At 44.4% G+C, this 144,179-nt stretch overlaps 1 protein-coding gene across 2 annotated transcripts; it reads right to left on the bottom strand.

The window, feature by feature from the left end:
* Positions 24,974-135,472, bottom strand: B3GLCT (beta 3-glucosyltransferase). Of its 2 annotated transcripts, XR_001918941.1 has the most exons (16): positions 135,282-135,472; positions 120,630-120,679; positions 114,550-114,589; positions 106,391-106,500; positions 85,727-85,803; positions 85,116-85,227; positions 77,591-77,727; positions 69,699-69,762; positions 62,665-62,784; positions 60,714-60,783; positions 50,287-50,400; positions 47,593-47,692; positions 43,644-43,763; positions 37,324-37,468; positions 26,389-26,996; positions 24,974-25,532 (listed from the first exon to the last, which is right to left on the bottom strand). XR_001918941.1 is itself a non-coding variant. In XM_018056622.1 (15 exons), exons 1-15 carry the CDS (start codon positions 135,352-135,354, stop codon positions 26,829-26,831), a joined length of 1,500 nt encoding a protein of 499 aa, XP_017912111.1. In that variant the 5' UTR covers positions 135,355-135,472; the 3' UTR covers positions 24,974-26,828. The 2 variants fall into 2 exon arrangements, 1 of the variants encoding a protein (XP_017912111.1); XM_018056622.1 differs by having other exon boundaries at positions 24,974-26,996.

The raw sequence follows: 144,179 nt of genomic DNA, 5'->3' as shown, positions 1-144,179 counted from the left end.
TCAGTTGCATTGTCAACTTCTGATGGCTACCCACTGTGCTCTTCATCTTCAAGGCTCTCGTCTCCTTTGCAAGACTTCTTGAACCACCACCGCACTGTACGTTCGTTAGCAGTTCCTGGACCCAAACGCGTTGCTGATGTTGTATGTTGTCTCTGCTGCTTTACGACCCATTTTGGGAGGTGAGAATTTTACCACTGAACCACCAGTGCTGTGTGACCCATTTTAAACTCAAATAAGAAAATTGCTTGAATTTGCTTTTTGTCTAACATCATAACCATAGTCTAAATTAAACATGAAATAAAGAGCAAGTAATAAGTCATTAGCAAAAAAAAAACCACGCAGCAACAAATGCAAATTAAAATGATTTATAATATAACCACATACATTATTTAGAATGTATTCCAATATCAAACAGCAAAAACCACAATTACTTCTGCAGCAACCTAGGAGTACATCAATCACAGGGATTTGATGCACAGCACAGAGAATACAGTCAGTGTTATAGTAACTTCCTGTGGTATGTAACATATGAAAATACCAAATCACTGTGAGGTACACTGAAACTAATGTAATATTGTAAGTCAAACATACTTCAATACAATTAATACATTTTTTCCCGCTCTTTCTAAAATTCAGCATCTCTTGTTAACTTTTCTTCTCTTCTGCCCTCTTAGTATTCTACCCCCCTTCCTAAGCCTTCTGCTCTGTGCATTGCCAGCTATCACCTAAAATCCACTGCCCTACCCTGTAAGTGTTGACAGTTTCAATATGTCTTTTCTTACCTGAATTATAGATATTATAAATAGGCTGGGGGAGAATGATGGCAATTTTTCCTTATTTAAATTGGCAGTAGTTCAAAAGGGTTTGAATTTCCAAATTTTCTAAAAACGTTTATCGCGGATTGTGCTGGGTCTTTGCCACCGCCCAGGCTTTTCTCTCATTGCAGCCAGCAGGGACGACTCTCTAGTTTTGGGTACGAGGGCTTCTCATTGCGGTGGCTTTTCTTATTGCAGAGCCACGGGCTTTAGGGCCCGAGGGCTTCCGTAGTTGCAGCTTGCAGGCTCTGGAGCACAGACTCAGTAGTTGCACTGCACAGGCTTAGTCCCTCCAGGGCGTGTGTGATCTTCCTGGACCAGGGACCGAACCCATGTCTCCTGCACTGTCAGTGCAAGTGGCTTCTTTACCGCTAAGCACCAGGGAGGCCCCCTTGAATTCCTAGATTAAGACAGTGCGCTGTGCTCTTAATTCAACCGTTGCGCACAGGCAAAAGGTTCTGCTGACTTTTGAGTCAGTATGGCAGATCAAAGGCTCCGTAACTTTTTTGAAGTGAAGCTAAGCAAACGCTGACTTCAGTAAAGGACAGATCTGAACCCCACCACCCTGATGCCTAGGCCTTGATTTCTATCTTTGCTGCAACAGTGATTCTCCAAAAGGTCCTCCTACAGAATAGTTTCCCAAGGTTATCACGCTCAAGTACTCAGATTTTAACAACAGTCGTTTTTGTTTTTCTGATTGTCCAGCGGAGGGGGAAACTAAATGCATTGTAATGTTTTCTAGATTTTAAGATTTTTCTCCCATAGTGTACACACCCATGTGAGCTGCCGCCGCCTAATCTGTTAAGAGGTTAGCAGACAACCAAATCCGAGGAATCAATAGCAACAGATACTAACTGAAAACTCCTAGTTGGATGATCCTGCTTAACCTGATTGCATGTGTTCCAAATACATCATTATGTGTGTTTGCAATGGTTCCTGGTGTCGTGAGGAAGTAGACTCAGTATTTGTGGGTTTCTAAAACAAATTCTTTGGTTTCAAGTTGTTCTACTGTCTAAACAAAGCTGTGATTCCTTATTCCAGACCGTGACACAGACCAGTGGCTCTCATAACTGCAAAATTATCAAGTGTTTAAATTCGGTCTTGCAGCATTCTCTTGCTACCTAATTCTATATTATCCAAATTCATTGGTGAACCCAGTCAGCCCAAGAGGAACTCCTGAATGAACACTAAAGAACCTCAATGCTCCACAAGAGGACTGGACTTCCCATTGTCTCCTCTGTGAACTTTCTTGGTCAGTTAAAACCACAGAGTCCAAATATTTGTTTCTTTCCGTACAGGTTGATTTGAAAAATGATTGTTCCTGTCTAGGACAGCGTGGCTTGTGTTGTGTGCTCAGTTGTGTCTCTTTGCAATCCATGGACTGTAGCCCACCAGGCTCCTCTGCCCATGGGATTCTCCAGGGAAGGATACTGGGTTGCCATTTCCTCCTCCAGGGGATCTTCCCAACCCAGGGATCAAACCCGCCTTTCTTGCATCTCCTGCTTTGGCAGGCAGATTCTTTACCACTAGCGCCACCTGGGAAGCCCAGAGTTTGGCTTATGGCACCCCACTCCAGTACTCTTGCCTGGGAAATCCTATGGAAGGAGGAGCCTGGTAGGCTGCAGTCCATGGGGTCGCTAAGAGTCGGACATGACTGAGCGACTTCCCTTTCACTTTTCACTTTCACGCATTGGAGAAGGAAATGGCAACCCACTCCAGTGTTCTTGCCTGGAGAATCCCAGGGACGGGGGAGCCTGGTGGGCTGCCGTCTATGGAGTCACACAGAGTCGGACACGAATGAAGCGACTTAGCGGCAGCAGCAGCAATGCCAAATGAACTTAATGCCAAATGAAGGGTTCTTTCTTTGTTAGACGGTTGTGCTGGCTGTGGATTTTCTGGTTACCTTTGTATCTTATCCATTTGTGTGTGTGTGTGAGTGTGTCTGTTGACTCGAATGACATATCATTCAACCTGAGGTCAAAAAAATGATTCAAACCACTATCTCTGTGGACCCATTTAAGATGAAAATATATAAATCAGATACTGTGGAATAATGAAGGCAATATCAAACTGTTAGTCTGCAGTAACGAGGATAGATGCTGGGCCAGAGTGGAGGAGAGTAAGCCATCTCATGACGTGTTTGATATATGGAAGCTGTGTGCCCAAGCGTTTGGTATAGGTCATCTTGCAGGAGACTGCATGCATGCCTCCACTGAGAAAACGTGATATTTATGACCCATCTGTCAACTCAAAGTTTCCTTTGGTTTTTATGTTCCCCCAGTTCCCTTTGTCTTCGTGGCCACAGGAAGTCAAGCAGTAATTGGTTTCCAAGGAGACAGTTATCAAGCCTTGCCTATTGCAGTGCAGTTGAACACTTTAATTCCACTTGTTTTCCCCTTTAAGTGTATCAACAAATTGTTCAGATTATTATTTAACATTCAGACCATTGTCACTTTTTCCAAATATCTAGTTGCTTCTGAAGTTATTCTGTGAGAGGTAAAGAGGTAATACCTTGCCTGTATTGAAATCAACAACCAAGGCAGCATGGCCCAGCACTGCGTGGAAAATAAGTCCCAGTAAATGCACTGACCGAGAGAACCAGCTGCCCTCATTTCTCCACCTAAAATTCTACCTACATAACGATTAAATGAAAAATTCGTTTGCTTTTCTGATTATTTTTCACAGCCTGCATATTCTGTCGGCCACTAAATGAACTGCTCATTACATGCCACATAAGACAATTGTGATAGAGAACGTGAAGATACAAGGAGTCTCCCACAGTGTCTGTGGCAGGAGTTCTGAGATGAAGAGTAAAAGCTGAGCCTTGAAGGAGGAGGTCCGGCCAGGAGAGGTGTGCCTGAGCCAGGTGGCTGGGTGTCCACTGAGGCATCCAGCCCTGGGACGCCACCACCACTCCACACGCTGTGGTGATCAGGTGCTTTTGGCGATGCTCTCCTGGCCGAGGCTCCTCCTGCGAGCACTGTCTGAGCCGTCTAACCCACCATCATGGCTTCATTGGACACTGGGCAGATTTGGTTATTGCCTGACCCCTCCCTCTGGAGCCATACACTCCTGTTTCCACCTGACCCGGTGACCTTCCCGAGGCCACTTGATTCATTTCAGGTGCATTACGACCAAGTCTAAAGCCATCATCGTTTTGCTCCCTCAGTCAGCCCACCCACAACCCTTGATTCCTCACCTCCCACCCCAGCACACCCCCACAGCCCCCACCAGCCTTCCTTACCCCTAATGCTCACTGCTCTGGCCAGGCCCTCATCCCCTCTGCCTTGTTCCAGTGCAGCAGCATCCTTACTGGAACCTGTCTCATGTCTTAAACCACGTCACCCAGTCCCTTGGAATCTTTGTTTTCTGCAAAGTGTAGTAAGTCTTTCCCTGGATAAAAATTTTTTAAGATCATATCATAACCTACAGTAAAATCTGACTCATTTTTACAGTCTGCTGAGTTTTTCATAAATCTGGACCTTAGTTCTCAAGTCAGTACCATCTTTTAAATTACCTTACTTTTGAAATGTTTGTTGTTTTCACCTTTTATAAAAAATAACACATATGCGTAGTCTTAAAAATCAGAGGGGAAGGTACTGAAAAGTGGAAGTTCTTATTCTAGTCCTTTCCTCCCTAGTTCAGACCCCCAGGCATCACTAACTCTTCTGGTGTTTGCCAGTGTATTTCTAGATGATATACTTTTTTTTTTAATCTACCATTTACCAAATGCTTTACTATTTACCAAAAATGTTCATAAAAATAGTGCCCCAGTGAAAGATATATGCAGTGTTTATTTTTCTGACTTCCCAAACACGCCAAGCCCGTCTTTCAGCACACACACGCACACGCACACACACCCGTTCACTTAAAACACTGCTAGTTAGATGATTTACTTTTTACTATCATTTTTTACTTAGCAAATTTAGGGATCCCCTCACCTGTATTCTCCTCCTGCCCCCAATGTAGTTATATCACCTATTTATCTCTCTGCTAATTACCTTTCTTAAAGTCAGATAGTAAAGTTAAATTTCTCTTTCTTAGAACATCAGCTGTAGACATTATCTGTCAACACTTCAGGTTGTAATGTGAGCATACAGCCTTCCTACCCTTTCATCACATCCTCTCCACACTCCTCACCTCTTTGTCATAAGCACTTTTACACGCTTTGTATGCTATTTGGAACAAAAATTAATTGCTCTCTTCTTTGTCTGTGGGTATATTTTTAAGGTCTCCCATATCAGTAAAATAATGACATTGTTATCTGTGTAGAGACTGTTCACTGCAGAGCTACTGTGTTATGATCACGTGTGTCTCCTTTACAGCTTTTACTTTCTGGAGTATCCAGCTGCCTTTCTAGTGTTTCCTCCCTTCATCACATTCTTGAGTTCATCCCGCCTTTCAGTAGTTCTGTAAGCCATATGGACCTCCTTTTCCCCAGGAGAGCTTCCCCCCTGGAGTTGTCCATCTTCCTGCAGCAAGCTGGACTGGTTTTTCTCTAAACCTGCTTTGTTCTGTCAACTCTGGAACCCTTACGGTTCAGCCGAGGAGGGGACTTTGTTTACTGCCTCATTTGGCTGGAACATGAGGACTTCCTAAGAAGCAGTATACAGCGCATGAGAAATAAAATGTCTGCATCCTGGCGTAGTTAATAGTTTGTTTACTGGCTCTTCAGACTTGATTGACAGTGCGGCTTGTATAGCATCCCAGGTTCCGAATCACTTACTCTCAGCACTTAAAAGACACTGATCTTTTTGATCCCAGCATCTCGTATTGCTTGACACCCATCTTACTCTCCCTCCCATAGGAGTCCTGTGGTTTTCTTCATCTTTCAGATCGGCCCTTTATTGTTCTGTTAAATTGCACATGGCTGTGTCTAAGTGTCAGAGGTTCTTATGTGTTGTTTTGTTTATTTATCATGCTAGACGTAGACTAAGACCTTCTAATTAAAAAATTGAAGTCTCTCTATCTCCCTGGGGAATTTTGTAATGGAAAATTGTTTCGTTGATAATTTCTCTCCAATTTCCATATTATCCATGGAAGCCCCAATCATTGGATGCTGCACTGAATGGTTTCATTTATATGAAATTCTGGGAAAAGCAAAACTGTGGTGACAGCAGATCAGTGTCTGTCCCAGGCCCCTGGTAGGCCAATGGGCTTGTCTACAGGAGGCACGAGGGAACATTAAGATCAAAGTGTTCTGTATGATAAGGATTGTGGCGGTAGTTGCATATAACGCTTGATCATTGTACCTCAAAGAAAATAATTTTTTTTAAGTTTCTGAGTCAAAATAGAGTAAAAGGCATAATGAGATCTATAGCTGGATTTATCTGTGTGAATTAAAAGTAGCCACATGTTTCAGCCATAAATGGAAAAGAAGTCTGGACACCATGCTACAGCATGAGTGATCCTTGGTTTCAGTGATGCTGAAAGAAGCCAGACACAAAGGGCCACACATTGTATGATTCAGTTAACATGAAATATTCAGAATAGGCTCATTCATAGAGGCGGAAAGCAGACTTACGGTTTCCAGGGCCTGGGGGAGAAGGGAGTGGAGTCGATGGATGGGTGTAGGGTTTCCGTGTGTGGTGATGAACATGCTCTAGAAGTAGGTGGTGGTGATGCTTGCACACACTGCGGAGTGAACTAAGTGCCGCTACCTCGCACACTTTCACATGGGTAAAGCGGCGCATTATATGTTATGCGCATCTTCCCACACAAAAGGTCATGTATACTTTTCTGCTTGAAGCACTGATAGAGTAACTTGTACTAAACCCAACTTTCCACCAAGAAAACTATAAAAACAGAATAAAACTGAAGGGTGGGGAAAAGCTTTTGAATCTGGCCATCAAAAATTGGCTAGGGCAGGCAGGCCATGATAGCGGACTCTCAGATGGTCCCCAGCTATGGAATCTATGCCTCTGTGCAATCCCTTTCTCGAGTGCGGGTGTGACTTCTAAGTGGTCTCTAACCAGCATTATCACAAAAGTGCCGGGCTGTCCCTCTGTGATTCCACGACGTGAGACTGTAAGGTCCACCTGGCTAGCAAGCTCTCCCAGCATGTAGCTTCTCAGCATGTAGACGCTGATGGAGCGGGCAGCCACGGGGGAGTAGCTCGTGGGGCGGGAACGGAGGGACTGTGGCCAGAAGCTGGCTGGGAACGGCCCTCAGCTCTGCAAGCCCCCAAGTGTGACTCCTGAGTGTACCTGGGAGCGGGACCTTCCCTGGTCTCTCCTTGAGAGGCGATCCTGCCTCTAGTGGACACAGAGGACCCAGCTAAGCCGTGTCTGGATTCCTGACCCTAAGAACCTGTGAAATAAAGTGTGTCGTTCTAAGCCTCTACATTTATGTATAATTTGTTGCACAGCCCAAGAAAATTAAGATCGAAGAGCTAAGAGCCCAAAGTTAATAACAACAATATTCTGGGGTGGGCTGACCTTTCTTGGTCCCCTTTACCCTCAAGGAAAGGCCCATTTTCTGTGCAGGAGGTTGAGACCGGGCAGAGAAGAGCTGCCTAGAGATTTTCTGAGTTAGGAGGCAGAAGTGAATGCACGGTGAGCAAGGCAGCCAGGGCTCGAGGTGCCAAGATCGTAAAGTAAAGGAACTGCAGAAAAGTGAGCCCCAGCGATCTGTACTGTTGGGTGTTGCATTTGTCCTCAAGGAATTTGCCACACCAAAGATGAGTCTGGGTTAGAAGCCAAGAAAGTAAGCAGAAAATAGTTGCTAAGCGGCTGCCTGATGAAACAGTCTGAACAGTCTAACAGAGCTGAGGAGGTGAAACTGCACATCAGGGTGTGGCAGGAAGCAAGGGCCCTGAGGAACAGTCCAGGTTTTTAGCCTGAGGTCCTGCAGTACCAAGCCCCAGATATAAGGTCAGCCCTTGGAAAGCCTTAAGTTCCCCTCAGATCACCTCGAATCCTGATTGGATCAAGTTTTTTGCCCCGCGTCTGTTGTCTAGAGGGAAATGAAATCATGTCTGGGGAAGCTGGAAATAGAAAATAAAGAGAAAGTTAGAGAAAGTCAGTGAAATCAAAATCCAGTTTTTTTGAATAAACTACAGTACATCTGTGTGGTGGAATATTACACAGTCATTAGAGCAAACATACACACATACGTGGTTTTGTATTTATTTGTTGACCTTAAGCATCTTCCCGAAATGTTATTAGGTGAAAGAATCAAGTAACAAATCCATTTATACCATATGATCCCAATTTTGTGATCAGACATGAAGTAGTGTTTTGCACAATATGTGTGAACTGTGGTTTTTTTCAGGTGCACGTATTACATATGCCTTTTATCTTCTTCGGATGGTGTTATTCTTTACATATTCTGCATTTTGTTTTTAATAATGAACATGCGCCTTTATAATCAGAAACAATCACAAGATGTTTCTTATTTATAAAAACAAAAAGCAAAAAATCTTTTAAGTTAGAGCCTCAGGAGCAAAATAGCTTTTCATAGCGTAACTGGGAGCCACCCCAGAAGAGGGGGAGGAAGGTGTTCTTGCATTTAAGGTTGGCAGGAATCCTTAAAACAAGCAGAACAGGACACACAACGTCAGACCATGGCCCTCTCTTCCCAGGCGTGAACAGCGGCACCCTCCCCCCGCCGTCATCTGAGTCACGTGAGGGGACGTCTCAGAGAGCTTGCGTGTCTAGAGTTCAGTCCTTGCTGTGCTGTGGAGGGTCCCCAGGCCACACCTGTCGCCACCGACTCTGCAGGGACGGAGCCTGAGCATCTGCATTTTTTTTAAAGCCACTCGGGAAATCCTGATGATCCTTGAGAGGTGAGGACTTAAAGCTCTTAAGTCGAAGAAGCCTGAAAATGAACCTGTTAACTAACTAGAGGAAAGCATTATCTTTAGTTCTGCGGTTGAAGGATTCAGAGCACCAGATGAAACAAAACAAAACAAAATTTATTCGAGAAAAAGAGAAACCTTCCCTTTCCTCACTAGAAACCTCGTAAACTTCCTGAATTTCCGAAGCATTTGGGAAAATGTTTGGGGCAAACTTCGGTAATGGCTTTCTTTTTTCATCCCCAATCCGCGTCCCAGGTCAAGCCATTTGCTTAGTGGGGAGGATGAAAATTTGGGTGTAATGGATCATTTTCCTTCAAAGTCCCATCTGGAGATGGTGAAAGCCAAGAATTAGCAGAACAGCCTGACCCCTTCTCCGCGGGGACTCACTCATACAGACTTGAAGGGTTCAATGCTTGCCTCCCCACTTCCTTGCTCCTTAGGTCAGAGGTGAGGGGACTAGGGTATTTTGGCGTGGCCTCCCCCTCGGCCACCGGGCACAGGAAGCCATCAGCAGGCCTGCTGCTCACCAGTGTGCAGCGGGGTAATCATCTCCTCATTTCTCTCAGCTGGGTTAGCTTAGCGTGATGACGAGTGAATCCCAGGAGGAGAAGGAAACGCGAGTGTGCTCACCGCTAACCCCTCACAGATGGGGACCAGCAGGGGCCCCTGGTCCATGCCAAGGAAGCATATTCATTTTCTTGCATTAAAATAGCCTTCCTTCATAACATCAGAGGGCAGAGAAATACTCTAATCTGAAATCTTGGAATATATGTATGTATGTGTGTATATATATATATAAAATACATAAATAACCTCATTAGCAAAGACTCATCTACAAGTTAACATTGCATGCCTTAGGATGAGTTTGAGGAGCTTTATATGTATTTGCTTTTTTTCCAATTAATTAAATTAGCCCTGACTTCCACGTGAGTAAGTGGAAGTTGCTCAGTTGTGTCCGACTCTTTGTGACCCTGTGGACTGTAGCCCACCAGGCTCCTCTGGGATTCTCCAAGCAAGTGGGTTGCTGTTTCCCTTCTCCAGGGTATCTTCCAGATCCAGGGATCGAACCTGGGTCTCCTGCATTGCAAGTGGATTCTTTACTGTCTGAGCCATGAGGGAAGCCCCATGTGAAGTTGTAGAGTGGAATGATTTGGAAGTGGATAGTAACAAGAGAATATAAAAGCTTGTTTCCTTTACATTTCAAAGATCGCTCACTGAAATTTAAATACAAGCTTCTTGAGAGCTTGTTGGAAGAAGAAGGGGAGGGACTGTTAGGTAAAGATGACCAGGACACCAAAAGAGTGTCTAACAGGCTTTTTAATGGCGAAGCGCTCACGGGCGGGTTCCTGGACCTAACGAAGCAGGTCGAGGAAGTCCGCGCCCGGACCGTGTTGGGGGTGGTTTTTATCCGTTCGATGGTCAGGCTAGATGGACCGGGGTTCGGATAGGTTGCCAGGCCGAGGCGTCACGGGCTGACAGGTCCTTCCACGTGGCTGGGGTGGGGCGGCTTTAGGGGGCGAAGTGTGCTGTCATTGGTCCCCGGATCTGGGAGGCTCCTTCCGTTAGGGCCTTTCCCCACCGGCAGGGGAGGGAGAGGAGGGGCGACCCATAGTGGCCCCCGGGTCGGCCTTACAGGGACTACATATCTTTCCGCTTGTGTGTGGTTTGAACTGATGTTTTCCGGCAAACGATGATAGCTCTAAGTAGACTCTTTAAGCGTTCTGCTAACTTTCTCTGATTGACTGTCTTTCTTCATATCACGGGGGACATGATAAGACATTTCTGCATCTTAATTCCAGGCAGATGAGTCAGTACGACTTTGTGCTTTAATGTCAGAATAAAACATTGCCATTAGTGTCTGATGATAGAGAATACTTTTTCATCTTTTTAAAAGTGCTTACCTCAAAAAACTGTTGTCAAATGCTGACACAAATTTCTAGGTTATGTTTTCTTCGCTTTATGAGCTTCTTGTTGGAGTTACATTGGCTAACTGCACAAACGGCGCGACGGGATGGACTCAGTGCACCGGTGCTGGGAAGCCATTTACACCCCCGGAAAGGCCAGTTTCGGCGGTTAAGGGAATCCTGCTTGGCAGCATCACACAACTGTGAGCTAAGTTCTCTGGAGTAGCAGCTTTCAAACTGTAAGTGGTTTGGGATTTTTAACAGAATTCATTTCCAGACCTGCACTTGCATCCATTCCCTGAACGCTGTACTTCAGGGCAGAGTTCTCACTTCTCCCTTCTCTGTAAAAGAAAGGCCTGCACTCTACTGCCCCTAATCTCACTAGGATGCATTGCTCTGGGTAGAAAGCCCCCTAGGCGCAAAATAAAAAACCCATTCAAAATATTGGTATCAGCCATGGGAAGTGACCAGCTAGAAATCTTATGTAAATCAGATGGTTTCCAGTTCTTTGCTGTCAACAAAATTGAAGAATGATGCAATGGAGTTATTAGCTGACAGATCACTAAACATCATTTTGTATGAATAAACTACATTGTAATTTTTGGCATGTAACTCAGAGGATTTCAAAGAATTAAATGACAGTACTATAATATTGATAATATTTCCATTTCCATCTACTTACTGAGGTGCTTACATATTGGATTAGCAAAATTAACAAAAAGTAATATTCATCTTTGAATATATAGAAACATTATATAAACCTCCACTCCACTGAGCTGCATTTCCAATAAAATACTTTCTTATAATCAATAACTATCAAAACATCTCATATATAACTCTTATTTTGATTTATTATGCTTTCATAATAATTATGATAAATCAATTGAGACTATTTTAACATTTATATCTTTAGAGTCAAAGGAAATTTTTAAAAATAATTTATATATATATACATTTTTGCCAAGAAGTATGATAAGATTATTAATAACTTTTGAGAATTGTGGGCATGAGTTTAAGGAGGAAAAACAGTGACTTAAGCTTCAGCTTGTTAAAAATGAGCTCATTTCTCTATTTTTTAGAGAATGATGATAGGTGTTAAATCACTGTGGTATTTGGATTCATCTGGATGGATCAAAAGGGCGATTTAGCAGTAGACCACAATGAGGTACCATTTCACACCAGTCAGAATGACTGCGATCCAAAAGTCTACAAGCAATAAATGCTGGAGAGGGTGTGGAGAAAAGGGAACCCTCTTACACAGTTGGTGGGGATGCAAACTAGTACAGACACTATGGAGAACAGTGTGGAGATTCCTTAAAAAACTACAAATAGAACTGCCTTATGACCCAGCAATCCCACTTCTGGGCATACACACCGAGGAAACCAGAATTGAAAGAGACACATGTACCCCAATGTTCACTGAAGCACTGTTTATAATAGCCAGGACATGGAAGCAACCTAGATGTCCATCAGCACACGAATGGATAAGAAAGCTGTGGTACATATACACAATGGAGTATTACTCAGCCATTAAAGAGAATACATTTGAATCAGTTCTAATGAGGTGGATGAAACTGGAGCCGATTATACAGAGTGAAGTAAGCCAGAAAGAAAAACACCAATACAGTATACTAACACATATATACGGAATTTAGAAAGATGGTAATGATAACCCTATACGCGAGTCAGCAAGAGACACAGATGTAAAGAACAGACTTTTGGACTCTGTGGGAGAGGGAGAGGGTGGGATGATTTGGGAGAATGGCATTGAAACATGTATACTATCATGTAAGAAATGAATCACTAGTCTAGGTTCGATATAGGATACAGGATGCTTGGGGCTGGTGCACTGGGATGACCCAGAGAGATGATATGGGGAGGGTGGTGGGAGGGGGGGTTCAGGGTTGGGAACTCATGTACACCTGTGGTAGATTCATGTCAATGTATGGCAAAACCAATACAGTATTGTAAAGTAAAAAAAATAAAATTTAAAAATATTAAAAAAATTTTTTTACAGTATACTGCAGTTACATGTTTTATGACTATCTGAACTGTCAAAGCATAACTCAAAATGTTAAGAACAGAATTACCATACAAACAGATGAATCAACACTTTAGTTAACCCATTAAAGAAGGGACCAACACGAGACAAAGTTGTTTTTTGTTGACCAGGGTGTGTTGGGGGGCAGGGTGGTTTGCATGCAGGATCTTAGTTCTCCAGCCAAGGGTGGAACCCACACCTTCTGCAATGGAAGTACCGAGTTTTGACCACTGGATGGCTAGGGAAGGCCCAGCCATTTTTAAAAGATACCAGACTCTGGGGTTTTATGTAGTTAGTAAGAGAAGGAATGCTGAGACAAGACTATTAAATTAGAAACAAAACTGGCTAATTCCTATACTGTGTTAAAATCATGACCCTTAAGGTTATCTGCTCTAGCAGACGGAAGAAAAAATCAATGTACCTTATTATTTTTATACAAGCTAACCTCTCATTTTACAGAAATGTAAAATTGTAAAATGACTAGACTCTAATCAAGTGTAAAACTGAGTCAAACTTCCATTCCCTGAAAGAGTCAGATTGCCTTAAAACTAACTTGTTAAAAAAAATACTCTTAGCAAGATATTAAAAGTTCACAGAATCATCAGTACCATCTTTCTAGATTTCATTGTCCTTCCATTAAAAATAATTTTTTTTAAAGTTCACAGAATCATCTTTATCTTATTCTCCTTGGAAAGCTTATGATGAGATAGTTTAAGTGTTAACTTAAAAAGGTAAGAGTAATGTAATTTTTCAAAATCCTTTTAAAGGCTACCTGAACAATAATGCTTTAAGTCTAAGTATGCGGTTTATGTTTAGCCATGTTTTAGAGGATGACAATGGCACCCCACTCCAGTACCCTTGCCTGGAAAACCGCATGGACGGAGGAGCCTGGTGGACTGCAGTCCATAGAGTCATGAAGAGTCGGACACTTACTGAGCGACCTCACATTCACTTTTCACTTTTATGCACTGGAGAAGGAAATTGCAACCCACTCCAGTGTTCTCGCCTGGAGAATCTCAGGGACGGGGGAGCCTGGAGGGCTGCCGTCTCTGGGGTCGCACAGTTGGACACGACTGAAGCGACTTAGCAGCAGAGGATTAGTAGGCTGTTTCTGCCCAGATTTGTATGTATTTTCTAAGAACAAGTACATAAAGAATAGCACAAGGATCAAACTCATAAAATTTAACATAGGAGCCGATCCACAAATTTCACCATTTATTCTAGTCCTTTATCAGCTATCTTCCCCTGACATCCAATATTTGAGGCTGTGTGATACTTACCAAAAGAATTCTCTGATCTTTCCCATTTATATAGATAGAAAACAATCTGTGTGGGACTGGATCTCAAGGGCATGAAATCACGATGGAAAGGATGTAAAATTGGATAAGGCTGAGATGGGCTTGCAAAGCACAATTCTGAATACAATGTTTTAGCTGGAACAGAGAGGAAGAGCTCTTTTTGGTGGACTGTCTGAAATATGGACTAACGATGGCATATGCCAGGACTGCACTGGTAGACTGCCTTGGTGGACTGCAGAGAAAGGCATCCAAGATTGAGGGATGCTGGAATGTTACAGTGCATTTATCATACAGACCCTGCTCTCCCACCTTGAGTGGGACCAGAAAGCACACTATTTACTGTCGGTTTAGTTTATTCATCTCCCTTGGCTCTTGTCTTGTTGTAACAAAGATTTGAAATGACAGACTAACCCACAACTAGAGCAGATGGGATTTCTCTGCTCTTCTCTCAACCAAGCAAGCATTTGAAACAACAGACTAATTATAGCTCAAGTAGGCAGGATTTATTAAAGAGGCAGCAGACAGGGTACCCTCAAGCTTCTTGTCTGGACAGACTAGTTACAGTTCAAAGAGGCAGCAGATAGTGCACCCTTGGGACTGACTCCATAAAAGTGGCTTCCTCTTCCTTCCCTTCTTATAGGGTCTGTCTCTTCTCTCTGGAGCCCAATTGGTTCAGCCTTATGCAAAATAGGGCTTGTACCCACCACCAATCAGGGAAGGGAATGCCAAGAGGCCTACGCTTAAGGCCAATCAGAGGAGGGGAGGTGTTTGGGGCATGTTTGTCCTGTCAGAGGTTCTCAGTCCAGTCCTGGGCTTCCTCTTTCACAGCTTTTTTCTTTTGTTTACCCAATGAGTGGTTCTTCTAGCCACCATCTTGGACTCATTGTTCTGTTTTAACTACCTTAACACTACCATGATTGTGAACAATGGATTTGGTAGGGGGCCCCAGCAACCCCTCGAGCTGTGTGGTTTCTCTTCTTGGACAGAAATTGCAGTCGAAACAACTACCAGACAGCAGGAGTCTCTAAATGCAGTGTGAATTATGGGGTCCCAGGGGTGGCAGAGGTCAGGAGGTGGCACCTAACTGGGAAAGGTGGGAACTATTTAACACGACCCCCACACCCCCAAAGACACCGGCATATTTTCTTTTTCCTCCAGGGTTCAGTAACACAGGCTTGTTCTTTGTATTTCTGTACTTGGTAGGCACTCCTTTTCTGGGGTGATTTTTCTGTGTGCTACAGTGACTAGCCACCCGATCTGCTCCCTCTTCTTTTCAGAGTCACCATGGGATTCTGGCTCCTCCATCTTCTGTAGAAGCAGTATCTCCAGGGAACGGTTCTGAGTTATCACAGTGTTTTTCTAACCTGTGCTCCCCCTCCCCACAGTTGGCTGTTACCAATCGAGCCTTCCTAACTCCCTGTGGGCCTGTCTGATCTGACTTGAGGTACCACATGGCCCACAGATGCCTGGCAGTTTCCTCAGGGATTTGGTATTTGGTTCTCTGCTCCCTCAAAGTGCAAATAATAGAACTTAAATGCAATCATTTGAAAACAGTTGTAAGAAATAGAAACTTGAAGTGGTCCATTTTCAAGACAACATTGATGCCTGGACTCTTTAGATAAAGTTGAGGTTGGGAGAGGGAGATCAGACTGGATCCTAAGAGACAGGACTCCACCTGTGGCCTGTGCCCTGGCCATGAACTTGCCTGATGGCTTGTGAATGTGATGCAGCTCATGTACCCGGAAGTGAATAGGATGTTGGGGAAGGGACAAACTAGCAAGAAAGTCTTTGTTTTAAAATGAGGATGTAAGTTGGGAAGGGAGAACGAAGGATACCCTGTAAGGAAATAATGAAACTTGGGTGATATCTGGGAAGATTATACATCCCAATGAGGAAATGGGGGGAGGGACCTGCGTGTTAGGAAACAAATTGCTTGTTGTAACTGCCCTGAGGGTGCCTGCCCACCAGACAGCCGATCTTGCAAGACCATCATTAAAAGTGTCATTTCTGCTGCGCTTTGTATCTCTAGGCCATCCCTTGGTCTTGGGCTGGTGAGCGTGTTTCTCAGACAGCTCCTTTTCTTCTTCTCTTGAACTCCCAGGTTTCCTGCCAGAAAATCACATTCGTAAGTCTCATAGTGAGGGCTTGTGTCATTCATGGCACACAATGTAAAAGCAGAATTTTTGTGAATTTGTGCTTTTCAGAACATCCCTGTTTAAATCCATTTTTCACTCTTAGGGGGAATTGCAGTTGAAATCATCTCTTGCAATAGAATTCACCATGAAAGTGGCAATGAACTCAATTTTTGCAAAGGCTTCTAAAACTGTTTGTTGGAATTCTATTTAAATTTAGCTGTGGTTTCATCCATAAGGTCATTTCCCTTACTTGTAGTTCCTAAAGAGCCACTGTGGAAATTTCCTAAATTAGCTAGTGCTGAGCATCTTAAGGGCCAAGCCAGAGACCTTATCCTTGGAAACAGTAAGAAACGGTAGCATGACAAAGGAGGCTGGCTTCCAGCCATCACCAGGCAGTCCTCATGTCACCTTGTTGCCAGCATTTCTCTGAGGTGCTCCACCTCCCATAACAAAATGTGAGAACACCAGGAGGTGATGATCGTGTGCAAACCAACATGATGAGCTGTTACAGAAATGTTAGGGGGCCTCTCGTCCATTGGTTCCACACGTCCTGTGTGATGACAGGGAGAGAAGTGTGTTCAGCTGTAAACTAAAAACAGAGTTTTAGGACAATGTCGGTTGCGTTCAAGTTGTACAAAAATGCATGCAGAGTTGAGTTGGCAGAGAAGGCATTTGTCACACACATAGCATCATCATCCACGGAGCCCAAGGTAGCACTGAACAGAAACACACCCAAGTAAATCCGACTTCAAGGAAGAACAGAGCCTTGAATGGTATGGTGGACAGAACCGCGGTCCCCAGAAACGTGCACATCCTCATCCCTCAGGGCCTGTACACGTCACCTCAGGTGGCAAAAGGCATGCAGATGTGATGAAGGAAAAGACTTTGAGACGGGGAGGGTATTGTGGGCTTTCCCGGTCAGTCCAATGTAATCACTGGACCCATTAAGAGGGAGGCAGGAGGGCCAGAGGTGGAGAGAGGTTTAAACGTGATGACACGCTGCCGTCTTTGAAGATGGAACCAGGAGCCAGGAGCCGAGGGGTGCACGTGCAGGTGGCATCCGGGGGTTGCAGGGAAATAGATCCCTCGCTTAAAGGGAAGGAGATGAGTTCCCCCTTGGAAGCTGCAGGAGGAAAGCAGCCCTGATGACCCTTGATGAGCCTGCGAGACCCGTTCCGGACATCTGACCCCCAGAACTCTAAGATAATAACTGATGTTTTAAGCCTGCTGAGTTGCAGTCATTTGTTACAGCAGCAGTAGGAATCTAATAACAGATGGCAAATCCTCAGCTAGGTGAAAAGTTTCCACATTCCATCTCATATTCCTCCCAGTTGGAAGTTGAAACTTTGGGATTTATAGTTTACAGAGCGCCCCAAAAGTCTGAGTATGTGTTTTATGGTATTATGTTTTCAGAGAGTTTTATGATTCTGTTGCCTAATGCGAAAAGGAAATTAAATTTTTAATCCTTTGGGTCCTTGGAAAACCATGTTATCCCCATTACAACTCTTCTATACCAAAGGTATGTGCAGCTTTAGAAGCAAATAATTTGCACCTTTGTTAGAACTAGCAACCCAAGCTAAATCTTGCCAAGGATAGCTCATGCTATTTTTCTCCCAAGATTTCTTGTTGGCAACTTTACTAAATCCCTTTTGCTTGGAAATTTTAAAATGTCCTATATCCTTTATTTCTAAGTTGTTTTCTTTTCAATTATAAGAGGTATTTACAAATAGCACAGAAATATTGTAAGTTAGCTATATGGCTCTATCAATAATTTTTTTGTTTTACTAGGGAAATTTATCAGAATTGGGAAGATAAGGAGCAAAATGGCATGAATAATTTTTAAACAAGACATAGCTTTAATGTAGGTTTCTATATATTGTGCTGGGTATTCTCATTGATTATATCATTTAACTCATTTATTCCTCACAACCGCCTAAAAGATAGGAACTATGGTTCTATGCATTTTACAGAAGAGAACACTGAGATGTAGAGAGATTAATCAGCTTGTTCAGCATTACATAGTAAGTTGTAGAGTCAGGATTAAAATCCAAGTTTATGACTTTGGGCTTCCCAGGTGGCTCAGACAGTGAAGAACCCACCTGCCAATGCAGGAGACCTGGGTTCGAGACCTGGGTCAGAATGACCCCCTGGAGTAGGAGATGACAACCTACTCCAATATTCTTTCCTGGAGAATCCCATGGAGAGAGGAGCCTGGTGGGCTACAGTCTACAGGGTTGCAAAGTGTCGGAAGTGACTTAGCACAGAGTTCAATCCATGACAATTTATGTTATAGCTCTTATACAACTGTGAAAGGAAAACTAATTGATAAATGCAAATGGAATTCCCAAACAGATAAAACTAATCACATTGATTTACTTCAAGTATAGTTGATTTACAGTGTTGTGTTAATTTCTACTGTATACCAAAGTGATTTACACACACACACACACACACACACACACACATATATTCTTTCCCATTATTGTCACAGATATTGAATATAGTTCCTTGTGCTAAAAATATGGCAGGACCTTGTAATCTACCCATCCTATATGGATGGGCTACTACTAGTGCATCTGCTAACCCCAAACCTCCCATCCTTCCCTCCATACCCTCTCTGCCCCTTGGCAATCATAAGTCTGTTCTCCATGTCTGTGAGTCTATCTCTGTTCCGTAGATATGTTAGTGTCATATTTTATATTCCACATATTTGTTGTTGTTCAGTCACTAAGTTGTGTCTGACTCTCTGCCACCCCATGGACTGCAGCACACCAGGCTCCTCTGTCCTTCACTATCTCCTGGAGTTTGCTCAAACTCATATCCAGAGTTGGTGATGCCATCCAACCATCTCATCCTCTGCTGCCCTCTCCTTTGGCCTTCAGTCTTTCCCAGCATCAGGGTCTTTTCCAATGAGTCAACTCTTCGCATTAAGTGGCCAAAGTATGAGAGCTTCAGCATCTGTCCTTCCAGTGAATATCCAGGGTTGATTTCCTTTAGGATTGACTGGTTTGATCTCCTTGGTGTTCAAGGGACTCTCAAGAGTCTTCTCCAGCATCACAATTCCAAAGCATCAATTCTTCGGCACTCGGCCTTCTTTATGGTCCAACTCGTACATCCATACATGACTACTAGAAAAAAACATAGCTTTGACTATACGGACTTTTGTTGGCCAAGTGATGGCTCTGCTTTTTAATACGCTGTCTACGTTTGTCATTGCTTTTCTTCCAAGGAGCAAGCTTCTATTTAATCCCTTATAAGAATGAATCCAAAGTGTGGAAATGGCAAATGGTCAAAATAACTGATACTGGAGAAATCCTTAGATGAATTACAGTGTAAACATACATGCAGTGACCACTCTGTGGGATTCTGTTATGGAACAGTGAGCGCATGGAGAGGCCCGTGAGAAAAGCCCGTCACAGGAGGCATGAAACGCGACCCCAGAGCACGGCAGCCCCACTGGCTTCCCTCAGTTTCTCAAAGAAGCTGTGATCCCTCCACCACAGAACCTTTGCACCTTCTGTTTCTTCTTCCTGAAATGCTCTCCTCCTGACCCTTTCCCTGGTTAACTGCTTTTTAGTTTTGTATCTCAAATCAAAGCCTAAGTCCCTGTGAGCCTGTGTGGAAGTTCACGGTCATGTGAGTCAGTGGCAGCAGTCTGTCTACTTTGGCTGTGCTGGGTCTTTGTTGCTATGAGGGCTCTTCTCTGGTTGTGGTGGCTGGCGGCTCCTCTCCACTGTGGTGCTCAGCCTTCTCACTGCGGCGGCTTCCCTTTTTGCAGAGCACGGGCTCTGGGGCTCCAGGAGCTGCAGCTCAGTGGTTGTGGCGCACGGGCTCCAGTTGCTCCGTGGCTTGTGAGAACTTCCCAGACCAGGGATCAAACCCACATCTTCCATAATGGCAGGCAGAATCTTTACCACTGAGCCACCAGGGAAGCCCAGTAGTTTTTGATTCTTATCTATGCCCTTGGTGATAAATTCTGCAAGAACAATAAACTTCCTGCTTTTGCTTACTATGAGATCTCCAGAACCTTAAAACATAAGAGAAAACTTAATATCGATTGAACGAGCCAAAGTTAACTTTTGTGTCCATACAAAGTATTATCTTAAAACCCTTATTACAGTTCTCCTGGGTTTCTGAATCCGTGAATGAAAGTCAGATGTACTTCAAATTGATTAAACTCAATCTGACACAGTTTTCCAGATTGATGGAGCAGATAATTCATTGTAATTAAATCAAGATTAAGGTCTTTTCAGAATGGAGCACAGATGTGGAAATAGCACCTATGGGGGATAGTTAGTGATAGGGGCCCTCTATTTAGATAGCAGAATCATAGCATTTTAAAGTTCAAACTGCATTTCATTAGCAAACTGAGGCCCAGAGACACGACGTGACCAGCCCGAGGTCACATAATAATGAGGCCAGCACAGGACCGTTTAACCCTGTGCTCATCCTGCCCTGATAAAAAAGGAGCAGAATAACTCCCAATTTGGGTTATAAAATCAGTAGAAACTCGATGGTGGAGTGGGGAGGGGGTATGGAAATAAGACAGGAAGATAATCTAGTAAAAAGAAATTCTAGGTTTGGGAATGTCTGAAAATGTCCAGCAGACTTGTGGGCAGAGAAGCCCAGAATAATACCAGACAGATCTTTAGGTCATTCTTTCTTTCTTTGGCCACATAGCAAGCAGGATCTTAGCTCCCAGACCAAGGATCAAGCCCATGCCCCCTGCAGTAGGAGCTTTTTTTTAACCACTGGACCGCCAGGGAAGTCCCTCAGACAGGTCTTTAGCCTAATTTCTTCTCTGTGTAAAGAATGACTGAAGTTAAGGTGTTGGTCACTCAGTCGTGTCTGACTCTTTGTGATCCCGAGTGCTGTAGCCCACCAGGCTCCTTTGTCCATGGGATTTCCCAGGCAAGAATATTGGAGTGGGTTGCCATTCCCTTCTCCAGGGGATCTTCCTGACCCAGGGATCGAACCCAAGTCTCCTGCATTGCAGGCAGATTCTTTACCATCTGAGCCACCAGGGAAGCCCAAGAATGGCTAGCTATGTAAAATAAATTTGTGTGTGTGTGTGTTTGCTGGTAAGAGATGATCTAGGTGGCATCACTGAGCACCCAGTGTTTACCACAACGCCTGGCACAAAGTGTTAGTCTCTCAGTCATGTCCCACGCTTTGCTACCCCATGGACTGTAGCCTGCCAGGCTCTTCCAGGCAAGAATACTGAAATGGGTTGTTGCCATTCCCTTCTCCAGGGGACATTCCTAACCCAGGGATCAAACCTCCGTCTCCTGCGCTGCAGGCAGATTCTTTACTGTCTGAGCCACCAGGGAAGCCCCCCTGGCACAAGTATATCTGTCAAGTGTGAATGAATGAGTGAATGAAAGGAGTAGGCAGGCCATCCTCAGATTCCCCTGACTCACCTGTCTGCCAAAGTATCACATCACATACTGTGGTGAGCTGATGACACTCCCCAAAAAGATATCCAGATACCCACGTCCTAACCCCTGGACAGTGTCATGTCATATGGGAAACAGAACTTTTCAGATGAGGGGTGATTAAGTAAAAGGATTTAGAGACGGGGAGGTAACTACTATCTTGAATTTTGTCTATCCTCTTATTTGTTTTAGATGTGTATCTATACACATTTATTTTTTCATTTTCCACAGTTTCAAGTTACATAAAGGAGGTCCAACTGTAAGTTTTATTCTGTGATCTTTTAAAACTTGCTTAACATTGAGGCATGTCATGTAGCTGTATTTCACCCATACTAACCACAGCATAATGTGACACTGTAAAGACATTCCAGAACTTCCCAGTTCCTCCAAGTGGTGGACACCTAGACTTTCAGCTCTTCTGAACTGTGTATGCTACTCTGAACATTCTTGTTCAAGCTTATCAGGGCAAGGATGTGTCTCCTGTCTCCCTAGGGTATGTGCCTCCAGGAAGACCTTCTGGGTCAGTGTATGAAGATCTTAACTCTTACCAGAGGTACTGTTTTTCAGAGTTCTAGAGCAAAAATTCAGTTTCAGTGAGCCAGTTTTTTCCTTTTCTCACCTCGCAGTACATATTGCTTCTGTAATTTGATATGTAATCATACTTGCCTTTCATCTCTTATGTAGAGTTACTTCATGATTAACTCTTGGATTCTAATAGTCATTTACCTGGCAGCAGGGGATCTTTAGTTGTGGCATGCGAACTCTTAGCTGCGGCACATGGGATCTAGCTCCCTGACCAGGGATGGAACCCAGGCCCCCTGCATTGGAAGCGCGGAGTCTTAGCCACTGGACCACCAGTTAGGGTTAGAATCCCTAACTCTTGGTTCATGGCCATCTTTACCTGTGCTGGTGTTTTAGAACCAGATGCACGGTCTGGGAAGAGGCTACATGTTCCTGACAGAGGTGGACGAGCAAAGAGATTCTATGAATAAACTCTAGAGCCAAAATGTCTGGGTTCAAAACCCAGCTCTGCCACTGAATTAGCAGCTGTATGACCTTGGGCTGGATATTAAATCCGTGCCTCAGTTACCACCAGTATAAACTGGGGAACACTCTAGTATTCACTCCAGCGGTTGTTGTGAAGGGTCAATAACATAATGTGTGAAGCACTAGGAATCGTGCCAAGTAGAATAAGTATCACATAAGTGGTTGTCATCATTGTCATTGTTATTAATGTTGCCATTTCCGTAAAGTAAATCTGTGTAAAAAGTCAGACATTCTCAGCAAATAACCCTGTCTCACACTTAACAGAAATGATCAATGTCAGTACCCACATCTTCATGTCAGCAAATCCAAAAACCTTCCTCTTGACAGTAGACCCTCCTGTCAAGATTCCTGCACTGGACTCCAGGGATCTCCCGCTCCATGTCACCAGGACACCAGCCTAATCACTCATCCTTTTCCCCTCTACTTATCACTCACATCTCACATTGACATCTCCCAGAATCTCCCACCTTAAAATAAAAACTCCCGAGATCCCATGGTCATAAAAAGAAGATTTAGACCCCTCCAGATGTTTATACTTGCTCTCTACAGTCTCAGCTCCCACTCTGCCACCTTTCTGGGAGCCATCTCGTCAAGGTCACTCCCATGCTGCTAGGTCACACTGTCCCTTCCCCGTTCTCTGCTAATGGGCCTCTTGGCAACACGTGGCACACGACCACTTGCTTCTCAGAACGCTCTTTCCTTGGTTTCCTTTACACAAACCTGTCCCAAGTTTCCCTTCCATCCCCCTGACCCTCCTGCTCAGACCGACTGTTTCCTTCTCTCCCAACGCGATCTTGTCCAGTCCTGTGGGCTTCCAAAATCTTTAAAAATTACTGGTAAGTCCCCAAATTATAACGCTGGCTCTGACTTCTGCACTGAGCCCCAGACTTCCATAGCAACTGTTTATTTGGCATCAGCTGGATGTTTAATGATAACTGTGACAACAGCCAAGCAGTCACACGGGCTCGCTCGTGTTTTCGGACACGCCAGGTCTGTCCCCACCTTGGAGCCTTCAGGTCTGCCGTGCCCCCTTTCCTAGACACTGCGCGCATCCATCTCTGCATTCCTGACTCTGTTCAATGCGGTCTTCACTCGGCATGCCTTTCTCAGCGGCCCTCTCCAACCACTCCATCCAAAGGAGTCCCCAGCCCCCACCTGGTTCTGTCTCCCTGCTCTCATTGTCTAGTTTAGAGCATTTATTATTATTATAAATCATCTTATTACTGGTTTATGTCCTTTTCCCTTGTACCTACCCCAACTCCTTCCAGGAATATGTGTCTTTAAAGTGAAAACATGTGCTAAAAGACTTAATGCCAGAAACAAAGTCTTCCCTTTCTTCCAATATTTATTCATCTGTCTGCACTGGGTCTTTGTTGCAGTATGCAGGATCTTTAGTTGCTGTGTGTGAACTCTTAGTTGCGGCATGTGGGATCTAGTTCCCTGACCAGGGATGGAACCCAGGCCCCCTGCATGGGGAGCATGGAGCCTTAGCCACTGGACCAGGGAAGGCCCAAAGCCTTCACTTACTATACACAGAAGGAAAGCATCTTTTGCAGGTGACATGTTGATAGAAAGCTTGGGGACATAAAATGATAGCACCTACTGTGTGCCAGGCATTCAAGGATGCCGGGAATAACATGGTGAGGAGGACAGACAAGGGGCAAGGGTCATCCTGGAAGGTCCGACATGTAGTAAGCGTTTAAGAAATAGTTGCTGAATGAATCTACTGATTGATCCATTTTAGTCCAGGTAAGTTCCATCTCCGATTATGAATGGAAGACAGCAGAAACATTCTTACAAATGTCTACTCTGTTATAAATGTTTGAGGAAAATACAGAAACAACCGCAATGGATATGTTTGTGGAAGCACTGCAGTATTCAGTAAATCAGGAAACTCAGCACTGGTACTTACACACCCATGTTGAGCGTCACTGGCAGTCTAGCACGCCCATAGCCCTTTGTTCTCAAACAGTCTGTAAAGGCTGTGTTTGCATTTGGATTTCTATTTTGCTACAAGATGTAAAAGTCCTATTTAGTCAGGCAGCTTGCTTTGGCTCTATCAGCAGAAGTGGCTTAAAAGCAAAAATGGCATTCCAGTGACTCCACCTGCAACGCCTTGACAGTGATACCCCTGTATTAAAACAGCCATTTGAAGTAAATTCCTATTTAAAAGGCACAGAAAGTATGCAAAGGACAGTGTCTGTCCAGGAAAGTTCAGATTCAAAACTAGTCCTTAAGATACGAACTCTATGAGAATCAGTTCCAACATATTTCCAATTCATTACATAATAAAATAGATAATGGTTTTACAGACCATGTGTAAATAGATCTTCAACGTCCATGGTTTTCTCTCAAAAGGATAGGTTTTTCGCTTTCTTTTTAAAAACTGTGTTTACCCAGCTGCCAACTTCCTCCTCTGACTTCATTATTTCCCTTTCCCCATGGCCTCCCCCACTCCCATTCCACTCGGACTCATAAATAGATTGGTGAAATCAGAAGCTTAGGCAAAGTTCTTTTACTTATTGTTAGGCTTACACAGTCCCAAAAAGTAAACATAATTAACAGAATACCTAAAAGTACCAGAGGAGGCGCCCCGGTATCAGCAGAAGGCACTGGTCATCGTAACAGAAAGCTTGACGAGGACCTTCACATAGAGATGCTTCACGTTCAGTCCTGTCAGAGAACACACTATTCTCTGAGTGTGAACGGCCGGCACGAGTAGGAGCTGAAGGCTTTTCTCCACGGGGTCAGGCAGCCCAGCCTCCAGGCGCACGATTACAGGAGCCACAAAGGTGCCTATGACAGCGGCGGCGGCAGGAATCCCAGCTATGACAACAGTACTGATGTCAGCAGCAGCAGCTCGGCCAGACGTCTAAATCCTTCAGGCGCTTCTCATCCAACCGATCCTGCTGGATCCATTCCCCGGACAGACCACAAAATCCACCTTCAGAGAGATGAATCCAGTGTGTTCAGTTATCATTGAAAACACACCAGTCTTGGTATTGGCTGGTTTGGAAAAATGATAAATACTACTGCATTGTTTTGGAAATCCATATAAGCTGCAAGAAAAATGTATCGATAAAACACACACATGGGTACATTTGGTGGCACAGCTTTGAAACCCTATGCTTGGATATAAAAACATTACAAACAAAATTAATAATTTTGTTTTAAAAAAAAGTATTTTACTATGTCAAAATTAGTTTAAGACACAGTAAAATCAATTTTGTGCAAATACCTTTAGAAAATGGAATTATATAATTAAATGTTAAATACAGAATAAGCTTTAAAAATTAATAGTGTATTAAATTACTATATATTAAAGCTATGATGTGGAAATTAGCGCAGTTTCAAAATACTGTTTGCAGATTTCATTCCTTGAGAACCCTGGGAAGTTGCCAAATCACCATGCAGCCCTCCCTGACACTGGGGAGGTCCTTTCTGAGTCTGGAGTCATTACGTAATATACAATAAGGAATAAAATACCAGGTACAATTAATTTAATATACTTGCTGAGATTTTACACAGAGCTCAGTGACTTGAATAAAATACAACGGTGTTTTTTAAATACTGAGAACATTTTTCTGGCAGCAGTCAGTACACTTTTGTGTTATAAGTAGGTCATAAAGATAGGGCTTCAGGGAGAAATAGAACACAGATGAACCTCTAAAGAAGCAGAAAAGTCTCGCAGAAGACTTCTTATTCTCTTCTTATGAGGCATAAACAGAAAAACAGATAAAACATAACAACCCTGATTACAGACTCCAGGGGATTTTTTCATTTGCTAGACTCTCACGATGTTTTACGAATGATCCTTAATATAGCAGTCTTCCCACTGAGTTACCAGGAAATCATTTCGATCATCAATAGTATGGTTTAAAAGTTGGCCCCATGGTAAGATCCAGGTCAACACACCTTCTCTTCTTTATTTTATGTATAATGATGAAGACAGTCACGTCTCTCCAGCCTCATGCCCAGCTGACACGTCCGTTATAATGAAGAGCGAGGACAGGAAGGAGACTTCTGGTACCATTTATTTTTCTGTGACAGAAATAAAGCTGCTGTTTCACAGCTTGAAAAATACACAGTAATCATTGTGTATTACAAGAACTGCATAATGCCAACGCAAGTGATTTTTTTCCCCAGAAAAGAAAAAAAATCTGTTTTCCCTATGACTTCTTCCCCGCCCCCAACTCAAAAATGACCACATCACACGTCCACCTGCAGTCAGGACGCTTCCGACGCCGTGTGTCACGCACAGGTGAGCCGTGTGTCACGCACAGGTGAGCCGTGAGACGCAGCCCAGCAGGACAGCGCGAGTCTCGGCCTCTGACCGTGCCTGCGGGCCCCGTGCCTCACAGCTCCTCTCTGAGGCCTCTTCGGCTCTGCTCCCTGGCTCGGTCCTCCTCACCGGGCGCCAGCCACGTGAAGTAGACCTTCACAGGATCGATGTTCCAGTGCTTGTGGAAAGACACGGGAACCTGGTGAGACAGGAAGTCCTTAGGGTAATCCACGGGCCGCGCCTGCAGACAGAACAGAGAATCGCACCCTCTCACTCACCGGAAACAGTCCTGCTTCAGAATAGCATTGAAACGTGGATCGACTGCTTCCCTTCCAGAGCTGGTGTTGGTTATGGGAATCTAACAGCAAAGAGGAGCATCCTTTCCAGGAAAATCTGCCTCTAGGCTCCTTGCTTCTGCATCTCCAATTACTTCCTTACCCCCAGCACAATGCTCCAAACACATCCGCGCTCTGCTCCTAGGTTCCACAGCCATGCCCCTGAGAGATCAACCATGGTAATATGAAAAGGTTTCCTTGGTAAGTCATTTAAGTTACTATTAAAACTTCTGCAGAGAGGCAGAAAAACTTACTTCCCAGGCCTAAAGAAACTCTGGCCGTACATGGTGTGTGTATGGCGAGGTGGGGCAAGGCGTTCTGGGGGTTCCCGTTGCCCGTCTGCTGTTCTGACGTGGAATCAAGCATATGTCTTTCAGAGAAGGGAAACACAGATCTCATCAGGGACAAGGACAGGTCTAGAAAAGGAAACACTATAGAGACACATGGTTGATGGCTGGATGGCATCCTTGACTCAATGGATGTGAGTCTGAGCAAACTCCAGGAGATAACGAGGGACAAGGAAGCCCACTGTGCTACAGTCCGTAGGGTCGCAAAGAGACACAGTTTAGTGACTGAACAGGAACAGCAGTGGAGACACAAGGCAAACCTGTGGTGCCCTGGGTCTGCAAATGCAGTGGGGATGGCTGCAAATGCCTTCAAGGGAAGTGTGGGGGGCATGACTATCGGGCCATAAAACCAGGTTTGTGATGGTCCAACTCTGGAAATTTGCTAAGATGTTTCAAGCTGCCATTCACACCATCACTGTGTGAGAATTGTGTATGGGATGTAAATCACAGCTGTAAAGCATCTAAAATAGTTTTACCCTCCACTTGTTGCGCTGTTCAGTGAGCTGTCATCTCTACAGATAAGGTTTACATTTTGCCCAACTTACGTCCTGCAGTTTTAAGCCTCTCTCTCTCTGTGTACACAGCGCCTCCTCTGCCCGTGTCGATCCTCTTTGGGATCTGGGCCCAGAGGTTGGTTATCAGAGGCAGCACAGACTTCTGGGCATCACAGATGCTGCTCTGGGTGCACTCTACTTTTCTGGTTTTGACTTGTTCTCTTCCGTGACCTCATTTATCAGAAATGATTTCGCAAAGAGTCGGACACAACTGAGTGACTGAACTGAACTGAACTGAATGCTTAATAAGCCCACACTTCACCTGCATGGATGACTCCTGAGATCCAATCAATTACTTGTGGAATCTGCATCAATAGAGGCAAAGGTATTATGGATTTATTTTTTCCTTTTAGATGTAATTATATTTCCCAACAGTTCATTTTAAAGTGTGAAAAACAGGCAACACTTTTGACACATTGCTAGATTTGGCTGGTTGACATTTTATTATGAATTTTTACATCTGTGTTCAAGAGAAACGCTGGCCTGTGGTTTACTTTTGTGATATCCCATTGTAATCCCTTTGTTAATTTTTTAGCTATTTTTTAAGTGATCTTCTCAGTGCTTGCTCCTGGGGATACAGCATACATCTGTGGCATCATAAACTGAGTTGGGAAACATTCTTGCCGCGTCTCGAATTCAATTTCATCAATGTATAAAGGTTTAAATACATTTTCTATTTCTTAAGAAATAGACTTGCTTAAAAAGTGTGATTCTAGAAATTTCTCCACTTCATTTAAACTGTCTAATTTGTTGGCATAATTTTGGTAGGGTATATAATAATGCCCCCTTTTCACTTCTGAGTTTGGCAACTTACATCCTCTCTTATGCAAAGCAGGAGACTCAGGATGGATATCCCTGGGTGGGGAAGATCCCCTGGAGAAGGGAATGGCTACTCACTCCTGTATTTTTGCCTGGGAAAGCCCATGGACAAGGAAGCCTGGCAGGCTATAGTCCTCAGGGTCACAAAAAAGTTGGGTACAACTTAGCAACTTACCAACAAACAACAGCAAAAACAAAACAACTGGTTTTCTGTTGGTCAAGCTAGTTAAAGGTTTATCGGATTAGAACTAATTTTTGGTTTAACTGATTTTCTGTTTCCTGTTTCATTATTTGTGCTCTGATCTTTAATCTGTCTTTTATTCCATGCAGTTCAGACTTGATTTTATATTATTCTGCTCTCAATGTGGAAACTTAGACTAGTAATTTAATATCTTTGTTCCTTTCTAGCATCGCAGAGAGCCGGACATGACTGAGCAACTAAGCACAACACCGCACAACACGTTTAAAGCTATCAGTTTCCCACTAACACCCTATCTTGTGAAAGTGAGAGTGTGAGTCGTTCAGTCGTGTCTGACTCTTGGTGACCCTGTGGACTGTAGCCCGCCAGCCTCCTCTGTCAGAGGATTCTCCAGGCAAGAATACTGGAGTGAGTTTGCCATGTCCTTCTCCAGAGAATCTCCCTGACTGAGGGATCAAACCCGGGTCTCCTCCACTGCACGTGGGTTCTTTAGTGTCTGAGCCACCAGGGAAGCACAGCACAGCACAACATATTTAAAACTATAAATTTCCTACTAATCACTCTATAGCTGAACTCAAATTTTTGGATATGTTGTGTTCTCATTTTCATTTTCTAATTTTCCTTATGATTTCTTTTTTCAACCCAAGGGTTATTTTAAAACATGTTGTTTAATTTCCAAATATTGGGGGGAATTTCCCCCTTTTCTGTTGATTCTAATTTCATTAAATTGTTCTGGGGGTATACTGTGTATGTTTTCAATCCTTTTAAATATATTCGGCAAAACAAAGTACTTAGCTTATGGTCTATCCTAGAGAATGGACATATACATTTGAAAAAGAATGTTTATTCTATTGTCAGAATATTATTCTTTATGTGACAAGTCAAGTAGCTAATACTTGTCTGTTTCTCCTTTCAATTCCATTTGTTTTGTGTAATGTGAACATCTGTTAGCTGTAAACATGTTATATTATAATCGTTTTTCCTCTTGATGTTTTGACCTTCTGTCATGAAATGTCCCACTTTCTGTCTAGTAATATTTCTGTTCTTAAAATGTATTGTTTTTAATATTACCATAGCCACTCAAGCTCTCTTGTGATCAGCTGGTTGCGTGGTATTTTTTTTTTTTTTTTTTTAGTTTTCTATACCATTTTTTAGGTTGAAATATAGTTAATTTACAGCTTTGTGTTAGTTTCAGGTGTACTGCAAAGTGATTCTCTTTGTTCCAGTGCTTGTGGAAAGATACGTGTATATACACATACAGATATTTTATGCTCACATTTCTCTTAATTCTTTACACATGTGCATATATACACACAAGCATGTATGGACATGCGGTCTTTCCAGTGTACTTCCTCACTCGCTTATGTATTCCAGGTACCACATGGTGTCATTTTCTCTCAGCCCAAAGGATTTTCTTTAGCTTTTTTTTAAGGGAAGGGAATGTCTGCTAGCAAAAAGCTCTTCTCACTTTTTGTTTATCTGGTAATGTCTTTATTCCACTTTCATTTTGGAAGGATAGCTTTACTGATACAGAATTGTTGGTTAAATTCTTCGTTTTCTTTCTGCCTTCAGGTCTCTATTACTTCTAATGAGACATTAGCCAATAGTATTTTTTTTCCTTATTTATTTATTTATTTAAATTTAGGGTTTTTTTATTTTTTTAAATTTTTATTTTTACTTTATTTTACTTTACAATACTGAATTGGTTTTGCCATACATTGACATGAATCCACCATGGCTGTACATTGGGAACGCATGTACACCAATAGCATTTTATTTTCAATTTTCATTAGGTTTTTTTTTATTAAGGTTCTCACTTTGTCATTGTTTTTCAACGACTGAACTATAACATGTTCATGTGTAATTTTTCCTGATTATCCTGTAAGGGCCTTGTTGATTTCCTCAGATCAACAGACTGTTTCTCATTACAACATTTGAGAAAATGTTGTTTCTTCTAAAAAAAACAAAAACAAAAACAAACTGTCCCATTTTTTCTCCCTTCTCTTTTTGAAAAGAACTCCCATTAAGTGCACGTTGGTATACTTTATGTTTTACGACTTTGAGGACACATTCATTTTTCTTTAGTCTCGTTCTGCTCTCTGGATTAGGTAATTTCTATTCATTTGCCTTCAAACTTACTTTCTTTTGCATCTCCAATCTACTGTTAAGTTCATTTAGATAATTTCTCATTTCATTTGTTGCATTTACAACTATAGAGTTTTCATCTGGTTCTTTATCAAAGTTTCTATCTTTCTATTAAGATTTGCTATTTGTTGAGTTACTGTAATATTTTCCTTTAATTCTTTGATTATCTTTTTTAAAAATTTTTAATTAGGTGCTTTGAAGGCTTTCTCTGTTAAATCTAATACCTGGTCCCATTCAGAGTCCATTTCTGTTGACTACATTTCTCCCTGAATATGTTTCTTTGCAACTTTCACCATATTTGGTTGGAAACTGGCTATTTTAAATAATGTGTTATAGCAACTCACAAATTTGCTCACTTTTGCTGCTAAGTTGCTGCTAAGTCGCTTCAGTCGTGTCCGACTCTGTGCGATTCCAGAGATGGCAGCCCACCAGGCTCCCCTATCACTAGGATTCTCCAAGCAAGAACACTGGAGTGGGTTGCCATTTCCTTCTCCAATGCATGAAAGTGGAAAGTAAAAGTGAAGCCTCTCAGTCATGTCCAACTCTTCACGACCCCATGGACTGCAGCCTACCAGGCACCTCTGTCCATGGGATTTTCCAGGCAAGAGTACTGGAGTGGGGTGCATTGCATTCTCCACCTGCAATTGCCAGGCACTGTTAATTTGAAGTGCTTTAAATAAAATCACCCATTCAACTTTCTTGGGTTAGGTACTATTATCTCTCATTTTACAGATGAAGTCTCTGCAGTATAGAGCGGTTAAGAAACTTGTCAAGGGTCAAACAGATAGTGAGTGTTGGAGCCAGGATTTTTCACTTTTACTACTCTTTATAAAAGACTAACTTACTTGAACTTATACCATAGACTCCTTCTCCCTGGAATGTGTGGCTGCTTTCTCTCTCAAGTTTTAATTCTCATTTTTTAGCATGATTTTCTAGAAGTCATTCCTATGCGTGAGCAACTTAATCTAATCAACTATCAGTCAGTTTAGTTAAGTCCCTCAATCGTGTCCAACTCTCTGCGACCCCATGAATCGCAGCACGCCAGGCCTCCCTGTCCACCACCATATCCCAGAGTTCACTCAAACTCACATCCATCCAGTCGGTGATGCCATCCAGCCATTTCATCCTCTGTCGCCCCTTCTCCTCCTGCCCCCAATCCCTCCCAGCATCAGGGTCTTTTCCAATGAGTCAACTCTTCGCATGAGGTGGCCAAAGTACGGGACTTTCAGCTTCATCATCATTCCTTCCAAAGAACACCCAGGGCTGAACTCCTTTAGAACGGACTGGTTGGAACTCCTTGCGAGTCTTCTCTAACACCACAGTTCAAAAGCATCAATTCTTCGGCGCTCAGCCTTCTTCACAGTCCAACTCTCGCATCCATACATGACCACTGGAAAAACCATAGCCTTGACTAGACGGACCTTAGTCGGCAAAGTAATGTCTCTGCTTTTGAATAAGCTATCTAGGTTGGCCATAACTTTCCTTCCAAGGAGTAAGGGTTTTTTAATTTCATGGCTGCAGTCACCATCTGTAGTGATTCTGGAGCCCAGAAAAATAAAGTCTGACACTGTTTCCACTGTTTCCCCATCTATTTCCCATGAAGTGATGGGACCAGATGCCATGATCTTATTTTCTGAATGCTGAGCTTTAAGCCAACTTTTTCACTCTCCTCTCACTTTCATCAAGAGGCTTTTTAGTTCCTCTTCACTTTCTGCCATAAGGGTGGTGTCATCTGCATATCTGAGGTTATTGATATTTCTCCCGGCAATCTTGATTCCAGCTTGTGCTTCTTCCAGCCCAGCATTTCTCATGATGTACTCTGCATATAAGTTAAATAAGCAGGGTGACAATATACAGCCTTGATGTACTCCTTTTCCTATTTGGAACCAGTCTGTTGTTCCATGTCCAGTTCTAACTGTTGCTTCCTGACCTGCATATAGGTTTCTCAAGAGGCAGGTCAGGTGGTCTGGTATTCCCATTTCTCTCAGAATTTTCCACAGTTTATTGTGATCCACACAGTCAAAGGTTTTGGCATAGTCAATAAAGCAGAAATAGATGTTTTTCTGGAACTCTCTTGCTTTTTCGATGGTCCAGCGGATGTTGGCAATTTGATCTCTGGTTCCTCTGCCTTTTCTAAAACCAGCTTGAACATCTGGAAGTTCACGGTTCAAGTATTGCTGAAGCCTGGCTTGGAGAATTCTGAGCATTACTTTACTAGCATGTGAGATGAGTGCCATTGTGCGGTAGTTTGAGCATTCTTTGGCATTGCCTGTCTTTGGGATTGGAATGAAAACTGACCTTTTCCAGTCCTGTGGCCACTGCTGAGTTTTCCAAATTTGCTGGCATATTGAGTGCAGCACTTTCACAGCATCATCTTTCACGATCTGAAATAGCTCAACTAGAATTCCAACACTTCCACTAGCTTTGTTCATAGTGATGCTTCCTAAGGCCCACTTGACTTCTATTCCAGGATGTCTGGCTCTAGGTGAGTGATCACACCATTGTGATTATCTTGGTCGTGAAGATCTTTTTTGTACAGTTCTTCTGTGTATTCTTGCCACCTCTTCTTAATATCTTCTGCTTCTGTTAGGTCCATACCATTTCTGTCCTTTATCAAGCCCATCTTTGCATGAAATGTTCCCTTGGTATCTCTAATTTTCTTGAAGAGATCTCTAGTCTTGCTCATTCTGTTCTTTTCCTCTATTTCTTTGCATTGATCACTGAGGCTTTCTTATATCTCTCCTTCCTATTCTTTGGAACTCTGCATTCAGATGCTTATATCTTTCCTTTTCTCCTTTGCTTTTTGCTTCTCTTCTTTTCACAGCTATTTGTAAGGCCTCCTCAGACAGCAATTTTGCTTTTTTGCATTTCTTTTTCTTAGGGATGGTCTTGATCCCTGTCTCCTATACAGTGTCACAAGCCTCCATCCATAGTTCATCAGGCACTCTGTCGATCAGATGTAGTCCCTTAAATCTATTTCTCACTTCCACTGTATAATCATAAGGGATTTGATTTAGGTCATACCTGAATGGTCTAGTGGTTTTCCCTACTTTCTTCAATTTAAGTCTGTATTTGGCAATAAGGAACTCATGATCTGAGCCACAGTCAGGTCCTGGTCTTGTTTTTGCTGACTGTATAGAGCTTCTCCATCTTTGGCTGCAAAGAACGTAATCAATCTGATTTCGGTGTTGACCATCTGGTGATGTCCATGTGTAGAGTCTTCTCTTGTGTTGTTGGAAGAGGGTGTTTGCTATAACCAGTGCGTTCTCTTGGCAAACCTCTTAGGCTTTGCCCTGCTTCATTCCATATTCCAAGGTGAAATTTGCCTGTTACCCTATGTGTTTCTTGACTTCCTACTTTTGCATTCCAGTCCCCTATAATGAAAAGGACATCCTTTTTAGGTGTTAATTCTAGAAGGTCTTGTAGGTCTTCATAGAACCATTCAACTTCAGCTTATTCAGCATTACTGGCTGGGGCATAGACTTGGATTACTGTGATACTGAATGGTTTGCCTTGGCAATGAACACAGATCATTCTGTCATTTTTGAGATTGCAACCAAGTACTGCATTTCGGACTCTTTTGTTGACCATGATGGCTACTCCATTTCTTCTAAGGGATTCCTGTCCACAGTAGTAGATATAATGGTCATCTGAGTTAAATTCACCCATTCCAGTCCATTTCAGTTCGCTGATTCCTAGAATGTCAAGGCTCACTCTTGCCATCTCCTGTTTGACTACTTCCAATTTGCCTTGATTCATGGACCTGACATTCCAGGTTCCTATGCAATATTCCTCTTTACAGCATCAGACCTTGCTTCTGTCACCAGTCACATCCACAACTGGGTATTGTTTTTGCTTTGGCTCCATCCTTTCATTCTTTCTGGAGTTATTTCTCCACTGATCTCTAGTAGCATATTGGGCACCTACTGACCTGGGGAGTTCCTCTTTCAGTATCCTATCATTTTGCCTTTTCATACTCTCCATGGGGTTCTCAAGGCAAGAATACTGAAGTGGTTTGCCATTCCCTTCTCCAGTGGACCACATTCTGTCAGACCTCTCCACCATGACCCGCCCATCTTGGATGGCCCCACACAGCATGGCTTAGCTTCATTGAGTTAGACAAGGTTGATTCATTGAGGCATCAGAGGGCAGACACACAAACCATAATCACAGAAAATAGGCAATCTTATCACCCGGACCACAGTCATACCCATTAGTGGCATATAATTTTGGAACCACAGGAAAACCGCATGCTCTAGACACTTTGTTCTTAACAGAGAGCTATATTACACATTCCTTGAGGTCTGTCCTGAACCTGTGATTTCACAATAACCTTCCCTGACTCAAAAGAGAAGGAATGGGGCCCAGGCAACTTTGAATCCAGCTTGTTTCCACACACACCCACTATAACTAAGAATCCTAGATTTTTTTTTCTTTCTCAATATGAACAGATACACTCTCTGGTGTGAAAGTATTAGTCGCTCATGTATCATGTCCGACTCTTTCCAGTGTTCAAACATTACAAATGGAAAGTAATGTCCAAATCAAAGCAAACTCTCTTAAAAGAGGCTTAAGAATTGGAAGATAAAGCAGCGCCTGTTGGGGAGGATGAGTTTTGAGCACACTTTATGACTTTGGAAAGGTTTAAAATGTATTATGTGAATTAGCAAAATCAAGAGTTTTAAAGTTTGGGAAACAACACTTTTTTAATTACTTTCAAAGGACTTTTACTTACTGATTAGTCTCCCTCTTTCTTTTCTCCTTACCGCTTCATTTACTAATGAATTCTTCCCTAAAGAAGCTGCTATAAAAAAACTAAGACTGTGACGTGTGCTGTGTGCTCAGTCGTGTCCAACTCTCTGTGGCCCCTGGGACCGTAGCTCAGCAGGCTCCTCTGTCCATGCGATTCTCCAGGCAAGAACACTGGAGTGGGTTCCCACGCCCTCCTCCAGGGGGTCTACCCAGGGATCGAACCTGCAACTCCTGCATCGGGTTCTTTACCACTGAGCCACCTGGGAAGTCCCAAGACTGTGATATTACCAGTGAGAAATTATTTCCCTTATACACCAACAGTTTTCATTGTCCTTCCTCTCTGTGAGTGAAACATTATGAGACAGAACAAGAGAGAGGGGTCAGAGAGGATAACCTGCTTTGCTAAGTCCTCAGAACACCACATATAGGCTCAAGGTTTTAAAAGACGGCCAAGTACCTTCCGACTTGTACCAAGGAGGTGGTGTCTCAGACACTTCTTACTGTAAAGTTCTTTTTTTTATCCTTCCTTGCAGTCCTCGAGAACGCAAAAACTGGACTCTGCCTTTGTTGGTGACTTAAGCACTCTCTGTGCCTTGCTCAAGCTCTCCTGCAGTGCCATTTCTGTCAGGCCCAGGTCTCTGTATGGCTACTGGTTATTGAATAAGCATGGAGACTATATTTTCAGTGTAAAGGACACTTAAAATACATGCGCATTTAGATATTTCCAATTTCAAAAAGCTTTGAATTTCCCAACAATGGGTGTGAACTATGGTTATTTTGTAAAATTTTACATAAAATATAAAAATACTCTAATAGGATTTCCTTCTTACCCCACATTGCAGGATGGTGACCTTATTAGCGCCAACCACCCCTTGTGAACATAACCTCATCTCTTCTATAGCCCCCAGAATATATGCTTACTGAGATACTATACTGAAATTTAATTAGTTTAATAGCAACCAAAGGGGAGAAAGCCCAATAAAAAGGCAGCCAATGCTATAAAGACTGAGGCCAGTGGAGAACTGCAAATACTCGGTGGTAAGCAGGACAATATTGGGTCAGTCCTGATATTTCTAAATAGCATCTGATAGTTTCTAAATGCCATCAATTTTTTTTTTTTAACACAAAAGGGGGTAGGGGGAAGGAACAGCTTTTACCTGGTCCCGCATGCAAGGATGCAGGTCAAACACCATTTCATTTTGCATATGTTTCTGCATTCCGTCTTCATGCTGTACAGGTACAGCATCAACCCTCTGGACAACCAGGTCTAGTTAAAGATGTCCCCGCCTGGAGCCTGTCTACACAGTTCTTAAGACTGTTTCCAGAAGAATACGTGAGGAGAAAAAAGTAGGATCTTCAAGTGAGAAGAAAATCCCCATCTCCCGCTCTGAGGTGGGAATAAAACCCTTTTTCTCACCTGATGGAAGAGAGGGCTGTGTGTCACAGGGATGCCTAACCCACTGAAGCACATCCCTAGGACCATGTCATCTGGAGCATCGTTGCTGTAGCAGCGACACTTGCTGGCAAGAAGTCTCCTGATGGCCTCTCTGCTGAAAACCATTCTGGGGGAAGCCAGAGCAGACAGAGAAGGCAGTTAGGTCCTTGCGGCTGGTAATCTAAACGAGGAAAGAGAGTTGAGAGCCACGTTTCTCATAAAGATGTCAACATCAGTAGTGTTTCATAAAAAACACTTTTAAGATATTTAGTAAGCAATTGTATTTTGTCATATGTATCTTATACACAAATAAATAGGCAGTATTCTTTTTCTAGTATGTCACTGGAAAATTTGAAGAGTCCGTAAGTTCACACATGCTTAATGAGATCAGTAACAAAATCTGCCAACATTCCCCCAGCAGGCAGATGGACCCAGATACACAAGGTACCTAAGTCATACAGGTGATAACTGACAATGAGATCAAATCTAACTGAAAAACACACGTGGTCCACTTGATTCCTGCTCACAGAAGCCTCCTTCAGGTGATTTTGAGAAGGGTGGTAGGAGAAAGAGACAGATTTGCCTCCATTGGTGCTGAAACGCTGCCTGACCTGACATGCCAGGCACCTCCTAGTGGGACTCACACTGTTCCCGCCTTTCTGCACTCTCCCTAGCGCTGCAGGAAGCTGGAAACTTTGCAGTGCCCTCCAGACTCCCTGGTCAGCTACATCCTGGCTTCATCCTGACAACAAGGGCACATCCCCGGAGGAGGTCGTCTGCTCCTGTCTCAGCTGGTCTCTATACAGCAGGTGTTGGGGGTGCGGGCGCCAAGGGCTCCAGGAGCGCTGGCACAGGCTGGCAGAGCTTTAGGGACGGTTCCCAAGCAGCAGTGGGAGCCAGTCCCAGGTCCGCCCCGGGTGCTGCGTTGCTAGCCTGACAGCAGCGGTGGCCGCAGCAACCTGTACCAACGGACTTCCGAATCCAGCACCTTCTGCTCCTCCAGCCTCGGGAACAGCAGCACTTCCTGGAGTTACTGAGCTCTGGGTAAAGCCACCAGCTCCCTCAGTCCTCTGGCCCTTTCCAATACTCTTGTACCAAGTTCCTGCAATAAATTCTCTTCTTTTTAAATACAGATCAGTTTCTAGTTTCCCTTCTGGTCCTAGAGTAGTACTAGATGTTTTCGTATCATGAATAACCCAAGAGCTGATAGGACTAAGATGATTCACAAGTTCATTCCCATTAAGCAAAGACTTTACTGGCAGCAAAACTATCTATGTATCCATATATTCCCATCGTCAAATAGAGGGTCTCACAGTAAGTCCTCAATAAAGGTCTGATGATCCAACAAGTGAGAACAAGCCACTTTTGCAAAGCTCTTCCGAAGGAGGGAAAGAGGATGGAGCCCTTGAGCACAGTCCCTGATGCAAACACATCCGTTCCTGCTCAGCGAGGCTCAGTTCAGAACTGTGGAACCAGCACCAGTGACCACAGCTGGTGAAGCAGCAACATGGAAGACTCCCTGCCTTTGCTGAGATGTCACAAGACTGGATGGAATACGACAAAAGGAAAAAGAAGCTCTTTATTTAAGGTGATCCAAGGAAATACGGCTGTACAAGAAGAAAAATGGTGCTATGAACTATACAAAAGGGAACTCCAAGTTTGAAAACTCACCATGAACTGCCTCTCTTAAAAATCGAGCATTCATCAGTGACTCTCAAAATGGCTTAAAGACTTAAATGTAAGACATGATACCATAAAATTAGAAAACAGCATAGGTAAAACCTTCTCCAACATAAATGGTACAATGATTTTTCTTAGGTCAGCCTCCCAAGACAACAGAAATAAAATAAACAAATGGGACCTAATCAAACTTACAAGCTTTTGTACAGCAAAGGAAGTCATAAAAGAAAAACAACCTACGGAATGGGTGAAAATAGTTGCAAATAATGCAACAAGGGCTTAATCTCCAAAATATACAAATAGTTCATACAGCTCAACAGAAAAACAACCCAAACACTGAGCAGAAGACCTTAATAGACATTTCTCCAAAGAAGACATACAGAGAGCCAATAGGCACAGGAAAAGATGTTCAACATCGCTAATTATTACAGAAATGAGAATCTAAAACTACAATGAGGCACCACCTCACACTGGTCAAAATGGCCATCATTAAAAAGTCTACAAATAACAAATGCTGGAGAGGGTGTGGAGAACAGGGAACTCTCTTACCCTGTAGGTAAGTGTAAGTTAATGTGGTCACTATGGAAAATAGGATAGAGGTTCTTCAGAAAACTAAAACTAGAATTACCATATGGTCCAACAATCCTACTCAGACAAAACTGTAATTCAAAAGAGACAGGCACCCCTGTATTCACAGCACTATTCACAGCAGCCAAGACATGGAAACTAAAATGTCTAACAGATGAACGGATAAAAACGATGTGATACACACACACACACACACACACACACACACACACACACACACACACACACACACACACACACACAATGCAATACTACTCAGTCCTTAAAAACAAAATGAAATAATGCCACCTGCAGCAACATGGATGCCACTAGAGATTATCACATTAAGTGAAGCTGTCAGAAAGACGAAGACCACGCGATAGTGCTTTTTATGTGGAATCTAAAATATGGTACAAGTGAATCTGTCTACAAAACAGAAACAGACTCACAGAAAAGAGACTTGCGGTTACCGAGGGGGAGAAAGAGGGATGGAGTGGGAGCTTAGAGTTACAGATGTAGGTGTTAGTCACTCACTCATGTCCGACTCTTTGCGACCCCACGGACTGCAGCCCACCAGGCTCCACTGTCCATGGACTTCTCCAAGCAAGAATACTGGAGTGGGCTGCCATTTCCTCCTCCTCATAGATGCAAGCTATTGCATTTAGAATGGATAAACTACAAGGTCCTGCTGAAGAGCACAGGAACCATATCCAATCTCCTGGGATAAACCATAGTGGAAAAGAATATTTGAGAAGAATGTCTATATAACTGAGTCACTTTGCTATACAGCAGAAATGAGCACAACACTGTGTAAATCATCAGTTAAAAAAATAAAAGTAAAAAATGTTAATTATAAAAAAGATGTTGAAAGGCTATAAGACTAATAATATGACTTCCTTTAATATACAATATAGTAATTTTTAAAATAGTTTAAAAATAAGGAAAACTAAAATAGGAGTCAGGGACTTGCCCAAGGGCATACCTGCAAATCAAGACACCTGCAGAAGTGTGTCAGAAACAGGCCAGACCTGTGCTGGGCTCAGATGAACAGGTCATGGTGGCCTCTCTGGGCAACAGTGCCAAGGCCTCTTCCAAGGAGGAGCCAGACCACCAATAACATCCTGAGCACAGCTTCATACCAAACATATGTAAGCACTTTTTAAGAAAACAGTTATGGAACTAATTATCTCTAATTACCCAAACTTTCCAGGAGTGAGCAACAAAGTGGAAAACAGACAACTGGATTCTAATAGTGCAAAGGTCTCATTTTCCACACATACATCACTGGAGTCCACACTCCTGGGTTATCCCTGATAACTGGGGCTTAAGAGGGTGATTTATAGCAATGGTTTTCAAAAACTTACTTGACCCTAAACCACAGTGAGGAAACAAGAAACACAGTCCATATGTAACCATTTATGTTTTGTACATGTGTGTAAAACTGAAAAATACACACAACATTTGCTACATAATATATCTATTTTATTCTGTTCTGTTCTATATTTCATTATTTTTAAATGTTGGCTGTGATCCATTAACTGGTTTTTAAAAGCCATTGATTGATTCCGACTTGCTGTTTAGAAAATAAGCATGTTGGTTCTTAAGCTAGATCATCAGAAAAGTCTCTTGTAACATCAGAGAAACTATTATGCCTGCAGCTTTTATCAAAGGCAGAAATGAGACAATCTCATGAAGAATGTTTCTGGATCTTTGTGAAGTGCTGCTATGAACAGAACATTACACTGGTCCATGTTAGTCATATAAAGATCAGATCAGTACCAGTGTTCATGCATCTGCTTATTCATTTGTCCCCTGGACCCTGAAAACTGAGTCTCCACGACAGGAAGTGAGGATGGAATGAGAAATGAGATGCAGGTGCCGCCTTCAAATAATTCATCATTTGGGTGGAAAACAGGAAAGTAAATAGGCAATTAAATGATAATGGTCGGTATAATGTGCTTCGTGTATATGAGGAAGCTATCTAACCCAGATTCAGGAGCCAGACTAGCTTAGGGCTTGAGAGTGATACATTGTCCACAAGAAGCAGAAGGATTAGCCAGCTGACAGAGGCAGAAGGCGGCCGGGGGCGGGGTAGGGTGGGGAACTGTGCTATGCAGAGCCCAGCAGACGCCTTGTGTGAGGGAAGGGTTAAAAGACAGTGCCTCCAAGGAACTGAAAGAGGTTCAGCACAAATTCTCTCAGAATGAGGGTGCAGATAAGCGTGGCTAAGACGACAGAACAGCATCTGCCAAGACAGAGGCAGGCCTGGTGAGCCCCAGTGAGGAAACTGAACTTTATCCCAATGGAAATGAGGGGCTGTACAAGGGCGGGAAAGACTTCCACTCCCCTGGTCCCGCAAAGAAAAACCCAAATAAGATACAACTCACACTAACCTAAGGAACTGCTGAAGAGATGAGTGAGTGGAAGCCTAGATGAGCCAGCTTCCAGGGAAGAGCCTTGCCCAGGCGAGAGGGTCTAGGGGTGGGAAGGCAGGAGGAAAGACAGGTTAGAGACGTAGCCCCAAGGCTGGGTCTCGAGCACGTGGGGGCTGGGGGTTAGGCCAACGAGAGGTGGTTAAAAGTGAGGCTCGATCCAGGTCAGTGTGAGTCTGGTTGAAATCTGAGTGATCATCTTCTAGTCAGATGCCTGCAGTAGGAGAGAGTTCAGACTAACAGCAATGGGAAGGCAGCGCAGCCTCTGAGCAGGGAGCAGAGGACCACAGAGAGTCTCTGACAACAGCACAGCGGAGAGGAGGACGAGGGGCGGGGGGACCAGGAGGCTATGGCTCTGCCCCTTCTGAGGTCAAAGTATTAACACATTCCTGCTGCAAAATATATCGACCCAAGTACAAAGCACAGTTGTTGTTCAGCCACTCAGTCGTGTCCGACTCCTTGCAACCCCATGGACTGTAGCATGCCAGGCTTCCCTGTCCTTCACTGCCCTTTACAAAAGGGGAAACTCTGGCTTAATGGACACCAGCCCCTCACCCAGGATACTAATGCATTACCACAAGGCTGCAAAGAGCTGGAACCTTCTTAAATGATGACAAGCTCAACACTCCTCGGCTTGATGCTTTAGTGTCTTCTCCAAGGCCCCTGTGGACCCCTACTTCCTACTGCTAATGGCCTCGGGTAGATCAACAAAAGATCAGTACTTGCCCAGGCCTGGTTATCACTAGGAAAGGCCACCTCCACAACCATGCTGCAGTCACCACTGACCAGACCAGACCAAAACAGGAACCCCTGGAAGACCACCCTGTAGTCGTAGGCCCGGTTCTAACCTAGGGGACTGCAAAGTAAGAATAAAAAGTCTGAGGGTTCAGAAATCTACAATGCAGTGAATGTTGCCCACCACATAGTGGATACTCAACAAAACCTGCTGAATACGTGTAAATCACTACAGTGGATAAGATTTTCCCTAAACACCCAGCAGCAAATACTATAGAAACAACAGAACTAACTGCTTGACTGATTCACCTACACAAATCACATCAAAATCTCTCCCCATAAGAGATTAGGCAGGAGCTTACTTAAAAGCACTGATTCTTAACTACATTTAAAACCCATAAATCCCACACAAATATCACATAATTGCTTAAATCTAAACTTCTGTAACTACTCTTTTCCCCAAATACAATCAATAAGCACTGGATAATTAAGAAGTCTAATGAATTATTTTCTGAAATGAAAATCTATACCCGAAATTTTTTTTTTCATTCAAACAGATGATCAAAACTAACTGGCTACCTAGAAGCAATCACTACTACAGGCACATTTCCACCAACTTCCCTGACATTGATATATATATATATACACACAATCTATATATACATACATTTATATATATATACATATATATATATATATATATAAAATTTCTTCAAGGAATAAAATGTTCTTCACTGTGGGTTCTTTTTAATGTTCACATTCCTATCATAGTAACAGCTCCCCACATTTACAGAGCACTTAGGTATCAGCCTACAGCCTGTGGCACAGACCCACCCCTGCATCCCGGAAACAGAAGTGCAATTTCCAGAAAGCCAAGCTTATAGTTACCCTCCTCCTCCCGTGACGTAGCTGTAGCCACCGGTGCCCAGCCCGTAGCCGTAACGCTCTCCCAGAAACACGGGTTCACGGGCGTCGTAGCAGCTCAGCAGGTGCCGGAGTCTGGAGATGCTAAGATTCCCAAGGGAACAGAAGCAACAGTTCCTGAATTCAAATGTGTCTGCAGAATACATATTTCACAGCTCTTCTACCCCACTGGTTATACTCTGCAATACTCTCTCTCAGTCACATAGATGAAATTCAGGAGACTTACAGAAGAAAGATTTTTTAAAAAGAAAAAAGATAAAAACTTGATGTACACTGTACATCACTGGAAACAGGAGAGAAACTGAGAAACAAGGGTCTCCTCCCCAGTTTTCACAAGCCCCGACCAGCAATGGCCGCCTTGTGTGGATGGGCAGGGTGGCCGGGCGAGGAAGGAGGGTGGCCAGTGGCCTGCTCCCCACTGAATGAACTCATCAGTGTACCTTTTCAGACCTCCCTGGTATCTGTTACAATACTTGCTGGCTAAAAAAGGAACCTGTGAAGTACAGATGTGTCCTTGGCAGGCAGGTGAAGGCAAGGTGGGAAGGGAATTTGGGCAGCAAAGCTTTCCAGGGGGCCTTCGGATTGTGGCACACCACTGCACTGTAGTTACAGCCTCCTCGAGGGAGGCTTCCCTAACCCGTGGCTTTTTGTGTCTGTCTGTTTATACCTCCAGCCCCTATGCCTCCTTGTTGTGTGTCAACAGTGACAGCTTCCACAGGGCTGTGGGAATATCCATGAGCTGCTCAGAAAAATGCATTTATCATTCACTTTATTCTCAGTTTCATCTCCTTTAACGGTTCCTCGGTTTTTTTAATCTTTCATGACACTGGTATTTTTAAAAAATAAATGCCCACCCCCCTTTTAATAGATTGGTCCTCATCTTGGGTTTGTCTGATGTTCCAATGTAACAAAGGCAAGGTTATGCATTCTCAGGGGCTGCAGGGATAAAGAAGGCATGCCGTCTGGCCTGCGGCGTCCGCCTGTCCTCCACTGGGAGTGTCTGTTTTGATCACACGGTGCTGCCCAGGGTCTCGCTTGGACACTTGCTATTTTGCCTTTGCTGTTTCTCAGAGTCTCCGGCAGACACTTTAACCCTAGCAAGTACCCTGGTCCTCATCAAAACTTATTCCTAGTTTGGCATCCGTCAGTTTCTTGCCTGAATCAGTCTTTACTCTGAGAGATGACTTTTCCAACTCCATCAACCAGTCAGAACTCCTCCCTCCCTGCTAGCTGGAACCTGCCCGCTGTGGACTGAACTGTATCCCATGCACAATATTCATATGCTGAAGCCTTAACCCCCTACGTGACTTTATTTGGAGATGGGGCTGAGAGAGTCAATTCCTAGGCAGGTTGATAAGTCTGGAGTCCCCAAAGAGGATAAAGGGGTCTGAGGCTCTCAAAGAGGAGACAGGGCTCTGGAATTCTCAAGGAGGAGGAAAGGACAAACATCTTTTTTCTTTCCTCTACATTCCTTAGTCTCAGTCACGTAAAATGTTTCCTTTAAGCCCAGAACTGATGACTACACAACAAACAACTCAGTTTAAACTCTGTACTAAGGACCATATAACAACAATGTATCCTGCTTGAGGACAGGCTCTCCTTTCTGAAACCTTCTGGCTAATCCTGTTACCTTAAAATGTAAATTAAGGGAGGGGGTCTAGTAAGATGTTTACAACCTTGAGACATTCTTTCGATTCATAGTAATAACTAATTTTAAAAGTATTTAACTCCCTTGCTCAGGCTATGGGGGGGGCGGGGGAGGGGGCGCTCTCCATCCCCTTTCTGATGTCTATGTCAGAAGCTTTCTCTGTCCCCATCTATACTTTAATAAAACTCTGCTGCACGAAAGCTCTTGAGTGATCAAGCCTGGTCCCTGATCCCGAAGTTAAATCTTCTTCGGAGATCACGAATCCGACACGGTTCCCCATAAGCTATCAGGGCCTAGAAGGAGGTTCAGTGAAGTCACCAGGGTAGGACTTGGGTGCGACAGAACCCGTGGCCATATGAGAGGAGACACCAGGGAACACTCTCCATGGCAGACAAAGAAGAGGTCCCGCGAGCACACCAGGCCAGCGGCCACCCTCAAACCAAGAGAAGAGCCTTAGAAACCTGCCTCGCCAGCACCTTGATCTTGGACCTCCCAGCCTCCAAAATGAGAAATAAATGTCTGTTGTTTAACATAAATTATTTTATTATTTGGTATTTTGTTATTGAGCCGGATCTGCCTCATTACTTTTTTATTATAAGCACGAATTCACTGCTTCCGAATTGTCATTGTTCATAATCCATTATCATCCTCAATGACACTGATGCTCTTGTCCCAGGTTCCACCAATGGGAACCTCTTCAAGCTTGCTCCTGCGTCCTCTTACCATGCACTTTTCTTTCTTTCTTTCCTAAGCACTCCTAACTCTCTGGCATAAGAAAAAAAAAGTTAAAATGTCTTCCTATATCTTCCTTGCCCCAACCTTAAAATCAGCTATTTCTCTGAGAAGGCCTGGTTCCTTTTAGTAGGAAAGTTGCAGTATTACTTCTGTTCATTAGTTGCTCAGTGCTACTGGGGATCTTTGCATCTGGTCTTCTTTGGTGTGAAGAACTAGAAAGATATGTGTGCACACAGATACATACATGAGTAAAAAAAATGAGTCTAACAGAAATTATGAATTCTTGGAGATTTCTCTACTTCCAGTTTTCCAGCCTATCAGCTTCCACAGTGAAAACCGTGGCTCCCAACCAACACTATTAACACTTAGCCATCTACTCAGTCCTACAACCTACTTAACGTGCCTTCAGAGTGGCTTCATGATAAAAACCAGACCGACTGAAATCTCAGGAGTTGTTTGGCATCCCCACTCCTCCACCCCTCTGGTTGGTGTGTCTCTAAAACCCATCTTCAGCAGTATTTGCTTTATATTTTCTCTTCAGTGTGATTATGTTTTCATCTGAAATACAGTTGGTTTGTTTCAGTTTTCTCCTCATCCTTATTGATTTTTCCCCTGTCCTTATAGATTTATTTTATTTTTTCAATAGGTAAAATATGAGCACACTTCCCAAAGTCAAAACTAAACAAAGAGATAGAAAAGGGGCCCACATACCCTGACCCCATCTACCCCACGCTCCCACCCACCCCTCTGTGAGGTACTTCATGGATTTCCAGTTTATCTGCCCACTTTGTTTTTGAACAGCTAAGTCCACGTGGGTATGTTTTATTTCCCCTTCTTTCTTACACACAGGAAAGCAAACAAAATACATTCTTATGCACTTGGCTTTTTCCATGTAGTGGTATCTACTGGAAATCACTTGATACAGTTTAATTTTTTTTTTCAGGGAACCCAAATTTTGGCTCTTTAGTTTGATCCTCTGCTTTTTTGACCTCTATCTCATTATTTCTGCATGTATCTTTATTATTATTTTCTTCCTTGTTTATCTGGGTTGACTTTGTGATTCTTTTCCTAGCTTGAGTTGGGAATTTAATTTTTTATTTTTATTGCTCCCACTGGCTTGGCAAACCTTACCCATCCCTTTATCATTAGACTTTTTGAGTGACTATGTTTCTGTGTCTTTCATATAAAGCATAGATTTGGGGTGTTTTATGAAGCACTTTGAAAAGTTTGTTCTTTTACTAGGTGAGTTAAACCCACTCACATTTAGTGATATGACTGATGTTTGACTTCAACATTAAAATTATTTTAGGTTTGAATTATTATACATATTATACTGTGCTGTCTACTGTCCATGTTTTAAAAATAACTCATTTAAGCAACTGTGTCCTTTGGGGGGGCGTGCTTCAGATGTGAGGGTAAAATCTAGTCCCTGTTTCTACATGCTGGCCAGCAGCAGAAGTGCCCATCCTAGTCTCTGACTATGAATACATGTAGAATTTAAAGCTACCTGAGGACAAGAGGGCCCCTTACCTTATTAAGGTGTCATCATCCACAATGACCAACCACGGTATTTTGTCATGGCTGTGATTTAGAAATCTTTCCAAAATGGCAAATGTCTTTCCACAATGCCCTAGGAAAGGTGAGAAGAAAACTTACAATGCATTACTTTCCTTAAAACATTGTGAGTCAAAGTTTAAACACTGGTATGCACTTAAGTCAAGGCCATGGTTTTTCCTGTGGTCATGTACGGATGTGAGAGTTGGACTGTGAAGAAGGCTGAGCGCCGAAGAATTGATGCGTTTGAACTGTGGTGTTGGAGAAGACTCTTGGAGTCCCTTGGACTGCAAGGAGATCCAACCAGTCCATTCTGAAGGAGATCAGCCCTGGGATTTCTTTGGAAGGACTGATGCTAAAGCTGAAACTCCAATACTTTGGCCACCTCATGTGAAGAGTTGACTCATTGGAAAAGACTCTGATGCTGGGAGGGATTGGGGGCAGGAGGAGAAGGGGACGACAGGCTGGATGGCTGAGATGGCTGGATGGCATCATTGACTCAATGGACGTGAGTCTGAGTGAACTCCGGGAGCTGGTGATGGACAGGGAGGCCTGGCGTGCTGCAATTCATGGGGTCGCAAAGAGCCGGACACGACTGAGCGACTGAACTGAACTGAATTGATGCACTTAAGAATTTGAAATTTTGAAAAGCAGCCTTTTCTAATTTCCATGGACTCAGTGAACCAGGGGGAACGATAAAAATCATGAAATCAGTCATTCATTTCACACATGAGGGCCTGAAGGCCTAGAGAGGTGAGGGGAATTACACAGAGCCAGGTACAGGAAACGCTGTAGTTCACTCCAGACACATAGAAATTTGTTAAGGCTTGCAGAAATTACAGGGGCCTTGCTTCTTTCCTTAGACTCCCTTATTCTGAAAGAAGCATTAGAACCTCAGGCATCACAACCTTACGGAAACAATGGTACAAGATACAATATTACACTGTCAATTATTTATTTTGTAAATATTTGCTATTGCGTTTCTAATACGCCAGACATGGTGGCCAGTTCTAGGATGTACACTAAAGATACAGTGCTATCAGAGGCACAGTCCCTTAGAGGCCAACAGATAGCAAACCTTTAATGGAAAATGCTGAGGCCAGGACAGCATTAAATGCTTGGGAAGAGAATGCAAGTCACTAAATAAGAATAAACCCCTCAATTCAAGAAAGTATTAAGCGACACAGTAGAGAACAAAGCACTCAATTAACCTTTACTTTTCTTATTCTTGATCACTTTATGTATTTTGAACCATTATAGTACGGTTACCATAATACATTTTAGTACATTATGGTATATATTTTGAAAGCCATCTCAAAATTCCTTTTGGATAAGGTAGAATATAAATATAAGCAATAATAAGGTCAGACTGAAAATAAAACAAATCAAGAATGAATCAATACATGAGTATTAGAGTCAATTTAGAGTCTAAAAAGCAAGATAAACAAAAAAAGAAAATTCAATTTGAAATCATTTTTCCAAAACAGACAGCAACAGACAGACTTAGTGATATATATACTAATCTTGTCAGAATAATCAAAACTATAGGATGGAGTGTCTGATTCTACTCTGTACTTTATCAATCAAGACATTATCAGTGACAGTATCATAAAATAATCAAGATAAATTACTCTATAGAACAAGATCATCAACTTACTACTCTTTTTTTCATAAAAAGGTTTGGGGGGAACCAGAAAACTAAAGAAAAATGTGGCAGGAACAATGGATAAAAATTAAGATAAATAAAGAGCATCTGAAGGTGAGGTGGCCAAATTTATACTTCCAATTTTTTGAAATAAAATTGTTTTGAACTAGAAAGCCTGCAATCTGAAGAGAAAAACAGGTGTACTTCAACAATTTACTTATATATTATATATACGTATATGAGCTTATACTACATATGTCCCATGTAGAATGTGGTTAAGTGCTACTCAGAAGCACAAACGAAATGCATCCTGGACCGTAACAGACCATAAGCTTCTGGAAGATGGAAACCATCAGCTTCATTCCTGTTTCCCTCAGTGTCTAACAGGGGCCAGCACACCACAGTCGGATGATAATACTGGCTGAATAAATGGCTAAAATTAAATGAAGAGACACTTTGCATGGGAATATGAAAAGTTAACTCTGGGAGGGGGGCTTCCCTGGTGGCTCAGATGGTAAAGAATCGTCTGCAATGCAGGAAACCTAGGTTTGACCCCTGAGTCAGGAAGATCTCCTAGAGAAGGGAATGGCAGCCCACTCCAGTAATCTTGCCTGGAGAATGCCAGGGACAGAGGAGCCTGGAGGGCTACAGTCCATGGGGTCACAAAGAGTCGGACATGAGTGAGTGACTAAGACACAGGCACCCCATTATGGCCACAGTGAATTATGAAGGTACAAAAAATCTGTTATTAAACTCCACCGTAACTGCCATGTGCATAATTGTCATGAATGTCAATCACCTATATATGACCAACTGAAAACTTAGAACCTTTGCTAATACTAAAAGCAGTGCTTAAACTGCAAGAATCGGTCCACATCCATGGATAAAGATGTGAGGAGGAAGGAAAGAAACTTACAAGAGGGAAAAACTACAGTATTTATAAAACACTTCGTTTTTATCCTAAGCTACTATATTTACAGGATGGACACTCTGAGTAAGAGGATCAGTCGGGACTGAGGACTCACCTCTATCTGTGTTAGGAATCCCCAGATCCACCGTCGGAATGGAGCTGTCTGCGTAATCACTGTAGTATTCGAGGTGACCTGCCTGCCCTGCCCAAGTCTGCTTCACGATGGGGACTGAAAAAACGAGAGAGGGGACCATCACTGACACGGTCACCCAAGAAGCTGGAACCCCAGCGTGACGGGATGACCTCCCAGAAAGGAAAGGAACCAGCACCTGTTCTTCTCCAGGTGTTCCAAGTTAGAGCTCCCTTCCTACCCTGAGAAACGCCAACAGCATAGGCCCTCCTCACTGCTGGTGATAAACACACTGCTTCCACAGAGAGATACATTGTCTAGTCGGATTAGACTGCTGTGTAGAAGTTAATTTTAACCAATTTTTCTCTTTCCCCAGGCTGCTTTATTTGAAATTCACAACTGGAGTTTTAGATGTTTTTTAGGGATGTGGGGATACAATTACTTCTCAGGGCTGGAATATTGTGTGCAGTTCTTGCGGTTCTAACTGAGATATATACTTGCCTCCCTCACAATGGAGGGGGAAACCTTTTCAAAGTACACGTCTCCACCCAAAGATGCCAACAGGACCACCTGATCCTATAAAGGACATGACCCTGCCATTAAGAATCACTACATGTACATCAGTGGCTGATTCATGTCAATGTGTGGCAAAAACCACCACAATATTATAAAGTAATTAGCCTCCAAATAAAATAAATAAATAAATTTTTTAAAAATCACTACATGGGATAGCTGATAGTATCGTGTTGCACTTTTGGAACGTGTAGAAGACATAAAATTGAAAACCACTGCAGATTCTAAAACAGTATCATGAACAGATAAATTATTTTAATAAACACAAACAGCAGAAAACTTGGCTGATTTTCTGTATTTTAGGGTGAGATGCTCAAAGGTAGCTGTGACTCCACACCTGAAAATCAGCTTGACCACGATTTGATACTAATTCACTTGACCAACTATCCCAGTAATTGCTTTCTTCTATAATTTTTTTTAAAGTTACTACCTGTGCATCTCAATTTTAAAGGGATTCCACTGTTGTTTTAACAGAAAAGATCATCAACATAAAAAACTAGATTTTATACTGTTGATTTAAGAATCTCAACTCTGAGGAACCACATCTTCAGGTCGATATTTTGAACCTTTATTAAATCATTTATATTTTTTCCCCCAACCTAAATAAAAATAGATGATATGCAAAAACTACCCATGCAATGTCAAAGTTAAGTGTCTAGCTATGCTAGTCAGCAAACTGGGAGACAAACTCAGATAGCCCATATACAGAAAATACAAAAGCACGTCATTCCACAGTCCACTATTCACCAGCTCTTAAAAGAGAAAAGACTTACGAATTCTGGACATTTACTATGGGAACCTCCAAATTACCTATTTTAAGCCACTAAATATTATTTTATATATTAAAATACAATTTTCTGCAATCATAAAAAAAAGGCAGATATAAACATTTCTCCAAGCCAGAATGGACAAATATCCGTTAATGATAAGGTTGGGGGCAGGAGAGGGTGGAAAGAATTGAAAGGGTAGTGCTGAAACATATACATTACCATATGTAAAACAGATAGCGAATGGGAAGTTGCTGTATGACACACGGAGCCCAACCTGGTGCTCTGTGACAACCTGGAGGGGTGGGATGAGGTGGGAGGTGGGAGGGAGGCTCAGGATGGAGGGGACATGGCTGGTTCATGCAGATGTATGTCAGAAACCAACACAACACTGTAAATTATCCTCCAATTAAAAATAAATAATTTTGAAATAATAATAATAATAGAGAAGGTTGCTAAGGGAGAATAAAAGAAATAAGGAAAAATTCTTATTCTGTCCAAATTCCAGCACAAGAAAACCCACGCTTGGCCCTGTGGTGGCCCTTGGCTTTGCACATATAATAAGCAGGACTTATCCAGACAAGACCGGCTGCCCTGGTGGCTCAATGGTAAAGAATCTGCCTGCAGTGCAGGAGAGCAGGGTTCAATCCCTGGGTCGGGAAGATCCTCTGGAGAAGGGAACGTCTACCCACTCTAGTATTCCTGCCTGGACAATCCCTGGACAGAGGAGCCAGGCGGGCTACAGTCCATACAGCCACAAAGAACCAGACACGACTGAGCGACTGAGCGACTGAACAACAGCACACCTAACCTACTTGTTTCCTGGTTTGGTTTGAAACAGGTGAAACGGAAATGTCATCAGAGGTAAGAATTCCTCAGAGCCCAGCGCCCCACACAACCCTAGACATAGTAAGTGCTCAGTGAACAGCTGACTGAAGACTGGGTGCTCTGGGGATTCCAAAAGGCAGAGGCCTCCTTCTGGAACTGGTTTAAAGGAAGGAGTTTTATCTGTCAGTGATTCAGCCTTTGTACAAGACCACGCTAAGTTGCTTCAGTCGTGTGGACCCCATCAGGGTCCTCCATCCATGGGATTCTCCAGACAAGCATACTGGAGTGGGTTGCCATTTCCTCCTCCAGGGGATCTTCTCAACCCAGGGAAGATCTGTCTCTCTTAAATCTCCCACACTGGCAGGCAAGGTCTTTACCACTAGCACCACCTGGGAAACCAGTACCACCATAACCAATCATTTTTAAATGGACCGACCATTTCAACACAGCAACGTGTTCTGAGTCTCAAACCCCGAAAGCATCCAACAGTGAACAATGTTATCAGCTATCCAGTCCTCATCACGGTAATGCCTGTGCAAAGAACTGAAGTCAAGGTGACGTCTCCTACAAGAGCAGATGAAGACTGTTTTAAACCAGAGTTGATGCAAAACTGCTTAAAACTTTAGAAATTTTGGTCTATTTTATCATCACTGTTTGAATACTGAATAACTGAATTCTTTATATTATTTATATTTCATATTATATTAAGACACTCTATTCCTAAAGATATTAAACTTGGACAAAGTATTTCAATATAGTTAACGTGATCTACTATTTCATTTTCAATACAGAGAAGCATACTTCCTCCCACATAATAAAACAATAGTGAATGTCTCTTTCAAAAATGTTTGCCACAGATAATTTAAAATTAGGATAAAGTAAAAAGAACTGTACTATTAAAAAAAAAAGCCATCTGCCCAGACGGCATACATCTTCCACCTGGCTGCACCACTGAGAAGCAGGAGATGCAGAGAAGTCCCTTCTACTCCCGACGGGCTGACGTGCAAAACTCTGATTACAAACAAAAGGGAACTGAGCCTTGAGCAAAATCTACCACACAACCAGATATGCGTGACCATTCTGATTTAAGGAATCCACCGTTTTCCCACTGACAAACGGACCTTCTGTCTCGGTGTGAAAGTCAGTGAGCACATAGGAAAGCCCTGGTTTCTCTTCTCTTAGGAGAGGCTTAGCGACACCACCAAGGCTGTGCTCTGATTCCTGGTTTGGGGATGGGATGTCTGCAAGACTGAAAGGCTACTTGACACAGTAGCGTCAGGGCACTCTGGCCCCCCGTCTTCACCTGCACAGCAGCTGGGAGAGAACTGAACTTTGATCAGGAATTCAGCTACTCTGGGCATTTGTTCTCTACGTCATGTCTCTGCTTCTGCCTTGTGAATGAGATCATCAATACAGTTTTTCTAGATTCTACATATATGAATTAATACCGAATACTTCTTTCTTCCAGACTTACTTCACTCTCCACGACAGTCTCTAGGGTCCAGCCAGTCTCTACAACGACCTAATTTCATTCCTTCTTATGGCTGAATAATAGTCCATGAGGGGGAAGGATTGGGAAATTGGGATCAACACATATGCACTATTGATACTATGCATAAAATAGATACCTACAGAATACCTGCCAAGAGAACGCACTGGTCATAGCAAACACCCTCTTCCAACAACACAAGAGAAGACTCTATACATGGACATCACCAGATGGTCAACACTGAAATAAGATTGATTATATTCTTTGCAGCCAAAGAAGGAGAAGGTCTATACAGTCAGCAAAAACAAGACCAGGACCTGACTGTGGCTTAGATCATGAACTCCTTATTACCAAATTCAGACTCAAATTGAAGAAAGTAGAGAAAACCACTAGATCATTCAGGTATGACCTAAATCAAATCCCTTATGACTATACAGTGGAAGTGAGAAAATTATTTAAGGGACTAGATCTGATAGATAAGAGTGCCTGATGAACTATGGATGGAGGTTCGTGACACTGTACAGGAGACAGGGATCAAGACCATCCCCAAGAAAAAGAAATGCAAAAAAGCAAAATGGCTGTCTGGGGAGGCCTTACAAATAGCTGTGAAAAGAAGAGAAGCAAAAAGCAAAGGAGAAAAGGAAAGATATAAGTATCCGAATGCAGAGTTCCAAAGAATAGCAAGAAGAGATAAGAAAGCCTTCTTCAGCGATCAATGCAAAGAAATAGAGGAAAACAACAGAATGGGAAAGACTAGAGATCTCTTCAAGAAAATTAGAGATACCAAGGGAATATTTCATGCAAAGATGGGCTTGATAAAGGACAGAAATGGTATGGACCTAACAGAAGCAGAAGATATTAAGAAGAGGTGGCAAGAATACACAGAAGAACTGTACAAAAAAGATCTTCACGACCAAGATAATCACAATGGTGTGATCACTCACCTAGAGCCAGACATCCTGGAATATGAAGTCAAGTGGGCCTTAGGAAGCATCACTACGAACAAAGTTAGTGGAGGTGATGGAATTCTAGCTGAGCTCTTTCAAATCCTAAAAGATGATGCTGTGAAAGTATTGCATTCAATATCCCAGCAAATTTGGAAAACTCAGCAGTGGCCACAGGACTGGAAAAGGTCAGTTTTCATTCCAATCCCAAAGACAGGCAATGCCAAAGAATGCTCAAACTACCGCACAATGGCACTCATCTCACATGCTAGTAAAGTAATGCTCAAAATTCTCCAAGCCAGGCTTCAGCAATACATGAACCGTGAACTTCCAGATGTTCAAGCTGGTTTTAGAAAAGGCAGAGGAACCAGAGATCAAATTGCCAACATCTGCTGGATCATCGAAAAAATAAGAGAGTTCCTGAAAAACATCTATTTCTGCTTTATTGACTATGCCAAAACCTTTGACTATGTGGATCACAATAAACTGTGGAAAATTCTTCAAGAGATGGGAATACCAGACCACCTGACCTGCCTCTTGAGAAATCTGTATGCAGGTCAAGAAGCAACAGTTAGAACTGGACATGCAACAACAGACTGCTTCCAAATAGGAAAAGGAGTACATCAAGGCTGTATATTGTCACCCTGCTTATTTAACTTATATGCAGAGTACATCATGAGAAATGCTGGGCTGGAAGAAGCACAAGCTGGAATCAAGATTGCCAGGAGAAATAACAATAACCTCAGATATGCAGATGACAGCACCCTTATGGCAGAAAGTGAAGAGGAGCTAAAAAGCCTCTTGATGAAAGTGAAAGAGGAGAGTGAAAAAGTTGGCTTAAAGCTCAACATTCAGAAATGAAGATCATGGCATCTGGTCTCATCACTTCATGGGAAATAGAGGGGGAAACAGTGGCTGACTTTATTTTTCTGGGCTCCAAAACCACTGCAGATGGTGACTGCAGCCATGGAATTAAAAGATGCTTACCCCTTGGAAGGAAAGTTATGACCAGCCTAGACAGCATATTGCAAAGCAGAGACATTACTTTGCCAACAAAGGCCTTTCTAGTCAAAGCTATGGTTTTTCCAGTGGTCATGTATGGATGTGAGAGTTGGACTATAAAGAGAGCTGAGCGCCGAAGAATTGATGCTTTTGAGCTGTGGTGTTGGAGAAGACTCTTGAGAGTCCCTTGGACTGCAAGGAGATCCAACCAGCCCATCCTAAAAGAAATCAGTCCTGGGTGTTCATTAGAAGGACTGATGTTGAAGCTGAAACTCCAAGACCTTGGCCACCTCATGCAAAGAGCTGACTCCTTGGAAAAGACGCTGATGATGGGAAAGATTGAGGGCAGGAGGAGAAGGGGAAGACAGAGGATGAGATGGCTGGATGGCATCACTGACTCAATGGACACAGGTTTGGGTGGACTCTGGGAGTTGGTGATGGACAGGGAGGCCTGGCGTGCTGCAATTCATGGGGTCGCAAAGAGTCGGACACGACTGAGTGACTGAACTGAACTGACCTGAAGGCGAACCTACTGTATAGCGTAGGGAACTCTCCTCAATGCTCTGTGATGACCTGAATAGTACGGAAACCCATGAAGAGGGGCTATGTGTACACATACAGCTGATTCACTTTGCTATCCAATGGGAACACAACTGTAAAGTAAAGCAACTAAACTCCAATCAAAATTAACTTAAAAAATAATTAATCCACTCACTTCATCTAACACAGGATATGGCCTGCCAGTTGGCTGACTGCATTTTGATTCAACTTTCTGTTTTCAATAAACCTCTCCAACCAGAAGGAACACACTCTTTAGCATCAGTATGTTCACATCTAGAGAAGATCAATACAGTCAAGATACCAGGTTTGTTTTTTTTTTTAAGCTGAAAGATGTCAAATGTTTATTTTAAGAGCTCTGGAAGCTGTGATAAGGAACTAAAGGCTGAGCAAATGGCAACTGAACCTCTCTACTTAGAGGGGGGCAGCAGCAGGGGGAGCACCTCACAACCACCAGCTGACAAACAGAATCGGGGGTGGCCACGACATCTGTGGGACCCACACAGGAAGCATGTGGCTGCAGGACACACAGAAGACCCATAACATTTTGCTGACAGCTCACATCACACGGAGAGAGACACGTAACCCAAGAGGAAGCAATGAAGCTGCTTTATTAAGTCCAGAGAGCTGTTCCTTGCTTAAACCTAACCTCACATGCTATGGCAGTTCATTGCTTTATATAATACCTCCAAAGTTTCTTTAAAAACCCTACCAACCACTTGCATCTCAGCAAACCATGCTTGATTGATGCTGTTGACATGTACTGCTTTCTTAAGCCAAGAGACAGTGTATATTTTTGCTAACTGTGTCCTAAGATGCTTTAATTCATCTAAATCAGAATCAAGACACAAGTAGTTATGTAAAGGTCTGCTTTACTGGTAGGCAAAAAAAAAGTGTAAGATGTAAAATAATTTTTTCCTAATTTTGAAATTTGACTGTATCAATTCTTCCAAAAGAGTATGAAAAATGAGTTCCGTGTGTATGTTCCCTCGCCTTGACCACAGCCTTGGCTGGACTGTTCTATCCCTCACATCCTCACACCTGGAAGAGCCAGGACTGGGGCGTGATGAGTGTCAACTGCAGTCAGAACCCAGGGCATAGAGAACTGCCTCCAGGGAAGTCACTGACCACGCACTCAACTGCTCAGAGACAAGCACAGCCTGGTCTGTGTTTATCTCTTCCTTCACTGTTGTCTGGTTTCTGTAACCTCAAGTGTTTCTACCAGAGTGCGTACAGAAAGAAAAAACAAAGCCCCGAGTCCATGCATTCTGCTTGACTGCCACAATAGTATGCGAGGACAGGGGGCCATCTGACTCCCCAGCTCCGTGTGTGTTTCAGATCATCTGTGGATTTGAAGTCCTGGCCGTCCTCACTGCTATTCAAAGCAAAAAGCCTCCTGTCACTGCTTCCAGCCAAGTCAGATCTGACCTTGAGCACAGCAGAGAATCAACACAGCTATCAAATACTATTTATCAAGCGTTATGTTCCTAACACATCCAAAAAATTTTCCAGGTGGCGCAGTGGTAAAGAATCCACCTGCCAATGCAGATGTGGATTCAATCCCTGGGTCAGGAAAGAGCCCCTGGAGGAGGAAATGGCAACCCACCCAGTATTCTTGCCTGGGAACTCTCATGGGGTCCACGGGGTCGCAAAGAGTCAGACATGACTGTGATTGAGCACACACACACACAAAGAGCTCACAACACAGCTCTGCTGTGGCAGAAGGAACTGGGGGTTCAGGGCCAGAAAACCTGAGCCCCGCTCCCCTGCTCAGTCTGCCTGACGTCGGGCCAGCGCGTCATCCCATGGTCAGCTTCCTTTCTCTGCGATATCAAGTGAAGAGCAACAACTGCCACGTCACAGGGAGCTGTCAACATGAAATCAGATGACAGAATACAGGTGAAAGGGACTTCCCTAGTGGTCCAGTGGTTAAGAATCCACCTGCTAATGCAGGAGACATGAGTTTGGCCCCTGGTCCAGGAAGATTCCACATGCCGTGGGGCAACTAAACCCATGCACCACAACTGCTCAGGCCTGGGCTCCGGAGCCCAGGTGCCACAAGTACTGAGCCTGTGCCCCCCAACTACTGCAGTGAGAAGCCCCTGCACCTCTCCTAGAGAGTAGCCCCCAATCGCTGCAGCTAGAGAAAGCCCACACCCGGCGACAAAGACCTGGAACAGCCAACTATAAATAAACAAACTGTTACTTTAAAAAAAATGTGAAAAACACCAGAGAATGTGTTTAAAAAAAAAAAAGGATTAGCAGTTAGAAGCAGTTACTGTGGCACTGTTGACTGAAACTAATACAATTACGGGTAATTCTCTTGACAGAACTAGATTTCCAAAAGGGGGGCCAGAGCCCCCTGTCCTGGTAGACTTCACGTCCATCAGGCAACATAGACATCAGAGTCCCTCAAATCCAGCCCCCTTATACTATCTTTTCAAACAAACAGGTCCAAGTCTAAAGACAGCCTGCCACAGCAACTCCACTGCGAAGTTCTCAAGATATCTTTTAGGTCTCAGGCTTCAGTGACCCCAGACCCAGTTAACAGCAGTAAGTCAGTACATCTGGTTTGGAGACGTTTGGTCTTTATGCTCCTAACAGACTTGGAAGATTTTATAATTTTTATAAACCTTTGACTCAAAATTGAAATATAAAAGCATTTGATAAATATCTGAAAGGATTATCATAACCTTATGCAAAAATAAGAAAGCAGTAAGCTAGATTATTCAGAATGACCAAATTAAAATTAGCTCTTTTTTTCATTTCTGTAGAATATGAAAACTACAAGAGACCATCCCTAATTTTACCACTTTACTGCCAACTTGAAAAATGTGTTTCAAAAGAGAATATACCACCACCCCCATCCCTAACACTGATATATACTCCAAGGGCAGCTTTAAGATCAAATAAACCAATTCGAGCACTTCTGCTTGCTGTTTAAAAAAAAAAAAAGAAGAAGAAGAAAAGCAGTCTAGTTCAGTTCCCCTGATGCTTTTTTAATGAAAGGTATTTATCAAAAATCGTCCCTCCAGATTATGTAAAAAACAAAAGGATATTAAACTTAGGTTAAACTTATGAAAAATCAAATTTTTAAGTTCTATATTGATTTTTAATAGTATTTTAGGACTTCTTGTATAATGAATACATATATTTATTTAGACTGATTTTAACAGGACTTAGAATTTATTGTGACTATTTTAGGTAACCATGAAGGTTTATAGCAAACGTACTTTTAAGATAGTGTTGACTATAACCAGACCTGAATTGATGTCAGTGTCTTAAACAATGCCATAATTCCAAATTATAATATTCTTTTATCTGTAAAATATGTTCCTCTTTAAAGCATCATTTGTAAATATCATATTATCACACAAATTATATAAATGCCCCACTTAGCTCCAATCCCACAAAAATGACAGCTGGTTTAGAAATCTCTCCTCTATAAATATCACACTCTTGGTAAAACTGAGAGTCTTTTCATAGAAAAAAAATAAAATATGTGCTAAAATTAGAAAATGCAAAAGACTGTCTAATCCTCAATTTGAGAAAAGTGCTGTTTGAAGTAAGGTGAAAAAACAGATAAATTATGTATTTATATTTAAGATAGGCTTTTTAAAAAACAGTATCACCATAATGCAGAATTCTGGAATGGGATCAAAAAATTAAACAGAAACATCTATGTGCAGGATTTCCTTAAGAAGGAACCATGGCTTGTAAGACAAACATTTTTTACTTTTCTCTGTATATCTACACATGAGCAAATACACATCCTTACTTACAAGTTCTGATGTGTGCGTGTGAAATAAATATTAAAAGAAGGAACAGTGTGAGAAAGACATTCTCTCTGACATTCTGTTACCTTGAGAAATCCCCTCTCATTCTTCACAGCTCGGAGTCCACACTTGGACATAACAGGACACTGTTTTGCAAAATGGATTATTATCCACTTACAGTCTCTGAGATTGCCACAGCTGAGCATTTCCATTTCCAATTTAAAACACTGCTCTAATCAGTCCTTAGAAGGGCCACGGCCTCTCATGTTGCAACACAAAATTGTCTTTTCTAATTGATCTTGGTGATTGAAGTGCTATGAGGAGGAAGACTGATTATATAACTGCTTGCACTTCCAATAATATATCTGTCATTATCCCCTTCTTCAGCTGAGCTCATATCTGATTTGTCCTTTTTTTTCTTTTAAGACAGTGTGGATTTTGAAAGTTCAGTAAAAATGAATAACCCAAAACGTACTTCTATCACCATGAAACTTCTTGCATGTTTTCACTGCAACAAAAATATCCTCCTTCTTCACTGGATTTCCCTTAAAAAAAAAAAAATGCACACGTGAGTCGATGTGTCTTAACAGCACACCCAAATTAGTTGTCACATGCTCTTGAGTTAAAATTCACCAATGTCAGGGACATCAAACTTGTCTCCAGAATCAAGTTTCAGGTGACGACTGTAGCTTGGAGGACCACAAATGCTTTGCTCAGCCAGAGGGGTGCGGGGGGGTGGGTGGGGGGTCATCCCTGATAGCTCAGTTGGTAAAGAATCCACCTGCAATGCAGGAGACCCCAGTTGGATTCCTGGGTCGGGAAGATCTGCTGGAGAAGGGATAGGCTACCCACTCCAGTATTCTTGGGCTTCCCTGGTGGCTCACTGGTGAAGAATCTGCCTGCAACGCAGGAGACCTGGGTTCAATCCCTGGGCTGGAAAGATCCCCTGGAGAAGGGAAAGGCTACCCACTCCAGTATTCTGGCCTAGAGAATTCCATGGACTGTATAGTCCATGGGGTCGCAAAGAGTCAGACATGACTTGAGCGACTTTCACTCACTCACAGCCAGACGGAGACCAGAAGCCCAGCCGTGCCATTCCCCTACATCACCTGGACGAATGTCCTCTAAATTTCCAGCTCATTCAGGAAATTGCGATCATAACCACCAGCACAGCTGCTTTTATTACTACGATTTATTATGAACATCACAGGTGCCCAATAAGTGTTGGTTACCTTCCCTTTCCTTTTTCCAGCTCGTGAAAAATTTTTTTTAAAGGGAGAGAGAAGTAGAAGGATGTTTTAGTGCAAAGTAAGAGATGACTCCCTTTAGGGAGCCTGGCCTCACTTTGAAGTTTACAGTATTTTTATGGCCCTTAATGGTCCACGCAAGTCTAGGCAACAGCGGTGCTCTGTCCTCTGCCAAAGGCAGGATTACGTCAAACACTTCGCGGGGGTGGGGGTGGGGTCCTGGAGCCCTGCGCTGGCTCCAGCCCAGGCTAGTCACTCAGACGAAGGGGTCACAGAGGGTCTTGTGGACAATCCAGCCCCTAGGCTGTGGGCGCTTCTCAGTGGGGCCGGGGCGGGGGCTGACCCCTTTATCACTGTCTCAGGGCTGTAGGGACATTCAATCCTGATTCTGCATCATTTGGGGCTGGTTTGCAGCAACGTGCAACTGGAGGTTCGTCATGCCACTCAAGGCACTAGGAGGTCAACCTTTCCAGATTTTTGAGAAGAACATTAAAGAACAAGCAAGCACAAAGTCTGGAAAGACATTTCCCTCTCAAGTACTATGCCAACAGCGCAGATTCTCTCCCACTGTTACTGTGTGTGTGTGTGTGAATACACATACTCCTCTTTTAAAATGCAACCCAGACTTCTGTGTCAGTGACTTGGAAATAACGGACAACATATGAGGCAGTGAATCTGCTTTTCCTTATGAGGAAAGGCCGCTAACCACCCAGCTGAGCCCATGGTCTTCAGGTTCATCCTGGGGACTGGACCGAGGGCCCACCGTGAGCAGGTGCATTCTGAAGGCTGTGGACAGTCTCAGGTGAGGTCAGAGCGGGGTCGCTGGCTGAGAGGAGGGTAGAGGTGGGCTTCAGGAGAGGGCTTAGGAACAACTGCAAATGTCTGACATTGCCTTTCTAGGAAACAGACCAGGAATTGCAGCAGCTCTGTGCTATACCTTCAACCAAAGAACTGACTTGGGGGCCGTGCCTCTGCAGCTCCAGGTGCCCCCTTCTCGTGTGTCCAACAGGGTAACAGTGGTGCTTACCTTACGGGCTTTCCACCCCTAGAAACGTGATATACAGCTCTCACGGGGCACGTGGCAAGTGGCAGTGTTTGTTCAGTGACTGCTAGGGCAACATCATGCACAGCACGCATATTTCCCTTGGACACAGAGGAAACTGCCCTCCTGTTACTCACGCAGAGCGGCAGGGAAGACTGCAACGAGGTGGCGCAGGCGGAGCCCACAACGTCTGTACAGAACTCGGGCACGGGTGTGAGCGGGAGTCCGTTCCCTCCGTCCCAGATGTAGAGCGCGATCTGTCACACAGGAAACCGGAGTGAATGAGAGCCAACACCACCGTCCACGGAGGTACGCCGTGTCTCCGGAGAAAGCTACACCTCCCCTTCTCGAGAGAACATCACACTGAACCACACCTACATGGCAGCATTCTGCAGGCTTCCCAATAGGTGGCGCTAGTGGTAAAGAACCTGCCTGCCAAAGCGGGAGACGTAAGACACAAGGGTTCGATTCCTGGATCAGAAGATCCCCTGGAGGTGGGCATGGCAACCCACTCCAGTATTCTTGCCTGGAGAACCCCAGGGACAGAGAAGCCTGGTAGGGTTACAGTCCATGGGGTTGCAAAGAGTCAGACGTGACTGAAGTGACTTAGCACGGCACACACCAAGACAATAATTCCATGTGGAGCAATCAAATCTTTTATTAACCATAAACAATTAATTAAGAGTCAATATCCTGGGGGACTTCCCTGGCGGTCCAGTGGTTAAGAATCCACCTGCCAATGCAGTGGACGGGAGTTCAATCCCTGGTCCAGGAGGACCCCACGTGTCACAAGGCAACTAAGCCCGTGCACCACGACTACCAAGTCAGCGTGCTGCAGCTACTAAGCCCGCAGGCCTAGAGCCTGCACTCTGCAACAGAAGGCCCCGCAATGGGCAGCCCGCGCACTGCGAAAAGCACCGAGAAAAGCCACTGAGCAGCAACAAAGACTCTGTGCGGCCAATACATTAACTCTTTTAAAAGAGAATCAATATTCCGACCTCCAAAAGATTTCAAAACTGTCATAAGCAATTCCAGGGAAGCTATTTTAAGGATTCTAAAGCATCACAGAGGAAGATAAAACGTAAGATCATCGTGACTCTAGTTTCCTGCAGGATGGTAATTACACACCCTGAATAACCAACGGGCTGAAACTATCTAAAAATACTGCATAAAATATCTTTAAAAGCTTTTTAATGTACTGCTAAACTGGCACAAAACGTGGAGCTCACAAAGACAAAACTGGAAAGTGAGAACCTGGGGTCAAAGTGAGAAAGTGGTCCCTGAGGGTCGCTTTCCCTCGCAGGCACCAGCTGGGTGCTGGGCATGCTGAGGTTCTGATATGTGTTAAAGAGAATAAAGCCCGTGACCCACCCAAGTTGGGGTGTCTAACAGCAAACCCCCACATAAAGCTGGGACTTTGGCACTAGATAGGGAAAAATCATCTCCAACTATCATGAGATTTTGTAACCAAGAGCCAGGCCTCCCTAATCTGTCACCTACATAGTCCAAAAATACCTTAAACAGCGTGGCCCTGAGTGAGTATGAGTCTCTAGCAAGTAGGCAAAAGCTAACACAAAGCCTTACTGAGGAGCCCACAACTTTAACAGGACTCGTGGACTGTCACAGGTGAAGTCCCCAGGAGCAAGAGCACTCAGAAAAATCACAGAAAGTAGAACAAAGACAAGAGATAAAGAGCAAGGGCCAGCGGACACAGCTTAATCAGGCCCACCCAGAAGAATCCAGGGATCGGAGTGATGAAGCACACAGATTAGAAAACTACTGTTTCATATATTTTTATAAAGAGAAACTTTAAAACATGAGCAAAATTTATGAAAGATTACACAGGAAAGCAAATTTGAAAAAGAAATATCTAGAACATCAAGACATGAAAAATAGAAGCTGCAAATGAACATTTTAATGGTAAGGATAAGCAGCCTATCATAGACACAGCTGAATAAAAACTAGGGAACTAAAAGATGAAGCCCCCCAAATTATCTGAACTGTATCTCAGCAAGAAACAGAGATGGGGAACATGAAAGAGAAGAGCAAACCTCTAGTATATATCTAAAGTTCCAGAGAGAGTAACAGAGGGGAGGAGAAAATAGTTGAAAAGACAGTGGCCGAGAATTTTGTTTAACTGCTTAACAATTCTATTATAGAAAGGCCTAATGAATGCTAAGTAAGATGAGGAAAAAAATAGCCTGCGTCTGGACACTGGTGTTGCTGTTCAGTCGCTCGTCATGTCCAACTCTGCAGCTGCAGCACCCCAGGCTTCCCCATCCTTCACCATCTCCCAGAGCTTGCTCAGACTCATGTCCATCGAGTTGGTGATCCCATCCAACCATCTCATCCTCTGTCATCCCCTTCTCCTCCTGCCTTCTATTTCTCCCAGGGGTCTTTTCCAATGAGTAGGCCCTTTGCATCAGGTGGCCAAACTATCGGAGCTTCAGTTTCAGCATCAGTCCTTCCAATGAATATTCAGGGTTGATTTCCTTTAGGATTGACTGGTTTGATCTCCTTGCAGTCCAAGGGACTCTAAAGAATCTTCTCCAACACCACAGTTCAAGAGCATCATTTCTTCAGCGTTCAGCCTTTATGGCCCAACTCTCACATCTATACATGACTACTGGAAAAACCATAGCTTTGACTGGATGGACCTTTGTTGGCAAAGTAATGTCTCTGCTTTTTAATATGCTGTCTAGGTTTTTCATAGCTTTTCTTCCAAGCACCAGGTGTCTTTTAATTTCACGGCTGCATTCACCATCTGCAGTGATTTTGGAGCCCAAGAAAATAAAGTATATGTTGTATGTGTGTACATGTGTGTGTGTATATGTTAGTCGCTCAGTCATGTCCGACTCTGTGACCCCATGGACTGCAGCCCACCAGGCTCTTCTGTCCATGGAATTCTCCAGACAAGACTACTGCAGTGGGTATCCATTCCCTTTTCCAAGGGATCTTTCAGACCCAGGGATTGAACCTGGGTCTCCTACATTGCAGGCAGATTCTTTACCATCTGAGCCACCAGGGAAGCTCTCTCTATACACACACACACACACATACCATAGTGAAACTGCTCCTTGGAAGAAAAGCTATGACAAACCTAGATAGTATTAAAAAGCAGAGATATTACTTTGCCAACAAAGGTCCATCCAGTCAAAGCTATGGTTTTTCCAGTAGTCATGTATGGATGTGACAGTTGGACCATAAGGAAGGCTGAGCACCAAAGAATTAATGCTTTCAAACTCTGGTGCTGGAGAAGACTCCCGAGAGTCCCCTGGACAGCAAGAAGATTAATTAAGTCAATCCAAAAGGAAATCAACCCTCAATATTCATTGGGAGGACTGTTGTTGAAGCTGGAGCTCCAATACTTTGGCCACCTGATGTGAAGAGCTGACTCACTGGAAAAGACCCTGATGCTGGGAAAGATTGAGGGCAGGAGGAGAAGCAAGAGACAGAGAATGAGATGGTTGGATGGCATCACCGACTCAATAGACATGAGTCTAAGTGAGCTCTGGGAGGCAGTGAAAGATGGGAAGAGTGGCATGCTGCAGTCCATGGTGTCGCAAAGAGACAGACATGACTGAGTGGCTGAACAAGTGAAAACCGCAGAACACCAAAGACAAAGAACAATCTTAAAAGCAGCCAGAGAAACAGCAGATTGGCTACAAAGGATGCACGTGCGAGTGATGGCTTGTCACCCAACACAACAGCAGTAACAGAAGAAAGGGCACGGGGGACAGCGCTGCTGTGATGAGAAAAGGCCTCACAACCCAGACTCGAACACACAATGCGACTATGCCTCAAGAACAAAGCTGAAATAAAGCATCTTTACAGGGCAACCTGAGAATTTGCCACCTCACTAAAAAGGAAATTCTGAATGATATACTTCAGGAAGAATAAAAATGATCTCCATTAGCAGGGTCCAGAAGCAAAACAAAATAGTGAGGAAACACAGGGTTTATGCAAATAGTAACCGCATAAAGTAAGGACAACATCTGAGCTGCAGATTTAAAAGGAATGACATAACAAAGCTACTGGACAAAAGAGCATGAAACTGAGAGATGGATATATTCTCAGGTCCTTAAATTTTCAGGATATTGATTAATTAGCCATGGTTAGGTAAGCATCACCAATTCAATGGACCTGAATTTGAGCAAATGCCGGGAAATAGTGGAGAACAGAGAAGCGTTGTTGCAGTGTGTGTTGCACTGGCGTGTTGCAGTGGCGTGTTGCAGTCCATGCCATGGCAAAGAGTCAGACAAGACTTAATGACTAAACAACAAGGTTAGGCATGCATGTTAAAATGTTTAAAATAACCATTAAGAAACAGACATGGAGACTGAACTTCCAAAAGGGTTCAGGTTTGGAAAAAGAAAAATGGGAGGGGGAACAAAGGTGCAAAGCGGGAAACACGGGTTCGATCCCTGGTCAGGAAGATCCCCTGGAGCAGGGAATGGGAGCCCACCGCAGTACTGTTGCCTGCAAAATCTAGTGGGTAGAGGAGCCTGGTGGGCGACAGTCCACAGGGTCACAAAAGAGTCAGTTACCACTAAGCGACCGACAACAACAAACCCTGAAAAATGTAAATTTGCTACGTGGTTTGAAGATAAAGGTTGTCAAACTGGGAGAAAAAGATAAGCATATCCTCTTCAAGAGAAACACATCAAAAGATGAGGAGATGAGAAAGAAAAAAGATGAAAAACAATAATGAGGCAAACGCCAACAGAAAGCTGGTACAGAAGTGTTCCTGTCAACAAGATAGACACTGAGGCAATAAGCGTTACTAGAGATGAAGACAAGTTTACCAAGAGAACAGGACACGTCTAAGCCCGTATGCTTCTTACTGACATAGCCCCAGACTATAAATAGCAAGAGCTGGCAGCTCCACAAAGAGACACTGTCACCGCTCAGAGGGAACAGTTTCATATCCCTCCCTTAGTTAATGACATATCAAACAGACAAAACAAAAAACAGGAGGAAGGGAGAGAGGGAGGAAATATGTGAGAAGCACCCAAGATTAACTGATGTAGTAGCTGTTTCTTCTTTAACAGATATGAGCGAAAGTGTTAGTCACTCAGTCGTGTCTGACTCTTTGCAATCCCATGGACTGTAGCCTGCCAGGCTCCTCTGTCCATGGGATTCTCCAGGCAAGAATCCTGGAGTGGGCAGCCATGCCTTCCTCCAGGGGATCTTCCTGAACCAGCGGTCAAGCCCAGGTCTCCTGCACTGCAGGTGGATTCTTTACTATCTGAGCCACCAGGGAAGCCCCAGTAGATATGAAGAGAATAATATACCCTCCAACCAGAGCACGCATATCGTTTTCTCCATTTGTGAAAGCTGAACATGAACCTGGTCTTAGAGTTAGGCCTAAAAATATTTCAAATGACACTTACACAGACCAGTCACGCTAAGCTGGAAATCAATAACAAAACACAAGAACAACACACAGGTACAGAGTCACAGTGAAAAACATACTTTTTAAAGTGAGTCCCAGTGACAAAACGATCTAAAAGCTTCTGCTGCAGAGAAACTCTTACAGATGATCACCATGACATGTGTAAAAAATGTTCACAGAAGCAGTGACTGCAACAGCAAAAAGCCAGTAGTGACCCAGAAGCCCACTACCAGGAGGCTGGGCAAATGCACCAGGGTATAGTCCTGAGACAAGACTGTTACAGAAAGTGATGATAAATTCATTAAAGCTGCACATAGCAACACAGGTGAGTTTCAAATCAAATTATAATCATATTCATAGTACAGTTCTGTTTATATGAAGCCCAGAAGGATACCAAACTACACAGTATATATTCAGAGATACATTCATACATTACAAAATAATGAAGAAAAGAGGGAGAGGGAGAGAATTCAAGAAAGCTACTCAGTCTGGTGAGGACGAAGCGGGGTCCTCTTGGGGAGAGACATCCAGGCAACCAGTCAAGTTCTCTCTCTTAAACACAGATATTCTGACTGATGTTCATACCTTTCAGGTATGTTAAGAGCTTTTTTTTCTTTTTTTGTATGTTATTCAATGTTCCATAAGCTCCCAAACCTGGGGATCTATACCTGAGCTGATTATTCATTAAAAATATCTAGACAGACCCTGGCTTTCAGCTAGTCATTCCCTCCCTCTCATGGAAAAGAATGATTTCTGACATGTATTTTCATAATTTAAAAAACACCCCTGAAATGAAAATCCTCCGAGTGCCTTTTCTGCTCCTGGCAGGCTGCCAGTGCTGCTGGACTGAGTCACGTGTCATGACTGACCCCAATGTCCTAAGACTCAGAATTCTCTGGAGGGAAAGGAGGGCTGGCCATCAGAGGTACCCACGAACAAGCTGCACAGAGAGATGATCAGAGATTACTGGATTCATGATGGCTCACCTGCCACCTGCCTCAGGATGCCTAGCGACCACTGTCCACCAAGCGCCAGGGGGCCAGATGGCTCCACCCTGCTGCAGAGCGCCAGCACAGAGACGCGATGGAGGCGGAAGAGCGACCAAGGGACCAAGTCAGACGAGAGGTATTTTAATGACATTTTGGCAAGCTTTTTTAAACATTCACCTCTGGCTTCCCTGGTGGCTCAGGAAGTAAAGAACCCACCTGCCATGAAGGAGACTCAGGTATGATCCCTAGATCGGGAAGATGCTTCTTCAGGGGAGAAGGCAACCCACCCCAGTACTCTTGCCTGGAAAATCCCATGGACAGAGGAGCCTGGTGGGCTATAGTCCATGGGGTCGCAAAGAGTCAGACACAACTAAGCAACTAACACTTTCACTTTAGTAATATAGAATTCTACCATTTTCTGTTAACCAATCATAATATAATGGTATTAAGCAAATAATATTACATAATCACAAAAGTAAAAGATGTTTATCAGTTTTCACAATGAATAGCCAGACAAAAAATAATTACAATTAAAAGCCATAATGGAAATATGATTAACCTAACACTATAAAATAATTACCTACAGTTTTGGGGGTTAAGTGGAGTGATATGCTAAGTGGAAGTGCAAACACGTGGGGGCTTTCATCTTCCAGCCTTTGTCTTCTGGTTGATGCATTAAACCTATTTATCTTTAAGGTAATTATCGACATGTATCATCTTATTACCATTTAAAAAGACACAGTTTCTTGATTACAAAGACTTTTAACCAAACAAATTCACGACCCACCTCATGTTTTAAATCTATTGTGAAGTCAGATTTCAGGGATTCACTCTTTAATCTCTTTGTAAGCCTAGAAAGTAAGAGACAATGTGAGGTTTTTTTAAAAAACCAAAATAGGCATCAAACAAGAATAATACATTCTTGAGACCTTCTAATATTGGAAAACAAAAATAGAAATTTTAAGGTAAAAGTAAGACTTTCATTTCCTTAAGGCAAAGGACTATGAAAACAGAATTATTTGTGCACCAGGAAATGAAGGTAAGACTTGTTGCAAACATAGGTTTCACTATTTCAACACCTGGAAAATAACATAAGACACAATGTGACCCAATAAAAGTCTTTCAAAAAGCCATAAAGTGTGTTCACTCTGGATAATCCTTGACTGAATAACAGAAAGGAAAAGAAAAGCAGCTTGCGGAACAAGGAGACACAAGCTGCTGCGTCTCAGTCCCTGCTTTTAATGACCCTAACGAATGACAGTTTGTGGAGTTCTCAGGGGGAGAGAGCAGATGGGTTCAGCAAAGAATAACAGTTTCAAGTTATTTTCTTGCTTCAAAAAATTATCAATGGCTCTTTTCAACACAGAATGATGCCCCCAACCCCACCAGGCTCTAGAATCCCTGGCTCCTCAGCACCCTCCTGCCACCCCCAGAGCACACCCCTGGCCTAGTTCACCCCGACCCAACCTTCGCCTGGCAGCCTTTTCTTTAAGACCAAATTCAAGGGCTTCCAGACTTTCCCTCAAGACTAAACAGAAGCTTCCTCTGCTCCCAGAGTGGGAAGCACAGCCCATTCATCCATCACACACAGCAGCCCCACAACACCCTCTACACGCCTCCTGCTGTGTACCCCAACGCTGCCCACTGCCCCCCAAAACCAGTGCTCAGTCAGCAACCTGGACGGGTGAGAGCAAATACCAGGATAGTCCTTGATTCCCAGCTGAGAGAGAGGATTACACACTTACCAAGACCACTCAGATGCCACACGGTTCTATGCTTGTTACAGGACTAGAGGTAGGACCCCTCATTTCCATTATAAACCTCCTAATAAATACTCCCTGGTGGCTCAGATGCTAAAGAATCCACCTGTAACACAGGAGACCCGGGCTCGATCTCTGGTTCGGGAAGATCCCCTGAAGGAGGGAATGGCTACCCACTTGAGTATTCTTGCCTGGAGAATTGCATGGACAGAGAAGCCTGGCGGGCTACAGTCCATGGAGGCGCCAAGAGTTGAACATGACTGAACGACTAACACTTTCACTTAATAAATATTTTAACTGCAAAGAAATCACAGCGATTTTAAAAAGAAAAGTAGTAACAAATTTCCAAAGCCCTCACAGAGTTTTCAGCCTGGCTGAAGCACAAATATTTCTTTTTTAAAAAAATTTAACTGGAGGATAGATACAATATTGTGCTAGTTTTTGCCATGTATCAGCATGAATTGGCCATAGGCATACATGTGTCCCTTCAATCCTGAACCGCGCCCCCCCCCCCGCCAACCTCCCTCCCCACCGCATCCCTCCAGGCTGTCACAGGGCACAAGCTTTAGACGCCCTGTGTCATACAGAGATAAAGGAGGGGGACACAGGTTGTAATTTACGTTTAGCTATAAAGCACTGGTTTCACGGCTGATATGAATGTGGCTTGACAGCCAACAGCCCTAAAAAAGCCCGAAAGAATCTCTGTCACATTCCTATTGGGTATCTGCCCACGGACCCGTGAGCAGGAGTGGGTGAGGATGTTACATAAAGGGACTGCATTCTCAGTACATTCGTGATATATATTAAGAGGAAAAAACCTGCCCTGGCACGGAATCTTGCCCAGCTCGAATTCTGAACTTGGTTGAAGCCAATTTATATAAATAAACTCTTTAAGTTAACTTTGCAATCTGGACTCATGACAAGTGCCTTCAAAATCTTATCAGACCATATTCAGACTCCAAAGACCAAAAACAAGTCATACCTGAGCTTACTGCCACAGGCAAGGAACAGACAACTGTGATCAGACGCCAATGTCAGACAGCCACGCCACCCCTGCCCCTTCTTAATATAAAATACACACCTCTGAACTGCCACCCTAAATAGGCTCTCTACTCCTGACTTTCCAAGTTTCTTTCTCATCCAGTTCTTGAACATTTTCCTTTGAGGAAAACCAGAGAGGGACAGAAAGTGACAGCCACTGACAGGCTCTCTTTAAGATGAGCACGGATTGCCTGGAGACGGATCAGTGTGTACGCTAGCATCTGTAAGCGGCTGCCTTTAGCAACCCATGGACTCTGCCAGAACCAGTGATGGTTAATCAATATCACGAACTTCCCCTGGATGAGTCAGCTGCATGGGACGCCCGCAGCCTAACCCAGTCATCTTGCAAAGGAGTCCCAGTTCTAAACATGTGCAGGGAAAGCTCGCCTAACTGAAGAGGCAAGTCCCAGTGATGGGACCTAGGTGTCATTTTTCTATACACACCAAGGGCTATACTCGAGGGCTTTTCAAATGCAACTTTCAGGAACCAGCAAGGCCAGAAATCCCCATTACTTCATGAAAATATTTCTTCATTAAATATTCAGTTCCCGGCAAATAAGACATTTGACTTTCAGCTTTCAGTTCTAATCACACAAGCAGCTAGACTGGAAACTTGCAACAAACAGCGAACCCCTCAATTCTCTATTAGGAAAACTTCCCACTGACTTTTCTAATTCCACTTGTGAGATAGTCAACAGAGTAAGATAGTGGAGGAAATCAAGATAAGGTTTGCTGGTAGAAAAACAACAGAAGAAACCAATAACTGTGTTGCGTAGTAACACTTATTTGAAGAAATCACCTTATTGGAAATTAACAAGCATTTCTCCGAAAATGCAGTCTTTTAAAATTGATGTTAGGAGATCATATTAGATGAATCACCAGGAAACATTGGAAAGTGTTAATTCAGCATTCACTAATCCAAAGAACTGACTCACTAGAAAAGACCCTGATGCTGGGAAAGACTGAAGACAGGAGGAGAAGGGGATAATGGAGGATGAGGTGGTTGGATGGCATTACCGATTCGATGGACATGAGTTTGAGCAAGCTCTGGGAGTTGGCGATGGACAGGGAGCCTGGCATGCTGCAGTCCATGGAGTTGCAAAGTCAGACATGATTGAGGAAATGAACTCAACTGATGCAGAGTATATTTCCAGTGAGGAAGTATTTCTGATGAGAAAGCCTAAGAAAGTGAGTATCATGAGATGTTTAAAGTAACCAGTTTTTCTGGTGACTTGAGTAGAAGAAATGACAGACTGTGGCCCACTGGAGAAGGGAATGGCAAGCCACTTCAGTATTCTTGCTGAAAATGAACAGGTGAAAGCAAAAGACAGGACACTAAAAGGTAACTCCCCAAGACAGTAGGTGCCCAATACGCTATTGGAGATCAGTGGAGAAATAACTCCAGAAAGAATGAAGAGACAGAGCCAAAGCAAAAACACCACCCAGTGGTGGATGTGACTGGTGATAGAAGCAATGCCCAATGCTGTGAAGAACATCATTGCGATGGGAACCTGGAATGCTAGGTCCGTGAATCAAGGCAAATTGGAAGCGATCAAACAGATGGCAAGAGTAAACGTTGACTTTTTAAGAATCAGCGAACTAAAATGGACTGGAATGGTGAATTTAACTCAGATGACCATTATATTCACTACTGTCGACAAGAATCCCTTAGAAGAAATGGAGTAGCAATCATGGTCAACAAAACAGTCCAAAATGCAGTACTTGGTTGCAGTCTCAAAAATGACAGAATGATCTCTGTTCATTTCCAAGGCAAACAATTCAATATCACGGTAATCCATCTCTATGCCCCAACCAGTAACGCTGAATAAGCTGAAGTTGAATGGTTCTATGAAGACCTACAAGACCTTCTAGAATTAACACCCAAAAAAGATGTCCTTTTCCTTATAGGGGACTGGAATGCAAAAGTAGGAAGTCAAGAAACACCTGGGGTAACAGGCAAATTTGGGCTTGGAGTACAGAATGAAGCAGGGCAAAGTCTAATAGAGTTCTGCCAAGAGAACACACTGGTCATAGCAAACACCCTCTTCCAACAATACAAGAGAAGACTCTACACACGGACATCACCAGATGGTCGACACTGAAATCAGATTGATTATATTCTTTGCAGCCAAAGAAGGAGAAGCTCTATACATTCAGCAAAAACAACACCAGGAGCTGATTGTGGCTCAGATCATGAACTCCTTATTGCTAAATTCAGACTTAAATTGAAGAAAATAGGGAAAACCACTAGACCATTCAGGTATGACCTAAATCAAATCCCTTATGCTTATACAGTGGAAGCGAGAAATAGATTTAAGGGATTAGATCTGATAGACACAGTGCCTGATAAACTATGGATGGAGGTTCGTGACATTGTACAGGAGACAGGAATTAAGACCATCACCAAGAAAAAGACATGCAAAAATGACTGTCTGAGGAGGCCTTACAAATAGCTGTGAAAAGAAGAGAAGTGAAAAGCAAAGGAGAAAAGGAAAGATATACACATTTGAATGCAGAGTTCCAAAGAACAGCAAGGAGAGATAAGAAGGGCTTTCTCAGTGATCAGTGCAAAGAAATAGAGAAAATAAATAGAATGAGAAAGATTAGAGATTTCTTCAAGAAAATCAGAGATACCAAGGGAACATTTCATGCAAAGATGGGCTCAATAAAGGACAGAAATGGAATGGATGTAACAGAAGCAGAAGATATTACGAAGAGGTGGCAAGAATACACAGAAGAACTGTACAAAAAAGATCTTCACAACCCAGATAATCACAATGGTGTGATCACTCACCTAGAGCCAGACACCCTTGAATGTGAAGTCAAGTGGGCCTTAGAAAGCATCACTACGAACAAAGCTAGTGGAGGTGATGGAATTCCAGTTGAGCTATTTCAAATCCTAAAAGATGATGCTGTGAAAGTGCTGCACTCAATATGCCAGCAAATTTGGAAAACTCAGCAGTGGCCACAGGACTGGAAAAGGTCAGTTTTCATTCCAATCCCAAAGAAAGGCAATGCCAAAGAATGCTCAAACTACCACACAATTGCACTCATCTCACACGCTAGCAAAGTAATGCTCAAAATTCTCCAAGCCAGGCTTCAACAGTATGTGAACCGTGAACTTTCACACGTTCAAGCTGTTTTTAGAAAAGGCAGAGGAACCAGAGATCAAATTGCCAACGCCTGCTAGATCATCGAAAAAGCAAGAGAGTTTCAGAAAAACATCTATTTCTGCTTTATTGACTATGCCAAAGGCTTTGACTGTGTGGATCACCATAAACTGTGGAAAATTCTTCAAGAGATGAGAATACCAGACCACCTGACCTGCCTCTTGAGAAATCTGTATGCAGGTCAAGAAGCAACAGTTAGAACTGGACATGGAACAACAGACTGGTTCCAAATAGGAAAACGAGTATGTCAAGGCTGTATATTGTCACCCTGCTTATTTAACTTTGTGCAGAGTACATGATGAGAAACGCTGGGCTGGAAGAAGCACAAGCTGGAATCAAGATTGCCAGGAGAAATATCAGTAACCTCAGATATGCAGATGACACCACCCTTATAGAAGAAAGTGAAGAAGAACTAAAGAGCCTCCTGATGAAAGTGAAAGAGGAGAGTGAAAAAGTTGGCTTAAAGCTCAACATTCAGAAAACAAAGATCATGGCATCCGGTCCCATCACTTCATGGCAAATAGATGGAGAAACAGTGGAAACGGTGGCAGACTTTATTTCTGGGGGCTCCAAAATCACTGCAGATGGTGACTGAAGCCATGAAATTAAAAAGACACTTTCTCCTTGGAAGAAAAGTTATGACCAACCTAGATAGTATATTAAAAACCAGAGACATTACTTTGTCAACAAAGGTCCATCTAGTCAAGTCTACAGTTTGTCCAGTAGTCATGTATGGATGTGAGAGTTGGACTACAAAGAAAGCTGAGCACAGAAGAATTGATGCTTTTGAACTGTGGTGTTGGAGAATACTCTTGAGAGTCCCTTGGACTACAAGGAGATCCAATCAGTCCATCCTAAAGGAGATCAGTCCTGAATGTTCATTTGAAGGACTGATGTTGAAGCTGAAACCCCAATACTTTGGCCACCTGATGCAAAGAGCTGTCATTTGAAAAGACTCTGATGCTGGGAAAGATTGAGGGCAGGAGGAGAAGGGGATGACAGAGGATGAGATGGTTGGATGGCATCAGCAACTTGATGGACATGAGTTTGAGTAAACTCTGGGAGTTGGTGATGGACAGGGAGGCCTGGTGCGCTGCTGTCCATGGGGTCATAAAGAGACATGACTGAGTGACTGAGCTGAACTGAGCAGAAGAAATTCATTAGAAACTATAAATCGTTGCCCTACCTACTGAGTCATCAGTCAAAGAAAGGAGACACAGGGAATAAACACTCCTGCAGTGGGCTCTGTTGGCTAACCACACAATACAGAGCCTTCTAAGAGAATTCTGATTTTGATTAATTTTTTAGGTCAATAAAGAGGCCCCAGAGTCAGTTAGTTTGGTCCCAACTGATGCCCATGGTCCAGAGGTTGTAGACACCTTCAGTTGTCCCCATCAACTTTAACTGGACAGGATCCAACTAGACACGTCCCAGGTGCAGGGCCTAAGAGACTCGGGTTCAATCCCTGGGTCGGGAAGGTCCCCTGGAGAAGGAAATGGCAACCCACTCCAGTATTTGTGCCTGGAGAATCCTATGGACAGAGGAGCCTGGCAGGCGTTGGTCCATAGAGTCTCAGAGAGTCAGACACAACTGAAGCAGCTTGACACAAACGCACATCTAGAGACTAAGGATTAGCATACTCTATGGTTAGAGGCTCTCTCCTGCTGGACATGGATAAGAAACATACAGCCCTTACTGCCTTGAAACCACAAAGTGAAACAGATTTAGGATGAAATGATGCTGTGCGTTAAGCCAGAGAGACAGAGAGAACCAGACTCTTGAATAACACTGTTGAACTCCTGCACCAACAAACCACCAATCTCCCCTTTCAATTCCAGCAACAAAATTCCTTTCATCCCCTCTGAGGACTTTCCTGCCCCTTGCACTTACACTGCAAAGGAGAGGATGACCCTGTAAAGAACCTTCAGGTGGCAAGGGAGCAGTCCACAAGTTTTGGGCAACCACGGATGACAACGCATCTACTACCTTCTACCTCCACAATGGGCCAAAAAGCTTTTCAGGGCTCCAACTCCTAGAAACAGGGCACTTAGTGTAAGAAATAATAGAAACACTTTAATCTTTGCAGAAATAAAAACCACATTTGCATTATCAACTCTCCATTCCTGAAAGAATAAAAACTCACAATCTGAATTATTTAGGTTAAGAGGGCTGTCGACAGCCATATTTCCCCTGAATTACAATTCCCCTTCTCCTTTCACATCACAAAAGCATCACTGGGATTATCCCACAAATAGCCAGGTACAATTATCTGCAGCATCTTCTGCCCAGGCCCCATTTAAACTCATGTATATATCCATGCACATAACCAGCCATCAACCCAGCCCCACAGGCATGCTGCGGATTCATTTCCTTAAGCCACGCCTGAAGATCACCAGGTCCACTGACAGCAGTGATCACCCTCCTGGGTGCAGAGTCCTGAGCACTCGTGTGCCCTCCTCAGCCTCACAGTTCATCATCACCTCATTTTGCAGCAGGTGAGGAAGAGGAAGCACAGAGCAGCTGAGCCCTGAGACACAATGAGTAAGGGATGGAGCCTCTGTGTCTGGCTCCTGCTGCCCGTCTCCCTGTTCTACCACTCGCTGCCTCTGCTGAAAAGCTCACTCAGATCCACCAGTTATAAGACTCGGCGAAATAAAAGGCGATTCATACACAAAATGAAATGAAAAGAGAGGCTAATAAATTCTTACTTGTTTACCAGTGGAATACTAAGGGCCCAGCCGGCAGCCAAGTCTGGATATTTAAAAACTGTAGGATTTTCAGAAAAGGCATAATGGTGAATTATTGTAGATTCTTCGTCATGTAATGCTTTTCCTAAAAACCATTCCTGTTAAATAAAGATAGAAAAAATTTTTTAAAAAGCCATTCAGGCAAGACTCAAAACAAATAAGTACCATTAGTTTTAGTTAAATATTCTGAGTGATAAAGCATAAGCACAGACTATATATTTTTTAAGAATTTTAACAAAAATATAATACTCATATGATAATGAATACAGCATAATCTTTGGCTATGAAGAAAGCAATTTAAGATCATACCATCAGGATGAACAAAATGTTAGTCATCATTACATTACAAACACAAAAATGTTACTTTATAGAATATTTCCTATCAAAATACTATTAAAGGAAATTGTTCCTTTTTTGTGTGTAGTTCAACATTTATTTAATGAATTTAGGAACAAAGTGATAGTCTATGAATACAATTTGAATATAAAAACAATCAAATGTAGAAATTTATATACTAATTTATTTGTACTGGCTTCCCTGATAGCTCAGTTGGTAAAGAATCCACCCGCAATGCAAGAACCCCTGGTTTGGGAAGATTCACTGGAGAAGGGGTAGGCTACCCACTCCAGTATTCTTGGGCTTCCCTTGTGGCTCAGCTGGTAAAGGATGTGCCTGCCATGTGGGAGACCTGGGTTTGATTATTTTTATTGACCAAAGCAGAGGCAGTAGGCTGAAAGATGACGCACTCAATTTAGGATAATTCAAGAGGTTTATTTGCCAAAGTGACCGTAACCCTCCCAGGTATGAGGGGTCAGGAAAGAGCCGTGAGTGAGATGGCAGGAGTCAGCACGGAGCCCGTGGCTGCAGAGCGGTCCCCACCCTCTGGTGCTTGAGAGATGAGAGGAAGGAGAAAACAGAAAATTCCTTCTAGAACCAGTGCTTACTTTATTCATTCATTCAATTAACATTTACTATTTGTTATCAATTACCATTTATCCCTTACCAGGTGGGAACAGAGCTTATACAACAGTGGGGAGACAGAAAGCAATCAAGAAAATAAAATGAGTTCAGATAGTGACGGCATGTGCTACGATGAAAATAAAACAGAGTGACGGGGACCACCCTGGAAAGAGAGGGAACCTCTTAGGAGATCACCACTGAACTCAGCCTTAAGATCACTAAGCTGAGCACACATCTGGGGAATAACAGGTGAGGCAGTTGATATAAAGTCCCTGAAGTGGAAAAAAAAAAAAAAACTTGATATATATTTGATGAAAAAATTTAGTTTGGTGTGGCTAGAAGATACTGGATATGGGAAATAAGGTACAAAAGAGAAGCCGAAGAGAGACCAGGGTTCGTATGTCACAAGAGAACAGTCTGGGTCAGACCTACTCTCCCACCAAGAACAAGTACAAAAGCTGGAGACGTTCTTAGAGCAGATGATTGAGAGCAGCGGAAAGCAACAGGCAAACAGGATGCGAGGGTTAACATCCCAGAGAGCAGGAGAGCCCACCCATGGGAACCCCATATTCATCTTCTTTACCCTCGAGGAATTTGCTGGTTCTCAGAGCAAAGGAAAAGCTATGACAAACCTAGACAGTGTATTAAAGCAGAGACATCCCTTTGCCGATAAAGGTCCGTATAGTCAAAGCTATGGTTTTTCCAGTAGTTGTATACAGATGCGACAACTGGATCATAAAGAAGGCTGAGCACCAAAGAATTCATGTTTTCGAACTGTGGCGCTGGAGAAGACTCTTGAGTCCCTTGGACAGCAAAGAGATCAAACCAGTCAATCCTAAAGGAAATCAACCCTGAATATTAAATTGGAAGGACTGATGCTGAAGCTCCAATACTTTGGCCACCTGATGCAAAGAGCTGACTCATTTGAAAAGACCCTGATGCTGGGAAAGATTGAAGGCAGGAGGAGAAGGGGATGGCAGAGGACGAGATGGTTGGATGGCATTACCGACTCAATGGACATGAGTTTGAGCAAGCTCTAGGAGTTGGTGATGGACAGGGAAGCCTGGCGTGCTGCAGTCCATGGGGTCGCAGAGTCGGACAAGGCTGAGCGACGGAACAACAAGAGCAAAGGACAGCACAGCACAGAGAGTGGCCCCTGGGGGGCTCCTGTATGGCTGCGCTGCAGAGACAGCTGGAGCCGGAGGCTGCCACGGAGATAGGGGCTGGCCGGCACCCAAAGGAGCGACGCCAACATTCTGCCTGCAATCTCCCTTCAACTCCTAGGCTACACGAAAACCAAGAGAAAAATCACACGAACCAAGTGGAAAACAGCAGTGAAGTGGCTAAAATCTAAGCAGAGGAAAAATTCAGCAGTAGTTCTGGGAGCCCAAGGCTGGAGTACAGGGTCTACTGGGGGAAAGGGTTTATGGATAAGGGCAGTCTGTAAACAGACCCACCCAAACAAGGTCTACAACCCCAGAGAAGATCCAGTCTTCCTGTAGGAAGGGATACCACCCACAATCTCTTCAGTTTTTCACATCAAAGAGCTGACACTGAGTGAAAATTAACCCTGCACACCAAGAAACAAGACCACACCAAAAACAGAAAAATGAGAACTAGAGCTTCACAAATAAGATTCTGCAGTTAAACTATAGTTAATATGGTTAAGAAAATAGATGAAAAGATGATTTTTACCAAAGAACTAGAACCTATAAACAAGAGCCAGACAGAAATTCTAAAACTGAATAATGCAATAGCTAAAATTAAGAATTCAAGTGAATATCAGACATTAATAATATTGGGTTGGCCAAGAAGTTTGAGTTTGTACAGAAAAACCCACACTGACTTTTTGGCCAACCCCAATACAAGAGATACCAGGGCTTCAGCTAATAGCTGAAGCTGGTAAAGAATCTGCCTGCAATGCAGGAGACCCCAGTTTGATTCCTGGGTTGGGAAGATCCGCTGGAGAAGGGAAAGGCTGATAGACAGGGATGCGTCTCCAAGATGCGGGAGACTGAGGTGGAAGAGGAACAAAGGGGAACGCAGAGTTCATGTTTGAACCAGGCGAGTCGGCAGCTCCTGCTGGGCCGTGGGCACGGGATCAGAAAGCGCGAAACTCACTCCCTTGGCTCCTTCACTCGTGGCTCAACCTGACGTGAGCTGTGAAGCTCTTCCTAAATACCCCAAACAGAGAAGGAAGTCCACCCCCAGCCTAGCCGGCATCCCTCGCATTTTGTGTTCTTTTTCTCCACAGCACTTACTACCATCTGATGCAGTATTTCAGGTCTGCCTACTGCCCGTCTCCCCGGCATCACTATGAACACTCCCTCCTTGTGACCCGGGGTGGTGTCCATTTCACCCGCCGCTCTATCTACAGGCCCCCTCACCTGCCCCAGGTGCTCCGAGTTTTGTGTTAAATGATGCACCAATCCTGGGAGAGCTTTCAAAGGCAACCATTAAAGAAACGTCAGCAGGATCATTAAGTACCCGAAGTTCTAAAGCTTGGTAGTATTTTCTGTTATCCAGCCATCACGACCTCCCTCCCTATTCCTTATCAGAAAATAAAAGCAGGAGAGAGACAGTGCTGTCTCCTAAGAGCCCTCTTCTGCTCATGGCTGTATTTCAAACACCTCCCCGTCTCAGTCTGGGTCAGTTCAGCAACAAGTTATAAATGAGCAGACATGAAAGGTCTAGGTTCCTAGTTCCACCCGAGGATTTCTTCCCACCACTTTATGGATATATGAAGTCACCACTGGGCAAGGGAAGTAATTATAAAGCAAATAACCTTGGCTTAAGATAGAAAATTCAACATCTTAAAAATTCAAGTGACTAAACATTAACCAACATGAAAATCATCACATTTAACATACCATGTACATATAGCTTGTTTAAAGAAAATAAAAAACACTTCATCATAAATAAATGATAATTTTTATCATTTCAATGTTCAGTATATTTTAGCACTTTTCTCAATAATCTTCTACTATTATAATCTCCTGTTCCAAACATAAATTTATACAGAACATGTTTTTATATTTTAATGATTAAGAGCAGTGTTTGGCTATCTAGTATATAAGACTGTTTTTCAATATTTTTGTGGGGGGTTATACTGTAAAGTGGGCTTCCCTGGTGGCTCAGACAGCAAAGAATCTTCCTGTAATGCGGGAGACCTGGGTTCGATCCCGGGTAGGGAAGAGCCCCTGGAGAAGGGCATGGCAACCCACTCCACTATTCTTGTCTTGCCTGGAGAATCCACACGGACAGAGGAGCCTGTCCATGCTGCAGTCCTTGGGGTCGCAGAGTCGGACACAACTGAGCAACTAAGCATCAGTTCAGTCAGTTCAGTTGCTCAGTCATGTCCGACTCTTTGCAACCCCATGAATTGCAGCACGCCAGGCCTCCCTGTCCATCACCAACTCCCGGAGTTCACTCAGATTCACGTTCATCGAGTCAGTGATGCCATCCAGCCACCTCATCCTCTCGTCCCCTTCTCCTCCTGCCCCCAATCCCTCCCAGCACCAGAGTCTTTTCATAGACGCATATTATAAACTACTCTAAGTGAGAAATTGGGAGAAGGCAATGGCACCCCACTGCAGTACTCTTTCCTGGAGAATCCCAGGGACGGGGGAGCCTGGTGGGCTGCCGTCTATGGGGTCGCACAGAGTCAGACACAACTGAAGTGACTTAGCAGCAGCAGCAAGGGGGGAAATTAATACATATTCTGTGAAGAAGCACTCCCTGTTGTGTCCCTCTTTGCGATCCCGTGGACTGTAGTCCATGGGACTCTCCAGGCCAGAATACTGGAATGCGTAGCCATTCCCTTCTCTAGGGGATCTTCCCAACCCAGGAATCGAATCCAGGTCTCCACACTGCAGGTGGATTCTTCACCAGCTGAGCTGCCAGGGAAGCCCAGTGATTTTCCTAATGACTTCTTAATAAAGACTATTAAGACAAACTGTAAAAGAATAACTCAGTGCTCTAGCAGTATCTTAGAATTACTCTTTGCCAGCACTCATGTTTTACCTCTATTAAGAATTAAAAATTAAAGACATTTCAGCAAATGCACACATAATAAAAGCATCCTGTAGGGGAAAAAGAAAACCAGAAAGACTTCAATAAGATATAGAAATTTACAGAAATCACCCAGAAAGGCAATTAACAGAGATTAATTACTTTAATAAAGATTGAAGTTTTTCATTTAAAATATTGTATAACAGCATAAATTTGATTGGTGAGGATGACAAGACATTGAAGGGAAACAATGTCAGAATCCAGTGAAATAATGACATTCTAACACATATTATTTTAATATAGTTTATTTGTGTCAGTGTCAAAACTAGGTTTGTTTTATACTTTTTTCCTAAAATTTCATACGGTCGGGGGAAAAAAACACTGGTTTGAGCTAACTTCAACATCATGTAATTTTTATTCCCTAGTGCTAGTTTTAAATGAAATAAAACGTCCTTGACTTTTTTTCATGTGGTAGAGCTCACAAAAGAAGAAAATGTCTTATTTTACCTCTGTTCTGTACTTGATTTTCATGAACTTGCTCTGAACTTTTAAATTTATCATTCCAATTTTCATTAAAAAGTACAGTGAGTCACCATCTTCTGTACAGAATTAGAGCTATGGATAATGGAAAAAATAATCTCCAGGTGAAGCAAACACTAGGAGGCGATTAAAACTCCTACATTCCAAAAAAGAGCTGGGAGTTTTTCTCAAGTCAAAGGAAAACATAAAAGCCTAACAAATCTTTTACATAAAACATGGCACAAAGCACACAGACACTGCTCAGCACCATCTGAAAAGACTGGATCAGACACATTCATAAATCTTCTCTCCTTTGAAGGAATTTTTTTTTTAACCTAACAACTTTCTCATTCAATTATATCTGTGTTTTCCCAGAAGTCAAAAGCATGAAAAGAAATCATAATGGGTCCTTACAGCATTTAAAAAGCATCAAGACCAGTGGTTTTATTGTAGTAACAAACTTTCCAACCAACCTAATGGTTGGAAACCAACCTAATGGTCACCGTTGCCCAATTCTGTGTGTGTCCACAACAACAAACCCCACGGGCACTAGGAAGCCATGGCTCTGATTCACTTCTGGAGTGGGCATCAGAACAGGGGTGGGCGGGTGTCCATCAGTACCAGAAAGGACCCAATTCCACTTATTCCACATTGAAAGAACCCCATAAATTGATCAGGGCGTAACCTGGACTTCTCCAAGAGAACTGAACAGCCTAATTTACCCTCCAGAAAGCTCCAGAGCTGCCTGTAAACCTCCAGAGATACTGCACGTAGCCCAGCAGGACAGCTGATGTTTCAGAGTTACTCGGTCCTACACAAATATTTAGGGTTTCTCAGGCGGCTCAGTGGTAAAGAATTCACCTGCCAATGCAGGAGACACAGGAGATGCAGGTTTTATCCCTGAGTTAGGAAGATCCCCTGGAGGAGAGCGTGGCAACCCACCGCAGTATCCTTGCCTGGGAAATCCCATGGACACAGGCGCCTGGCGGGCTACAGTCCATGAGGTCACAAACAGTCAGACACGACTGAGCATGCACGCGCACGCACACACACACGCGCACACACACACACACACACACACACATATTCACTGACCACCTAGTAAGTGTTAAACACTATGTTCAGCACTCAGAACTTAGAGGTAAACATGATCCATCTGTAACATCCTATCTGCATGAGATAAACTTTTAACATATGAAGGCAGGGGTGAACTTTTCTCACAAGGTATATCTGTCTCACGTCCAGCCCTTCTCAGATACTGTTCCCTCTGCTTAAGAGTTCTCTCTCCTACTAACTCCTACTCACTCCATGGGACTCAGGTTAAATGTCACATTACGTCATGACCTTCCCAAATAAGATCTGATGCTCTGCTGTGTTGCTTCTAACAATGCCCAGTGTTTCCCTTAAAAGATGTCTCACTTTTAACTGTAACTGCTTCTTCAACGGTGCATCACTCCCTGCTACTCTGCACCATCCATCCCGTCAAGACCCTTGTCTGTCTGTCCAAGCTCCTGCTATCATAGTGCCCAACACACAGTTGGTACTCAAAGTTATTTCTCACCTAACACAATATGCGGTCATTGTTGATAAAGAGAAATAACCAATTTGAACTTATTTCTGAACTCTGGTTTATAGTTTTCTTAATCTTCTAAAACTGGTAAAACATATAGAGTTTGTTTTTTTTTTTTTTCATTTAAAAATGGCTCATTGTAACTTTCATCTGTCTGATAGCTCCAAACCTCAAAGAGAATTATTTAACATTGTTTCCAGATATTTAACTGCTATTTCATTCTTTCTTCTTTAAAGTTAAAGCAAGTTTACTGAGCTACACATTCCATATAATATGCTGCATAGCACAGGGTGAGAGCAGCCTATTTTGTTCCTCTTAATTTTAAATTAAGTGTTTTTTACTGGACTGAAAAACCTGTTAATCAAAATTAAACTTCCTTTAAGCACTTTCTCCATGCCAAATAAAAATACTTGAAGTTGTATTTACCTTTGATGGGTCATATCTTCTGAGTGTTTCTAAGAGTTGTACAATTTGTATTCTTGTCTCTTCTTCACAGAAGAAAATCCATGATGAATTTCTGCTATACATTACAGAAAAGCTGAGAAAAGGAAAGATTCTAGTAATCATTCTTATAAAGTGAGTTTATAACAAGGTTTAAAACTTACTAAGGAAGAGAAAGCAGGAAGCAAACAAAGGACATACGAAATAGCATGAAATCTGAATTTTTTCCCCTGTTATTTTTCTTCCATGTATAGTTTCAGCTTATATTAATAGAAAAGCCAGATGCTAATGGTTTACGAAACAGCCAGAGTTCAAGTTAACTCTTTCCATGACAAACCCCAGATCAACAGATCTCAAAATCAGTCTCAAAATATCAAATATACTGATATTATATCTTTTAAGAAAGAAACATTTAAAAATAAAAGCTATTCATGATTAAGAATCAATCATTAAGAAATCTGATTAAGGTAGCAGTTATAGAATCCAACGACTTTACTTGCTGACTCTCGGGAAAAACACGCTTAGTGAAAAAACAAGGAAGCCTACAAGTGTCAGGTAGGGATGCCAATGATGAGCACGTTTCAAGGGCAACGTACTGCGGTAACAACGGAAGGATGGTCCACGCGCCTTCCTGCTGAGCCAGCTGGTGAAGGAGAAGCACTGCGGGCATTTCCTGAAGAAACAACCATCAAAGCAAAACATAAGTAACACAATATGGCCACAACGATTTCTTTAAGAGACTCAGATTTCAAACCAGGTATTTTCAAAGATCTGACATTTTACTCTTCATACTACTCTCTTCTTTTTTCTTCTCTTCGGGAGCCACTAGAAATGAAGGACTTTAACTGAACCCACACAAGCTCCCCAGCGCCTCGGCTCCAGACAGCGCTGAAGCCCTGAAATTTGCATATCTGCAGTTGGACTGTGAAGAAGGCTGAGCGCCGAAGAATTGATGCTTTTGAACTGTGGTGTTGGAGAAGACTCTTGAGAGTCCCTTGGACTGCAAGCAGATCCAACCAGTCCATTCTGAAGGAGATCAACCCTGGGATTTCTTTGGAAGGAATGATGCTAAAGCTGAAACTCCAGTACTTTGGCTACCTCATGAGAAGAGTTGACTCATTGGAAAAGACCCTGATGCTGGGAAGGATTGGGGGCAGGAGGAGAAGGGGATGACCAAAGATGAGATGGCTGGATGGCATCATGGACTCGATGAACGTGAGTCTGAGTGAACTCCAGGAGATGGTGATGGACAGGGAGGCCTGGCGTGCTGCAATTCATGGGGTTGCAAAGAGTCGGACACGACTGAGCAACTGAACTGAACTGAACTGAACTGAAAGCCAACTGGAAAGGAAGAGCCCAGGGCAAGTGAGGGAAAACTCAGAGGTATAAACACAGCTTTTACTGTGTACCCAACGGAGGAAGCATGTGGAAAATGGAAAATAAAACACTTCGGCTAAACAAAAGGAATAATATACAATTCATCTCATGTGAAGAAAAACACTTTAGAATGCCCTAAAAACACTAAAACACCATCATAATGAAGAGCTTCAGTTCTGAATACTAGAAATAGAATCCTTAAGTATTCAGGCAACAACAGCAACAGTATAATGATGGAATTTCAAAATCTATAAGCTTAGTAAGAACAAAGATCCAGAAATAGACACAACTATAGCTATATATACATGCATACATATACATGCTACTGCTGCTAAGTCACTTGAGTCATGTCCGACTCTGTGCGACCCCATAGACGGCAGCCCACCAGGCTCCCCCGTCCCTGGGATTCTCCAGGCAAGAACACTGGAGTGGGTTGCCATTTCCTTCTCCAATGCATGAAAGTGAAAAGTGAAAGTGAAGTCGCTCAGTCGTGTCTGACTCTTAGCGACCCCATGGACTGCAGCCCACCAGGCTCCTCCGTCCATGGGATTTTCCAGGCAAGAGTACTGGAGTGGGGTGCCATTGCCTTCTCCAGCATACACATACATAGAGACTCATATTTTTTAAGCTATAAATACAAAATGATTAAGCAGTATTCAATCTATTTCCAGTTGTGACAAGCCAAAAGTCAGACATATAATATGCTTGAACACCCCACAACAAACTTCAGCATATTCTGTGCTTTATACAAGCTATATCCAGGTAACTATTACAGAGAAAAAACTTTAAGGATACATGTTTAACTATTTGAAATATTACCACAGTAAAGTAGATTCCATACCATTCTTGAAGTTCATATAAGCTTATTATTTAAGAAAGAATGATTTTCAATATAAATCTTTGGACTATCAAGTATGTCTTATTTCTTCATTTTATATAATATTTTTAAACTTTCATGTACAAATATGAAATGTAAAAACAGTAACCTAAGGTTACATCATACTCGGAGAAGGCAATGGCAACCCACTCCAGTATTCTTGCCTGGAAAATCCCAAGGACAGAGGAGCCTGGTAGGCTGCAGTCCATGAGGTTGCTAAGAGTCGGACACGACTGAGTGACTTCACTTTCACTTTTCACTTTCATGCATTGGAGAACGAAATGGCAACGCACTCCAGTGTTCTTGCCTGGAGAATCCCAGGGACGGGGGAGCCTGTTGGGCTGCCGTCTATGGGGTCGCACAGAGTCGGACACGACTGAAGCGACTTAGCAGCAGCAGCAGCAAGGTTATATCACACTAACAATATGGCATGTTACAGAGAAAAGCAAACCCTCAAGTATGAATTAGCAGCTACCCAATGTAACTCTGGGCTTTCCAACTGTTGATTCTGAATAATGAAGTAATTCTCACTGTCTTTCAAAATTTGTTATATGTATACATATACACATACTAGCTATATGTTTTATACACATATATGCCACACATGTACATGTATATGCCGTATATGCCAGATATGTATATACACATATATAGCTACACATATATAGCTATATGCTATATACATATATATGCCATATATACACAAATATATACCACACACATATTCATAGGGGATTATATAAGAGAAAAAAATCATGTGTGAAGATAATAACTTTAATACTTGCATTAAAATTTCAAATAATTATTTGTTGTTCAGTCACTATGTTGTGTCCCAACTCTTTGCAGCCCCATGGACTGCAACATGCCAGGCTTCCCTGTCCTTCACTATCTCCTGGAGTTCTCTCAAACTCATTGGGAGCATGCTAATATGCATTAGCGAGAAAAGAAACACAGACGACACTGAAAAAAAAAAGTCTTACAAGAAAATAAGTAGCAAATGAGCTGTGATGTAGCAAATGAAATTATAATAATGAAGACATTATGACAATGGGAATGTCTTTACATTAAATATTAAAACAGACATGACTCCAACCGTGCAAAATAAAACAGAGAGTGTAAGGGAGCCAGAAAAATGAAAATATTTATGTCAGAATGATGAAATGATTACACGTACACTTTAAACTATCTGTTAAGTAAAAATCTGTTTTCAGCAGAAATAAATACAAAAATTTGGCTTCCAAACAAGAACCACCCGTCTGAGTTATATAGCAAGTTACAGGAAATACACAAGGGATGGCAACAAGTATTGATAGGACAGCAGACAAGTAACCTCAGCAGAAAGACTGTGAGGGCACTCGCCAGGCAAAGACGCAAAGAAGGTCAGGATGATAAAAGTGCAGCAGGGGTTTGGGCAGTACAAAGGAGGCGTTGAATTCTAGACTAAAATAAGCTCTCTGGGTTACTGGTAGGTTACAATCTTTCCTATCTCCATCACTTTTTGTTTACTAAATCATATGCCTGGATTTCGTATTTGCTTCAGTTGGTTAACACAAAAATGGTAGTCAAGTTTTCTGAACCTCTGCATCTCCAAATAGAAGTATTTCAAAAACTAGTGTGCTGTTGACAACTATCTCCAAATATGTCTCAAAATATAAAACAGGTCCTCACCTGATACTCAAAAACATGATCTTGAATAAGCCAAGGCCGTTTGTGAGAGCTGGACCACAAAGAAGGCTGAGCACCGAAAAACTGGTGCTTTCAAATTGTGGTGCTGGAGAAGAATTCCTTGAGGGCTCCGGGGACAGCGAGGAGATCAAACCTCTCAATTCTAATGGAAATCAATCCTGAATACTCATTGGAAACATTAATGCTGAAGCGCCAATACTTTGGCCACCTGATGCAAAAAGCTGACTCATTGAAAAAGACCCTGATGCTGAGAAAGACTGAGGGCAAGAGGAGAAAAGGGCAACAGAGAATGAGATGGTTAGATAGTATCACCAACTCAATGGACATGAATTTGAGCAAACTCCAGGACATAGTGAAGGACAGGAGAGCTCGGCAACTGAACAACAATAACATTTTACTTAGAAAGTTTTGTCTATTAATCCTCAGAAAGTACCAATAGCTTTTATTCTTGTTTTATATATACATACGTGTGTATATATGTACGTATGTGTATATATGCATTGTGTCTGTATGCACACACAGACCAGACTTAGATACACACATACGCATATGTATTGAGTTGGCCAAAATGTTCATTCAGAGTTTTCTGTAAGGTGTTATAGAAAAACGCAAATAAACTTTTTGGCCAACCAAATATTAGCATGCTGTGGGTGTGCTCAGTCCGGCTCTTTGCAACCCATGGACTGTAGTGCCCCAGGCTCCTCTGCCCATGAGATCATCCCGGCAAGAATACAGGAGCAGGTTGCCATTTCCTCCTCCAGGGGATCTTCCAGACCCAGGAATCAAACCCATGTCTCTTGCATCTCCTACATTGGCAGGCGGATTCTTTACCGCTGTACCACCTGGGAAGCCCTTATTAGCACCCTGAGATAAAATAATTTAAAAGGTAACAACAAATGTTCCATCAAATGACCTCTCAGTTCTTAACACTGTAATAATTTATATTCTGTCTGTTCTACCCACACCACAAGACTTATACCTCTTTCAAGTACCATATTGACAGTTTAAAGCACTTTTGGACACAAAGACCATTTTTTAAAATGTAATGCCTGGCTGAATAAGAAAGAGTCTTCAAACAAAAAATCAAGGGAAAAGTAAGAAAATGTTCTATCAACAGAGCCCTTTGGAATAAAAGCTAGACACTATAGCAAAGGCCCTGACGTGTGGAGTACTGCCTCTCACCAATCTGCCGCTAAGTCGCTTCAGTCGCGCCCGACTCTGCGACCCCATGGATGGCCTCCTACCAGGCTCCTCTGTCCCTGGGATTCTCCAGGCAAGAACACTGGAGTGGGTTGCCATTTCCTTCTCCAATGCATGAAAATGAAAAGTGAAAGTAAAGTCGCTCAGTTGTGTCCGACTCTTGGCCACCTCATGGGCTGCAGCCTACCAGGCTCCTCCGTCCATGGGATTTTCCAGGCAAGAGTACTGGAGTGGGGTGCCATTGCCTTCTCCATCTCACCGATCTAAAGAATGTTTATTCACCAAACCATGCTACTATTTTAAACCTAAAAGCTGAAGGTAAAATTCTATCAAAAATGAGATAATACCATTTCAGAGGCAAGCATAAGGGAACTAAAAATACAAATAATCAAATAAAGGTAAATAACAGAAGAGGAAAATTTTTTAAAATGGAAAAGTTGATCATGGTAATTTAAATACTTTTAATTCTATTTGTCTCATTGAACCAAAAATCTACATTTCTAGCAGGCATCTGCTTCTATCCTAATAAGCACTTTGAAGTCAGAAAGCCTAGAGGACCTTCCCACAGTACTTCCTTTGAACATTTTTTCTCAAGGCACATTCGCATTTAAAGACACTAATAATTACTGAGAACCAAAAATGCAAAACCAACACTCTCCCTTGTTACCTGGCTCTCATACATATTCATCATCTTCATTCACAAAAAGGTTCAGATTCCACAGCTGAGCATCTGAAGATGCTCTGAGAGGAGAAAGCCCATTATTCTTGATATAGAGGGAGAGAAATCAGTCAAAATTTATATCTAGAAATATCAGTAGCATGAATGAAAATGCCAACATGTCAATGTGGACCAAAGCAGATTTGGGACCACTTCAGTCCTTCTGCCTCTCTCGGAAAAAAAAAAAAAAAATTCCGCTAATTTAAGTCTGTGATGCATTCCTTTTCCCTTGTCACAGACTGTTTCCCAAAATCTGAAACTTTCCCCTGCATGTGTGCTAAGTCGCTTCAGTCGTGTCCGACTCTTTGTGACCCCATGGACCATCACCCGCCAGGCTCCTCTGTCCATGGGATTCTCCAGGCAAGAACACTGGAGTGGGTTGCCATGCCCTCCTCCAGGGGATCTCCCTGGCCCAGGGATTGAACCCAGGTCTCTTATGTCTCCTGCACTGGGAGGTGGGTTCTTTACCACTAGCACCACCCATACCTTAATATAAAATATAAGCCTGGCAGTACATGAGTTTATGGTCTAATTCAGTCTCATTATTCAGACCAAGCACTCAGAAAGCAAAACCCAAGACATTTGTTCAGTATTAGGCAAACGTTCTAAAGGACTCAATTGTGTTTTAAGACTGATCCCAATTCAACTGCATTTCCAAAGCCCAACTATTATAAACTTTCTAGGCACTGAACTGAGCTTTTAGACTAACAAATAAATCATGACAAAAATTAACATGTTTATTGTTATAATTTCTTCCATATGAAGTAGGCCTATCTTATGAGATAATAATAGAGATGTATAATGTCTTGTTGGGAACATATATCAGACAGATTTACTAGCCTTTAAAAACCCACCATTCATTTGTGGACCAGAAGATTACATGTGATGCTATAATAACAAACCTTCCAAGAACCTAAGCCTATATTAAATATATTTTCCCCCAGAAATTTGTCTTACTCATTAACTGTCATTTCTTAACAAGAGAAAAATATTACCTCATCATTGATGTAATTTATTTTATGTAATTTATTTACTTTGAAATGCTCTACTAAATACATTTTTATAGTTCATAAAACCTGCTTTAAATAATCATTCACTCATTCATGAAAGGCAGTGAAGCTTAGCATTTTAGGAACCTGATTTCTGGAGCCAAAGTGCTTACATCAGAATCCTAGCTCCAGCTCTTCTGAACTCTGCAGCCTTGAGCAAGTTCCCAGATCTGCCTGTGGTCTGTTCTCTCACCTCTAATACGCGGGTAACAACAGTCCTGGGAATCAAGTGAGTTAATATATGCCAAGCACTTGGCACATGCTTGAATGTGATGGTTACTAATATTATTATTGATTGTATGATATTTGTTGAGCAACTGCTATGTGCCAGGCACTGTTCTAGGAAGATGCCAAACAACTATGGAAACACAGGGCAGAGTCCCTGCCCTCTTGGATCTCAAGTTCTAATGAAGGAGGCAGGCTTTAAGCAAAGAAATCTAGAATACACTGTCAACAAAAAATGGTATTAAAAAAAAAATAAAGCCAGGTAAAGTGAGAGAGGGCTCAGGCATGGAGTTACTTGCACACAGCAGCTGCAGCAATCTGCTGCCTGGCCCTGAGGTTACGGCCCCAGCTGCGTGTCAGGAAACAGGCCAGAACTGAGAGGCAGATGTCGGGAGCACGGGCATGGTGCTGAACCCCGCAAGGCCTTGGTTTTCTCTCTGCAAAGGGGGAGAGTTACAGAAACCACATAGTAACTTAGATGAGCTGAGGCTTCAAAAGCGGCAGAGCACACTGACATGAGCTCGGAGTAAGATGAAGATGACTGTGTGCTAAGTCACTTCAGTCGTGTCCGACTCTGTGCGACCCCATGGACCATAGCCCTCCAGGCTCCTCCGTCCATGGGATTCTCCAGGCAAGCAGACTGGAGTGGGTTGCCATGCCCTCCAGGGAATCTTCCCGACCCAGGGATCGAACTCAAGCACTGGCAGGCGGCTTCTTTACCACTAGAGGGCACTCAACAGAAGTCAGCTGTGATCACTCCTGCAGACGTGAACCCTCCTTGAGGGTCTCCACTGCAGACCCCAGCCCCACATCTTGGGAGTCTCGCTAATCCCACCAAGTTCACCTCCCCAAATAGGAACTCAGGGTGCTGTGTGAGCCCAGAGTGGCTGACCCCTCTGCTAACATCCCAAGGGACTCCAGTTCACTGTCTCCATCCGTGGGAGTCCTTGCAGCCACCCCAGGCACGAGTCCAGCAAACACTACTGCAAGGCTCAGTTCAGATGTCACAACAAAGCCAAACTTTCCAACCAGGGCAGGCTGCTGCCTGGCTGTGTTCTCATGGTGGCTGCTGATGTGGCTGCAGAAAGGGACGTACAGTGTCCCTCGATCCCAGCATGGGCCTCCCAGGGGGCAGCTCATGCGGGGGCCTGACCACAGGGAATCACAAGGAAGGGGTCACCCCACAGGGTGTCACCTGGACCAGAGCACTGGCGTCCTCCACACACCAGCATGTGCTGCCGCCACATCTGATCCTAACTGTCACCACCAGCCTCTGGGCACCAATGTCACCACCAGGGGAGGGAGAGCTGCTGATCACTTTAGGACTTCCCTGGAGGTGCAGTGAAGACTCCATGCTTCCACTGCTCTCTGGTTGGGGAACTAAGATCCTGCATGCCAAGCAGTGTGACCAAAAAATTTAAAATTCTTTAAATTAAAAAAATTAAGTGACCACATCTTTGGGTCCTGGCTCCAGACTCAGAATCCTGAGTTACAACATCCAACACCCTCCCTGAGTTGGAGAGACCCTGAATCTGGCCTCTGATATCTTTAGTGGGCCGAGCCTACTCCCTCCAGACTCACATGGGGTTGAGTTTGCTGGTAAGGGAGGGGTCCGAATGCTGGGGGCTGAACAGAAAGGCATGTTCATGACAAGACGTGAGGAATTCATCACTGCTGAGCAAGCCCCTGAGGAAGTAGACTGTCTCACTGCTCCATGTTCCGGGGCATCTTGCCCAAGCCTTGCCTGAGTCAATATTCCACGAAGACTTAGTAAATGGATGCATAAATTCTTATTCAATAGCAATGTAATAAAAACTTATTACCTAACACCTGTCAATTATGACAAAAAACAAACTTCACCAAGAAAGTAAGCATTTGATTGGTCTCACCTAAAAAAGGAAAAGACCTTGATGCTGGAAAAGATTGAAGGCAGGCAGAGAAGGGGGCAACAGAGGATGGGATGGCTGAATGGCATCACCAACTCAATGGACATGAGTTTGAGCAAGCTCCGGGAGATGGTGAAGGACAGGGAAGCCTGGCATGCTGCAGTCCATGGGATTGCAAAGTCAGACACAACTTAGCAACTTAACAACAACAAAAAGGGAAGCTTAGTGAAAGCCACTTGACTCACAGCTCACCTTTCAAGGAAGTGCTTCACCCTACCTCCTTGTCAACAAAAAAAAAGTCTAAAAATAGAAAACACAAGGCCATTTTCTTAAGCTTCTTCACACTAATCCATGAAAAGCTTTGCTCCCAGCTCTCCTGGCTTATCGCATAGAAATAAGGTATTTTGTTGTTTTTTTTTTTAATTAATAAGCCAAGGCCTAACTCTTCTCAAGAAAACAGTGATTTCCAAAACTTTCTGCAAATAAGCAGAAAGAATCATTTATTTGTACTGTTATAATTCTGCCAGGTTTTAAATAAAGTTCACACCACAAAAGATGGCAACAAAATTAGAAGCGTCTATTCTCTTCACTTTGGTTATTTGATTTCCATGTAAATCTTAAGAGTCAGCCTGGCAATTTCCAGTGAAACATCTACTGGGGTTTTCATTGGGATTGCATTTAATCTCTTGACAAATTTAGGGGAAATGGACACACTATTGAATCTTACAATCTATGAGTACGCTTTTTCTCTGTTCATTTAGGCTTCCTTTAATTTTTCTTTAATTTTCCTGAGAAACCTGTCTGCAGGTCAAGGAGCAACAGAGCCAGACGTGAAAGAACTGACCGGTTCACAGTTGGGAAAAGAGTATGTCAAGGGTGTGTACTGTCACCTTGCTTATTTAACTTATATGCAGAGTGAAGTGAAGCGAAGCGAAAGTCGCTCAGTCGCGTCCGACTCTTTGCGGAGTCATCATGATGCAGAGCACACCATGAGAAAAGCCGGGCTGGACGGACCACAAGCTGGAATCAAAACTGCTGCGAGAAATAACAACCCAGATGTGCAGGTGATGCCGCCCTAACGCCAGAATGAGAAGAGGAACTGAACAACGTCTTGATGACGGTGAAAGAAGAGAGTGAATAAGCTGGCTTAAAACTCAACATTCAAAAAACAAAGATCATGGCATCTGGTCCCATCACTTCATGGCAAATAGATGGGGAAAAAAATGAAACAGTGACAGACTTCATTTTCTTAGGCTCCAAAATCACTGTGAATGGGGACTGTAGCCATGAAAGTAAAAGATGCTTGCTAGTCGGAAGGAAACCTATGATAAACCTAGACAGCGTATTAAAAACCAGAGATATCACTTTGCCAACAAAGGTTCACATAGTCAAAGCTATGGTTTTTCCAGTAGTCATGTATGGATATGAGAGTTGGACTCTAAAGAAAGCTGAGTGCTGAAGAATTGATGCTTTTGAACGGTGGTGTTGGAGAAGACTCTTGAACTCCTTTGGACTGCAAGGACATCAAACATGTCAATCTTAAAGGAAATCAGTCCTGAATATTCATTGGAAGGACAGATGCTGAAGCTGAAGCTCTAATACTTTGGCCACCTGATGCAAAGAGCTGACTCATGGGAAAAGACTCTTATGCTGGGAAAGATTGAGAGCAGGAGGAGAAGGGGACGACAGAGAATGAAATGGTTGGATGGCATCATCGACTCAGTGGACATGAGTTTGAGCAAACTCAGGGAGATAGTAAAGGACAGGGAAGCCTGGCGTGCTGCAGTCCATGGAGTCACAGTCAGACATGACTTCGCAATTGAACAATTTTTATCAGTAATGTTCCCTACTTTTCAATGTAGAATCCTGAACATTTTTCATTAGATTTATCCCTGGGTATTTAATGCTTTTTGATGCTATGAATAAATGATATCATTTTAAATGTTTCAATTCTAATCGTCACTGCTTATATATAGAAATACAACTGATTTTTAAACATTGACCATGTTTTAAAATTAGTGACCTTGATAACTCTTTTGTTGGTTTTGTACATTCTTTTTTTTTTTCCTTTATGCACAATCTTGTAGTCTCTGAATAATGAAGTTTTCTTTCCATCTTTTTTTTTTTTTAAGCTATTGTGGGTAGGGAGAGTACAAAGATTTCTCAGCTAGTCTGTCCCCTTTTGGTCTAAAACAGAAAATGTAATCCAACATCTGCCATAAAATGAAATGTACTCGCTCAGTCATGTCTGACTCTTTGCAACCCCATGGACTATACAGTCCATGGAATTCTCCAGGCCAGAATACTGGAGCGGGTAGCCCTTCCCTTCTCCAAGGGATCTTCCCAACCCAGGGATCGAACCCAAGTCTCCCACATTGCAGCGGATTCTTTACCAGCTGAGCCACCAGGGAAGCCCAGGAATACTGGAGTGGGTAGCCTATCCCTTCTCCAGTAGATCTTCCCCACCCAGGAATCAAGCTGGGGTCTCCTGCACTGCAGGTGGATTCTTTACCAACTGAGCTAGCAGGGAAGCCCAATGGGGGCACCATGCCCACCTAAAACATAAAACACACCTTGTAAGCCTAATCCACTTCTGAATTTTCTTTTCTGTATTTGGAGGATGCCTTACAAATGGATCCATAATTCATCTGTGCTTCTGCCCCCCGCCCCCGCCCCGCAGGTCCTGCCTTCATTCTCAGCTCTGCCCATCCCCATCTCTGCGTACTCGTCCTGCAGGGACTTCTTCCCTGTTCCTCATTCAGAGCAATTCCCCAACCAAGCAGGACCTTGTGCTAAGGTAAAGGGTCACACTTCAGAGTCTTCAAAACATACATGAGTCTTTCTTTCATTAGAACCTCCTTTAAAACAACAACCGCGCTTTAGCCTCTCTTCTTCACTGTTTCACATTTAATCTCTTTTAAAAACCTTTGCACGTATTTACTTCTGGCTGTGCTGGCCTTCAGGGCTGTGGGGCTTTTCTCCAGCTGCAGCGAGCAGGAGCACCCTCCAGCTGCGGCGCACGGGCCTCTCTCTGTGGTGGCTTCTCATTGCCGAGCACACGCTCTAGGTGTGTGGGCCTCAGCAGTTGCGGCTCCCGGGCCCTGGAGCACAGCCTCAATAGTTCTGGTGCTCAGGCTTCACCGCTCCGCGACATGTGGGATCTTCCCTGATCAAGGATCAAACCCGTGTCTCCAGCATTGGCAGGTGGATTCTATACCACTGAGCCACCAGAGAAGCCCTCTGATTTAACCTTATTTTGAAACTCTTTTGTGAACTGGGATATTGGAATTGAAATATATACACTATCGGTACTATGGATAAAATAGATAACTAACAAGAACCTACTGTATGGTACGGGGAGCTCTACTCAATGCTGTGGTGACCTGAATGGGAAGGAAGTCCAAAAAACAGGGGATATACAAATACATGTGACTGATTCATCTTGCTGTACAGCAGAAACTAGCACAACATTGTAAAGCAACCATACTCCAATAAAAGTTAATGAAAGTAAATAAAAAATTTAAAAAGAAATTCCTTAGGAGAACAAAATGGTTCCTGTAATTTTAAGCAAGTGTTCCTACATTTCTGAAGCTGCAGTAAAAATGATCTGGGATCAACCACGGTTACTGGATCCCAGGACGCAGGAGAGGGGATAAAAACAAAACCTCTCACTGGACAATCTCTGCATCACAACACAGACCACAGTCACAAACTTCTTCAATAGAGTCTTCACCAGAGACTGAGCTGTCAGCACCCATTTTTATTTAACAAAAAAAAAAAAAACCAGAATTTTCCCACAAACATCCACTCCAGAAGGAATTGTTTGCAAGTTCAAAAACCTAAGTCATAACATAATTGACACACAGACGCCACACAGAATAGGTATTTAGGACAAAACACACTGAAGTGCCTGATTAAATCAGAGACTGCCACACACACTCTCTAGATCCTGGGTTTCCGTCAGCCTCACCTCCACCTGGCTTTTGTTCATGAGCCTCTTTAAATAGTCAGGCTCTATAGCTGCACGTTACCCTTCCATCTGTAATGCAGGGAGAAAACATTTGAGGAAAAACAGTAGCACTTCTTCCAAATCTGCAGTCTTCTCTTGAGCGATGTGCACTCAGGAACCCCACACAAGGCAACCACATCCCCCACCTTGCCAGCTCTACAGTCCACCCATTTCAATCTAAAAAGACCACTCTTCCTGCTAAAACACACTTTACTCATCCCCCCAAACAAACCCTAGGTCTCTAGGTGCCCCAAAGCCAACCATACTGATGCTTCATGTCTCCATCTTCCAGATCTGTTCCCTGTTCTAAACCAGCATCCCTCCAGCTCAATTCCCGTCCCCCTTTCCGGACCTGACACAAGTCTTCCCTCTTTATCTCCTCAAGCTCCACCGTGCACTGTCAGCACGATATTCACTCATGCTTTTTACACAGCGCTCTGCTTCCTAAACAGCTTCGTGACTACTGTCTTTTCAAGGGTCCCATGGACTGTCTAGAGATGTTTGAAAGTACTTAATCGAGCTAGAATTGTGCAGTTAATATTTGGCAAATAGATAGGTTAATAGACTTAACTTGATTTTAAATTTCTACTTGTGTATGTAGTCAGTCATATCCAACTCCTTGCGACCCCGTGGACTATAGCCCACCAGGCTCCTCTGTTCATGGGATTCTCCAGGCCAGAATACTGGAGTAGGTTGTTGCCATTTCCTTCTCCAGGAGATCTTCCTGACCCAGGGATCAAACCTGCGTCTCCTGTATTTTCTATTATGAGATTGTTACCATCTATCTTATTCCATGGGATCACAAAGAGTAGGACACGACTGAGCGACTGAAAAACCACCACCACCATCTATCTTATAAGTAATTCAAGGAACTGGAGTATCTTTATTAATTCCTCTTGAACTGCTCCACAACAATCCAGAGTGGTTCTCCGCACATAGGAAGCACTTGGTAAAGTCTGCTGCCTTCCTCTTTAGAAGAAATGTCTCACTATAGACTTCAAAGCCATTATGAACTGCACTATAAGCTTCAAATCTAGAGATGGGAGTGACAATCCACAATGACCCAGACTGTTTCAGAAAATAAGAATAGCTTCACCACCCCAGTAACAACTCCAAGTACAGTATTAAGTTTCAGACAGAAAGTTCGCTTAGGCTCCTGGTTCCTACAGTCACATGAGAAGAATGAAAATTGTCTTGTGTTTTCAGCAAGACTGCATTTTAGCATCTTGAGGCAAAACAGGCATAGAGGACAACTTGCCAAAGTGAAGAGAACAGCTAAAAGCAGACGCACGACAGCAGCAACCATTAAATTTTTACACCTTAATTTTTGGCAGATTTCGTAGTCAAGTGCAACCCGACAGGAGTAATGAATAAATAAACAGCAGCTCTAGACATCTGGTGGTGTGGGAGGAAGAGATATTTTGGGCTATCAGATAAATATTCACATGATAAAAATTACCGGGGATTCTCTCCTCACTAAGCAACTGTTCTGAATGCTCACGGTAGGCAAATCTATGGAAAAAACCAAACTGCAACCTGAAGATGTCGAGTTCAGGTTGCAGGTAACATCCTGTCCCATTAGAGGCACAGCACACACCTGGCAAACGATGGGGCTGGCCCCTCGGAGGAGGAGGAGCCGGCCGCTCCATGCCACAGGCTGGAGAGGCCCTGATAACTCTGCCTGGGGTTCGGACATCCTCAGTTTCCTCAGCTGATGACTAGGCCGTCAATTCTTTCTCAAGAATGTGTCAGTTTCAGACATAGAAAATAGACTTATGGACATGGGGAGAGGAGAGGTGAGGGTGAGATGTATGGAAAGAGTAACATGGAAACTGACATTACCATATGTAAAATCGACAGCCAACAGGAATTTCCCATATGGCTCAGGAAACTCAAACAGGGGCTCTGTATCACCCTAGAAGGGTTGGGAAATCAGAAATGGGAGGAAGGTTCAAAAGGGAGGGGATATATGTATACCTATGGCTGATTCATGTTGAGGTTTGACATAAAACACCAAAATTCTGTAAAGCATTTATCCTTCAATAAAAAATAAATTAATTTTTTTAAAAAAGGAAAATAAAAAAGTCAGTTTTTTAAAACAAGTTTCAGTCAAGCTATAACTAGGGAGCCACTACCTGCCTCTCCAAGTGACCCTGCTGCCCTATATTTTGTGCATCTCAGCACTTAATTCTCTGCACAGCATCTTCTTTCTCTATTTTCATGGAGTTCTAGGTCAGGGTAGCGCATCACTGCTCAAAGAACTGTCTGCAGATCCAATGTGAGCTTTCAACCCTCTGTGGATCTCCAAAATGCTACCCATGAAATAAATTCGACTCTCAATCGTATAAGTAACATGAAGAATTCTACAAAGGTAAAAAATGAGCCAGCACCACGTACAGTTACAAATGCTTGAAATCGTTCCAGCTATTTCAACTACCACAAGACTTGCTAACCCAAAGATGAAATTACTTTAAGTCGTAACAGGACACCCTGGATCTTGTGAGCAAATTAAACCCAAGTGCTAAAACAACGTTCTGCCATAACTATTTCAATACTCATAGCTGGCTTTCATGCTAGGAAGGAATTTCAGAATAAGAAAAACATACCTTCTGATAATTAAAGGGAGCTTTCCTATTGCTTCAGTCTAGACTCCACCTAAGACCATGGAAACTTCGGGATGGGGAGAGGGGTTTCTTGATGATGCTGCTTAATTAGGTGTCTTTAAATGTAAAACCAATACTGCCACCTAGTGGCCGTCTAAGTCACTGGCTAAACAGGCAATCTAACCAGCAAACCGCCATCCCCAGGGACGGAGGAGCCTGGTGGGCTGCCGCCTATGGGGTCACATAGAGTCGGACACGACTGAAGTGACTTAGCAGCAGTAGCAGCAGCAACCAGCAAACAGTGAAAGCAAATGACAATACAAATTAAGCAGAAGCACAATGAAACCAGACAGACAGACAGCGCATTAAAAAGCAGAGACATCACTTTGCTGGCAAAGGTCCATATAGTCAAAGCTATGTTTTCCAGTAGTCATGTACAGATGTGAGAGCTGGACCATAAAGAAGACTGAGTGCCGAAGAATTGATGCTTTCTAATGGAATCTGGTATTGGAGAAGACTCTTGAGAGTCTCTTGGACTGCAAGGAGATCAAACCAGTCAATCCTAAAGGAAATCAACCCTGACTATTCATTGGAAGGACTGATGCTGAAGCTTCAATACTTTGGCCACCTGAGGTGAAGAGCTGACTCCCTGGAAAAGACCCTGATGCTGGGAAAGATTGATGGCAGGAGGAGAAGGAGGTGACAGGGTGAGATGGTTGGATGGCAGCATCAACTCAATGGACATGAACATGAGCAAGCTCGGGGAGATAGTGAAGGACAGAGGAGCCTGGCTACAGTCCACGGGGTCGCAGAGAGTCAGACACAACTTGGCGACTGAAAAACAACTTCAAGGTCATGTCCTTAAAAGATCCCTACTTGTCCTCCACACACCAGGATGCAAAGTAAGGGTGTCAGCCAGCTTCAACCATGTAGTAAGGACAAGACCCCTCAGCTTACAGCAAGCAACAGACAGCAGGAAAGCAGAGCAGGGCTGCCTGCTCCTGCCCTCCTCATATGGACTGTTTATGGGGGAGTGAATTCCCACCTTCCTTAGTCACTGTTACGCTGGCTGTGTGAAAGCAGTCAGTGAACGTTCTGATTCTTTTCCATACTGTCTCTCAAAGATCCACCTAAGCGTGAGATCGCACTTTCCAAGCAGCGACTCATGGCCGTTCTATTCTACTTTTCTCCCTAAACTCTGTGGCTTCCTGGGGAGAAATAAAATAGTTGTTATATTCAACATAAGAGGTGGTGGCTCTAATCATTTTAAAAATTAAGACAAATAATTTTAACAGATAAAATAATTTACTTAAAATAATGCTTAGTTTTCATTTGTTCCATTTATTCTGAATTCAATTCAAATGCTTCATGCTCAATATTCACTATGCAAAAGCTACTGTGAGAGAATTAAAAGCAGAACAAGCGAGAGCATCTGCCTTCAAAGAACCTGTGATTTCATACGAGTCTGTGTGCTTTGTGTGTTTGTGTGTAGGCAAAACTGTTCATTCCAGCACTATTCACAACCGCCAGGACATGGATGCAAACTCAGTGTCCATCCACAGATGAATGGAGAAAGAAGATGGGGCACATATACAACGGAACACCGCTGCTGCTAAGTCGCTTCAGTCGTGCCCGGCTCTGTGCGACCCCAGAGACGGCAGCCCCCCAGGCGCCCCTGTCCCTGGGATTCTCCAGGCAAGAACGCTGGAGTGGGTTGCCATTGCCTCCTCCAATGCATGATAGTGAAAAGTGAATGGAATGCCACTCAGCCATAAAGAAGAACAAAATGCCATTTGCAGCAACATGGACGGATCTAAAGATTATCATCCTAAGTGAAGTAAGCCAAAGACAAATATATGTGCAAACTAAAAAAAAAAAAAAAAAATGCACACAAACTTATTTACAAAACAGAAACAGACTCACATAGAAGACAAACTTGTGGTTACCAAAGGGGAGGGGAGAAGGATAAATTAGGAGATTAACATACTCATACTGCTATATGTAAAACAGATAAACAACAAAGGCCTACCGTGGAACACAGGGAACTATATTTAATACCTTTTAATAATCTATAATGGAAAAGAACCTGAAAAACAATTTACATCTGTGTGTGTGTGTGTGTGTGTAAGGTAAGGTGTGTACACACACACACACATAACTGACTCACTTTGCCATACACCTGAAACGCAACATTGTACATTAACTAAACTTCAATTTTAAAAAGGTGGTTTAAGAAAAAAGTGACCATACTGTAAGAGAAATAAAAGGAAACTTCTATTACAATAGAAAAGAAAATACGGAAAGAGTTAGATGATTAATCTCAGGGACTGAGTTTAATGAATATTCACTGAGGACTCCGGTTCTGAACATGGAAAGCTCTGTGTTTGGTTTTGAGGATCAAAAACCAATAAGACATTCTCTGCTTTCAAAATTTATAAAAAGAGAGATGGAACAAAAATAGTACAAAAGTGAAAACTATACAATGAAAGCAGAACCAAGGAGGAAGCCATTTGTCCCTGTGGGTCAAGACGCTGCACAGAAAGACATGCCCAGGAGCTTGTCAAGATGAAGGGGGTCCTGTGCAAGGTTATAGAGGCTTGGCATAGCCAGGCAGGCCCAGGGACTCCAAGGAGTTCGCAGTTACTGGCAAAGAAAACACAAGGGGATGGGGGCGGGGGGTTGGGGGGTGGGGGTGGGAAATGAAGCTGGCGCCAGAGGTGGGACTACAGTTAGCAAGCTCTGGTGTGGCCTCGTGGCAAAAGGTAGGGAGCATGGGAGGCCCCACAGCTCTGCCAGACCCACACCCTCAGCTGCCGCCACCTGCCTCCACTCCCAGGAGACGCACACGCTCTCCATCCATATATGATGGCCACACTCTGTTCAGACACGAACCTGCAACCATCCTCCCCAGAGTCTACTTCCAGTTTTAAGCACCCCGTGGTCCTGCATGCGAGCCCCAGATACCTGAAGAAGCAGGCATTCCCAGCCCCTAGCAGCACCTTCTGCCTAAGTGGCAGGAAAGAAGGAACATTTTACAGTCCCTCTTCAGTCCCGTCTATCAGTCGTGGCCGACTCTTTGCGACCCCATGGACTGCAGCACGCCAGGCCTCCCTGTCCATCACCAACTCCCAGAGCTTGCTCAAACTCACGTCCATCGAGTCGATGATGCCATCCAACCATCTCCTCTGTTATCCCCTTCTCCTCCCGTCTTCAATCTTTCCCAGCATCAAGGTCTTTTCCAATGAGTCAGTTCTCTGCATCAGGTGGCCTAAGTATTGGAGTTTCAGCTTCAGCAACTTCCTTGCAATGAATATTCAGGACTGATTTCCTTTAGGATGGACTGGCTGTATCTCCTTGCAGTCCAAGGGACTCTCAAGAGTCTTCTCCAACACCACAGTTCAAAAGCATCAATTCTTCGGCGCTCGGCTTTCTTTATAGTCCAACTCTCACATCCATAGATGACTACTTGAAAAACCATAGTGTTGAAAATAATAATAATCCCTATTGCTTCCCTCCAAAAGGTACCCACATGCCTTTTCCCCACTGTAAACAAAGTGCTGGGAGCACTGTCCTGTCCCTGGTTACCGGGAAGCCACTCTTCCCAGAAGAGCAGAGGGGATAAGACAGGTAGGGAGACAGTGATGAGTACCTATTAGAACAAAAAAAGTACCCATTTGCCAAAAAAAAAATAAAATTAAACAGCAAAAAAGGAGCTGGCAACTAGTAGAGGAAGTACTGGGGGTGTACTTAATCAAGTGGCCTTGGCTGGCAAAGTATGTAACCAATCACATTAACAGTGAGGACTACCAATATGGAGTAAATGCGGAAGGTATATAATCTCAAAGGCACACGGGGGACTTCCCTGGTGGTCTAGTGGTTAAGACTCCGCGCTTCCACTAGACGGGGCACAGGTTCAATCCCCAGTCAGGGAACTAAGATCCGGCATGTTGCAGTCACAGCCAAAAAAAGAAAACACACATGAATCTGCCTCTCCAAGAAGGAAGGTATTTCTGGGAACAAGCTACTCAGAGAGATAGTTATGCCCTTAATCCATACATGAAAGCAAATGATGCATAACTCTGTCCTGATGTTATCACTGACTTCCAGTCTGGGGTAACTGCCAAGGCCTGGTTGAGTTCAGTTCCACGAACACTCGCCTGGACCCCACTGAGGAACTATGTGGGCTCCTGGCTTCCCCTCCACCCTTCCACTTTCCCTGCCCCCACCCCACCGCTGCCCTGCATCCGCCTCTACCAGAGCCCATGGGGGAAGGCCAGCCGTGCAAGGTTGCTACAGGAGTTCCTCTGTGATGGACTGTGAAGAGTTTTAGTAGAAGACACTGCCCCAAGCTGGGTTTCCAGGCAAATAACGAAAGTCACTCAGTCATGTCCGACTCTTTGCAAACCTTGGATTCTCTAGGCAAGAATACTGGAGTGGGTAGCCCTTCCCTTCTCCAGGGGATCTTCCCAACCCAGGGATCAAACGTAGGTCTCCTGCATTGCAGGCAGATTCTTTACCAGCTGAGCCATAGGGGAAGCCCAGACAAAGGAGAACTTTAATCAAGCTGCTATCTCTAATTACTGCCCCGCCCCAACCAAAAAAAAAAAACCCACTTGTCTACAGCCTGCAATCCTTTCCTGTCGCTTGAGAAGTTCTGATACTCCAAGGAGAGGAACCAGGATCTGTCCTCGTGGGGACATGGGGAGGTCGGATGAATTTCTCACACACAGCATTTAAAAAACAAACACAATAAACCTCACTGCCAGCAGTGCCCTGACGTTGAACACCATTAAGTTTGTTCACTTTTCCATTGTTATTTCCAACCCTTTACTTCCGCACTCCCACCGACAGAAAGCAAGCCATGCGCCAACCACACAGGTCTGTGGTCGAAGAACTCTTGATGGCTTTTACCTCCAGACAAGCACTTCTGCCTCGAAGGCCAAGGCCACAACATGCAGTGTACTGGGCTGGGAGGACTGGCTCTGCTTGGCTAAGGAGGAACGCTTCCACATGGCTGCACGCATGGGTAGATCTTCCTTTGTCCCGAACCTCCCACAATATGCAGAGCAGATTTAAATTCAGTTCACGCTTATTTTAAACTTTATTAAAGTAAACCTGGATGTGTCAATCTTTCTCTCCATAATCCTCCTCGGATATTACATTATAAATCGAATCAGAAGTTCAGCTAATAATACCCAATCAAAAACCAGATTAAGAAACTCACAGAAGCACTACTGCACAAAGGTTAATGAAAATGTTATTTCAACATAAAAACTGCCTTAAACCTGTTACCAAAATTTCGAACATTAATTATCTTTGCTATTTTAAGCTCCGCCTTTAAAAAGTTATTTCTTCCACTTTTTTCTGTCATATTTTGTGATGAAACCATGCTAGCCCTATACATTTTTACATGTTTGGTAAAATATGCATATAATAATTTAGAACATGATACTTAGAGCATCTGAAATTAACTAGAGCATTTTAAACAATAAATAGTCCATATTAAGCCCGCAAAACAAACCAGAAGATGTATTCTGTCTCAATAGAACTGACTCTCTATGGACCAAGAGCTTTGGAAAACATAAACATATCAAGAAAAAAATCAGACATCCCAAGTCATCTTTACCCACCTGTGTAAGAGCTGCAGATTGCTTTAAGATGCTTTGTTTTAACTGTTCTGCCTTCTTCGCATGAAAAGAATTACTTTGACTCTGGATGACAAATACAATTTCTTTTAAATCTAGAACAACAAAAAAATTTGTTCAGGTTTTTTTTTTTTTCTTTTAAAACAACAACTGAAATAAACTTGAAAACAAATCACAATGAAAAGAAAAGGAAAAAAACAGTCACAAGGCATGCCTTCAGGCAATAAACTCTTAGGGGGGGGAATCAATTTATATGTAATTCTAGTGACAAAATCTCTGTTTTTAAACTGATCTCTGCAACTTCCTTCCTAGAAGTTAGCAAGTAAATACGCTGGCTGTACTAGACCCAGTCTGGTAACAAACTGTGAATTTGCTCCTGCATCTGCCACAAAGTATGCAAATGTAAATGTGAGAAAGGATGAAAATGTCTAGAACACTCACCTCCCCAAGTCACTGAAAACCCACTGTGTTTGCAAGAAACCTTTTAACAATTACGCAGAATCCTACAATGTGGCTCCCTGTTAGGGGTTGCACTGCGACCCCCAAGTTTCACAAGATGAAGTGTCCTCAGCCCCAGGACCTCAGAATGTGACCTTATTGGGAACTGGGTCTTTACACAGGCAATCAAGTTAACATGGGGTCACTAGTATAGGTCTTCACCCAACATACTTGGTGCCTTTATTAAAAGAGGACTGTAACCTACCAGGATCCTTGATCTGGGGGATTCTCCAGCCAGGAAGACTGGAGTGGGTTGCCATTTCCTCCTCCAGGGGATCTTCTCGACCCAGGGGGTTGAACCCAGGTCTCCTGCATTGAGGGCAGATTCTTTACCAGCTGAGCCACCAGGGAAGCCCCTAACCCAATACCCTGGTGTCTTTATGAAAAGAGGCGATCTGGGCGAGAGACACAGAGAGAGGCTGCTGTGAAGACCCAGGGGAAAAAGGGCCACCTTCAAGCTGAGGAAGGGGGCCTCAGAGGAAACCACCCCGCCTCCAGAACCTGGAGACACGATCTCTGAGGAAGCCACACAGTCTGCGCCACTTTGTTTCAGCAGCCCCGCGCAAACGGACACTCAACCGCAAGCACACTCTGGACGGCCCCTCAAGGCGACACTCAGCAGGGACCTCAGGGGGCACCTGGCCAGGCTGAAGTTGTCTCCAGGAAAACAGCCACGACTGCAGGGCAACGGGGCTGCAGCGGGAATGAGCTGTCCATCAAGCCTGGGTTCAGGGCCGTCGGGGTCTTGACCGGGGCTGGGAGGGAGGCAGCCCTGGTCTGTCACCCCCTCCAGACCAGAGGAGGGTCTCGCCTGCAGAGGGGGAGGCCCAGACCCCACATCGGGAAAGCATGTCAGGCCTGCCCAGGTTCCGAGCTCGTGATGAAGGAAAGAAACTGCAGATGTGTCAGGACCCTGCCACCAGACAGGGGTGTTGGCCAAAGGCAGACATCACATAAAGTTGCAGCCTCCAGCAAGGTTGACTACAAACCAATATGGGGACCCTCCCCACACTGAGCTCTTCCCTTTAACACCTCAACTCCCAGGTGGCGCTAGTGGTCAAGAACCTGCCTGCCAATGCAGGAGATGAAAGAGACACAGGTTTGATCCCTGGGTCGGGGAAGATCCCCTGGAGGAGGGCATGGCAACCCACTCCAGTATTCTTGCCTGGAGAATCCCCTGAACAGAGGAGCCTGGCAGGCTACAGTCCATGGGGTTGCAAAGAGTCAGACACGAATGAGTGACTGTTTTTTTTTCAAGGACACTAACTTGGTTTCTATTTATTCCACTGTATTTTACCATTCTCGTGTTGAGCTCTACAGTTCTGTTCATTTATTCACTCACTCAAATATTCATACAACAAACAGCCCCACAGTGAGCCATCCAAATCCTAAAAATGATCCAACATGCTTTTTGAACAACCTGCTGAATGTGACCTAATTCTTTCTATGTAGGAGTTTATATAAACTTGAACCTTCCACATACTATCTCTGTTTTAAGTCAGCATCCTGGCTCTACAAATCAGACACACAGATAACGCTCAAATAAGTGTCTTCTACTTCAACTGAAATGTAACTTCCGATCCACTACATCTGAAACATTAACGTAACTCACTTATCAGAATGAAACAAGGTTTTTTCTGTTCAAGAATGGAGTCAATAAACCTCAGAGAATATTTTTGCAAAATGTAATAAAGCTGAAGATGCACATTTGCAATGACCCAGAAGCTCCACTGGTGTAAGTCATCCTTGAGAAGCCCTCGTATATGTTAACAAGAGTGCTCACCGCAGCATCACTGTGTGAAAAGAAAAAAGCTGGAAGCAAACCAGACACTCACAAGACATACAAACTAGAATACTACACAGTGGTATTCCCACAGCAAGAAAGAGTAACTGGCTGTATATGGATCAGCCCAGACGGAAGCTGGAGATGAACCCTCCAGACAGAACGCTGGAAAAAATGTGGGAGGTAATGACCATACGGCATAAATCAATGGTTTTCAAAACTATAAACATAAATCTATATAAAATGGATATATGCTACCTAATACGCTTGTATACACATATCTAACTAATGTGAAAGTAGCAAAGACTACAGGGGAGCTTCCCTGGTGGCTCAGTGGCAAAGAACCACCTGCCAAGGCCGAAGACGTGGGTTTGATCACTGCTCCAGGAAGATGCCACGTGCCACAGAGCAACGAAGCCTGTGTGCCGCAACTGCTGAGCCCGGGCTCTAGGGCCCAGGAGCCACAGCTACTGCAGCCCGTGTGCCCTAGAGCCCGGGCTCCAAGACAAGAGAAGCCCCTGCAATGAGAAGCTCGCATACCACTAGGGAGTAGCCCCCGCTCACTGCAACTAGAGAAAAGCCCCAAAGCAACAAGGAACCAGCACAGCCAAAAATGAGATAAAAAATTTTTTGGAAAAACAAAAAAGGCTATAGGAGAGTGATGAACACCAGAATCAAGATACTGGTTTAAAGGCTGCAGCCATGCTAGCAATGTTTTGTCTCTTAATCTGGGAGGTAGATACCTGGATGTGACTCTTTGTAGCTCCTGGTATGTTCAAAATAATTCACGATAAATTTTTTCAAAGAGCAGCTCCACCTGTCAAGAGGTTAACCCAGCAGGAATCACCTCCCACCACCTCCTCTACCAGATCGGCACAGTTTCCACCGTTCGCACACACAGCAGTTTTTTCGCATGGGGAGGAGGCTTGGCAAGAAGAAAGGAAGCAAATTCTCCCCCTTTCCATCTCCTGGGTCCCGTGCCATGACTTGTATTCACTTCCCCTCCTTTTATCACGCGCTTGGATCTCACATGCTGTGTGCACTCAGTGAACATTGAGCGTCTCCTAGCACAAGAGTCCAGGGTACAAAAGGAGCAAGCGCAGCTCCGGCACGGGAGTCCAGCTCAGAAGACAACACGGAGCATTCCGTGTTGGGAGCCAGGTGGGGACGCTGGGGCCCTGGAGGCAGGGAGCCAGGGTAGGGAGAGCTTCTGGAAAGGACACTTCCTGCGTTTCCTTTAAAACACAACAGTGGGGCATCCCTAGTGGTCCCAGTGATTAAGACTCCATGCTTCCACTGCAGGGGGCAAAGGTTCCAGCCCTGCTCGGGGAACTAGGAGCCCACAGGCCATGGGATGCAGCAAAATATATATACATATATATATAAATTAAAAAATAAAACTGAAATGCAGCCGTTTCCTGCAGACACAGGCACAGAAGGGAGCAGCTGAGTGGCAGAGAAAGAACTGGGTTATCACAGAGCCCTCAGCCCACCTCATCTCTGCAGCAGCCCTAAATGGGTGACCGGGGAGTTTATCAGGCATTTCTGAGAAAAGGATGAAGAGAACAGCCAGTGATGAAGTCAGAGAGCGGTGTGGTCAGATCAGGAAGAACCTATGTGCCACACAAATAGGCTGGGTCTATAGATTCAGTTCAGTCGCTCAGTCGTGTCCAACTCTTTGCGACCCCATGGACTGCAGCACGCCAGGCTTCCCTGTCCATCACCAACTCCTGGAGTTTACTCAAAACTCACGTCCGTTGAGTCAATGATGCCATCCAACCATCTCCTCCTCTGTCAGGTCTACAGATTAAGAGCTTTCAAACTGGGGAAGGGCCCCGGAGCCACCTGGGACCCCAGAGAGCAGGGCCTCCCCAGGGGACATGACGAGGGCAAGGAGTCCTGGGGACTCCAGGGGGCCCTTTCCCAATGGAGGGAGCAGCGGAGGTTTGCAACAGCAAGTGGAGCACAGGGCACCAGCAAAGATTACAGCTAGAAGAGACGGCACCGTGAGGCAAGGGACGGATGCACAGGGGAGTTACCTGCATGAGGCAAGAGAGGAAGAGGTGCCCCGTGTGCCCAGCGCTATAGCCCTGATACAGTGCATGACAGAGGACCGCATTCAGCCCCACCCCCATTCCAGACAAGAACCAGGAGAGTCCAGTCTGATTACGTGTTTGTGCCCTCCCAGAGCGGAGTCTCTTTCCTTCAGTCCTGTGGCAGGCGGGCCTGGAATCAAATTCTGCCAGCCTTCAGAGTCAGACTCCCTGGGGATTCCCAGGCTGGGGAGCCTGATGTGGAGCCTAGAACCTTCACACAAGTGCAAGAACGTCTCTGGCATTAACATTCTCCAGTTCGTGGGTCGCCCACCCGGTGGGTGTGGGATTTGATTTTACCGTGCTTGCACCCTTCCGCCGTCTTGTTGTGGCTTCTCCTTTGTCCTTGGACATGGGGTGTCTTTCTTGGGAGGGTTGCAAAAGGAAATGGCAACCCACTCCAGTGTTCTTGCCTGGAGAATCCCAGGGACGGGGGAGCCTGGTGGGCTGCCATCTACGGGGTCGCACAGAGTTGGACACGACTGAAGCGACTTAGCAGCAGCAGTGTCCTCCTGCAGACGGCTGTTCAGCAGCTAGCTGTGATTTTGGTTCTCTTGCAGGAGGAAGGAAGCGTACATCTTTCTACTCCACCATCTTGAACCTAGTCCAGTTTAGTTATGAAATTCCTGCTGTTCTTCTTCTTTCCAAATGGGGTATTTTCTTTTAAAAAAAAACGTTTATCCTTATTTATCTGGTCTTAGCTGCAGCATGTCTAAACTGCAGCACTCAGGATCTTTAGTTGCGGCATGTGAACTCTCAGCTGTGGCATGTGGGATCTAGCTCCCCGACCAACAATAGAACATGTATGCATGCTAACTCACTTTAGTCGTGTCCGACTCTTTGCAACCCCATGGACTATAGCCCAACAGGCTCCTCCTCTGTCCATGGGATTCTCCAGAAAAGAATACTGGAGTGGGCTGCCATGACCTCCACCAGGGTATCTTCCCAACCCAGGGGTGGAGCCCAAGTCTCCTATGTCTCCTGCCCTGGCAGGCAGGTTGCTTACCACTAGCACCATCTGGGAAGCCCAGCTGAACTTCAGGCCCTCGCATTGGGAGAGCAGAGTCCCAGCCACTGGACCACCAGGGAAGTCTGTCTTGCTGTTCTTTGTATCAGCACCAAGAAATACTTCCTGATATACATCCTAAGCTCTGCAGACTGCATTCATCGCATGTTGACAAAGTCCAGACCGCAGGGCTCACCTCGGGAGCCATCCTCTCTATTCACGTGGCTCAGCCCCCCAACTCTTGAGCTCCCACAGCCTGGTCACTGGAGTCAAATAAGATGATTCCATCCCTTTGCTGATACTTCCTGAAACCCACTGTGATCTGCCTTTTGCAAACACTGTCACAATTCAAGACAGACTGTCATTGTCTCTCCTCCAGGAATGAGCAATAAACGGGAGGCACACCAAGCGCCTGACAATAATGATGAGTGTGACAGGTGAGATGGGGCGATGAAGACATCCATCACGGGTGCGGAGAGGACCCAGGCGGTGCTGAAGCGGACAGAGGCTGTGGAGAGCTTCCAGGAAACAGAACCGAAGGGGGCTACACAGGAGGATTAACTCTTCTGGGCAGGTAAAGCAACCCAAGGTTCTTGGAGTCTCATTTCTGAGTATGCACCATACTAAACATCACACCATGTGCTAATCTGTCTCAGTCAGAAAGTATCTAGAAAGATGGACTTGCACACACTGGCATTTTTCTGATGAGAAATCAATGTGATGTTCTTCAGACAAAAGCTACATGACAAGCAGCCTGTGATGTGAGGCAGAGGAATACACACACGTGCACGCCTACACACACACGCAGAGAGCCATACAGTGATGCTGGTGAGAACAATGGTCACTGGTGGATGTACTGACTAGGCACTGAGTCAAGAGATGAAAAGCCCACCCCAACCTTGGAGTCGGTCACCAGGCCCTGGGGACCATGAGACCATGGCGGCGTGCAGATTCTGCTGGGTCAGCTGCTTTGGTAAACCCCAACCCCACTCCATCCCACCAACTCACATTAAGATAAGCCCTCTGGGTCTGTCTTCAGATGAACAGATACCAAGTCAAGCATTACCCGCTCTGCCATGTACAACTGCGAGAACGCAGATTCACCTGCTCGGGGAGCTTCCCAGGTGCGCTGAAAACTCTCGCTCTAGACCAGCACCACCGTTCATTTAAGAGCCACCTACAGCCTCTGCTGGTGGCTCAGCGGTTAAGAATCCAGCTGCCAATGCAGAGGACACAGGTTCGATCCCTGACCCAGGAAGATCCCACATGCCGCGGTGCAACCAAGCCCACACGCCACAACTGCTGAGCCTGGGCTCCAAAGCCCGCGGGCCATGGCTACTGAGCCACGCGCCACAGCTGCTGAAGCCCACACACCCCAGAGCCCACGCTCCACAGCAAGAGAGCAGCTCCACAGCCACAACTAGAGAAAGCCCAGGCGTGACAACGAAGGCCCAGTGTGACCTGAACTAAACAAATCAATCTGAAAAAAAAACATTTGCTACGAGGAGGCCCACCAGTTTCCACAACAAAAATACACACGGAGGGGATATATGTATACCTATGGCTGATTCATGTTGAGGTTTGACAGTAAACAAAATTCTGTAAAGTGAGTATCCTTTAATAAAAAAGTAAATTAATTAAAAAAACAACAACAACAACCACAGACAAATGCCCAAACCCACCAAGGTTGGCTGCAGAGGTAAAATCTCTATTTTAAATCTCCTGAGGAGTGGCTGACCACACAGGGTATTGTCGTGTTGTCATGTAGGGAAGACAAGCAGTGAATCACTGTAGCTTCTTAAACGTGGCTACTCTCAAGACCCCAAGACTCCAGCCCGCACCCCTGTGGTCCCCAGACACCTGGGCCCCAGCACAGCCCATCCTACCCCCGCCACCCAGCAGGGCCACTACCACCTTCCAGACTCCTCAGAATCCAGGCCCAGGCAAGGAGGACCTTACGAAGGAAAGTGTGTCCCTTTCCCCTCGTCCAAGGTTCACCTCCCGAGTCTCCATCGCCTGTCCTGGGATGACCCACGATACACACTTAGGGAAGAGACCCAACATGCAGAGGTTAGCCGCACCCTCCTGTCAACAACACCCAGAGCCTGTTTCCCAAAACTGAACCCAGAAAAAAAAAAAAACAAAAACACAACAAACTCACAGACACAACCCTGACAATGCTCACAATACATGGGGGAGAAAGATGGGTTTATAAGGCAGTGCATGCAGACTGGGAGCTGATGGGGCTGAGAGACATGTGCAACATCTGCAGAGAAGCCAGGAGCCGCCTCCGCCAGAGGATTTGACAGAAGACATGGTCACCAAGCTGACCCGCAGGGGACAGGCTGCCTGCAGGTCAGCAGTGGTGCCCCGGCTCCAGGCAGAGGGGACACAATAAAGGCCACAGCTGACCCTTCCTCCCACAAAGTGTGTGTGTGCCCCTGAGAACAGACTCTGTCTCCATCACCGCTGTACTCCCCACGCAGGCCCCCAGCATGGAAGTCTCTCTTTACCAGCAGCTCAATCATGGCTAAGGGAAATAAATCCAGCTTATGAATTATTACTTCCAATATGTCCATCTGAAATGTGTTCTCGTGTCTCCATAACTGTAAACACTGGGCTGAGCAAAAGACGAAGTACTTGGCCAACAATATTTATCACGTAAATAAAATCAGAAAGAAAAATTCACTTCACTGAAATGTAATTTACAAGGAATAGCCCCTGGATATCAACTCTTAAGTTAAAAAAAGAAATCGTTACTCACCTATGTCATTTTTCTTTGATATATCACTTTTCTCCAAATTCTGTATTTTAAATAAAAGAGAAAAAGATCAATCTCGTCACATTTAAAAAAAAACAAACAAACAAACAGCAATACATGAAATAAACACGTACGATACATATTAACATCCGGGGGTAAGACATGGAAAATGAGAGCTTGGACATGCTTCCTTAAAGAAACAGACAAAAATTAAGGCAGGAAAAGCAGCAATAATATATTTCTGCATCAGAACAGAAGACTCCTGGGGGCCGTTCCTCTCCTACGTGATGGTGGGCAAGTCACCGAATCGACCTGAGGCTTTCTTCTCATGTAAAATGGTTCACAATGTTCCTGGGAGAGATGGTTTTAAACCCTGATACATGGTAAGCATTCCAAGCGCGCCAGGACTGTACCCATTCTGCCTATGCGTTCCTTGGGAAGTGGGCTCTACCAAACACCGCATTTATCATCTGGGGGGCTCAGCCATGCTGCCATCAGCAATGCCACCACTGTCTTCGCTCCTGCCTGAGAAGCAGCCCTGAGGGGAGGGGGTCTGCTGGGGCTCACAAGATTTCCTGAGCACGGAAGGGCCTCTCAGAGCTGCAGAGCTTCAAACACAGAAATGTGGACGTGGGCGCGTGAGCACGGATGTACCTGATCCTGATCAAACCAGCTCCTCAAAGACTCCTCCACAAAGCGCAGAGTGTCAGCAGCTAAATCTGCCATCGTCACTGTCTCCTCTGGCAGAAGGAATTCTCCCTCTAATTGCCCCTTTCCGTTTTCAACCACCACACGCTATAATTATGAGAATTGGACGGTGGCAAATATCCTTCCATTTCCCGCACGACTGCAACAAGAAATGCAGTCGTGAGCCATTATCAACAAAACATCAGCAGCTTACAAGCCAAGATACTGCCACCGAGACATGTCCTCTTGGGATGCAGGAGGGACTGTGACAGCAGACGGGGGAGCGGCCACTTTCGGCAGCATTTTCTGAAATTCTCTGTGTCTCAGGGGTAGAAATAACAGCGAGCGGAGAAGAACCTCAGAGTTATGTACTGATCTGCTTGCTACACCTTGGGGTCAAGTGACACCTGACCTAATGATGATAAAACACATACTTCTCAGAAGAGCCGCCAAGAAGACTGGAAGGCTCAACCACTTCCCTAAATGTGCTCAACCAGAGCCGGGCTAGCATCCTAGGTCGGCACATGTGGACTCACTGCCTCTCTGGCCAGGAGCACGGCCTGAGCCTGGGGACGGAGCCCTCAGCTTCCCCTTAGCCAGGCTGCCTCCTCCTTGCCAGGCCACACCTTTGGCTGCTAGACACGGGTTATAGAAAACTGGAAATTTCAGATCCAAAAGTAGCACTGGAGTGGATAAAGAAACTGTGGCCTCTTTGTACAATGGAATATTAATCAGCCTTAAAAAAGGAGAGAATTCTAGGACCTCCTTGGTGGTCCAGGGGTTAAGAATCCACCCGCCAATGCAGGAGACATCGGTTTGATCCCTGGGCGGAGAACTAACATCCCATATGCCACACGGCAACTAAACTTGTGCACCACAACCAAAAGCCCACAGATCCCGAGTGCCACAACTAAGACCCGACACAGCCAAATAAATAAATAAGTAGATTTTTTTTAAAAAAAAGGAAGGGAATTCTGACACAAGCTACAATACGGATGAACCTTGAGGACAGGATGCTAAGTGAAATAAGCCAGTCATAAAAAGATAGAGACTGTATGACACCACCTACGTGAGGTACCTAGAGCTATCAGAGATGGAAAACGGACTGGTGGAGGGCCAGGGGCCAGGAGGGGACGCAGAGCTGTGGTTTCATGGGGGCCAAGGTTCAGTTCTGCAGGATGAAGAGAGTTCTGGAGACTGCTTGCACAACAGTAAGAACATACTTAGCACTACGGAACTGTGCACTTAAAAATGGCTAAAATGGTAAATTCTGTGTGTCTTTTACTGCAATTTTCTAAAAATAGCATGGGAGATGATCCAATCCAACATTCCCCTTCTGCAGATGAAACAAAAGAGGCTCAGAAAAGGTACAGGATTTGCACAACATCTAACAGCCATTCTAGCCACAGGCCTGGACTGGAATCCAGCTCTTTGGCTCCTTTCCAGCGTTCCTTCCTTATACCTTCCAGTAATGCGTGCCCAATTCTCCCCCAGAGGCATTGTTCAGAAAACTCGCATCATGAGATGGAAACATACTTTGAGAGTAAGCTAAAAGATATGCAGAGTACATCATGCGAAATGCCAGGCTGAATGAGGCACAAGTTGGAATCAAGATCACTGGAAGAAATATCAATAACCTCAGATATGCAGATGACACCACTCTGATGACAGAAAGTGAACAGGAACCAAAGAACCTCTTGATGAAGGTGAAAGAGGAGAGTGAAAAAGCTGGCTTAAAACTCAACATTCAGAAAACTAAGATCATGGCGCCTGGTTCCATCACTTCATGGCAAATAGATGGGGAAACAAAGGAAACAGTGACAGACTGTTTTCTTGGGCTCCAAAATCACAGCAGATGGTGACTGCAGCCACGAAATTAGACGCCTGCTCCTTGGAAGAAAAGCTATGACCAACCTAGAGAGCATATTAAAAAGCAGAGACATTACTTTGCCGACAAAGGAGGGTATAGTTAAAGCTACGGTTTTTCCAGTAGTCATGTATGGATGTGAGAGTTGGACCATAAAGATGGCTGAGCCCAGAAGACTTGATGCTTTTGGACTGTAGTGTTGGAGAAGACTCTTGAGAGTCCCCTGGACTGCAAGGAGATCCAACTAGTGAATCCTAAAGGAAATCAGTCCTGAATATTCATTGGAAGGACTGATGCTGAAGCTCCAATACTTTGGCCACCTGATGCTGGGAAAGATTGAGGGCAGGAAAAGGGGATGACAGAGGACGAGATGGCTGGATGGCATCACCAACTCTACAGACATGAGTTTGAGCAAGCTCCGGATGTTGGTGATGGACAGGGAAACCTGGCGTGCTGCAGTCCATGGGGTCTCAAAGAGTCAGACACGACCAAGTGACTGAACTGCAACAGCGAAGGGATTAATAATTCCTACAACAAAAGCCACCTTTACCGGAAGCTGCACATAAAAAGTATCCTAAACTCAACGATTCCAGCAGCCGAGCTGGAACAGGAACTAGACTTTCTGCCAGATGCCTTGGCAAAACCAAAGAAAATCAACTGAAATTCCACAGCTTTCTGTTATTAAGCACTGCAGCTCTGACTGCCGGATGCAATAGGTAGGAAATGACTGACCATTTCAAACAGCTCAATTTGTAAACTGTAAAAATAAAATATCCAAGGATCGTCTGTTTTAGGTGAACTGAAATGGAACCAAAATGGTCTTCATTAATTTCCCCTTTGAGAAAGAAAATCAGAGTAAATGAACTAATTGACAGAACATTTAAAATTCTGTCTCCAGCTTCCCTTGTGAAAAGGCTTAATTCTTCCTAAGAAGAAACACATGGTTTATTTTATTATCTCTTCTGCTGTGTGTTTCTGACACCATCAGTATCCATCAAAACGTGCTCACTGTCAAAAGTTCTCTAGGTCAACGGAACTGCTACTCAGACAGGAAAGACATCTGCTACCAGGGCACCCACCCCACAGACAGCTCCTACCCTAGCCAGAAAAACACAGATCTAAGACAACCTTCAGTACAGCTTTTATCTTTAAAGCACAAGAGATTTGAACACTTGCAATCCATATAGCACTTGCATGCTTAGTTTATAAATCCTTCATTAAAAGAAGATTAAAAAAAAAGCCTCACAAGAATTTGCTATGAAATCTTTTAAGTAAAGAATTAAACTGGCATCTTCAGCTTGATCACAACCACCCAGCCACCCCTGTGTCGGAAACTTCTTGAAAGGTTGCATGGGGCCTTTCTTGCTGTCACAGCAGGTAAACGTGTAAATAGGGACGGGCACTGCTCTCAGCGGCAGACACACAATACAATCTTCAAAACCGCTTTGTGAGGGCAGTCCTGTTCCAGATGAGGGAACTGGGCATGGGTGTGTCCGCTGGGGGCCAGGGTGGGAGAAGGACTGTGAACCACAGCAGTCTGGCTCCAGAGCCTGGCTCCACGCCTATGTCCCCCAGGGCCCAGAGTCACAGGCCAGCGCAGGACGGAAGGCAGGTCGAAGTCACCCCCAGAGCTTGGCTGAGGCCATGCATAGCATGAGCTGGGAAGGGCACGCTCCACGGAAAGCGGGGGTGGGCCAGAATTCAGCAGAGCCAGGGACCCGGGAGCCAGGAGACGCATCTGGGCCAGAGGGCAGGCCCCGCTCTGGAAGGCAGGACGATGGCCACCTCGGGATTCCCTTGAGGAGCCTCCTGACGCCAACCAGGGAAGCTGAGTGGCTTGGGGAAGGCCCCCAGCTCTGAGCAGGACTGGCCTGGTTCTAGGGAACCAGCGCCCTTGACTGCAGTGAGCAGCGGGGCGAGCAGGACGGCCTTCTGGGCCACAGTGACAGCTCCCAGGTATGCTGAGCGTGATACGCCAAGGACAACCCCAGTGAGCATGATTACTGTCAAGTGCCTTAAGTCCTATCTCGGGTTCATCCTCAGACAGACTTCAGACGACCTTGGACAAATTGATTCTCCTCCGTCTCCCAGCCTTGGCATGGGCTACAGTAGACATTTCATCATTGCCTCTCCTCAGGGGATTAATGGCTTTTTGGCTCCATAGCCAAGCACAGATGGGGTTAATGACACTTTTCAAGGACTTTAATACCTTTGCATGGAAAAAATGACACTAAGATATAGGACTTACCTTATCTCTGCTTATATTCATATATGTATTTAAGGCCAAAAATATATGTATTTCCTCTTTTGGGAAGATGAGTAAAAAGCTATATTTGAAAGTATGTGCTATAATTCCTAAATCTATTATACAAAATTTTAAATCCCTATTAATAACCCTTAAATTCAGAATGAGCTTCATTACGGCCAAACACGTGCCAATGCACAGGGCAGCGTAATACAAAATTACAGCGTGAAAAATTCACGGAGTCTGAAAGTGTGGATTCTGACTTCACCTTTTAATAGTCATGTGACCTCGATCAACTCACTTCTCTAGGCGTGTATTTTCTCTGCTCTGTATGTGAGTATCTGCATTGCTTAGCAATAACACGACCACTGAGTAAAGCAAACCGAATTAAACGTCTGAAATGCTTTATTAACCATAAAGAATCATAAAACCATAAGGAATTATTCTCCTCAGTTCCCTTGTGTGGGAAACCCATGGTATAGTTAGAACAGATCACATTCTGTCGGTAAAAGAAACATTCTATTTAAAAACACTTTTATACTAATTGTGGGGTAAAAAAGAGAGTCAACTGAGCTTTAATTAATGCGACAAAAAACAACTCATATTTTAAAAAATATTCTCTTTCTCAAATGCTAAACTGATCTAATGCAACCCCAAATGCTAAAATTTAGATGCAGTTCTTAAATGCAACCACTGATTGGAGAGGAGCAGCTCTGAGATTTGGAAAAATGCTGTTCCCTCTCATGGGTCCCCCACGTCTTCATTTCAGGTTCTGACTGTACAAGGAGCCTGGTGGTCACCTTTGGGGTCTCTCAGCCAGTCCCCAGGATGCCCTCTCACTTAAGCTCACCTCAAGGTGAGGGGCACTCAGGGACTTGTGACCCCAACACAGCACACGTTTCACAGGCTGGGAAAACTAGGTCCAAGGTTAAGTCCATGGGGTCTCAAAGAGTCAGACATGACTGGGCCACTGAACAACAACCTAAGACGTGGTGAGACCAGAAAAAATCTATAGTATCCAAGTTAAGACTTCTAAAATGTCTAGCTCCATATCCAAATACCTTTTTTCTTAAGATAAAATTTAAAACCAAGTGGATCTGCCTTAATAAAGGTTTGTTTTTTTTTTTAAGCAAGACTATCTGTGAGTTGCTGCTGTGGATTCAAAAATCAATGTTGACCAACATTTCATTAATTCTTTGGAAGATGTAATCATTATAGCTCCCATTAAAGAAAAGACAGACAAATCTCAGACCGCAAGAATAGATTTGATTTTAGAATTAGTACCTTAGACTGTTTGGCCTCTTTCTTCACATCTTCAGAAACCAAAGCAAAAGCTGGGGGGAAGGGAGAAATAAGAAACATTTGTACATTAACATCAGCAATTAAGATTCATTCTCATATTCAACAGTTTTGCTTAAAATGGAAAAAAAAATTATACTTTAACAGAATAAATTTTGCTCGTTTTAAAAGCAGCTGCATTGCTGCAAACTAGTACCGAAGGCCGCCTTTCTCCAGACCTAAGAGCATCCACTGGTGTGAAGTCAACAGGCTCAGGTGCCCAGCGAAGGAAACATTACATCTAAAGAGAGAGGATACCATTTCTATCTGGAGCTAAAAACCACAAGACAGAGGCATACAGAGGACAACTTCCTAGAAACCTGAATTCTGGTACCTTCCAAAGCAAAGGGGAATTGCTGAGATTCCACTGGGAAGAAGTGCAAATTCCCACTCTCACATCCCTGCCAGAGCCCGGCGGGCAGCGGAGCGAAATCTGGGGCAAGCTGTCCGCCTCCGCGGATTCGGGTCAGTGCTGTGGTGTAGAGGCTGCTCTAGGCACGTGGGGAGAGTTACCAGAACCCGGCTAAAGCCACGGTGCCAGGGGAGAGAGAGGAAGTAGAATCATTCCCCATTTAGAATGACCTTGAGTCGGAGCCCATAAATAGACAAAGATATCCCCAGAGACACATCTAGGCTCTACATTAAAATAGTAATAATAATCTGACAGTAACACGTGGAAAATAGGAAGTAAAATGATAAACCACTCAGGACGGTTAACCAGACAAAACCATAATACCTTAACTTTACAGTGCATTTCTCCTGAAAAGGTAAGAGGAAAGCATTTCATAGAGTCTGCTTTCTCCAAATAGCATTCCCAAGAGAAAACAAGAAGGTAGGAAGGGATGGCCAGACAATTCCAGGGAACAACAGAGGAGTGTAAGGCGCAGGGGTGGTGGGCAGGACAGCATTCTAGGCAACGGAGAAGACCCTGCTCAGCAGCAGGAGAGAGGACCACCCATCCTGATGCCTGGAATCCTCCCACCCCAGCCCCAGACATCCACTGCCTCAAATCTAAAACTTATTCACACTCGGAAGCAAATGACTAACGTGGTTTAATCACTTCCACTTCCAGGATGACATTTCAGAAGGCAGGTAAAATCCAGATGAACCTCTCTGTGGGCACGGAGATCCCAGGTAGCACTGTAGGAGGCTCTGGAGAGTGCAGTGCCCCCCACCATGGACCCCAACACCCCTTCCCCACCCTTCGCTGCTTTATTCTTCTCCAGAGTGCTTACCACCACTGACACAGTCTATAGCTATTTGTCTATTGCTTGTCTTCTATGTTAGCTTAATGTAAGCTTCATGATGACAGGAATGTGGTTTTATGTACTGTTTTCCCCCTACAACAGGGGCAGCACACAGAAGAAAGTCAATAAATATTTATCGAATAAGTGAACAAATGAATGAAAGTCTTCCCAAACCATCATTTAAGGGCTGTCTCTTTCTACCGACATCGCCAACCCTGGAGAACAAAGGAGTTTAGTGCCCCCACTGAATTCATGGTCACTAAGATCGATGCCTAATTCACTTTTTACACACACGCACCCCCCAAGACAAATGCAAAGCCCAAATCATTCACAAAGTTCTAAGAAGGGAGGAGAGATTTAACATCCAACACCATTTACATTCTGCTTCTGGGTATTTAATATTCTGGTTTTGTTTTACTTATCTCTAAACTAGCAAACACATCTAAAACCCTCAAGAAGATCCCAAAAATGGGTTAATAAACATCTTGCAAGGAGGTTGCAACACATCAACCCCCGTCAGCATCACAGAGTTCTAGAAAACAAAACAGCGTGTCAACCTATGGGACGTAAAACCTGTGGTCGACCTGACACAGGACTCTCGAGCCTCAAAGATCCATCTCCCCAAACCCTGTGCGTGTCATGCTAAGTTGCTTCAGTCATGTCCAACTGTAGCCCATCAGCCTCGTCTGTCCACGGGACTTCCCAGGCAAGAATCCTCGGGTGGGTTGACATGCCCTCCTCCACGGAATCTTCCGGACTCTCCTGTGGCTCCTGCTTTGCAGAGGGATTCCTATCATGGAGCCACCAGGGGAAGCCCTCCCCCAACCTCATGGATGCCTAATTCTAAGCATGGACAGTCAAAGCTCTCTGGACTAGAATTTCCTTTCATCACGAAAAAATAACCTTCCCAGTGTAACAAATTCAGTGACTCCTCAGCTAATAAGCAGGGTTAGTCTTAACCTCATTTTTCTTCCTAGGCCACGTGGCCTTGTGAAAAAGAAGAGTGTGTCAACACAAAAGCCCTTACCCTTCGGAACAGACTCTGTACTGAAGAAAAAGTGTCTTTAGTACGAATTGGTTCTAAATACTACTAACACATCACCTTTCATAAACAAGCAGCTAATGCTAGCTGACAGTGTTACTATTTAAAGTAAGAATTACCTTCAGGAAAGATGCTCCCCATAAATCAAGTGAATTCCACAAATCCTCCTTGTCTTTATAGAATAAAAACACCATACTTTTATTCAGACAAGGATTAACTGAGGGAAGGGTAAACTAGATTTTAATTCTCTGCAAAAAATATACCAGCTGCCCAGGTGACTTAGTGGTGAAGAATCCACCTGCCAATTCAGGAGATGTAGTTCATTCCCTGGGTCGGGAAGATCCCCTGGAGGAGGGCATAGCAACCCACTCCAGTATTCTTGCCTGGAGAATCTCATGGACAGAGGAGCCTGGTGGTCTACAGTCTATGGAGTCCCAAAAAATTGGAGATGACTCAGCCACTAAATGACAACAAAAGTTAAAATATCCTTTAAAAACAAGTATCAAACAAAACTTATTTCTCCCCATCACTCTATGAAATTAAAAACTCCTTCTTCCCATGACAGAAATAAATTATATAATATTTAAAGCAATAACATAAGAAATGCAGTTACTTGCACGCATAAGAGCAAATCAGAACATGGCAAGATAATCCCCATTAGATGAATATTAAGAAAAACACTAGCTGGTTTTATCTTTGCATAATCTAAATAAAGAAATCATCAAGGAACCAAATGCATTTCGAAGGCACAGGATATGCTATCTCATTAACAAATCCAAATATAAAATGATGAATCACTGACAGAATTCCTACCAGCTTCCCTGTTGGCTCAGACGGTAAAGAATCTGCCTGCAATGCAGGAGACCTGGGTTCAATCCCTAGTCCAGGAAGATCTCCTGGGAAGGGAATGGCAACCCACTCCAGTATTCTTGCCTGGGAAATCCCATGGACACAGGAATCCACGGGTCACAAAGAGTCGGACACAACTCTGCGACTAACACCTTACCAGCAGAATCCCAGCTTTTACAGTTTGTGGAAATGAAGGCGAAACGGTGCTGACAGAGGAGGAAAGTGAGAAAAATTAGCGAGTGAGGTCAGAAATTATGTTACCTCCGACAACCACAACAAGAATACAGAGTGGGACTCTCCCACAGCAGAAGGGAGGCAGAGACCTCAGCAAGGAGGGGTGGCTTCCAGGGGCTCAGTGTTTGCTATTTGGCTTCATACTAATTTCCAGATTCAGTGGGGGGAAAAAATATTCTTGAAAGCTTGGCCTTAATGCACACTTCGAGAAATATTCTAAAAGGTAAATCATGCTCTTCTATGCCAAGCGGCTGTTTAAAAAGTAATTTTCCCTTTTCTATCTTCAACATGCATTCCTGTAACAGCTACAGGGAACTATATTTAAAGTGCAAATCAGGGCAGGCAATAGAAATAAGACCTTTCTCGTGATAACTTTAGATAATTCAAGCCAACGAATGTGTGTGAGCACACCTATCCCGAGAGATACATCAAATTTTACAGTGATCCCAGGCCTGAGATTTATAGGCTAGCCTCGGCCCTATGAGTGTTAGAAACGGGAGAGGAATTAATTCCGATGCATTTAAGCAACACTAATCAACTGTCTTCCGTCCATCCCCCCAGGGGAGGGAGGAAGCAGGACGAGCCCAGGCAAGAAAAGACCCCTGAGCCTCCCATCTCTGCTTCGTTCCCTTAGCCAACTCACCCTCCCAAACTCTCCCTGTAACCTTTATCACAGAAATCAAATTAAGTACCAAACATGGAAAGCAAGAAGCTAAGTGGCCCCCTCAGAGGAGAGCTGCCAGGATGGGAGAGCTGTGGGATGGGCAGAAAGGGTTTAGTGAAGGTTCAGCAGGACTAAAGGCTCAGGAGGTGTCGGTGGAGGAAATAAACGAGCACCACGGGACCGGGCGGTCCTGGGCCCCCACCCCAGCCGTCTGGGACAGAGCCCAGCCCTGGAAGCCTTGGCTGGCGCCCCCAGGCTCAGGGCTCCCCCTGGTCCGTTCTCTGCTGTGACCTACTTCACATAACAGGTTTCAGTGGCAAACCCGGCTCCCTAGGGCTTCCAGGTTTAATTCCAGCTCCTCCAAAGGGGCCTGGACTCCAGGATGCAAGGCCTGCAGCCAATTTAACTGGTCCCACACCCTGCTTTGAAGATAATCCCTGGCAGCAGAGGGAACAGAAACAAAGGCGTCTGCCCAAGCACCTGCATTCCTCACGCTCCTCTCACAGAGCCACTGTCTCCAGGGTTGCAGACATGGGGGCGGGGGACACCCTGCATGGGGCTCCTGTGACTCTGCGGGGCCGAGGCCAGAAGGGCAGAATCAAGGCAGCTGAAGAGCCCATGGGGGAGCCCACGCAACACACCACACGGGCTCAGAATGGGGCCTGCCTGGCACGTGCTGGGGGCTCTGGGTGTGAGCAGCCACCGTCAGTATCATTATTAATGTATGCTTTCGCGTGTTCAACAGAAAGTCAAAGAGGGGCTGCCTGAGTTAAAGCACCAGGCTTTATGCTAGGAGCTGGGTGACGATGACGAAGCAGCGGCTCCCCAAGGAGGTCTAACCCCATAGACAAGTCCTGTGTCAACAGCCAAGGGCCGACGGGCGCCCTCTGACGGCACCGCCGCCCAGGGAGTCCCTGAGAAGGAGGGAGGGCAAAGCACCAAGCAGGGCAGCAAGTTCAACGCCAGGCAGCAGAGACTCCAAGCACAAGAGGAGGAGGCCCAGAAACAGGCTTCTGCACACAAAGCACGTCCAACAGTCCAGCGTGCCGAGCGTGGGCACCTGGGGGGCAGGGAGGAGTGACCTGGGCAGGGACACCTTGGCGGGGCGCAGGGTGGGGGTGTCGTGTGACTGGGGCCAGGGGTGAGGCTGGAATGGCAGGGCCGCATCCTGAAAGGGGTCAGTCCGGTTTTACTCCGAGTGCCACTGAAAGCTTTCTGAGGCTTTTAGGAAGGGGACGCCATGCTGAAAGGTGTGCCTGAGACCAGTTTCCAGAGGCAGCGTGTGGGGTGGGCTGTGGAGAGACAAACAACACGCCACCAGCCAGGAGGGTGATGGAGCCAGACACCGAGAGCTAAGGGACCTAATGAAGGTGAGGCGACTCCTGGGCACAGCAGGTGGGGAGCCAGAGTCGCGCTGAGGTGTTAAAGCAGCAGCATCTCCAGCTTTGGAGACAGACCCCACGAGTGGATGAGGGCAGGGAAGGGCCGACGGGGAGACGAGCGTAGGTGACTCCAGGTTTCAGATCCGAGCGACAGGGTAAGCCTGGGGCTCCATTCAGATGCTACAGGATAAAGGACGGTGAGCAGACTGTGGGAAAACTCAACGTGGTTCCCAGTTTCCCGAGCTGCTGCAGGGGATTCAGGTGGAAACACCCCCATCGCGGCCTGGTCCCCAGTGCAGCTCAGCGCAGTGGCGCGAGAGGAGTTTCCACACTCGGTGTCTCCGCGGCATGGTGGAACCAGAGCCACAAAGCTGGATGCTCAAGACGGAAGCAGGGGAACCCCAACATCTCAGGGACTAAACTGCCAAGGAGACAGAAAGGCATGGCCAGGCAGAGAGAAGGCAGGCGTGTGAGATGTTTTCTGAGCCCTCTCCTTAAGAGCACCTGAGAAGGATGGACGGAAGAGCTAGAGACCTTTGCTCAGGGACCAAATATAAACAGCAAACTCTCAGGAAAAGAGATCACCTGCTTTGGGGACCATGCCAGCGCCATTCCACCACCACGGCAGGTAGAGAACATTCAGGGTCGGGAACCTCTTCACTGTGTTCCTTGGGATTCCCAACCTTTTCAAAGGATGCAGCCAGTTGGGAGAAGTCAGGAGAGGCGAGGCTTCCCCATGGCAGGGAGCACACAGACCCCGCTTTCTTTCTGCCTGAGCCCCCGGCTGCCCACACTGGATCTCACTCCATCTGAAACACGTCCCCTGTTTCCTCACAGAAATCAGCGGGAAATGGAGTCTGGAACACAGACTTTCCCTCACTCAGCAGCAACATTTGCCAGGACCAATATACTCTACATGCCAGAGGGTTAGCATATGCACAGGAAAGACAATAAACGGAGGGGGGAGGGGAGAAAAAAGGAAAGAATTATATATTTTAGGAAAGAAAAGATGTTTTGCTTCTTTGATTCATATCTCATTTAAACAGATGATATGAAAACCCATATGCCACTCAGGATCTGAAAAGAAGCAAACTCCAACTCAGAGTTTGGCGACGAAGTCATAAGCAGGGTCCACAGGCGGAGTCGTGGGTTGGGGCAGAAGAACCCTGCGCACACACCCCACCCCCGAGAACACCCGGAAGGGGTCCAGGAGAGCAACGTGCAAACACAGGAAGTCAGAGCTCCGTCCCACTCCCTTTACGCTGCTGGAGAACATTCGGCAGTCAACTGTCAGGCTCATTTTATGCCTGACTTCTGGTATCCTAGTTCTAAAAAATAAAATGTGGGTCCCAGGGCTTCCTGGTGGCTCAGTGGCAAAGAATCCGCCGGTCGGTGCAGGAGACACAGGTTCAATCCCTGATCCGGGAAGATCCCACATGCCGCAGAGCAGCTAAGCCCAAGGGCCACAAATACTGAGCCTGTGCTCTGAAGCCGGGGAGGGGTCACAAGAGAAGCCACCGCAATGAGAAGCCTGTGCACAGCAACAAGGAGGAGCCCCCAACTAGAGAAAAGCCTGTGTGGCGACGAAGACCCAGCACAGCCACACAAAACAAACGGGTCCCCAAAAGCACACCGGTCAGTGCCACTGAATCCATGGCGCCCACAGTCTGAGACGTTCCAGGAACTTATCTAAAAAATACCTTTGATCCAACAGCCCACTGCTCCGGGTTTTGAGACTGACACTCCAGGTACTAGAGTCCCTCCAGTAGCATCTATAAATCTGCCAAACAATACTGGAACCAGAGGAAGACTTCTGAGTTCCAATTCTAGGGTTTCTCATTCCCTTCCCAAGAAGGCAGAGCCCCTGAATGCCGAGTATCAGGCCTCACCTCCACACTCTGCTTTCCCCATAACAGCTCCTTACTCCACCTTAAGACAAAGCAACCAGCAATCACCTTTACATTCTACAGACGTGCAGTCACAGTCCCAGTTCAGATCTGGGCCAGGATGGTCCCAACAGGGCTCTGCAATGTGCCAGCAGACACAACTCACCTGGCGCCTTGTTAAAGACACAGATCCCCGGGGCCTTATCTTGGCTCTCCTGAATCAGAAAAAGCTGGAGCTGGAACCCAGAAATCTGCATTTTAACAAAGGAGACTCTTTAACACCCTGAAGTGTTCCCATGCGTGCTGAAGTCCAACACCCACTCAAAGGAACAGAACGCCTTTTTTTTCTCCTTCCCCCAGCTGAGTTTGGCCATTTATCTTCCTTTGCTTCCTTCATCTCATAAATGACAAACAAGCTCCCGCCTATCCACCCTCGAGGATCTGGAGAAGATAAATTCAGTGTGATGTGTAAAGAGCCTTGAGCTTCTTATGGGAAGCAATGATGTAAACCAAAACATATCACCTTGTAAGATCATAAAATATTCCTTTAGGAGTGAAAGTAAGTTGTATCCCTAGGAGAGACTGGCACTGCTGTAGCTGAGATGCATTCAAATCGTATTTGATGATACTTTAACTCATTCGTTTTGGTTAAACTTGCTGCTCTACATCAGATCAGCTTTACAGATAAGGCCTGTTTGCTTCTCCAATTTCAGTACACAGACATTTTTAGTATTAATAAATGTTTAAGTAAGTTTATGTTGTCAATCAAGGCTCTCTTCTTTTAAAAAAAAAAAAGAAAGAAAGAAAGAAAGAAATGAACTCAGATTTCCCCTTAAATCTCTCTCATGCAGATCTCTCCTCTGAGGTCCAGACCCTCAGTGGATCTCACTGCTACTGGACATGGTACCAGAGCATCTTACAGGCACCCCAAATTCTGTCCAAACAGAACTCCTCATCTTCGCCTCCCCCTAAAATTAAAAGCAAACTTTAGAAAACCGTCTGGATACTTCATGCCACCGAACTGTACACTTAAAAATGGTTCAAATGATTCATTTTTTGCTATATATATATATTTAACTACAATAAAACAATTTTTTCCTTTGACCACATCTGGTCCTTCTCCATCAGCTCCTGTATCAGTAAACAGCTCTGCTCTCCACCTACACTCAGAGGGGGAGCCTGTGACTCATCCTTGGCCCTCCTCTCTGCCCACTGGACCAGTCAACCACTGCGCCTCTGACTCTTAATCAGCTCTCGCCAGGTTGACTCTGGCAGCCTCCTCACTCGTTCCCCACGTCCACACCGGCCCCCGCCCATCCCTGTTCTACAGAACCACCAGCCTGAGCTTCTTAACACGTTAAGTCAAATCACATCACTCCCTATGACGGCCCTGCAACAGCTCCCCACTGCTCTAAGGACCAAGTCCAAAATCCCCACGCTGGTCTGCGAGGCCCCCGTGGGCCTTCCAGCCCCCTCCCCTGTCCAGTCTCGTCCTTTCTCCACCAGCTGCCACCAGCCAGAGCCTTGTCCTGGCCCCCTCCATCCTCCCCATGGTAGCTGAGCTCTGCTTCCCCTCCAGGTCTGAGCTCCACGGCCCTGTCTTGAGAAATGTCAGGGCTTCTCAGCCTGGAATTACTGCGGGTTTGGACCAGAAAGCTGATTCTTTGAGGAGGGGAGAGGATGCCCCATGGTACTCTGGGTTGCTCAGCAGCACTCCTGCCAAACGACCCCCTGTGACAGTCCTGAAATCTCTCTGTATGGACAAGGATTCCCTGGGGGGGGGGGGGGTGCAAAGTGACCGCCCCCACCCCCACTCCCCATTGAGAACCTCAGCTCCAGATTTCCAGTAAAGCCTCATCAGTTCCTGGTGGCTCAGCAGTAAAGAATTCACCTGCAATGCAGGAGACACAAGAGGGTTTGATCCCTGGGTGGGCAAGATCCCCTGGAGGAGGGCATGGCAACCCACTCCAATATTCGTGCCTGGAGAATCCCATGGACAGAGGAACCTGGAGGGCTACAATCCATGGGGTCGCAAAGAGTCGGACACGACTGAGCGATGGAACAATGTCCCTGAAACACCTGTCACAGCACCCTGGACAACTCCACAGCACTGGGCAGACCGCGGTCCTGCCCCTGGTGCTCCTGTTCAATGTCACCTTCCCTTCTGAGACTGCAAGCTCCATGAGAGTAGAGACAGGCTAGATCGGGTTCTTCCTGCAACAACCCCAGCGTCTGGCGCATACTAGATGCTCAACACCTTCTGAACAGATGAAGAAACTCTGAGTCCAGCTTTTCCCTTTAATACTATGTAAAACTTACTAACATGTTCTGGTAGTTCAAATCAGCACTTACCTGGTTTCTTTGGAAGCAGCTTAGTGATCAGACCTCTAAGACGTGGCCTTAAGCGAGACTCTCAATCAATAAGAGATCTAATGAATCCCTGACACCAACTGTGACTTCTCCTTTATACTGGGAAAGGTGTGTGTGTGCGCTCAGCCCCTCAGTCATGTCCAACTCTGTGCGACCCTATGGACTGTAGTCCCCCACCAGGCTCCTCCATCCATGGGATTCTCCAGGCAAGAATACTGGAGTGGGTTGCCATTAGGTTCTTTACCATCTGGGCCACCAGGGAAGCCCTTGGTACTGCCTCAAGGAGCTAAAAAATCTGTAACATCTGCAAACTATTATAAATAATGTTTCTAAAGAAAAGCAGAAAAAGCTGACCCTTAATGGTCCAAATGAGGTCAGTAATTACAACTTGAGTACCGGGCCCACAGTGTTTCCCTCAGAAGAACTGAGCACAAGGGTCAGGACATCTCCCCTCCTCCACCCCCATTTGACACAGCTGCTCTTCCTCCCTCTGCTTCCACCCCCTCATCCCAAGAGCCTGACTACTGGCTACAGGCAAACTCCTGGGTCAAGCTGGTGACCACGGGGGCCACACCAGCCTGGCGTCCAACAGCAAAAAGAATCCACCCAGACAGTTAAAATCTGTGCAGGTATTATCCGAGTACTGCTGAAGAAATAAGAGAAGGGCTTAAAAATCCAAAACAGAAGAACACAAAGCAACCTGGAGCCAGGTGTGACTCTTGGGGTCCTAACGTGTCTGATTCGCTGCCATGAAAAGAATCCAAGCAAGACCTGGCTCAGCGTGGAAAATCATCCCTAATTTTGGCAGGTACTAAGAAATATAACCCTGACTCAGTAGAAACAGGGATAAGAAAGATAAATGTTACTATTTATTACCATTGGTTCAAATAAGCTTCTTCACAGATATATCAATTACAATTAGGTTTGGCTGCATGTAGGTAAAAAAAAAAAAATCAACAACTGAGGTTTAAACAAGACAGATTGTTATCTCACGCAATACATGTGTGGAAATAGGCAAGGGTGGGCTGGCACAGTGCTCCAATCTACCTGTTCCCAGGCGGTACCATCCTTTCTGCTCCACCCTTGTAACTACTGGCTTCTGCTTTCAAGGTCACCTCATGGTCACAAAAAGGCCACCGTAGCTCCAGTCATCAGATTCACATAACAGGCAACAAGGAGGAGGAAACGGAAGAAGGCCTGCACCACGGCTGGGTCAGTCACTTTTATTAAACTTTACCAAGAGACGCACTCAGAACTCCCTGCAGACAGCTCACTGGCTACCCGTTTGCAAGGGCCACTGGAAATGTCGTTCCACCGGACACGCTGCCGCCGCCACCGCTCCTCCACCCTTCCCCTCACCCCCTGTATTATCAGTCTGCTCAGTTCAGGGGCTCGGCAACCCCATGGACTGCAGCTCGCCAGGCCTCCCTGTCCATCACCAACTCCTGGAGCTTGCTCAAACTCATGTCCATCGAGTCAGTGATGCCAGCCAACCATCTCATCCTGTCATCCCCTTCTCCTCCCGCCTTCAATCTTTCCCAGCATCAGGGTCTTTTCCAAGGAGTCAGTTCTTCTCATCAAGTGGCCAAAGTAATGGAGTTTCAGCTTCAGCGTCAGTCCTTCCAATGAATATTCAGGACTGATTTCCTTTAGAATTGACTGGTTTGATCTCCTTGGAGTCTAAGGGTCTCTCAAGAGTCTTCTCCAACATCACAGTTCAAAGGCATCAATTATTCGGCACTCAAACTTTCTTTATGGTCCAACTCTCACATCCACATATGACTACTGGAAACACCGTAGCTTTGACTAGATGGCCCTTTGTTGACTAGGGCTGCCATAATAAAAATTATGGGCGGCGGGGGCGGGGGGCAGGGGGCTTAAACAACAGAAACATTTCTTCCACTTCTGGTGGCCAGAAGTCCAAGACCATGGAGACAGCAGGGTTGGTTTCTGCTGAGATCTCTGTACTTGACTTGAAGCTGGATGAGCTCTGCCCGTGTCCTCACACAGCCGTTTCTCTGTGAGCATTTCTGGAGTCTCTACCTCTTACTCAGAGTCCTGCTAGATTAGCCCTACCTTTATGACCTCCTTCAACCTTGTTGTTTAGTCACTAAGTCCTGTCCCACTTTTTTTGTGAACCCACAGACTGCAACACACCAGGCTCCTCTGTCCATAGGATTCTCCAAGGAAAAATACTGGAGTGGGCTGCCATTCCCTTCTCCAGGGGAATCTTCCCGACCCAGGAAGAAACCCGGATCTCCTGCCTAGGAAGGCAGATTCTTTACAACAGAGCCACTTTAATCATCTCCTTAAAGGCACATCTCCAAATACAGTCGTACTGAGGATCAATGCTTCAATATACGTATTTGAAGGACAAAACTCAGTCCATAACACTGCTGATTATCTAAGACAGTGATCACCAACCTGTTTGGCACCAGGGACCGGTTTTGTAGAGGACAATTTTTCCCTGGTGGGGGGTTGGGGGGGGACGGTTTTAGCTTCACCAGGTATTTCTCTCCTGCTGCGCAGCCTAGCACCAGTCCCTGGGGACCCCTAAGAGGTTAAAAAACTAAGGGTTTGGAGGGTAACAGATAGACTCTGCCACAAGAAAACCAGTTGACACCGTAAGAGATGGCAAAGTTCTAGTATTTTATCGAGTCTATGCCTTCCATTTTATAGGAAAAACACTGAGAGTCAAAGCAAGGAGAAGCCACATAGTGGCTGACCCAGAGGCGTGAATAAATCTTCTGAGTCTAGTCTTGGCTCTGGACTTTAGAACTGAAGTTGCAGTGACTTTTGTCTGTATAACCATCTGGGTTTAAAATAAATGTTCTCGTCGACTTCTCTGAAAGCTTAAGTGAGTACACTACGCTTGGGAGAGAACTGAAGTACACGCAGTCAGGTCCCCCGATCAGGGAATATTTCAGGTATTTTTACACTGTCTGAATTGTTGACATGCGTTGGAATTCCTATCATGTCTTCTATTTCAACAAGAGTCCAAGAACCCTGATTTCAAGACACAGGAAGGCTGGGTACCACACCTTTCTAATTCTCCGTGTCCTTCCACAACATCAAAGCAGAATGTAGTAAAAAGAACTCATGATTTACTTCAGATTTGGAAGAACACAGCTTCCTGTCTATACCAACCCATGAAATCCCCTTCACAAAACCAAATGTTTCACAGGGACCTTTTAATAGGTTTTATGTCTTACATATTGTGCTTATCTGACAACTTCACAAGGCTAAAACACATCTTTTAAGAACGTGTGGACATTTCAGTTCATTCTGAATGTCCGGTAATATATTATCAAGTGCTGACATTCCCTTTCCTGCAGTGAAAAACAGATCCACAGAGCAACACAAGTGTGCACTTCAGCCCCTATAGTGAATAGATTACACACAAATATTGCATTCCCAGTACAGCAGTTACAAAGTGCAGAGCTATAAATAGAACGCCAATTTCAGCTCCCACCCACCCCATTTGGTGAGGTGCAAAACGTCCAGGCAGCAGGCCAACTGATGCAGCCGGGAGTCTCATAGTCCCTCCAACCTCCCCTCCTCTCCGGGCGCCCCCCACCCCAGCAATGCACTCCTGCTAAAGCAGATCCCCACCAAATTCAGTAGCGCCCCCACCGTCAATTACAGCCTTCGCTGCCCAAGGTGCCCAAATATTTTTAATTACATTGTTACTTAATCACGCGTGTGAACAATTACCAATTAATTTCACTGGCTTTTCCCACACTTACTGAACTGCTATAGACAGGCCAGGGGTACACAGTCAAGGTCCTTATTCCGAGAGTTTTAAGTCCAAGTAGAAACGGCTGCCAAGGTTCCGGTGGGCTACCGAAACACCAGTGCACAATGACGCTACGTCTTTTCCGAAATCGCACCATTCTGCCATTTCTAAAAATCTGAAATCACTGCCTCTTAGGCTGGAAACAAAAAGTCTGTGATGACAACATCCCCAAGAACGCTAAAAGGAATATTCTTCCTCCAAGGTTTCAAACTTGAACACACCTCAACCATGAAAGTCAATTGCAATGATTTTTTTTAAACTTTTATCACATTATTTTATTGGGGGGGGGAGCATGCTCTTGCGAGGAACACGGAAGAAAAAAAGGGAAGGGGCATTACAGCAGCAGCAGACAAGCACCGTTTGCAGAGTTCTCTAATTCTTCCCCAGGAAGATGCAGGGTTCGGAAGACTCCCTACAGCCTCCCCCGCGCCCCAACCGACACCCAGAGGCCCAGCCGGGCACCCGGTCCTCCCTGGTCAAGGATCCGGTAGAAGGGGCTGGGGCCGGGTGGACATCCCAGCCTAGGGGGCCCGGGCAGGTCCGCGAGAACCCCACAGGGAGCCCGAGCGAGGTGGGGGTGCACCGCTGGGCGACGCGGGCCAGAGCGCGCGGGAGCCCGGGCCGCGGACCCGGCCCGCCCGCCTCCAGCCTCCGCCGCCAGCGCCGGGCGCGGAGGGCCGCCGGGACGCGGGCGGAAGGCAGGGGGGCGGGCCCGCGGCCGCCGCTTCCTTCGCTCCAAAGTTTCTCGCAGTTGCACATTCACTCCGCGCTTCCTGTGGGGGTGGGCGCTGCGCCCTCGCGGCCCGGCCGGCCGCCCGCTCCCGGCGGAAGGAAGCGCGGAGACGCGAGTCGAACCGGAGCGGCGGCGGGACCCCAGCGAGCCGAAAGAGGCCGGCCGGGCGCACCCCGGGGTCCCGGGGTCCCGGGGAGCCGGGGCCGGCCGGGACGCCGGGAGGGGGCGCTGCCGCCGCGGGCGCGGCGGGGACGGGACGGCGGGGCGCGGGCGCCCGCGGGGAAAGGCAGGGCTGGGCCGCCCGGCGTCTCCTCCGGCGCGGACGCGGGGCGCGGGCGGCTGCACCCAGGGAGCCCACGCCTCTCCAGTGCGCGCCCGGGCCGCCCGCTACTTACCCAGGGAGCAGGTGAGCAGCGAGAGCAGTGCCGGCAGCGCCAGGCGGCGGCCGCGGCGGGCGGGCGGCAGCATCCCGGCGGCGGGGCTGCGCTCCCTATACGGGCGCGGGGACTGGAGACGCGCGGGGAGCGGAGCTGCACCGCTGCCGCCGCCGCCGCCCCTGCCGCCGCGGCTGACCCGTCTCCGCGGCTCCCCTCCTCCCTTCCCCGGCCCCGTGCCGACTCCGGACGCGCCCTCTGGCGGCCGGTAGCGGGAACGCCCTCGTGCGCGCTTCCCGCGCCCGCCCGGCTCGTGGCTGGGCCTGGAGGTCCCCCGGGGCCGGGCTGCCGGTAGAGGTGTCCGCCCCTCTGCGGGGACAGCCGCCTCCTTAAGGCGTCTGACCTCTGTTCCCTGCGGTCTCCACGTCCCCTTTTCCTTTCTCTCATTTAACCTGGGCCTCATCCTCTGCCTTCGTGCGCTCCTGCCTTGTTCCATCACCTCCCTTTCCTCGATTGCCAGCAGTAGATCAGTGTCCCTTCTTATCCCCAAAGTGAAGCTAAAAAGGGGATGGGCGGGAGAGGAAGGAGAATCGTTTTTCTTCCCTGCTAATGTACCACCTGTTATTAAAAAAAAAAGAAATCAATAATTCAACTCAATATTGTTGGCACCAACAGTTCTACTTTGATGAAGGTGTTTTTAATCAGCTCAACTAATTTACTTCATATCTCTTTTGAAAGGGAATGTTGCCAATAGCTTAGGCCTGGAATTTGGCTTTTAATTGAAGTTTGTGTAAAGATAATTTTAAGTGTTCACCATAATGGAAGAGGAAGGGTCTAATTTTATTCAAAAGTCTGATTTTAAAAATAAATTACATTGGAATGCAGAAAAGTGGAGGGACCATGGAAACTTCCTTGGGAAGGTCCCCTAGGTGAGTGGCCCTCCCCAGCAGGGAAGAGCAATTACAGTTACTGCAGCCCCCTCTGAGGGTCCTGCACCACACACACACACACACACACACTTGGATGCCTACTCTGTGCCTGTCACTGCACCAAGCACCCTCTGAACACCAGTATCTTCCACGTGGACATACAGCGTCCACCCACTTGCTGAACATCAAGTGAAGACCATTGTCAGGCCCTAGGGATGCCAGTAAGATGTGGGCGAGACAGAGAAGCAGGTGCTGAATGTTTGCTGTCTTTAGACCAATAAAGGTGAATGCCCTCTGGGAGGTCTGACCTTGAGTGCCTGGGACCAGTACAGTCATCTGCCCTTACAACAGCTGCTGCTGCTGCTAAGACGCTTCATACAATTATTTTAAAAAGATGTCTGGAGGCAATGGTGTTTGGGGTTTTTTTTCCTCTTTGATTTACATTGAAGTCTTAAAACTGGGGATTGATTTTGTGTGAATGCAAATAGTGCCATTTGGTTCCATTCAGCCAAGGTTTGTGGCCCCTGTCAACACCATTTTTCTGGGAGGGAAAAGAAATGTAAGACTCCTTCCTTCGATTTTTTAGTGAAACTTTGCAAATTTATGACTGACTGCATCGATCCCTTCTATCCTTCTTTAAAATTCACCTGCCTGGTTTAGGGTTCTAGAAGTTTTCCAATTTCCAAAGCTGTTCAGCTTTCTTCCAAGAAAAACTTTCTCGCATATATTAGATATTAAATATTAAAACAAGAGACTTCCCTGGTAGTCCAGTGGCTAAGACTCTGTCTTCGGTCCAATGCTTAAGTTCAGTCCCTGCTCAGAGAACTAGATCCCACATTCTGCAACTAAGAGTTCACCACAACTAAAGATCCGCACGATGCAACTAAGATCCAGTACAACCAAATACATAAATAAAAATCCACTCAAACCAAAACAAACGAAACATTAAAGTGTTTAAACAAACAGAAACCTAGAAATTAAGCAGCTTACTTACTATGTGTTCACATATCTACTCCATGTTTGATAACAAGCAACTCTAGGTGCTTAATATTTTCATCCATGTGTAGTAAAGGTGTGGGAAACAGCCCTAAATACAGCCGAGAGCACCAAGTCGTAAACTTGCCCTGGCATGCTTCCTTGCCACGGCGGACACAGACAAATGGCTCATCACAGAGCTCCATAACTAAAGGGTTACTCTTCACTTACCCTAGTCACATGACCAATGGATTTGCTCGGCACGCTCCCTCCCCATCCGATCACAGGTTGAGAGTTGCCTAGAACAAGACGTGCCCGTGGGGACACCAGTGTTCACAGTGACACACCATCTGTCTCCATGCCTCTTTTGCCACCTGAACCACCCACCATTAAGGGGAGACCTTTCAACAGAAAAAAAATTCATCTCATTCACTGTAATGCCATGAAAGTGAGCAGGTCACAACTCTCTTCCTGGGGCTCACTCACCTGAATTTCAGGTGCCACCGCCACACACGCCCCTCAAGGCATGCCCTTGCTCTGTGCAGGGCAGAAAACCAGGGAGTCACCTCTTTTGGGGGTGGGGGGCTATCGTATTGAAGAAGGAATTCACAGGGCCTGGACTCCATCTTAGGCCTGTTCATGCTGATCATGCTCGGCCACCTTTCCAATGGACTCTGAGCTCTGTGTTTAGTGCCTATGAAAACAACAACAGAAGGGTAAGACCCCCTCCAGACAGGGGAACCTTGAAGATCGTATCTAGGTTACTCATCGCCTAAGAGAAACCATACACTAATCACCCCTTCCTCCAGACAGGCCATACATTTTTCTGTATCTATCGAAGTGTAACCTCGGGTTTATTGATTATTGGCTAATTGTTTGACTGTTGAGCACATGAGCACATGGCATGTGAATGATGGGGTTATTGGGATGGTATTTTCCTTGGTTTATGTAAGTCTCAAGGAATTTGGAGTGGTAGGTTCAGACACGTACACATGGGGTATAAAAGGTTTTCACAAATGCTAGTCAGGGTCCTTGGCTAAGAGGAGACTCTGCCTTGGGCCCGCCGGTGTGATAAACTGCACTCCACTATCTGCATTGTCCTTCTCAGTGAGTTTGTTTCCCGGAACTCGTGGCTACAACAGTATCATGATTGAGACAGACTGGTAATGTTTAAAAAGAATTTTCTAAATGCTGAAGGAGAACATAATACTATATGGAGAAAACCATAGATCACCAAATAATCTCATAAATTTCTGAGATTATTACAAAGGTGGTTTCTGATCACTTTATTTATACATTAGGCCCCAAAGGCTGGACTGTATTCATCCATTCAACCAACGCTGACCCACTGAACGCCTTCTAGCTGGCATGCCCATTGCTCAGCTCTGGGGCAGATGCAAAGAAGCAGACAGCATGGCCCTGGGAATAAGAACTCCCTAGTCCAGTGAGAAAGAGAGAAACATTCAGAAGTGCTACTTCCCTGGTGGCCTAAGACTAAGGGTGGCTAAGACTGGGTTCCCAATGCGGGGGGCCTGAGTTCAATCCCTGATCAGGAAACCAGATCCCACATGCTTCAGCTAAAGATATCGCGTGCCACAACTAAGACCTGGCGCAGCCGAATAAATAAATACAATCATTTTTGTTTTAAGTTCAGAAGTAATGTTCCTGCTATAATGAAACACTATAGCACAGGTGGGAACACTTCAGAACATACAGAGGGGAAAACAGACTCTGTCAGGGCCATAGGATTTGGTAATCAGAAAAGCGGACGTGACCTTTGGACAGGGTCTTAAAGGGGAAATAGGAGGTTCTGGGCTGAGAGAAAAAAGAAGGGCATCCAGACAGAAGCTCACATGCACACCACAAAGCTCAGAGGTGTCTGGTGTAGGGGGCAGTGGTGACAGGGTGCAGGCTTCTTGCCCAGCCCAGCATGGGTATCCTGCCCGGTGCCAGCGAAGACCGGGGGACAGACCCCAGCTCCCCATTCTCAGGGCCCTCTCATACGACATCAGGAGGACCATTCCTCTGCACACAGAAAAGTGGCCTTATGAATTATGCATGCGCCTTGAGGGTTATTTTCCCAAACTAAAATCCGCCCTGAGGTCTGACAGTGGAGTAGTATGTCTAAAACTGAGTCTTTGTGATACCCAAACCCATGATATAACCATCCACTAATCTTGTCCCATGGGCTTCCCAGGTGGCTCGGTGGTAAAGAACCCACCTGCATATGCAGAAGACTCGGGTTCAGTCCCTGGGTTAGGAAGATACCCTGGAGGAGGAAATGGTAACCCACTCCTGCATTCTTGCCTGGGGACTCCCTTGGACAGAGCAGCCTGGTGGGGGACTACAGTCGCACAGAGTCGGTCACAGCTAAGGGACTGAGCACACAGACAACCATGCCCCACCCCCCCAGAGTCAGTGCACGCATGATTCTAGGGAAGAAATCAGTCGCTGCACCTGAGGCCTTAGCCCTTAGGGAAACAAGGGGAATCTCATCGCCTATAGGAGAAGAGACAGCCAATGACAATTACTCAGAGGCTGTCTCCCACACCTCTGATGAGCTTCTCTCCCTTTGCTTTCAAAGCTATTCCAAGACTAGAAGTGAAGCCCACTCTATCAAGCCACATTTTGAACCACTATTTTTACCCAGAGACTAAATTCCCACAGACTCTCAGCCCTGAACCAAGATCCAGGAAATAGAACCGAGGTTACCGTCTCTGTAGTCCCCCAGGATAAGCCCAGAAATCTGAAGCTGTTGGTTTTTTTGAAGATAGAAAAAGGTGTAGACTCTTCTGTACCAAAAAAAAAAGCTATCTCCTAGAAACTTCTGACCAGAAACAGATTATTCACTTGGTTCTTTTCTTCTCCTTTCTAGAATCACGTAGCCTCTGGTTCTCAGCAAAGATCAGGAATCTCTCCTTTTAGGCGTATCAACAAGAGCAACAGGAAGCATCCCTTTTTTTTTTTTTTTTTTGCAATTTTGTATATTTAATTTACTCTCTATGATCCATTTTTAAAATTCAATTTATTTAAATTTTTAAAAAATCCATCCATTTCTCCCTCCCTCTAATCCCTTGCTTCTGGCACCCACCAGCCTGCATCTATGAGCTTGGAGTATGCATGTATTAACTTCCACATAGATCAGGGGGTGGGAGGGGGCTCCAGAGGGAGGGGGTATATGTGTACTTATAGCTGATTCACATTAATGTACAGCAGAAACCAACACAACATTGAAGAGAAATATCCTCTAATTAAAAGAAAAGAGGGTTCATACAGTATTTGTCTTTCTCTGTCTGACTTACTTCACTTAGCATTAGGCCTTTGGATTTATCCATGTTGTCACAAAACAGCAAGATTTCATTTCTTTTTTATACCTGAATAATACTCTATATACACCACAATTTATCTATTTATCCAACAATGGACATTTAGGACAATGGGCATTTCCATCTTTTGGCCATTGTAAATAATTCTGTGGTGAAAAAAGGGTGCATATTTTTTCAAATTGGAGTTTTTGAAAAAAAATTAACGTTTTTGTTTTCATCAGATAAATATCCAGAAGTGAAATTGCCAGATCTGGTAGTTCTATTTTTAACTTTTTAAAGAAACTCTTAACTATTATCCATAGTGGCTATACCTATTTATATTCCTACCAACAGTGGGATCTGTGCTCTTTGTGAATAACATGATTTTCTGTACAGAAAACCCTAAAAACTTCATCAGAAAACCATTAAAACTAATAAAGGAGTTCAGTAAAAAAGAAAAAGAAAAGAAAAAAATCGGTACAAAAAATCTGTTGTGTTCCTATTAGAAAGAGAAATTTTTTAAAAAATTCCATTTGTAATTGCATCAAAAAGAATAAAAATATCTAGGAATAAATTAACCACAGAGGTGAAACACTTGTACACTGAAAATTGTAAAACATAAATAAAAGAAATTAAAGACAAGTAAATTAAAAGATATTCCATGCTCATAGGTTGGAAGAATTTATACAGTTAAAATGTACTAACCTGCACTGAACATTTGCCATAGCTAGACACTCTGCCAGCTACTTTATCTTTTACTTTTATTTTTAAATTTTTATTGGAGTATATAGTTGCTTTACAATGTTGTATTAGTTTCTACTTTTACAGCAAAGAGAATCAGCTATACATATACATGTATCAGTTACTTTCAAATTTATTATTTCAGTTAATACTCACTAGAAAAAAATATATATATATAAAGACTATTTTTCCCGCTTTACAGATTAGTAAACTTCAGTTCGGTTCAGTCGCTCAGTCGTGTCCAACTCTTTGCGACCCCATGAATCACAGCACGCCAGGCCTCCCTGTCCATCACCAACTCCCAGAGTTCACTCAAACTCACATCCATCGAGTTGGTGATACCATCCAGCCATCTCATCCTCTGTCATCCCCTTCTCCTCCTGCCCCCAATCCCTCCCAGCATCAGGGTCTTTTCCAGTGAGTCAACTCTTCGCATGAGGTGGCCAAAGTACTGGAGTTTCAGCTTTAGCATCAGTCCTTCCAATGAACACCCAGGACTGATCTCCTTTAGGATGGACTGGTTGGATCTCCTTGCAGTCCAAAGGACTCTCAAGAGTCTTCTCCAACACCACACTTCAAAAGCATCAATTCTTCAGTGTACCAACAGCCAGAACTGTCTTTGGTGGCAGTCTCTTTCCACCAAACCATGCTCTGTAAGCCGGCTGGTGGCAGCGGGAAAATGGAAGAGAAGAGACCATCCTGAGGACCTGAAAGAGGTCACATCAGCAGTGTTTGTGAGTGAGTAGACACTGGCTGAGTGGAGAGAAGGACCATAAGAGACAGATGGAGCCGTTAACTACAAGGGAGATCTGCCAAAGGAATGAGTTTATGGAGAAAAATGAAAGTGTATCATCATTGCTGCTGTTATAAATGATAGCTACACCCTCACATATCAACAGATTGCATTAATAGTAATAGCGAACATTTAACAAACACTTGTTATATACCAGCACAGTACTAGGTGCTCTCCATGAATTATTTCTTATTAAATAATATTTTGTTTACTTCATAAAACAGCTTTATTCCTATTTTAGAGAGGTCAGGCAGCTTACATTAGGACAGCATTCCTCACGTATCGTCTACGATCCTCTTGGTGTTCCCAGGATTCTTTCGAATGCCCAAGTTCACAAGGTCAAAACTTTTTATAACAGTACTAAGTACAATGTTACCTTTCTTTCCTGTGTTGAATTTCTACCAATCTTGCAAAACTACTATGGGAAAAATTATTATTGTCTTAGCACTAATCAAGGCAGTGGCAACAACAAAAAAGCCAGATCACTTAAAAGGACCCTTGCTGCAGCAGGACGAATTAATAACTTTATTAAATTACACCCTTGAGTAGACATCTTTTTAACATTTTGTGGGGGAAACTGAGGCATAACATAAAAGTCCTTTTGCTGTATATCAAACTACGATGTTGTCTCAGGGAAAAGCACCGGTATGATGCTTGAGTCGCAAGTTAAACTGGCTGCTTTTTTCACAAAACATGGTTTTTAGTTGACAGACTGACACGTAAACTGGTAATTCACCCTTAGAGACCAGGCAAACATTTTCTCAAAAATAAGCTGAGCCTTCCACTTCAAAGAAAACAGCTGATGTTATTTGTCACAACTATTAAGATATAAGCTTTGACATGAAACTTGAATTTTAGACAATTTGTTTCTGCTACCAAGAGCTTCAAAGCCCCCCATCCGTGAAGATTTTTCAGTGACATCAATGATAGTGTTAATAAATGTGAAGTTTTGATGATGTGTAACAACATGAGTCAACATTTGTAAGTCCTGCAACTCCTGAAAACTATTTTCCAAGGGACCTATGTAAGATGTTACAAAATCATGAATGAGTTTTTTAAAGTGGGCTTTTTTTAAAGTTTTTTAAAAGCCCTGTTGTTGCCACTGCCTTGATTAGTGCTAAGGCAATAATAATTTTTCCCATAGTAGTTTTACAAGATTGGTGGAAATTCAACACAGGAAAAAAAAGGTAACATTCACAGTAAAAGACAGACCAATGGGTTTTAATGAAACCCCATACAGAAGTTCCCTGATAAGACTTCAGTTTCAAGTTGCAACTAATCTTTAAGAAACTTCTGATTGTCTTGAGTCTTGGTGTAATACCAAATAATGCCCACAATTTCATTGAAATATTATTAAAAACCCATTCTCCAATTCAGTTCAGTTCAGTTTAGTTCAGTCGCTCAGTCGTGTCCGACTCTTTGCGACCCCATGAATCGCAGCACGCCAGGCCTCCCTGTCCATCACCAACTCCCGGAGTTCACTCAGACTCACGTCCATCAAGTCAGTGATGCCATCCAGCCATCTCATCCTGGGTCGTCCCCTTCTCCTCCTGCCCCCAAACCCTCCCAGCATTAGAGTCTTTTCCAATGAGTCAACTCTTCACATGAGGTGGCCAAAGGACTGGAGCTTCAGCTTTAGCATCATTCCTTCCAAAGAAATCCCAGGGTTGATCTCCTTCAGAATGGACTGGTTGGATCTCCGTGCAGTCCAAGGGACTCTCAAGAGTCTTCTCCAACACCACAGTTCAAACGCATCAATTCTTCGGCGCTCAGCCTTCTTCACAGTCCAACTCTCACATCCATACATGACCGCAGGAAAAACCATAGCCTTGACTAGATGGACCTTAGTCGGCAAAGTAATGTCTCTGCTTTTGAATATACTATCTAGGTTGGTCATAACTTTTCTTCCAAGGAGTAAGCGTCTTTTAATTTCATGGCTGCAGTCCCTGTAAAGCTGGATCTTCATTTACTTCATCCAAAACAGCATATCCCAACAGATAAAAAAACAAATATGAGAATCCACCTTTATTAAACTAGATATTAAAGAATTTGGGGGGAGATATAGTTGCTGCTCACAAAAATATACTAACGTGTGATAGAGTGATGCGCACCACGGTTGTGTGCTCAGTTGCTCAGTCATGTCTGATTCTGCGATCCCATGGACTGTAGCTCACCA

Source organism: Capra hircus, chromosome 12, assembly GCF_001704415.2.
Source record: "Capra hircus breed San Clemente chromosome 12, ASM170441v1, whole genome shotgun sequence".
Lineage (NCBI taxonomy): Eukaryota > Metazoa > Chordata > Mammalia > Artiodactyla > Bovidae > Capra > Capra hircus.
This window is presented reverse-complemented; position numbering and strand designations above follow the sequence as displayed.

Coding starts and splice junctions, on each gene's coding strand:
- B3GLCT (XM_018056622.1), bottom strand. CDS start 135,354: ATGCTGCCGCCCGCCCGCCGCGGCCGCCGCCTGGCGCTGCCGGCACTG. Junction 77,728..85,115: donor GAAGATATGACCCATCAAAG/GTAAATACAACT, acceptor TTTATTTAACAG/GAATGGTTTTTAGGAAAAGC. Junction 43,764..47,592: donor GATGATGACACCTTAATAAG/GTAAGGGGCCCT, acceptor TGGGAATCTTAG/CATCTCCAGACTCCGGCACC.